Here is a 144,179-nt window from a genome sequence, read left to right as displayed (position 1 = left end):
ATTAATGAATACAACAATTAGTTAAGCAACTAACCCTTAGATACAGTTTTACAGGAAGCCCTTTTAGTTGTACATTATCACTCCCAAATCAACCAAACCCACACATCATATACACAAGGCATTCATCTACATTTAAAAATTCATTTCATTCCTGCTTATCTCAATTTAATGAAGCTAACAAGGAAGAGTTTACATATTAGGGGAGGAAAGCATTACAACAAGAATATGAGGCATAGACCCAATTTTGGTTAAAAAAAAAACACCCACTTGCATGAGATACAGATGTACAAGATACAAAGTAACTAAATAAAAGTAAACAACAGTGAATGATTACATATTCTAAAGAAAAACAAAAGCAGTAAACACCACAGGAATCCATGGAAGAGGAAAACTTTAAGGTTGAGTGGAATTAGGTGCCTGGAGGACAGATATCAGAGTGAAGACACAAATCAGTGTCTTCATCACTGACCATTATTTAGCAAGCACCACATGGGTTGGATATTAAATTAAAGTTATTGGGATAAAGAGATGTATAAGCTACTGTCTTTCTCTCAAATAGTTGGATTATGGAAAGGCCCAATTTAGAGATAGTGAAATAAGTAGCAATACGAAGAGGCACATAATACATGGATCAAGAGTTGCAGTAATTCTGAAAATGAAAGGAACTTATCCTAGCAACAGAGATAAGCACAGGGACAGAGAGTGAGCCATTAGGCACGGAGCAAAGGGCTCACTTGTTGTAATGATAGTTCTCTGTAAGTCAGGCAGTGAATACAATTGATACAAGGAGTGTAGAGGCAACTGGAGGAAACAGAAATGTGATTTGTGAGGGCAGGATATGAAGAGGGGCTACTTTTCCTAGTCAGCAGCATCAGAGAAGGCTTCCTGGTGGAGGAAAGTAGGTCACATGGGCCATAATGGTCAAGCAGCATTGGCAGGACCCTTCTGAGCAAAAGCACAGGTTAGAAGGTGCACTTGGAGTGTAGGGAGAAAGAACAGAACCTACAGGTCATTCACTATTGCTGTGAGAGCATGTGGAATGACCTCGAAGACACAGGTGGAGGCTGAATTGGAAGGGTCCAGGTGGCCACATTAGGGAGCCTGGACTTGATGTTGAACCACTGAAGGAAGTATGTCAAGCATCCTTCAGGTTGAGGGGCTGTAGGAATTCCATTTAGGTTGGGCCCAGCTTTCAACGAGCTTCATATGCCAAACTGAGAGTCTTTCCTCCATGTGAGTTTTCTATGATCACCATTCTTGTAGTTCAGAGAATAAACTGGGCACTAGACATTCCAAGAAAACAGCCCAACTCAAAGTAGAGCTGCTGAAAATTTATCAGCACCTAAAAGAACAGGATGACACAGTATTTCAAAGGGCTGTGTATGAAAGGTGGGCGTTCTCTGGAGTCTAATTTCAAAGCCCAGAGTGTCTCCTCCTCTGTGTCTCCCACTTATCACTAACTCAAAACAGGTCCAGAGAACACTCTTCACTTCCTCTTTTTCTCCAACCTTTCAGTTCGCCTTGAGTCTTTTTCTTTTTCCCACTTATGATGACCGCTTGGTCCTAATGTGGAGAATGCACAGCTGAATGCCATTTTCATCCACTGAGTGTCTGCCGTGTCCCAGGCATTGCTTTGGGCACTTTAAAGCATGATCGCGTTGACTCCTCATATCGACAGTCAAAGGTGAGTGCCGGTTCACAGATGGAGAGTCCAAGGCACAGACAGGATCAATAACTCTCCCTGGTTCACACAACTAGTGATGGACAGTGGTAGGAGTCACACAGGTTTTTCAAGTACAAATTCAAACACACCCTTCTCCATTTCAAACCCTTGGTTTGATGTCTCAGTGCTGTTATGATTAAAACCAAGTATCTTCGGCATGACATACAAAGACTAGCATGGTGATTCCCTGCCCTGTCTCTCTCTCACCCTACAAACAAACTCAGACAGCTGGCGTCCAGGGCTGGAGGTCCTGGACACTTTAGTATACAGTCTCCAGGTTTCCAAGCAGCTATTTAAGTTCCTTTATATACTGCAAGTTATAAATTGTACTCCAGCAGTTTCCGATATAAGTTAACAGTCTTTCTCACCAAGGAGATGATCAACAAACAAAGAGCCTTTCAAAGGATGGTTGAGTCTGGGCTGGGTTCCTCATCTCTTGGTTTATTCGAGGTCTTCAGTGTGTCCCACCCTCCTCAGAGACTATCCTGTGCTATGGCACAAGGCTGCTTCCCTGTATAGGGGCCCTCACTCTCTACTGTCAGGAAGTCTATGGTCTTTCCTCCTGTTGAACTTGGCTTTATCACTAAGTGGCTCTGGGATTTCGTGTTGTCAAGTCTCCTTTCTAGGTTTCCTCCTCTAGGCATAACACTGCAGCCAGACTGTTGTCTCCAAAGTGTTGCTCCCTTCAAAAAGTTTAGAATTCCTTAAGGGCTTTACCCAGTAGTAGAAAAGAGAACTCACAAGTTTATTAACTAGGACCCCATATTGCTATTGTCCGTTATAATTATTTAAACTTTCTATCTTTAGGACATTTATTGTTACTTCTTGTAAATGATAACTGTGGAGAAGGTCACAAGTTATTTAATGCCTTTAAATGTCATCCAAAGGTACTTTCCAGCTGAAAAATTCCATGATTTTACGTTTGTATCAATTTCATGTCAGGCAGGATCAGAGGCTTGGTCAATATTATTTTTTCCACAGTGAAACTGTGTAAGGCAGGAGATCTTCCTTAAGCCAAAAAATGTGTATCCTTCACAATGGAAGAATAAATGAAATTATTACTTGTGAATCTGCTAAGGGTTCTTTCTTGATAAAAATATTAACCTCTTCTACTCTTTAGCAAGAACTTAATACACATATATAGGTGTTAGATTAAAATGTTTGTGAATTTTTGTGTCTTACAGTGATTTTATATGAATTTATTTTCCATCTCCCAACTGGATCGTCTCCAAATGTTCTCGACGTTATATTTTCATGTATTCATCATCATTGAGATCTTTGGCTCCTTCATTTACTGTGCTCAGCCTCACCAATATTTCCATATGTCCTAGATCACTTTTTTACTACAAAGAAAGTTCCCTCAGATATTTCAGTATTTGAAAGTGGTTGACACCAATAAAGAATTTACTCTCTGTTTACTTAAATATAAGGATCTACCCAAATTAAGACCTTACATTTTTTTATCTACTTATTTCTAACAAAAATCCAATTATACTTATGTTGTGATAACTGCAACATATTATATCTAAGTAGTCACTATTAAATTGTTTCTAAATACTAACAGTAAAAACTATAGTCCAGGTAAATTTTGGAACACCCAAGTAATCCAAAGGGGAATGAATTTTCAAAAAAAATAGAGGGCACAGTGCTGCACATTTCAGTCTCCAGCTTCAGCAGGGAACTGCTCACAAGCTACCTTTTCCAATTTTGCTATTAACACAGGTTAATGTAAAACTACCTGCTGTGGGTGAAACACTCAGCCTCTGCAAACGGTCTCATTCTGAAACCGTAGGAGTCATGGAAATTGCGTTTCCCCTGTATAGCTCATTGAAATGGAGATGGGATAGAATGGAGGAAAGGAATCTGCTTTCTAATGAGGCAAAATGAGATTCATTTGAACTGGGGCATGGACTGAAATGAAGGGAAAATCCAATCAGTGCCCTGTTTTTACATCCTTACAAGGTCTTTAAGCAGCTGAGCAGAGCAAAAGTACACCCATACTCAGAATGTCCCAAGTAGCACAGGAAATTATATTTAATATCTTGTAATAAACTATAATGGAAAAGAATTGAAAAAAAGAATATAGTCATGTACATATATATGTGTAACCAAATCACTTTGTTGTACACCTGAACCTAACACAATATTGTAAAATCAACTATACTTTAAAAAATGTCCCAAGTAGGATGCAAAATTCATAAGGAAATATTTTCAACATTTGTGAAATGGCCATATTGCTTATATTATACAATATAAAGGGGAAAATGACTAACCTCAGAAGCAAATTTCCGTATTTTTCATCACCTGAGTTTTTTTTTTTATATAAACATAAGAAACCACTCCAACTGTTATAGAGAACATTTTGCAACCTTCACTATTGCATAGGACTCGGGTAACAGCAAGAACAGAGGTATTAAAGCAAGCACACACACCAACGACAAATGAAAACCACAGTAAAAACTTTATAACATATTAATCAGTGAAAAATGTATATCCTAAAAAATTGTGATATAGTATGTAGCTATACTATATTCCAGTTCTACCATTTAAGTCCTTTTAAGACTTCGTGTCTATAATACAACCTAGTAGAGAAATGGTAGAAGAATGAAATTTTACACAATGGATCATGTGAAACAGAAACTTATGAAACCACATTTTCTAAATTCTTAATTTACATAGAATTATTTTTATTTTTGTCTTTTTAATTCTCCTGTATTTTACAATGAGAGCATTTTTAGGTTAGTGGTTCCCAGACTTAACTATCTCAGGACAAACTTCCCAGAGCGGTTGAGAGCTAACACAGAGTTGCCAAACTGCTCATTTTGCCAACAACAACAGTAACAAAAAGCTACCATTTCCATCATTTCAGAAAGGAAAGGAAATTTCAACACCAAAAATGTAGGAAATTCGTAATTTCAGAACAAAAGAAAGCTCTTCCCAGGAAACACTGTTTGTTAACCAGAGATTATTTTAAAGGATATATTTATAGTTTTATATAAATACAGAAATATTTACAACATTAAAATTTATTTTATAATACAATGTATGTTAAGTGTCCTTGGTATAAGTTTTCTTTTAATATGGTAGCACTATATATATCTGATACATTTGTATTTGATTTTGCTCATGAGGAAGAGCTGTAATGTACAACTTGTTTCGGTGTATCATTTTTATCACTACCACTGTCAAAAATTCCATTTCACTTTGATATGAGCAAAAATGAAATCATCAGTCTTAAAACTATTTCAATTAGTTTGAAATAGTCCAGGCAAACCAAGATGCTAAGGAACAACAGCTCCCACGTTCCTAAGCCCTTTCTTTCACCTTGCCCACAACGGGCAGGTAGGAAGACTAGTTGAGTGCCTGGGCCATAGGAAGTAAGCCAAGAGCACTCCCCAGTCGCTGCTCCTACTCTTCAGACAAAACTGTTACAGCCCTCCCTACCTTACAGAGGGAAGCTAGACATTTCTACACTTGGGGTTCTAAAGGCAAGTAAAAACTCTGTCCCTGACCAGTGTTGGGTACCACTGCTGTGGGTTATTTAGTCTTTGAATCTCTGAATGTCATGTGGTCCAAAGCAGCCTGAGGGTAAGTGTGGTTGTAGGTTGAGTTCACATCCACCATAAAGCACCTTTCCATTTGTAAGCTAAGCAATGGAGAAAAAGCACTGGTTTTAGGGATAGAAATGCTAGCCTCAAGGCTCTGTTAAACATTTACTTGATTTCTTGATATTTTCTCATGCTTAGACTGGTGTTATAGTATTTGGGCAAGAAGACCATACAGGTAAAGACCACACATCCTATCAAGGGTACATACTATCAACATAACTTTATCCCTGTAAACATCAACCTTAATCATCTGGCTGAGGTTGTGTTTGTTATTTTCCCTGTTGTAAGATGATTGTCCCACAGCCCCTCCTTTCCACAATGTGCTGTTTGGGAGGAAGTCACCACGTGCAGCCCACACTTACGTGTACCACCTTCTACAGGGTGGAGTACCTACAGAAATTATTTGGATTTCTGGATAGGAGATTCATTTATTCTCTTCCATTTATTTATTTATTCAACTATTTGTATCAGTATGTTGTCACTATTTTTTTAATTTAATTTTAATTTTTTTTGGAGAGGAGGTAATTAGGTTTATTTACTTATTTATTTTTAAGGTACTGGGGATTGAACCCAGGACCTTGTGCATGCTAGACATGCACCCTCCCCCTGAGCTATATGCTCCCCCAGTTGTCACTATTTTTTATTTTAGCTGTTTTAATACGTGTATTAGATAAGTGATGGTCTTAATTTACATTTCCCTTACTGGCTTACAATGTTGAACATATTTTCAAATGCGTATTTACCATCCATATATCCTCTCTGGTAAAAAATCATTTTTTTTTTGCGAATTTTCAAGTTGGAATTTTTTCAATATTGAGCTTGAGAGTTACATATATATTCTAAATATTAGTCCTTTGTTAGATTATGTGATTTGGAAGCATTTCTCCCAGGCTTTAATTTGTCTTTTCATCCTCAACATGGCCTTTTGCAGAGCAAAACGTTTAAATTCTGATGAAGTCTGGTTTTTCTATTTCTTCTTTTATGGATTGTGCTTTTGGTAATGTATCGAAGAACTCTTCATCAAGTCCTATGTCCCAAAGACTCTCTTCTATGTCATCTTCTAAAGGTTTCACAGGCTTACATTTTACATTTAAATCCATGGTCCATTTTGAGTTAATTTTTGTATAAGGTATGAGGTTTAGGTGAAGGTTTACTTTTGACCATGAATGGCCAATGAGCCAAGACTATTTTTAAGGGACTGATGTCGATGAATATGAACTCTGTGATGGATGAGGAAGAAAATGGAGATGAGGGGAAGCTTATGGATAATTCTTTCTAAATGGTAGATTTTACTGCTAAGGTAAAATAAGTGTAGCTACAAAGCAAGTCAGCTGATTACTAAAAAGGAGGTAGTGGTTGGAGATTACAGAAAGGAAGCAGTTCCTGGTGATGTGAATAAAAGGTTCAGGGGATGCCAAGAGGGTGGGTAGCTGAGCTGAGTGGAGGGGGATGAGGGAGTTAATGACCTGGGTATAGAGAAAGTCACCTGTGAGAGCTGAGGTCACAGGAAGACAGTGGGAGTGGGTGGAGAGGAAGTGCATAGGTCAGGGGCTCAAGTAAATTCCTTTCAATGAACAGTAATAAGAATAAGTCAAGGAAATGACAGGTCCAAGGTGGGAGGAAGGGGCAAGAGAGAGCAGTTTCAGGAAGGAGGGAGAGAAATGCTTTGCAGTCACCAATAAGGAGCCAGGGGGATGCTTTTTCTACTTCTCAAACTTAAGGTACAAGTGGACATGAGAAAGAAAAAAGAAAATAAATGACACAGAAAGCTATGCTATCCCTCCAAGAGGCCGCAGGGGAAGAAATGTCTTCAGGAGACTTCTGGGTCTCTGTTAAGGCAAGCAGGGTAAGGAAATACTTGGAGAAAATGTTGCATTAGCTGATCACAGAGTGATGGGCAGGAGGGCAGCTGCAGAATCCCAGAAGTGCTGGGAGTGGGGAGAACTTGGAATCCAATCAGAGAGCAAAGCCCGAGGGATGGACAGGCTTGGATATCATGCAATTCTGAGGGACCCAATGGTGTTGGACTGAACCTGGAAGTTAAGAGAAGTAGTTCTGAGGGATCCTTAGAGAAGACGAGGATGAGCAAATGTTCACATCACCAAATGAGGTAACTCTGTGAAAGCACTTTGTTTACAAAACAACAGCTTAAAAAAAAAAAGCTGAGAAATATTAGATACATAGTCAGGAGGCAAAAAATATTACAGAAAGCAAGTTAATATGTCTGATCCTCACTGTCTAGAAGTTACTCATTTAGAACACAGGACAGTATGTTAGAGTATCTATTGGCCTAGATATAATGATTCCTTAGTTAGCCATAAAAGATAGATATATGAACACACACCCACACTCACAAACACAATTTAGCCCAAAATGGTAAGGTCAGCAGCTATAAAACAAAATTACAGATGGCGTTTTAAGGCCTGGATTGGTTCAACCCATCTTCTCACTGGTTCCTGCCTCTTTCTTCTTTGTTCCAGTTGCATTTTTCATCATGTTTTGACAGGTGAGGTTGTCCATGCAAAGAGATCCAACAAAAATATAGGAATGCCACCTTTGCCTCCTTATCTAGGACAGAGTAACCCTCCCTTTCCTCCTTGCAACAAAGCAGGCAAAATACATACTCTTCCCCTCGCCCCTTCACTGAGCAGAGGGAGGAATGTGGGTGGCACCATTGTTTCGCTTGCAGGGAGGGAATTTGTAGGCAGTCAATAGGTCAAATAGGTCAACTGGCCTCTCTGCTCATGATCATCCCTCCACCCAAACCCCTGCACGGTTCAGTCTTAGACTCCCTCAGACTTCAGCCAGCACAAACATGCCACAGCAAGAGGGATGGTGATTGTGTTTGCACCTGCAACTGGTTTAAGCACAGGCTTTGTTTGATCTTTAAAAAAAAAAAGAAGCTTTATTATTACATTATAGCTAAAAGAATTTAGCCTTTAACCTACAATTTGCCTGTTCTCAGTAATATAAACCTTTTTTTTTTTCCTTTCAGATAAGAGGGGAGGCCTGATGGAATTTTCTTCTTTCCCCTGGGGGTGAGGGAATTAACTCACAACTCTTTTGGACTCTGGTTTATACTAAAATAATAGAAAGGGGTCTTTGGTAACAGGGAAGAGGGAAAGAGCATCTCCTGGTATAAAAATGCAGAGAAATGCATGGTTAGAAGTGATTAATATCTGTGAGAGAAAGATGTTCCTCCTGTAGCTGCTCCACCTGAGGCTGCACCAGGTAAGCCATTTTCTTTTATGACCCTCCAGTGGGCAGAGTGGAAGAGACTTGAACCCTCCCTCCACTGCCCAGCTCTACTGTGAGTTTGAGAGGTAGGTCTCCAGAGGGCCTGCGGAGAAGGAGAGGGCCAGCAGAGAACAAAAGGAGGCAGAAGAGAGACAAAGGTCCCTGTCGCCCACTGAAAAGGATTCTTATGGATTGATTTCCTTCAATGGAAAAAGCCCAAGAATGGCTTGCATCATCCTCTGAACCCTTTGTACATGTCTGCCTACTCATCCAATAGCAGGGTTTTTTTCCCCCCAAGCAATGACCTCTGTGTTAGTGTTCTGTGCTGTGTATCAAATTAACACAAACTTAGTGACTTAAAACAACACACATTTATTATTTCATAGTTCCTGTGAGTCAGGAGTCTGGACACAGCTGAGCTGGGTCCTCTGCTCAGGATCTCATGAGGCCGCAGTCAAGATATTGGCCAAGGCTGAGTTCTCATCAGAGGCTTGCCTGAAAACAGATCTGCTTCCAAATTCCCTCAGGCTATTGAGTTTATCTCCTTGCTACTGTAGGATTCATGGCAATTTGCTTCTTCAAAGTCAGTAAGAGGGAGAGTAAGAGACCTTGGTGTGAGTCTACTGGGAAGATGGACTTAATAACCCAACACAGTCACGAGTGACACTCCATCCTCTTTGCCATAGTCCATTGGTTAGAAGCAAGTCTCAGGTCCTACCTACACTCAAGGGGGAGGGATTATATGAACAGCAGGAGGCAGAAATCATGGGAGCCATGATAAAGCCTCTCTGCTCTGGGAACTAACTTCCTAGCCCTAAAAATTTACAGGTATGCCTAAGGAGTTATAGAAGCAAATATTTGTAGGAGAACCATAAAATGAAGGAGGATGTTTTGTATTTACACACACACTCACACACCCTAACCTAAAAATAAAGTTAGGAATTTTTCTTAGTGGTTGATGGCATGTGACTTTGCAGTCATACAGCATGGATTTGAATCTCTGATCTATGGTATAGTGGTTGCTTAATCTTACTAACCCTCAGTTCTCATCTTTAATATGAGAATAAGGGTACCCACCTTTGGGGTTATTGTGAGAATTAAATTGGTGAGGTAAATAAAACACTTAGCATAATGGAAGTGCTCAATAAGTCATCACTGTCATATCTAGGTAAGAGGCTTGTGTACCGGACCCAAGGATTTTTCAATGTGTTCTAAATGCAGAGAACTTAATCCCCAAGGCAGGGGGAGTTCCCCTCTGAGGCCTCAGAGGGTTGGGCACCAGTTTGCCTCCATGCTTCCCACAAAGCTGTGGCTGTCCTCCAACCTTCTGGTTGGCTCAGCCAGGGGTCTCTAATCCACCTTCTCCCGCATCTTCACCAATGGAACAAGTAAGCCTTTGCAATGCTGGATTCAGGGTCCCTGCAGAACTCCAAACTTCCCAGCTGGAATGCCTCAGGGAGGGCTTCCTTAGTCCAGATGCCCCCACCCACCCTGTTCCTAGGAAGAAACTCTGCGGTTATAATTGACCACAAACTTCCTATCTGCTGTCTGTTTGGTTCTCAGAACCTGTTTTCTGAGATGGATCCACTCAGTGACTCACTCCCTGAATACTCACTCAACACTCAACACCTACCACGTGCCAGGCACTGGGCTCATTTGGAGAGAGAGCAGTAATGAATACAGAATCCTTCCCTCAAGCAGGCCATCGACAAATGCAGAGGCCAACACAAGCCAGCAGAGCAAAACTGACCCTTGTCTTTGGACAGGCGCATTCCTGACACCTTACACAAATCCCTCAGTCTGTGAATATAAACGTTCAGACAGGCCCCTCGCTCTCTCCCACATCCCCGTTCCATCGAGACTCACACTCCCTGCGCAGTCTCACAGCACTTTTGCGTTTCCAGCTTTCACTACAGTTTGATGTCTCACTTGGTAAGCAATTTTTGTGCTAGCTGGAATCTTTACTAAAACAATTTCACAAATCACATTTTCCTTTCTCCACAGAGTGTGTGTAGTGGACTAGTTCCTTCATCGGTATTGGGCATGGCCCAGGTGAATGTTCCACTTTCCACTTATTCCAAATTTCAGACGATTTTCTAAGAACCATCACAATCTTAGAGCTCATTACTTTTCCTTTATTCGTATCACCGGCACCCGCTGATATCCTTTTAAAAACTTTGTTTTCAAAAAGAAATGAAGTGTTTATTATTTCAGAAGAGCTGTTCTACACACATCAGCAAGTAGAGAAGACAGAGCCATGCCGAGGTGTGCATGCTCTGTTGTGACCAGCGCGCTTCAGGAAACTGCAGTTCAGAGATTTTAGGCCATCTACCCAAGGTCATACAGCTAGTAAATATAGCGCAAGATTCAATCCCCAGTAGCCTAATGCAGTGTTGTCACCCAAGCATGAAGAGGGGTGTGTGGATCTGAGAACAAAGTTAACCAACTTATACTTTGTCCAAGCTTAGTCCTGGCTCCAAAGCCAAGGGGACAAGGCAAGATCAGTAGCCGCAAAGTCCAATGGTTAGACAGTCACCGTACTTTTGGGGTATCCACCACAGCCCAGCTCTGGATATGGGTAAATAAAAGATAACAATGGGCCTCTGTGCAGGGAGCTAATGCGGAAAAATCAAGAATAAAAGAGAGACAAAGGATAACCTAGCTAAGAAGGACTAGGGAACAGAGGCAACTCTCAGATAACTGTTTGGATTGAGGAATAAGAGCCTTTCATCTGAGCAAAGCTTGTAATTCTGACTGTGAGTCTAGGGTCTCTAACAATGACAGGGACTGATGGCTGTGAAGGGCACGAATCAAAGACATAGTAGACTTATGTTTACTCTAGGGAAGGACTGCTGACCCTGCACAGGCCTTTGAAGCCGCCCTTGCTCCCACAGATCATAATGCACTATGAAGTAACGTCTTCAGAGAATAGGGGGGAAGTTGAAACATACACTCTAAGCCAGTTATTTCGCCAAGGCACTTCGAAGAAACATTTCCTCTGATCATTTTGACTTCTCATTAATAATAAATGTGGATATATTACTCACAGAAATTACTTGGAGATCTTGAGCAGATCGAGGCTTCAGTCTGACCCATCATCGGCACAATGGGGAGGATACAGTAGGGAAACACACACTGGCTCTTAAAGCTTCCACCTAGAAGTGACTCATGTGCCTCCTACTCACATTTCATTGGCCAGAGCAAGCCACATGGCCCGCCTAACTTCCAGGGCCATATGCTGGTATAGGGGGATAGATACTGACAAAACCTGGTGCCAGCACTGATGGCTACCACAAAGGCCAAGGGAAAGTAGGAATTTTTAGGAAGTCAAATGAAGGAGTATGGTCAAGAGAATAAGGCACTTAGGAGCTTTGTTATTACATTTTCATAGTAATTTCTCAGATGGAATAATCCCATAAAGACCTTCAACATGAACATCACAATTGTTTGAAGAACAGGTGTCCCAATCTGGGAAAATCATCAAGGAAAAAACTCAAAATTGTGAAATTTATGTAACTGGGATAAGGGCAATTTTCTCAAGTGGAAGAGGAGGAAACACCATTCATCTGCTGTCTGGATCACTGATGAGAATGCTAAGAAAACTGGAGGACTCTGCAAAGGAAGACTACCAAAACTCAGATGGCACCATTAACCTTTTATCCCTCGAACTTGCCTATCGCCTTGCTATATCTTCAAGCAATTTCAAAGCATTTTACTATATAATCATATCTAGAACTTCAAATCACCTGACAATGACCATTTATGTTTGTTCACTTATTATTTTATTCAACAAACAGTTATTGTCAGGGCCTATGACATGCAGTAGACTTCCCTAGATACGAGGGGTACAAAGATAAGACATGGTCTTTACCCTTGGGGCACTGATTAATAAATGCAATGGAGGATAAAGACCAAGGATTAGAAAATTATAGAGTTGTGTATCCAGGTATACATATATGTACCGCATATGGGAGAGCTGTTAGGACTAGTATTTATTAAGACCACCACCTGCCTTGGAATGGAGCAGTGAACCTATATGATCCACCCCATATGTAGGGCCATGTCTTAGAACTGTGCAAAGGTGTATACTGCACAACTCCAGGGTTCACCATTCCCATGTATGCTTCTTAGATTTGGATGGATGCCAGTTAGGTGTCTTGAACAGGGGTGCCTCTGTTTCCTCCAAAGTCATCACTGGGACTAACAGCAGGATGGCCAGCATCTAACCAACATTTAGCATTCTGCAATATCTTCATTATATTCATATATACTTATTCTAATTTTTATTAGTTTTGATGTAATGGTAATCTCTAACTAATTGAACTAATTTTTTCAATAATCATCGATTATACAGCTAGTCCAAGACTGTTTTAGCTACACTGGAAGTCCTCGTGGCTAAAACCATAAGCCGCTATCGTTGACCTCAAAAAACTTTTAAACTAACCAGAGAAGAAATAAAAAACACATAAATCAATTAGAGATTAGTCATTTCTAACCTGTGTAACACTGAGTCTAAGAACAATCTGGGTTGTGAAAACCAAGAGATCAACCTTAGATGGGATTTCATCTTAAGCTTGAAGGATATAGAATATTTAGATAGACTGGAGGGAGGAGACTCATGAGAACACATGACTCTCAGTCTTTGTCCCTTCCTTCCAGGGAAACACACCTCAAAACTCACACCTTACTCATGGACATTAGCAGCTGCCCCTGTATTATAGCAGAGAGGGCAATACAGCTGAAAAAGGGTAGTGAACTCTGCTCCTTATCCCCCTCCCCAAGCTGCTCCTTCCAACACATCACTTACCCTGTGTCATTCCCCTGGATTCCTTTTGGACAGAGCAATTCCTTCTACTGTTATCTTGTAGTGCATAAGAAGACAGGGAGGCTACTACACTGATTCTCAAAGTGGGTACCCGATCATCAACATGAGTATTATCTGTGAACTTGTTAGAAATGCAAATCTTTGGGCCCCACCCCAGAGCCAGTGAAACTCTGAAGGTGGAGCCCAGCAATCTACGGCTTAATGAGCCCTCCAGGTGATTCTCATGTACACCAATGTTTGAGAACCAGTGGGCTCATCAGACATCCTGAGTTCAAATTCTAGCTCTTCTGGCACTCACAGGTTCCATGGCTAAACCCAGTGGTTAATTTGGCTAAATCTCAAAAGAGTATACCCGTAGTGCTCACACTCATGGGGACATTGTGGAAAATAAATGCTATGAACATGGGTGTTCAAATACCTCTTTAAGTTTCTTCTTACAGTTCTTGTGGGTATATACCCAGAAGTGGAATTGCTGGTGGTCTAATAATCTTAACAGTTCCTCATATTTATTAGAGAAGCCTTTCTCTCCTGGCTCCTCTGTCAAGCTGCTATGTCTGTGGCTAACAGTGAGCAGACACCATCCTCTTTCTGTATCTAGGACAATGGTGTAGGATTGCCTTGCAGTCTTTAAAAATCTGAAACTGGGTGGGTAAGAGCAAGTATTCCACTAAAACACATCTCCTCCTACCCTAAACTCCACTTCACCATAGTGAAGTGCTTTTCTGCCCTATCTACAGATACAATGGACTCAGAAAACTTTATTTTTTTCCATCCCACTGCTGATAAGGTCCAGAGAATAAAGAGGGATTATAGGGTCAACTGTCTGCTATGATAACTTATTTCTCCTCCAGTTGTTTCCAACTAAACATACAGTATCATTAGCTTTGACTGTGGTCATCACTTTGGCTTCAGGCTTAATCTATTTTGACTAGGAATATTGTCCTCGGAAACACTACAATTTCCTGAAGAGACTGCAAATCAGTAGTCTTGCCTGAAATCATACGTGGCCATTATCTTTCCTCTGCTTAAAGATGTACAAACATCTCTGGGGTCCTGTCCCTGAGTTGGGGTCTCCCCTTCATTACCCCCCTGCACTCTGTCTGTCCCTGTCCCTCCTGGACCCTCTTGGAGTCCCATCCCTGAGGTGGGTGTCTCCCTTTGATTACCCCCTGCACTAAGTCCCTGCACCTCCTGTACACTCTGTGGAGTCCTGTCCCTGAGGTGGGGTCTCCCCTTCATTGCCCCCCTGAACTCTGTCTGTCCCTGTCCCTCCTGGAACCTTTGTCGGGTCCCATTCCTGAGGTGGGGTCTGGTGTGTTCTGACCCAGGTTCCAGGCCTTAGGGACCCCACAGAATGTCCAGGATGGACAGGGACATACAGTGCAGGGTGGAAATGAAAGGGAGACCCCCACCTTAGGGACAGGACCCCACAGAGTGTCCAGTAGGACAGGGACAGACAGAGTGAAGGGGGGAAATGAAGGGGAGACCCCAACTCAGAGACGGGACACCACAGAGGCTCCAGGAGGAACAGGGACAGAGAGAGTGCAAGGGGGCAGTGAAAGGGAGACCCCACCTCAGGGCCGGGACCCCACAGAAGGTTGAGGAGGACAGGGACAGACAGAGTTAATGGGGGCAATGAAGGGGAGATTCCACCTCAGGGACCACAAAGAGGGTACAGGAGAGTCAGGGAAGACAGAGTGCGGGGGTCAATTAAGGGGAGACATCACCTCAGGGACGGGACCCCACAGAGGGTCCAGGAGCACCTGAGCCAGCACGGGGGAAGGCAAGCTGCCCAGGGGTCGTGCTGCCCACCCAGCACAAGGATGAGGGATCCCTGGCAGGGGCTCGCCCTCTCCAACAGAGCTGGCGCATCAGAGGCCAACTGAGCTGAGCTGGGCTGCCAGGCCTTCAGGGAGCGTATCCCGATCAGTGGGCAGAAGCCTGCCCCGGGCTGCACTGGGCTAGTTGTGCCAGAGACACAGGACTGGCCTGGGTTCCTGAGAGCTCGGAGCTGGCAGTACAGGGGCTGCACACCAGCTCCACTGGCTACAGGAGGGGCGATGGGAGCCAGGGCGCAGGTCAGGACTAGGAGGTGGGAGCAGGTGGGTGCAGAGATGCAGACCAGCACCTGGAGGGAACTAAGGAACAGGGGAGACTTCTGGGGGCTCAGGGAGCAAAGAAGAGGCTTAAGGTACCCAAGGGCCAGGAGCTCTGCTGGGAGGGGACCAGGGTGGAACAGAGACTCTGCCAGGGTCAGCTGCCCAGAAAGGGAGGGGCACCTAGCAGCTCCAGGGAGAAGGGCCCAGGAGCAGAGTGGAACGAGGGGGGTGACCTGCGGCAGGTAAGAAGGCACGGGCTGCTAAGGGCCAGCACCCCAGGGACAAAGCTCAGGGAGGCCACAGGTGAGCAGGCGACTGAAGACCAGGAAGGCAGGGGGCTTCTCAGGAACATGGAGAAAGCAAGTAGAGCATGTGCGGATGAGCAGGGGCTGGGAGGGCAGGGCGGCCGCTCCAGCATCTCCAGGAAGCAGGTAGGGCTTGTGCAGGTGGACAAGGGGCTGGGAGGGCAAGCAGCTGACCCAGGAAATCCAAAGAGCAAAGCCAGTCCTGGGAAAGAAATTCCCGGACTGGATCTGAACTAGGCTGAGGGCTCTGGGGCCGGCCAGAGGGGCTGGGGCTGTTCAAGGCCTGTAGCTCCAGGGACAAGGGTCAGAGACGGTGTAGGTGAGCAGGGGGCTGCACCAGGAGGGCAGGGACATGGCAGAGAGTTTGAACTAAGGTCTGAGTAGCTGAGCAGGCCCAGCTGAGGGCTCCTGGGACAGCAGGACCCTTGAGCCCCTGAGGGGCTGGCCGGATGGCGTCCTGGGGTGGAGAGAGGGAGTTTTGTGGGAATGAAGGAGAGGGGTCACCCCTGAGGTGACCCGATGGGCCCCAGTCCTTGGGCTCAAGGGCCTGTGGCGGGCTGGGAAAGGAGGGGTGGACGTGCCATAGCCTGGTGGGGTGAAACAGACCCTGGACCCCCCAGAGGGAAGGAAAGCGTGGGGCTCGTTCAGGGCCTGAGCTGGGCTGCCAGACGGAGCAGAGCAGATGGGTCACGGTGAGAGGAGACAGGCCCGGCCAGGGATGTGCCCGGGCTGCTGGCACCGAACAGGCGAGGAAGGTGGGGGCAGTGTGGGGCTCCAAACTGTGCTGAGGGATGAGCTGGACTGAGGAAGGACAAGGGCAGAAGGAAAGCAGGGACCTGAGAGCCATGAGCTGGGGTGGGGTCAGAGGCCCTGGTGGGAGGGGGAAGTGAGCCGAGGGGCTGCAGCTGGAGGTCCAGAAGAGGGACCGGAGCTCCCCAAGGCACAGACTCGCAGCCGGGCTGAGGCCACAGGGATGAAAGGGGGGGGCCAAGGAGGAGGCCTGCAGGGACAGAGCCCGGGGGGGCCAGGGCCCAGAGCCCAGGGCCCAGGTGCTCTGGCTGCAGAGCTGACCCAGAAGACAAGGGCCCGGAGGGCAAACAGCAGGCCAGGCAAGGGGCCACGAGCAGGCTTCTGGGTGGTGGAGGCCCACCACGCCAAGGACAGGCCCGCTCACCCAGGGCAGGGCCGGGCTGGGGCAGCAGGACGGTGAGCTCAGGGGACCAGCGGATGCTGGCCGGGAGCAGGCAGCACTGGTCAGGACTCAGACACAGGGCTCAGTCAGTCCAGGCACTTGCAGGAGGTTAGGGACCTGGGGGGCTGTCACCCAGGTGATCACCCAGCTCTGACCCACAGCTGCAGAGGCACGAGGCCTCAGGTGGTGAGGGCCCTGCCGGCCAGCTGGTTTGCAGACATTCTGGAAGCACGTGGGTGCTGGGCTCAGGGGTGCCCAGACCTGGGCACGTGACACCCTGCTTGGACCCTCCCAGGGGTGAAGCCCCGATGGTCACACGGCCTACTTTCTTGCAGCCTCCACCAAGGCCCCATCGGTCTATCCTCCGACTGCTGGATGCTGGGACACGCCTGGCTCCACGGTGGCCTTTGGCTGCCTGGTCTGGGGCTACATCCCTGAGCCGGTGACGGTGACCTGGAACTCGGGCGCCCCGTCCAGCGGCATCCACACCTTCCCGTCCATTCTCATGTCCTCGGGTCTCTACTCCCTCAGCAGCTTGGCGACAATGCCCGCCAGCAGCTCGGCCGGCAAGACCTTCATCTGCAACGTAGCCCACCCGGCCAGCAGCACCAAGGCGGACAAGCGTGTGGGCAAGAGGACAGGCCTCAGGGAGGGCGTCCACTCCCAGACAGGACCGAGGTCAGCCCTCCTCCCGGCTCGAACCACATGCCAGGATGGCGACCTCGGCCCAGGGTATCAGAGGAGATGCGGTCTCCTCACCTGAAGGCCTCCCAGGCTATGTGAGGGGTCCTCTGGGTGTTTCCACCAGGTTCAAGGTGGGCCCAGGCTGGACAACTCTAACCCACAGAACTGGTGCCGATCTGCACCTTCCACAACCTGTCCCTGACCTAAACTCCACCCAGGGCCATCTCCCGCCCACAGTAACCCCTCATCTGTTCTCTCTGCAGCGCTCCACAGCGAAGACCATAGCTCCCAGTGTCCCAAATGCCCAGGTAAGGGAGCCAGGCTACACCCTCCATCGCAAGGAAGTGACCAGACACCAGGCCCCGCCTGATGAGGGAAACGTGTGCCCTACAGGAGGCCCGTCCAAGTGCTGACCCACATCTTGTTTCCCCCTCCAGCCCCTGAGCTCCTTGGAGGGCCCACGGTCTTCATCTTCCCCCCGAAACCCAAGGACGTCCTCTCCAGCACCTGAACACCTGAGGTCACGTGCCTTGTGGTGGACGTGGGTAAGGAAGACCCTGAGATTGAGTTCAGCTTGTCCGTGGATGACACAGAGGTACACACGGCTGAGACAAAGCCAAAGGAGGAACAGTTCAACAGCATGTACCGCGTGGTCAGCGTCCTGCCCATCCAGCACCAGGACTGGCTGACGGGGAAGGAGTTCAAGTGCAAGGTCAACAACAAAGCTCTCCCGGTCCCCATCGAGAGGACCATCTCCAAGGCCAAAGGTGGGATGGACAACGGGTGCGGGAGGGTCCTTTGGGGCTGCTCGGAGTGACCGTCATGCTCGCAGACACACCTGTCCCCACAGGGCAGGCCCGGGAGCCGCAGGTGTACACCCTGGCCCCACACCAGGAAGACCTGGCCAAGGACACCGTGAGCGTAACCTGCCTGATCAAAGGCTTCTACCCACCTGACATCAACGCTGAGTGGCAGAGGAACGGGCGGCCGGAGGCAGAGGGCGCCTACGCCACCATGCTGCCCCAGCCGGACAACGCCAGGACCTACTTCCTCTACAGCAAACTCTTGGTGGGAAAGAACACGTGGCAGCGGGGAGAAGGCTTCACCTGTGTGGTGATGCACGAGGCTCTACCCAGATCACTCCACCCAGAAATCCATCTCCCAGTCTCCGGGTAAATGAGCCTCACCCCGGCACCCAAGCGAACCCCCCCCCAAGGCTCTCAGGGTCCCGCATGGACGCCTGAGCCCCACCCCTGTGTACATACCTCCCGGGCCAGCATGAAATAAAACACCCAGTACCTCCCTGGGGCCCTGCAACACTGTCATGGTTCTTTCTGTGCAGAGCTCCGGCGCCCGCCGGGCCTGCGGGAGGCGGGGGCAGGCCAGGCTCTGAGGACAAACTTGGTGCCAATGAAGGCAGGCAGCAGCCCGAGGCCAGAGAGGGGCTCTGCCAGAGGCAGCCGCTCCCCAGGGTCCAGGGTCTGGCCAGCACCTACTCAGGCTGGAGCGTGTAGAGGGGACTGGTAGAGCCTCCCAGGGACCCTCACGGAAATGAGGTGCACGGTTCCTCCCACCTCTGTCCAAGCCCAACTGTGGGACAGTGGCAGGTCCTTGTCCCCGCAGTTCCCATCCCCGGGGCCTCGAGGGTCCACGTGCTGACACCCTGTCAACATGGGAGCCACGCCTGGCCGGCGATGGGGGCACAGGCCTCCTGCTCCCAGGACACACGGAGATCAGGCCTCACCTTCCCGCAGGCGAGGTGCTCGGGGCCAGATCTGTAACCTCGAGGGGACACTCACCCAGGCCCACAGGAAACAAGCCCTCTCATGGAGCACACCAGCCTGCACACCCCTCATCCACCTGCAGACTCTCGCACACGCACGTGCCTGTGCAACTGCACACAAGGGCACAACCACACAAGTGCACACAAGCCAGCCTTGCTCACTGGGTCCTCAACAGGGTATCGACCCGGGGCCAGACCAGAGCCTGGAGCCGGGTCTCATGAACCCTCTGTGGACACCAGCTTGGTCCCAACTCCTCAAAGCCCCAGCAGCACTGACCACACTCTGACCACACTGGCCAGCTCAGACCCCCACCCCTCCTCTCCCCAGGACACCTGCACCCCCTCCTCAACAGACAGAGACCCAACACCCCACTGGTCCCTAGCACGCCCACCCCACCCCCTCGGGCACACAGGGACACCCCAAGGTTGCCTCCGCCCTTCCCTGCAGTAGGACCCACCACAGACCTGCTCTGCAGACCCCTGCCGTCTAGGCCTGGCCTCCGGTGGGAGGGAAGGCAGGGGTCAGGGCACCCTCTCCCCAGAGGACCCCATGAAAGTCACCGCAGAGGAGACGATGAGGGACACGCACTGGCCAGGCCAAGATCTGGGCCCAAGGAGTCCGGCCACGACTGAGGCCCAAGCTGGAGGAATGGGGGACATGAGGTCAGTACCCAGGGATTGACCTCAGGGAACCATTGATCCAGCCCCCTAAGGGGATCCTAGTGCCCCACCCACCCTGTCACAGACAGACCCACCCCCAGGTGCCACTGACCCTGCCCTGGCACGTGACGGGCAGCCACAGAGCTGACCACCCCCTCCCCATCCAGAGCCACTCCTGGAGGAAGAGAGCTGTGCCGAGGCCCAGAGCGGGGAGCTGGATGGGCTGTGGACCACCATCTCCATCTTCATCACCCTCTTCCTGCTCAGCGTGTGCTACAGTGCCACAGTGACCCTCTTTAAGGTGGGCGGGCCAGGCCAGCTGTCCCTGCTGTCCCCACACAGTGCCCGCACAGTCCCCCTTACCTGTCCACTCCCTGTCCCTCCATGTCCCTCCCTGTCCCCTTCCTGTCCCCTCACAATCCCGTCACTGTCTCCTCACTCTCCCCTCTTGTCCTTTCTGTCCACTGTCCTCTGTCTCTCCATTTCATTCTGTTCTCTCACTGTCTCTCTCTGTCCCTGTCGGGACCTCCCTGTCCCTGGCTGTGCCCATGGAGTCCTCGCGCCACCCCACCCGAGTACACTCGCGGCCGGCAGTCCCCGGGCTGGGAGGCCAGGTCCTTGCGGGCAGCTGGCACGAGGGCCCTGGCTGTGCCCACACCTGCCGTCCCTGCAGGTGAAGTGGATCTTCTCCTCGGTGGTGGAGCTGAAGTGGACAATCGTCCCAGACCACAGAAACGTGATCGGGCAGGGGGCCTAGCGTGCCCTCTGGGGGTGTCCACGGCCACCCCAGGCCCCAGAGGTACCTCGTTCATCACTCCGAGCTGCTCAGCCACTACTCCGCCCGCTGCCCTGCCAGCTCTGATCTCTCAGCCGTGCTCACCCGCATCTCCATCCTCGGACCTCACGGCCACCACCGACCACACCCTGCACCCTGCCCACCTTCAGGGGACCAAGTGGACAGCAGGTGGTACCACCAACCTGAGCTGAGGGGTCTGCCTGTCCTCACCGGGAGTGCCCGGGGCACCCTGGGGTTCCCTTGGATGAGCAGGAGGCTGGCATCCCAGGGCAGTGGGCAGGGATTGCTCTGTGGACACCATCAGGTTGGTCATCAAGCAGGGTCCCCAAGGGGAGGCACCTGTGTCAGATCCTTGGTGGGAACATATGCAGCCCTGGCCAACGTCTCACAGCAGGGAGGCTTTTGGATGTGCCACCAACGGTCAGCCAAGTACTCAGCTCTGAGAAGGGCCAGGGCCCATGGCCCCTACAGGAGCCAGGCCTGCCAGGAAGGGGGTGAGGTCTCCCCACTCCAGCTTCCCAGGGACGGGCCTGGTGACCGGGTCCCCCACGGGCAAGACACAGCCTCGCTGGACACAGAAATATGGACACTGGCAAAACAGGGCAGTGGCCGCAGCCAGCCTGCCCTGTGGCCAGCGGCCTGAGACACCTTCAGCAGGAGCTCCCCTGCACTGGGCAGTGGGTTGAGAGGCGAGCCCCGGGAGGAGGGAGCCCGACAGCCTGGCGTCCCGGCCCGAGACCCCTGGGCCTCTCCTGTCTTGTCCCTGGATGGGGAGGGGCAGGCCCCAGTGCCAGGCGGTGGCAGGGGAGGGGGGGGGTGCTACAGCCAGAGGTCACGCCAGGCCTGGCTTGGGAAGCTGTGCATCCTTTCTAAATGTCTGGAGCCCATGAACTTTCTGCGCTGTTTATCTTTGGTTTGGGTTTTTTGTTGGGAGACTCTGGCTTGTCATGTTTTGGGTTGTGGAGACAATAAAGCATCCTTTACCGTTCCATAGCTCTCTGGGAATCGCTCTATGTTGCGGCCCCTCCCCTGGTGACTCCACAGCCTGGCCGCCCTCCACACCCTCCCAGCCCCAGGCCCCAGCTCTCCCCCGACCACACCCATCCCTGGGGTTCCCTGGGGTGCAGAGTCAGCAGCAAGTCCCAGGTGTTGGACGCCTGGTCAGCACGGCTGCTGTAACACGCAGCACAGTCGGGTTGGAACCACAGAAATGATTGCCTCCCGTCCTGGAGCAGCACGTCCCAGGTCGAGGAGCGTGAAGGCCACTGTGCCCACCGGCTGCCAAGGGTGCAGGGACGGAGTCAGGACTCGGTCCTCCCGGGAGGCCAGACCCTGAGCTCCAGTCCCTCCTGGTGGTTCCATCTCAAAGGAACAGTCTCAGGTCCCGGGTTGTAGGAGACACAGCACTCCCCAGAGGGCAGACACAGGAGCCACAGCTGTCTGCCCTTCACAGGAAACACTCCAGGAAATGGAGGCCAGCGCCTGGTTGGGGCTGGCTCTGCTGGGCGATCGAGGCCAGCACTTCAGGGGAGCTCAGTCACCCACGGGACGCGGCCCTGGGTGGCTGGACATTGTCCAAGAGTCTGTGTGAGCTTTACAGTGTGTCAGGGCAGAGGGGGCGAAATCAGTGTGCTGAGTCTGTGGCTCCACGGCCCCAGGGGAGGCCGAAAGGACAGGCTCCTGGAGGGGAGCTGGGACCAGCACTGAGTGTCTATCAGTAAAGCCACAGCACCCTAGGGCTGTTGGAAAGGGCCATTCCAGCTTCCTGTGTGGGACAGGCAGACAGACAGACAGACAGAGAGACAGAGGAAGACAGAGAATTTTATGCAGGAAAGGGACAGCTCGCTGCAGTGGGCTCTACACCAAAGATGGTGAGGCCATGGCGCAGGCAGCTGGGTCCAGGGGCATCGCCGGCCCTCAGGGACCCTGCCAGGCGTGAGGACACTGGGCACCTTCTGCCTCCAGGGCTCTATCGGGGCTCCAGAAACCATCCTGGGGGTCTCCCCCACTCACAATCTCCCTCACACGGAACACCTAACCAACAAGCTGAACCTGCTAATGGTCCCTGCAGCCTGCCCGGCCCCAGGCCCTGCCCCTCACCTCCATCCCCTGGACCACAGATCTGCCTCCAGCCAGACATTCCCATGGGGACACCAGGACGGTCGAAACCGGGCTGGCCCCACGGGTCCTTGAGGAGCACCAGTCCCAGAACAGCTGCCCCCACCAGGCCTGAGGGCCCCGTCCTGACCCTGGGGCAACACCAGGCCACAGCACGTCCCCCATGCACAACCCCTCCTGGGCCCCTGGAAGCGAAGTGGCCGACGCCTTCCCTTGAGCCCCTGTGTCAGCACCGGTGTGAGCCTGAGGTCAGCCTCCTGCTGCTCCTGACCCCTCGGGGCCCTGCCCCGGGCAAGACCTCCGACACACTCCTGTCAGTGTCTCACCTCTCCTGCCCGCACCCCCATCCACATATTACACACACACACACACACACACACACAAACACACACACACCGTGGGCTGCCACCCCACTGTGCTCCTGGGCCACCACCAGGTCCCCCCTCCTCCCGCCCTCCAAGGGGAACGTCTGCCAGTCTGAGCCTTGAATACCTGGATTGCTGTCCGTGTGTGGTGTCCGTGGATGTGGAGAAAAGAAACCCTTGTGCACTGTTGGTGAGGACATAAAATGGCATTACTGTTGTGCAAAACACTTTGGAAGCCCCTCAGAGAAATTTCAGAAACAACTACCACACTTGCAGCAATCTCACTGCTTAGAATAACCCCGAGCGAACATACAACAGGTCTTAAAGAGGCACTTGAACACCCACTTCACAGCAGCTCCGTTGACAATACCTACCACGAGGCAGGAACTCGAGTGTCCTTCCGTGGATGGACAGATGAGCTCGATGTGGGCTGAGCGTACAACGGAACAGTACTGCCCCTGAAGAAAGAAGAACATTGTGACATGTGTGACAGCACGGGGGCATCTGGGGGACATTGGAACGCATACCTTGAGCCAGGGGCAAGACGGTGAATCGTGTGCGATTCCACTTGTGTGAGCGATTAGGAGTGGCCGCATTCCCAGAAAGAGAAAACACAGAAGTGGCTGCAGCTGGGGGAGAACGGGGGGTTGTTGTTTACGGGCATAGGGTTTCACACGTAAAGACGGGGAGAGTTATGGACACACAGGTGGTCGTGATTGCACTGTATGAATGTATTTACTGTCCCCAAAACCCGGAGAGAGGTTTAACATGGTACACTTCCTTAGGGGCAAATCCTATTCTTTTACCACAATAAAAAAACCTTTTAAGCAGGAGAAATCTAACCCATTCAATAAAATCTGAACACCTTCAAGAAGACCTGGAGCCTGTGTCTCTCCCTGTGGAAGAAACCAGTGGCAGCAGGATGGAGCTGCACACCTGCCTGGCCCAGGGCTGGACCCCCTGCGGAGGCCGGCGGGCGCTGGAGGAGCAGCTTCTCCACACTGACGGTGTGAGGGTGCAGGTCAGTGACAACGTGCACGGCTGTGGCACAGCCCCCCAGCCAAAGGACTGCTCCTTCAGTTTGCTCTCCAACAGGTGTAAACTTCTCTTCTGAACAACCCTAACCTAGAGACACACAAAGGGAAGGGAACGCTAAGAAAGCTGCTTACGGCTTAGATAACCTGACGTAGAACAAGAACAGCTCAACCCACTGCTTGTCGGCCACCGTGGACCACGTTAAGCTTCCCGATTAAAAGACAGCAATACACTTTGTGTCTCCACCTAATGCAGGGAAATTATCTCAGATATAATATAAAACTGCCAACCCTCCTCCAGGAAAGGCTTGAACCCCCATTGTCCATCTTACGTATCTTCGGCTGATGTTCATTTCTCGTGTTGATGAATAACCTCCGTCTTGGGTGTCCATGTTGTCTAAGTTTTTTTATTAGAGCAGTTAGTCCATTTATATTTAAAGTAATTACACAAATGAAAGGATTTACTTCTGTCATTTTTCTAATTGTTTTCTAAATATTGTACCTTTTTTGATTCTCAAATTGTCTATTACTCCCTTTTTGTGTTTAATTTTATTTTGCAGTGTGCCATTTTTGTTCTTTTAAAATTTCCATTTCTGTTTTTTTTTTTTTTTTTTGTATTTTATTAGTGGTTGTGTTAGGGATTACAATTGACCTCTTCAGTTTATTATGACTATATATGTGTGTGTGAATGCATGTGTGTGTATACATGTCTGTGTGTGCACATGTGTGCATATATGTTTATTTATAACAGCTAAAAATAAGGTGAATTTAAAGATACAATTATAGATATATATACATATACATAATAAATAAACAGTACATCAATTTCCTCTGTAGTTCTGTATAGTAAGAGAGACATAAACCTATGCATGTGGGGACATGTCATTGTGGTAAACGTAGAGGAAGCATGAAAAGCACACTTAAGCCCAGACACAACTACACCAAGCTTCAGGAATTATAATGTGCTGCCATGCATTGTAGGTTAGTTAACCCATTCAACTATTTCATGAGGTAGGTATACTTTTGGTGTGGTTTTTGATAGTTGAGATAATTGATGCAAAATGCTTGAAGTTGCATAGGTAGTAAGTGATGACAGTGAATTTGAAATCCAGGTCTCTAAATACAGACTCTAAATCCTGTGATTTTTCCAGTATTTTATAAAATTTACCAACCAGTCAATTCTTAATTGTCCATATGCAAATTATTAATATTAGTCTGATAGTCACCAGCTCATACATCAAAACTTTCTGGTATATTTTAATTTGTTTGTATGTCTTCACTTTAAATCAATGTATGTAACACTTTTGTGTTTGAAAAATTAGCAAAAATTACCAATTTTACATGATAGTATTTTGTGATGTTTCTTGTTCTGCTCACTTTATAAATCTAAATTGACTGTCATTGCTGTGTCTTGCATCTCAGGGATCACGTTTTCCTTCAGATCCACACTATGCAGAATTGATTCCAAGTCCTTGAAGCATAGCTGGATGTGAAATAAATGAAAGTCTGCCTAATACTCGGATTTAGGTCTATAAATTTAGATGGAAAAAATAAGCTGCCAGTTATCACAAGTATGTTCTAAATTATTTTGCTTGGAAAACAGTTCTCCTATTCCACAGAGTTTTCACAACTTCTATTTAAATGAGTTGAATGTAAGCCAGTCCTTTTCAGGTACATCTGAACATGAAAATGACCAAATTAAATCATTTTCTCTAAAGACTGACAAGAACTTGATTAAAAAAAAAAAAGAATGATTAGCAAATCATAAACTCCATGCAAACACAATCTGCCTGTGAGAAGAGGTCTAAAGGGGCAAACGTGGAAAGTTAGGAGAAAAAAATATTATTTTGGAAGCCATTAAGATTTTATTCTAGGAGTATTTTTGCTGCAAGTCTAATACCATATTCATAATGAAATCCTCTGCTGTAATATTTTAATCATCAGCCATGTCTCTATTCTTTGATCTAACAAATTCCAGGATAATTTGTCCTATTATTCTAATGAGTTAGGCTTACAGTCCTTTCTGATTTTGCTTACATAATCCTATTAACCATTTCCAGATTAACTATTATTCATAAAATCATTTAATCTTTACCCTATTGACATGAAATCTATCTTAACATTGTTAGCTGTACAGTTCTCCAACCTCTCAGCTTTCGAGTTTCCCAAATATTATATTCATCAATGTTTTATTCACTTTCTCCTGTTTTAAGATACTTTTTTTGCTCTAGGTATTATATGACTTTAATATTTTAGATTTCTTTTTTTTTTCTTTTTTTGGTTCAGCAGAGAAATAGACAAGATCTGTATACCTACAAAGAGGGAGTTTTAATGCCCTTAAGTAAAAGAGACAAGTGCAGAGAGAATAGGTTTCACAGATAGAAGAATGGGTAATGTTACAGAGCAAGACTAGGGAACTGGAACAACCCATGATTCCAGGGGCCCAGGGAAGGACATGAAACTGCCCACAGGCAATGTGGTTTGTGTGTGTGTGTGTGTGTGAGAGAGAAAGGGGGTGGGGGGAGAGAAGGAAAGATGAGATAGGGAGAAAAAATAGACAGGTGGGTAGATAGACTGATTAACTATAATATATTTCTATTTGTGCTTTTTAAGTGTAGTCAGTCTCAATGAACAACTTTTCACTGGTTGGTGAATTGAATGTGTAAAAAGATAATAATAAATGCACTAATAAGATAATTTAATCCTTCCTCCAAAAGAGAGGGCCTGCTAAGATGGTGGGGGTGGGGTTACTGCAGACAGGAAAGTCAGTATCATTTTGTGTTTATGCTTCCTATTGGAATAAAATAATTTTTCTCCAAAGATAGGCAAGCCTAATAATTCACTTTTTTAATAGTATTCTCAAACTGCCACAATACCTAATATTATCGAATGTCTTCTTGGTTCATAAAGAGCACGATTAATGTGGGCAAATCCACAGAGGATAATGTTTAAGTGTGCTGTGTCATCTGCTTGGCCTTTCCTTCTCAGTTAAGAGTGTCATAACATGCAATCTAGGCAAGTCATAAGAACGTCTTAATGAAATATGCATAGTTTTTAATTAGAAAGAATGGCATATGTATTTTTATGACATTCTTGAACTTTTAAATAATAGAAGAAAGTGGACTGAATCCACAACTTAAATTTTGTGCAGCACAATAGACAACAATACACAATGTATAAAAGACTCTACCATGGTGCTTTATTTACTTAATTAATAGCATGTAAAACTTATATCGAATTAATTTCCACCAGCATCTTATTTAGATATGTGGTCCAACCTTAATGTAACATTAAATGATCTTAAACAATTTTCTGATGCTTTATAAAATTATTTCCAGCTAAAGAAATTCATACCTGGGTTCATATGATAGAAAATTGGAAAAGTGAACTTTTGTGTGTGGTTGTATAAAGAACATATTGATTGAATAATAATCAGTAATTAAGCATCTACCTCTAGATAGAAAAATTTCAAAATTCTTAAAATGAGAAACAAGGAAAATGCTTCTGCAAGTTTCTGCAATGTTTCCACTTAAAATATCATTTTAAAAATGCTTAAACATCCAAGTAACTTTATGTGCTATTGATTGTGTATCAAATATCAAAATACCTCTTTGGACAGGGATTTTATCTTTAAAATGTATATTCTTTCCAGGAAAACTATATTATTTGAAACTTCATAGTACTTAAAACACTTTCATGAGTTAATAAATAATTATTTTATTAATATGATTTTAAAAGTCAAAGAATAAATTACTAATATGCTTGAGTAATAATGATTAAATGACATTCCCTGGGTCAAAAAGATATAATGTAAAAGAAAAAGACTTGCCTTTTGAGTTAATACAATTTTTTAAGAATTAAACATTTTCATTCAATTACTGTGGGTAATTAAATTGCTCTCATTATTACAAAACATACACACAGATATTGCTTCAAAATATTTGTATTTGTGTGTTTGTGTGTGTGTTTAGCTAATAAATCATAAAGGAAGGAAATCTTAAGTTGAAGAAGAAAAGATACCTTTAAATGAAAAATAAATGAGATATCTATAGTTGCTTTTTTATTTTGAATCTTTTGAAAGGTTCAGGTCATTTTACAATCTTGAAAATAGGATACAATCAATAAAGCTTAAAAATCGCAAATGTATAAAGTTATAGAAATGTTTCTGGTATCAACTTTCCATCTTTCATTAGAAGAAGATATTGACAATAATGGATTATATGAAACAAGGTCTCTTAATATTGAGTTCTTTTGTATATAGTGCCAGGAGTGCTGAAAAGTGGGAGTAGATGGATTTTTGCTCTTGTTTTTTCCTTGCTATGACACCTGAGTCTCAGGAAAGATAGACTTTGAGTCCATTTGACTGTAGTGCATACGTTGACAGAAGGCAAGTTTGTTGTACTATTCAGTTAGGCAGATCAGCTGTTCACCGAGAACCTGGCACATAACAGACACAAAATAAGTTACAGTTAGACAGTGGAGTGAATAGATCTATGGGGTCTTTGGGTTACATTCAAGGCAATTCTAAAAAAGCTTTGGTGGCTGACTTATCAGTTTGTTCTCACCCTAGTACCAGAAATCCTAGGAAAAGTGTGGCTTAGGATCTCTTACCCTTTAGATTGAAGTTTGTACTGGAGTTGTCCTGGGAATGCCCTGGTTATTTTATTAGAGCCTGGAGGTCTTTTCCAAGATAATCATACTAAAGGAATACAGTGTTCTGAAGAAACTTTAGGGGATATATCTCTTTAAAAAATATCTACATATACATTATGTCTGAGTATATATCTACATGTATGCTTATATATGTTATATATGTATATAATATATATGAAAATATATAATTTGTTACAGGTATACCTTGTATACATTTAGATTTTGGAGTTGATTTGTATCTGCTTGAGACCATCTTTACTGTTATAAAGCTACAGAGATACAGGATTAGGAGCATTTGGAAGAGAACTGCCATTTAGGTGTCTTTGAGTCCTAAGAGGGGTTCTGAAAGATCTCTGGCTCACAGGAGATAATACTAGCTATATATTTAAAGAATAAATGGCCAGGTTCCTTTCTTTTCTCCTTCCTTTTTTTCCCTTTTATTTCTGCTTCTTTTCTTCCTTAATTTTACATACAGTACAGGTACAGAAGGAAACAACATGTACAAAACAAGAGTAAACGTTTTCTCATGTGTTTTTGGAGACTGTCGCTGTCTCCAGCTCTCTGTTCCCTTTCTAAGGAAGCCCAGTCATCATTAGGTACACCTTTATGCTTTTCTTTCTTTCTTTCTTTCTTTCTTTCTTTCTTTCTTTCTTTCTTTCTTTCTTCCTTTCTTTCTTTCTTCCTTCCTTCCTTCCTTCCTTCCTTCCTTCCTTCCTTCCTTCCTTCCTTCCTTTCTCTCTTTCTCTCTCTCTCTCTCTCTCTCTTTCTTTCGTTTTCTTTCTTTCTTTCTTTCTTTCTTTCTTTCTTTCTTTCTTTCTTTCTTTCTTTCTTTCTTTCTTTCTTTCTTTCTTTCTTTCATTTTTAACTTTCCTCATAGTTACCATGATAGTCTGCAAACTCCTGGCCCATAAACATATACATACATGGGCCAAGAATATTATGTATATATCTAATGAGCCAGATGAAGTTTTACTTCTTTTGCTTGTATTTTCACCACTAAACTCCTTATATCCTAAACACTAACCCTTCACCCCAACCATATTCTTTTAATATTTACTCTTAACAAAGCAACAAATATAATAAATATTTTATTAAAAGTGTGTTCTTTTGAGGGGCACAGGGAATGATCAATTTAATATAAAGTGAATGCTTTTAATTATGAGCATCAGAGTGTATTTTACATTGATTCATGACACCATGAAGATTAGTGAAAAAGGAAACATGTAATAAGCATATTGCTACAGGTATCTGTAGATGGGGTTTAGAAGAGAATCACAGAAGAATTAAATTAATAATATAAAACAGGTCAAAAAAGGTAAATTGCCTTTGAAAATGCTCAAATTTTTAACATACCTTATTAAAAATCTAGTTAAGAATTTGACAGCTATCCAATTAATGTAAAAAATAAAAAGGAATGAGATAGGTACTTAAATATAAGATTCAAAGCAAAGAAAACAACTGAAATACACATTTTAATTGCTGGAGGGACAACATGGTATCTTAATAACACAATTCAAATCTTTGCCCAAGATACTCATTTTTTGCAACTTTGTGATTAATTTATATATCTGAGTTGTATAGTTGAGATTTGAAGCAGAAGATTGAACTGGGGAAAATACTTCTTGAAACAGCTATAGATTTTGAGTAAACACATAAATAATTCAGTATGTTGGTTATATTAATCAATTAGTCTATATCCATAATTATACTTTGTTTTAGATATGTATGAATACAAATTTAATGCATTGATATTTCTTTATAACTTCATTTTTTATCTGTTCTTTCATGTTCATTGCTTCTGCATTATTTATCTGCTATATTGTTTGTTCATACAAGTTTATTTCTTATAAAGGTGTGCCTTTCATCGTCATGCACGTTTCCCTTTAATTTGGTAAATATCTCCTTTGTCTTGATATTACTTTTGCATTTTCAATATTATTTTTCTTTATATTTGACAGATACAATTTTGCCAACCACTTATTAGTACTTTATTATATTTTCTATCTTAAGATTTAATTTATATTTTAATTTAAATATAAAATTCATTGATATGAATGTATTTCAATATAGTTTTAATGATCATTTTGTTACTTCACAACCGATTGCATATTTTAGTTTTATCTTGAATTTTTAACGTCAAGAAAGTTGACACTGTCATTCCTGTTTTATAAACAGATGTTTGTTTTTATCCTTGATTCCTTGCTTCCCTCAAATCTTCAGCTAAGATCAGTTTATTTTTGTGAAGTATAACCTTTAGAATTCCATCAGTGAGGGCATTTGGGCAGTAAATATTATCAAGTTTTACTTGTTCAAATATATCTATTTTTTATGGACTTTTAAAAAAGATTTTTGTTTGTTTTGTTAATGGAGGTACTGGGGATTGAACCCAGTTTTATATTCCCTTCCACTAAATTCAAAATTATACACTCTGTTTGTTTAATGGTTAACCTATAATTTATATTAAGCATTGTTAACATTTCAACATATAAATTTAATTCAATCTTTTGCTTTCCTTTTAGCTAACAAAGACCTTCGATCAATGTCAATGCATTTACCACTCCAACCTTTTTGCTGTTTTCATGTTTTAAAATTATATTTTATTTAATCACAAGACATTTTATTACTATGAAGTGTGACTTGAATATAGTGTTTACTTGCTTTGTTCATGGATGTCTTTCTTTAATTTCCTTTTTTTGTTCTATTTCAGACTCCCTAGCTAGAATAACATTCCTTCGGCCTAAAGTTAATTCCTTTACAATTCTGTTTAAACTTCCAAAAATTGAGAAGAAAATGGCCAACAAATTAATAGAAACATTAATGATATTTATGTAGTATTTTCACATAAAAATAAATAAATGTGACCCTTAAATATATGAAAAAAGCTTAAACCTATTTTGAAATCCTTTATTATATATAAATCCTTATAATAAAGGATTTCAAAATAATATACTGCAAAAACATTATTCAGCTACCAAATTATCAACAAATGAAATGTCTGACAACATATTCTGTTGGCCAGCCTCTAAATAATGATGCATTCTCAAGCATTGCTGATGGGAATGAAAAATGGTACAACACTATGGAGGGGATTTTGCAATACCTAATGAAAGTATACACACGGTCATCTTATAAATTCAGGAATCCTATTTCTAATAATCTGTCCAAAGATACAATGGCATGAACATAAAATGTTATATTTCATCTTTATTATACGAAAAAATTAAAAACAAGCATGTGGATGCAAGTAAAAATTCTGCTTTATAATTTTGAACTTGGAATCATGTATATATTTTACATAATTCAAAGTGAAATAAACAAAATAACCTAATATAACAATTATTAAAATTGAAAATAATGAAATGAAACCTATCTGTGTATAAACTTGGTGGCATAATCCCACTATGAGTAATCATATTTGTGCAATAAACCTACAATATTTTGGCTCTGTTGCTAGTAATGTATAGCCTGCAGTTAAAAAACAAACCTTTAGATAAATCTTAAGTTTCACATATTAAACTCATTATTTAAGTATTATGAATATGGCTATGTTGAAGTATTAGTATTCATGTGTGGGTACGTAGATATCAGTAAATTGAAATAAAATGAATTAGTTACTGTGTTCCTTTTAATGTCTTAGGAATTAATTTTTCAAGTGGAAAAGAGGTACAATTATAAAATCTAAGTAGTCAAATAAATTTTACAATGTTGAATTTCAAGGTTCTCTAAAAAATGCATATCTCCAACTTTGTTCATTGAAGTGTCCTACAAGCAATGGCAACCGAGAAAGACAAGCACCCCAAACACCCAGATGATAGTCTCTAAATAGAATTCTGTAAAATTCTTAACTGTTATCGCCACTAATATTTGAAATATTATAACCTCAAACAATGGCCTCCATTCTCTCTCTCCCCTTCTCCTTCTGGAACTCTGACTAGATGGTTGAAACCTCACACTCTGTACCTCTTCATTTATCAGTAGGCTGAGTTAAATGTATCGCTTGAGTTTCCCTGATCTTGATGATTTGAACTTATTGTCTGTAAAGTGGCCAACTTGTAGATAGAAAGTTTCGAACAATTATTTGGTTTTTATTCGCTGTGCACTGACTAGCACCAAGATAACTTTTCAAGAAATCCTGAAATAAGAGATTTATTTTTAACTCTTCCATTCTTCTTCTCTCTGTCCCAGGGCTAATGACCCAACGTCACGCCCCCCGCCAGGCCCCGATCGGACCGCTCGGCCCCACTCGCCACAACCCGAGCAGCAGGAGCACGAGGGTCCGCACTTCCGGCGGGAGGAGGAGGGGCGCGCACGCACGCGCCGATGCGCCTGCGCAGACGCGGAACTGCCCGAAGCTTGAAGAAGCCGGGCGGGAGCCAACTGCTCCCGCACCAGTTCCCGGAGGAGGAACGCGAAGTGGGGTCTGGGCCGCCGCTTGCTGCCGCCGCCGCTTGCTGCCGCCTCTGCTGCCGCCGCCCAGCCGGTGAGGGGGCGCTTGGTGGGGGCGCGCAGGTCGGGAGCCGGCGGGTGAAGCCTGGGCTGCGCTCGTGGGTAGCGGTGCGTAGGTGAGGCCCGGGCCTCGCGACCCGTTAGGACCCTGAGGTGGGTCGGGGGCCACCGCGTGGTTCGTGGTGCCCACTTCTCCTTCCCGCTCATTAGTAATAGGGGCGCCTCTTCGTTGCCGCTTATACCGGGGGGGGGGGCGGTAGCGTATACCTCCGCCCCAGGAGGTGGGAGGGCACCGGACGGCTAGGGAGCACGTCCGACTGGCCCTCAGGCCATGGCCTGTTCCCAGGAGGCGGGTGCGGTGCTGTCAGGGTGCGTGGGCGGCGGCGGCGGCGGCAGCGGGGAGAGGGGTCTACCCTTGGGAGCCTGTGAATTTGCTCCCATCTCTCCTGCGTCTTGTCCTGGGGGCAGCTTTTGCTGTCCAGATTTGCAGGGCCTGTGTTGCAGGTCATTTCTGCCCCTGGGAGATGAGGAGGTGCTGTGAGGGTGCGGGGGCGGCGGCAGCGACAGCGGGAAATGGGAGCAAATCCCCGCTCTAGCATAGGCAGCCCCAATCCTGCCATTGCTGCTGCTGAGCCCCCCCCCCGACCACCACACCCTGCCTACCTCCCAGGAGCAGGCTGACAGGGAGAGATTCTTTCCAGGAAGCCAGGGCAGCAGAGGCTGCCCCCTGGACCAGGCAGCGGGGGTGTTGGGAGGAAGTTGTCTGGCTCTCCCAGGGCAGCCCCCCTCCCCGCCTCTGCCTCTGCCTCTGCTGCTGCCTGCTGTCCATTCTGGGCGGGGCTGCCCCCTCCATGCCGGCAGCACCATCAACCACCCAAGGCCCACTGGCGAGTGGTGTGCACCCTGGTACCACCCTGACCCATCAGCTCAGACGAGGCACTGGGTGGTGGGGGGAGAAGTGGGGTGGAGTAGGGGTGGGGGCAGGGCGCCCGGGCGAGAATTGGAACTGCCTCCAACCCCCGCCCGGGCCCAGGAGCTTGGGACACAGGGCTGTGTGCCAGCACTCTGCCCGGGATCCCTGGCTGGCTGGCTGTCGCCATGGTGATGGGAGCCCAGACCATCCTGCCCCCGCTGGTTGAGGGGTGAGGGGGTCAGCTGGGGGTAAGGTTGCACTCCGGGTGTGGGAGGATCCCGCGGTGAGTGGGCCCAGGCTGAGGGGTGAGGAATCGCTGGGAGTGGAATTGACCTGGCTGAGGGATGAGGGGGACCATCTTGGGATGTTGGGGGTCCTGCAGTGAGGCATGAGGGGTGAGCTTGTGGCGTGGGGGCCATAGGTTACTAGCGTGGTGGAGTGTCGGGGCGGGTACCTCGGTGTGAGAGGAAGTCCCATTTCGGGGGTCCTGTGGGAGACTTGAGGGCTTGGCTGTAGGTGGGGGGGCATTCACAGGGTTTGGGAGGGAAGGCGAGCAGGGCGAGTGGGGCTAGGGGGTGTGGCCTGGCCCTGAGCTGTTCGAGGTTTTGGTTTTGTCAGGACCGGTAGGTGATGGTGTTAAGGATGGAGACCCGGTGGGGCGTGTAAAGGGATGGGCCCTCCGCCCCACTGCCAGGCCCTTGCCCCCAGCCCCCAGCCCCCAGCCCCCAGCCCCCAGCCCGGCACCAGTCCCCACCTCCCGAAGAACAGGAGTTGCAGCCCGAGCGTCCGCGCTACGGGCGGGAGGAGGAGGGGCGCGCATGCGCGTGGACGCACAGACGCGCCGACCGGACCCGCCCGGAGCGTGTGAAAGCTGGGCGGGAGCCTAGTGCTCGCGGACCAGCTCCTGGAGGAGGAACGCGGCCTGGGGTCTGGGCCGCCGCTTGCTGCCGCCGCCGCTTGCTGCCGCCTCCGCTGCCGCCGCCGAGCCGGTGAGGGGGCGCTTGGTGGGGGCGCGCAGGTCGGGAGCCGGCGGGTGAAGCCTGGGCTGCGCTCGTGGGTAGCGGTGCGTAGGTGAGGCCCGGGCCTCGCGACCCGTTAGGACCCTGAGGTGGGTCAGAGCTGAATTAAGTGAATACCTGTAAAAAATTGAAAACTGAACACCACTTTCCTTTGTAGATCTGAGAATGTGATTTATTTTTATTGAAAATAGTCAGTTACAGTGTGTCAGTCTGTGGTCTACAGCTTAATGTCCCAGTCATGCGTGTATGTACATATATTCATTTTCATATTCTTCTTCATTAAATGTTATTACAGAACATTGAATATAATTCCATGTGGTATCCAGAAGCAATTTTGGTTTTTTTTAATATGTTTTCCTAAATTAATTGACAATTTATTTAGAGGAGTTTCATTTTCACAGCAGAGTTGAGCAGAAAATACAGAGTTCACACATAACCCTCTCCACCCACATATATATACTCCCCTACCCTCAACATCCCTCATCAGTGTGGCATATTTGGTACAAGCGATGAACCAACATGGACACACTATTATCAACCAAAGTCCGTAGTTTACATGAAGGTTCACTCTTGATGTTGTACATTTGACAAATGCATAATGACATGTAGCCACTATAGTATCACATAGAAGAGTTTAATCACCGTAAAAATCCCTTGTGCTCCATCTGTTCATTCCTCCCTCCCTCCCTCTCACTAAACTCCTGGAAACCACGATATTTTTATTGTTTCTGTAGCTGTGCCTTTTTTAGAATGTCATTTGGTTGGACTCGTACAGTTTGTAGCCTTTTCAGACTCACTTTTTTCATTTAGTAATAGGGTTTTTAAGTTTCTTCCATGTCTTTCATGGCTTGATAGCTCATTTCTTTTTTTTTTTTACTGCACATATATGTTTTAAATTTACATATATGTGCTGTTCATTATTTCTAAGGATGTTTAGAGCTTTAGCTTTTTAAATTTATATAGTTATCAAAGGAATAAAGCCAACCACAAAATAAGAATTAATTAAAAAAGATACACACACCTTGCTATTAGCAGCAACATTATTTATGATTGCCAAGATATGGAAGCATCGTAAGTGCACATGAGTAGTTGAATTGATAATGAAGATGCAGCATGTATATATATCTATATCTATATGATGAATGTAATGTAAGAAATATGTATATATATGTATGTATGTATGTAATGGAATACAACTCACCCATAGAAAAGAAGGATATTTTGTCATTTGCAGCCCTTCATTCACTTTTTTTTTTTTTTCACTTCAAAAGCGAGAATTTTATAACCGGCATGAACATTTCCATTCCATCAAAACATCAAAATACCTAAAAATAAACTTAAGGAAGGAGGTTCCCTATACTCCAAACACCAAAATGACACAAAGAAATGAAAAGATTTCTTGTGCTCCTGGATTGGAAGAATCAACACTATCAAAATGGCCACAGTACCGAAAGCAATCCATAGATCCAATGCAACCCCCATCAAAATACTCACAACATTCCTCACAGAACTAGAACAAAGAATTCCAGAATTTATAAGGAGCCACAAAAGACCCCGAACAACCAAGGCAATTTTTTGTAGGTCTTTTTTTTTTTTTTTCCCTCTTTCTTCTTTTTGTTCTCTTTTCTTATGGTTTGATGACGAGAGAAGTTGTAACATCTGTTGTAAAGCTGGTTTTGTGGTGCTGAATTCTTGTAGCTTTTGTTTATCTGTGAACATTTTGACTTCTCCATCAAGTCTGAACCAGAGCCTTGCTGGATAGAGTGTTCTTGGTTGTAAGTTTACCCCTTTCATCACATTAAATATATTATGCCACTTCTTTCTGTTCTGTAGAGTTTCTGCTGAAAAATCAGCTGATAAACTTATGGGAATTCCCTTGTATGTTATTTGTTGCTTTTCTCTTGCTGATTTTAATATTTTCTCCTTATCCTTAATTGTTGTCAATTTGATGACTATGTGCCTTGGTGTGTTCCTCTTTGTGTTGACCCTATGTGGTCCTCTCTGTGCTTCCTGGACTTGGGTGACTGTTTCCTTTCCCAAGTTGGGAAAGTTTTCAGTGATTCTCTCTCCAAAAATTTTCTCAGGTCCTTTCTCTCTGTTCTCTTCCTAGGACCCCTATAATGCAAATATTAGAGCACTTCATGTTGTCCCAGAGTTCTCTTAAACTATCTTCATTTCTTTTCATTCTTTTTTCTTTTTTCTGTTCTGAAGTAGCGATTTCCACTAATCTGTCTTCCAATTCACTGATCCGTTCTTCTGCTTCATTTAGTCTATTCTTGGTTCCTTCTAGTATATTGTTCATTTCAGTGATTTTATTCTTCAACTCTGTTTGGGTATTCTTTATGTTTTCCAACTCTACTAAAAACTTTGCTCTGTGCATCTGTACTCCTCTTGAGTTCTCTGAACATCTTGGCCATCATTACTTTAAACTGTTTCTCAGATAAATTGCCTATCTCCTCATCACTTATTTCTCCTACTGGGATTTTATCTTGTTCCTTGGCCTGGGAGATGTTCCTCTGCCACCCCATCATCTATTTTTCTGTGTGTTTGTGGGCTCCTTCCACAGGCTTTGGGATTGTTGTTTTCTTATTTTTAGTATCTGCCCCTGGTGGGTGATGCTGGACTAGAGGCTTATGCAGGTTTCCTGGCAGGAGGAGCTGGTGCCTGCCCACTGCTGAGTGAAGCCTGGTCCTGGGCCTCTGGTGGGTAGGACTATGTCTAGAGGCCTTTGCAGCTCAGGAAGTCTGCTGATGGGTGGGCCTGTGTTCCCACCCTATATGTTGCTTGGCCTGAGGCTTCCCTCCAGGCTGTTGGGTGGGGCCAGGTCTTGGTGCTAATGATCCGATCAAGATGTCAGCCTCCAGGAAAGCTCATGTAGATGAACACTCCCATAATGTCCATCACCAGCTTTTATGTCGTCTGGGTGAGCCACAGCCATTCCCCACATCCCCAGGAGACCCTCCAAATCCAGCAGGCAGGCCTGGCCCAGGTTCTTACGAAATCACTGCCACTGCCCTTGGACCTGGCGCACGTGAGTTTTCGTGTACACTTCCTAAGTGAATGGAGTTTCCATTTTCCTGAGTCTCGTGGGGCTTCTGGAGCCAAGCTCCACTGGCCTTTGAAACCAGATGTCCTGGGGTCTCCTCGGCTTCCCAATACAAGACCTAGACTGGGGAGCTTGACGTGGGGCTTAGAGCTCTCACTCCTGTGGGAGGGCCTCTGGGACTTCACAAATCTTCAGCTTGTGGGTCACCCCCCCCAGGGTGCATGGAGACTGATTATATGGTGAGCACACCCCTCCTACCTTCCTGCTGTGGTTCCCTCTTTATGTTTCCAGTTGCAGAAGATCTTTTTTGCTAGGTTCCAGTCTTTTTTTTTGATGGTTGTTTAGCATTCCATCGTGGATTCCTTGTAGTCGGGAGGAGAGGCGAGCTCGTGGTCATACCAATCTACCATCTTGACTGGAAATCTTTTTATCTCTTTTTATATATAGTGGTTAACGTTTACAAATCTCAAACTCCCAAATTATCCTTTCTGCCCCCTTTCCCCAGGTAACCATAAGATTTGTTTACCTGTGTGCGAGTCTAGTTCTGTTTTATAGATGAGTTCAATAGTGTCTTCTTTTTCCTTTCTTTCTTTCTTTTTTTTTTCAGATTACACATATGAGTGATATCATATGATACTTTTCTTATTTAACCATCACTGGAATGAACACACTGCAGCAAATCGTTATCTAATACAGGGGTTGTCATGCTTTGTCTGTAAAGAGCCAAATAGCAAATACTTTCAGCTTTGTGGGTAATACATTTTTTTGTTAGAGCTAGTTACTCTTGAAACATTGTAGCATGAAAACAGCTATAGCTAGTATGTAAACGAATGAGCATGGCTGTGTTCCAAAAAAAGTGTTATTTATGGACACTGAAATTTGAATTTCTTGATTTTTATGTTTATAAAATATTCTTCTTATGATTTTTTCAACCATTAAAATATGTAAAAGACACTCTTAGTTCATGCTGTACAGAAACAGGCAGTGGGCCAGATTTGGCCTGTGGACTATCATGTGGTCTACCCATAATATATGGAAAATATGTTCCTGATGAAATTGCTAGAATGCATACTATAGGAGCAATAGTCAAAGATATAATAGGAGAAGAAAAATCTGCCTGTAGGTTAAATGTACTTACCCTATCCTCAGCTGGGAAAGAAGATACTCTGGCTGGAGCTATTAGTGAAGATTTATGAAAGTAGAGGCATGGACTTCGGGAAGTCTTGACAGATGGTAGTTAATCAGTTAATGAATGTGTTTGACATATGAATGAAGGGGAGAATAAATGAGTTCAGTATAAAAATAGGTGAATAGAGTGTGATGTGGAAGGACTCATGTCATAAGGAGGATGAGGACAAAGGACAGAGAAGAAGCAGCCTCTGGGAATTCCCAATTGTTCTGCTGAGCTCAGACAGGGCTTCAAATGCCAAGCAATCAGCAGGACTGTATTTGAAAGGCAAAGAGCGCTACTGAAGGCTTTAGGACTATGGATTGCATTATTTCCTGTTCTGTTACTATCAAAGGTAAGCAAAGCCAGACACCAGTTAAAATGGTCAGGACAGATTTTAATCAGTATTATAGTATTGCAGTGGGGAAGAGAGCCCAGCATAAAGTGAACTCAGAAACAATTGTCAGCATCCAAGAAGTGGAACATTACGAAGGGGTCCTCAGTGTAAATGCTGATGAGGCCAGCTGGGTCTGCTGGCTGGCAAGTATTGAAGGGAGTTGGAGACAGGGGCTCCATCCTTCCTGGTGATCACATTTCAAAGGCATGGCTTTCAGGTACTTAGGAAAGACACTCTTGAGTTGTAGGAGATACTAGTCTATCTGAAAGTGACAGAGGAAGGAGTCACAGTTGTCAGGCCTTTTTAATAAATGCTAAGGCAAATGAAATTTTCTTGGCAGCCTTCAGCTTTCTCATACAGGCCCTTTCTGGTTGGGGATTTGTTAGAGTCATTCTAAGGATGTGGCCTTCAGCTATTAGAAAACATGTTAGTGTTTAAGTCTTTTAATGTGAATTGGGTAGGGGTCAGGGATGGGCAAAATCATTTTTGTTGAGAGTCTGTGGGTTTTTTTAGGCCAAGGTTGAGGCCTCATGGAGAAGAGGATTTGGAGGAGCCTGGTGAGAATTTGATCAGGGAGTGAATCTTTGTCCTCCCATGCTGGTTTGTGTATTTGGACATGCATAAACTTCCCTGGGGGTACAGTCAGTCCAGCCTGATTGAGTTTACTGAGAGGTAGCTTGCTTTTGGGTGTGCACTGTTCTCTCCCTTCCTGAAACGCCCTTGTATAGTTTTTGCTCCTGAGGGCAGCTTGCTCACCCTCTAGGCAGCTGTCAAATATCTCTTCCTTTGCGAGGCCCTCCTGCATTTATTTGCATCCCCCTCCTCCCTTCCCCCCATTCAAGCATAATGAATTGCTTTTTCTACTGCATCTCTTGTTGCTAAATCGCATGACCCTTTAAATTTACTTTCTGAAACTATTATGAAATAATAAGCAGGAAAGCACCTGCAGGCAGAGGCGGCATCTCATCTGTCTTGTATCTCAAGTGCATAATAGCACTTTCGAGGGAAGTAGATGATTAATAAATGTTGGTTGACTTTTGACTGATTTTCCTCCTTTGGAATGATGACCTAATTAATATTGATGTGTCAGTTTTGATAGTGCGCTAATTAATTTGGCTTTAAAAAAATTCCTACTGTATCTTCCAATGAATTCACAGGCATTGTCTTCCTGCTTCAAGAAATTAATTTAATGTCTTTAATGTTCCAGAGTAAGTATTCATATTTGTGACTGTAATAATGCTTAATCCTATACAGATTGAAGGTGGAATTGGTCCCATGCATCTTCAGTGATAGTTAATTTACTACTTTATGTTAAGAATAAAGGCAATATGAAAAGGCTTCCTACTATAGAATTCCAACTCTGACATTCTGGAAAATGCAAAACTATGGAGACAGTAAAAAGATCAGTGGTTACCAGGTGTTACAGGGAAGGTGGGATGAAGAGGTGGAGCACAGAGATTTTTAGGGCAGTGAAACTATTCTGTGTAATATTATAATGGTGGATACACATCATTGTACATTTGGTGAAACCCGTAGAATGGACAGCACCAAGAGTGAACTCTAATGTAAGCTATGGGCTTTGGGTGGTAATAATAATGTTTCAGTGTAGGTTCACTGATTGTAACAAGTGTACCACTCTGGTGTGGAAGGCTCTGTGTGTGTGTGTGCGCGCGCGCGCGCGTGCGCGTGTGAGTGTGTGTGTATGTGTGTGTGGTAGGGGGTATATGGGAACTCTCTGTACTTTCCACTCCATTTTGCTTTGAACCTAAAACCGTTCTAAAAAGTAAACTCTATTTAAAACACATACAAACAAAAAAGGATCTCAAAATTTTGTCAGTAGGGAAATTAATAATCAAATTGTACTATATTCAAACAAGGTTATACTGCACACAGTGAAAATATAAACATACATATCAACAAGAATAAATTCCAAGAACATAGTTTTGGGCAAAAGTTAAAAATTACAAATATATGTATTATGATACCATTTATATCATTTTACAATATGAAAAGCAATTGTGCAATTAGTATTAGAATATAGACGTGTAATATTGTGAAAAAGTGCCCTTGAATGAGAAATTGTAAATTCAGCAGAATGGTTACTACTGTTTTGGGGAAGCAAACAGAATAAAATCAGGGCTGGGCACCCACCTGGTTGAATTCACTTATGTATGTAATAATTTGTTTTTTAGTTGAGTGTTGAAACATGGGTGTTTATTATAATACTTTCATATTATTTTGTACTTCTGAAGTTCTCCATTAGAAAAGAGTTAATGGAAAATGATACTTTATTTGTAGCCAGAACATTTAAAAAACTAATCAGTAAACACTCAAGTAATTAATCTGGGAAATTCTGATGTTATGAATAATAATTTTTTGTCTTGTTAGATTTACATTTTCAAGGTCATGCCTTAAAAGCCTGCAGCAGAAATTGCTTTACTGGGAATTACTGTCATTCAGGGTTTAGTGTGGGGATAAGACAGTCACCTTGGCATTCAGGAAGATGGGAACAGAGAGGAGCTAAGGTTAGTAGCACTAGAGAACTACACTGCAACTCTGAGGGCTCACTGGGGGCGGTTTGGACTTGGTGACTGAAGTTTGCCACCAGTCTTTCAGTTCATAGGCCTCGATTTGCATAAAACATACGCCCTACATTGAGTGTCAGGATTTATCCCATCTCTCATTCTCATGGAGATGCTGACATTCCGTGCGTAGCTTTCCTCTCTGATTTTTCCATTGTCTCTCGGTATTTTTTCAGTACCTTGTTCCAAGGAGCTGCTGCCAATCAAGTGCACCTGAAATGAAGCTGACTTGCTTTCCTGGGTGAGTCAGGATAAGCTAAGTCATGCTTTTGTAAGAAAAAAAAAATGAGCCCCCCTCTCAAATCCCAGTTGTTTAATTTGTGTGCATGCCGCCTGCCCAATACTGATTACTTGTTTGTCAAAGAGAATCAGTTTAACAGCGTCAGAAACACCAGAATGGTATTTATACCCATTGGGGCTTACAGGGCATGTGGCCAGGGTCCATTATTGGCATAATACCTGTTTCTCAGTATCTTCAGCTGCAGAATGTGTAAGGTAATTGTACTTACCTTACGCTATCATTATAATGACTGTAGGAAATAAATAAAAAGTTCTTTGAACAGCATCCTCTGTAAGTGTACAGTAAATGTAACCAGTGGTTTTTACTGTTTATTATTATTAATTAGGATGCCGTTCAGTTGTTTTCCATCACTGAAGAAAATTACATGTGAATAGATTCTAAAAATGAGTTTGGATAGATTTCTAGGAGAGTTTCTTTCTCTTAAAGTTAATTACAAGTCAATATAACCTATAAACAGTGTTGTGGATTTTATATTTTCAGAAGGGACAGAGTTTGAGTCAGTTTGGAGATTTACTGGTTTTCAGTTAGAAAGGATTCTCTCTCTTTCAAATTTCATGTGTTCTGTGAATTTTTGAATGGTTGTTAATTATTCATGTAACAAGTATTAATTGAGCACCTAGTAAATTTTAGGCTCTAGGGATTAAATGGTGAATAACACACACTCCCTACTGTTGTTAAACTTTCATGCCTGGAGTGGAGACAGAAAATCTATCTTCATTTACATGTCATAAATGGTATCTGGGTACAAGATGCTAATGGAACCCACAGGAAGGTCACCTTACTCAGTCTCAGGGTTTTGGGTTCAGTGGTGCCTACGTCAAGCCCTGAGGAATAAGTGCAGTTATCTACAGGGAGGACACAGGGATCAGCAGAGCATGGCTATACAGAAAGCATGTTTACTGGATAGGTCGCCCCGCTCTTACAAGCTCCGTGTGTTTGAGTTGTCTTCGGGTGTGCTCTTTGTACAAACACATTTAGTAACAGACTCACTTCTCATAAATACAGAGCTTACCTACTATGTGAGACGTATTTTTAGGGTTTAGGTCAGTTTTCTAAGGGTAATTGAACACATTTGGAATGATTTTTGAATGGAATCAACTTTTGACATACGGTTTTTAAAATATTGACATCTTATATCCATCGAATACATTACTTTTCATTATTATTTACTCAAGGAGTTGACTGCTTGCATTGAATGTCCCCCATTTTTACTTTTGATGAATAAAGTGAAATAGGTAGTATTAATAAGCAATAAATTAAATAGACTAAAATCAATAAGGGAGTAAATTTACTAGTACAGTGTGAAATAATGGCTCTCCTTACATATCTAAACATAAGAAATGGTGAGCCCTGTGTTCTAAACATTTGTTGCAATTCATGTTTAAATTTTTTTGTTGTTCATTTTTGGTTTAGAGATGCTCTCAAGTAATTTTCCACCAGTGCTAATGAATGTACTGTTAGCAACTTCCAGATCTATCAGAGTTAAGTAACAGGCTTTTAGGAATAACTTTAATACTTTTTTCTTACTTGCTTAATATTTGATGAATAAAAAGTGAGTTCAATTAAAATATAAATATTACTGACCTTAGGTGGATGAAACTGATGACCCATTAATGTTTAAAGTATGGGTTGATGGTCAGGAAATCTTACTTTATTAACACAGTATATATTGATATTGCTTTGGTGTGGGAGGTACCTGGATTGGCAGCATAGTATTTGTATTGTGAGGTCAATTGATGAAATAGAATGTAATACAACTTAAAATATTGAGCCGCCTCTAAATTTCAAAAAACTTTTAGGACTTTAACATCATAGTAGCTGTATATTTATTTGGTGTCTACTGAGAAAATGAAACATGACTAAAAATACTATTATGAATTCAGAAACACTATTATATATTTAAATAAAATGTTTTATTTGATGAGTCAAATAAATTTAAACAAAATATATGCAATTGCTTATGCATACACAGACATATATATGGATAGACAGACATTTTCAGTGTGTAAATCATTCAGTATCAGACAGTGCTTCTGGAATATATGGTGGTTTCACTTATTCTTTCTTATAATCTATAATCCCAGGCTCACAGGTTGGCAACTTCTGAATTATAAGTTGAAGATTTCAAGAAGAGTTGATTAACCTGGGGCACAAAGTCTTTGTGAGAAGAGTTAGTGAAATAGTATTAGAGTATAGGTTTTTTTTTTTTTTTTGGACAAAGAAGTGACTTAAGTAAAATTTTCTTTTAGAAATTATATTTACAATGTTTGAAACAAAAATGGAGGGGGAAAGCCAGAAGAACGGAGGGAGGATTACTTCCTATAAGTACTACTTCGTATAAGTATAATGTGATGAAAATGTGATCTGTCTTAGAGCGAGAGGGATGGGGTCCAGAAAATTTGGAGACCAAATCATAGGAGCAGACCTTGGTGATACATTTCACATTGCCAGCAAAATTCACATAAAGTTTAGATTAAATTCCTTAAATCAGAGAAACATAAGATATGTTTTAGATAAGGTAAAGAGACATTGAGTTATGGGTTATCTGCATTTTAATTATTGACAGTGCAATAATCTATAATATATAATTAATATCATGTAGGGTTTGATGGTACTATAACTTCTGGAATAGTTTATGCATTGTAATGTAACATTTTAATATTCTTTACTGCCTCAGATTTCCATGAAAGTTGTCTAAATGTTTACTTGAGATCTTTTAGTAAATGTGATAACTTTCCGTGAAAAGGAAAAAAATCAATGCCATGAAATTCATAGTTTTGTTACGTTTAAAGTCACTTCTTTAAATTCATTCATTTAATAAAAGCTTTATTGAGTGCCTACTTTGTGCTAAGCAATGTCCCAAATTGTGGTGATAGAGCAGTGGTTGAGACAGAGTTCATCTGGTGGAGAATGACAGAAAAGAATTTAGTTAACAGTTAGTGATCATACTGTGGAGGATAAGGTGGTGGTACATGGCAGGATGACTCCATTAGATTGGTTTGGTCATAGAAGGCCTCTCTGACTATTGAATAGACAGAAGGAAGCAGCCATTGGATGTATGGAGGAAGGAACATTGTAGATAGAAGAGATGGTGCAACGACTCTAAACTGAGAATGAGAATGGATTGTTCCCAGATAAGAAAGAGTCTGGTTGGAATCTAGCAGGTGAAGTGGGCAAGTGACATGAGATGAGGACAGAGAGATCGACAAGGGCCAAATCATTAAGGGCTTTGCAGGCCAGTATAAAAGATTTGGGTCTTATTTTAAGTTCAATAGAGAGCTATTGGGCAGTTGTAAGCAAGTGTGTTACACAGTTTATGTTTCTAGTTTTTGTACTGGGAGAGAGGGTTGGAGAAGATGAGAAATGACAGAGCTTGAACTGGGTGGTAGTCAAGGCAGTAGAAGGAATCGGGTTCAGAATCGTTATTGCATTGGATATGAGAGGTAGGGGAAAAAGGAATCAAAGATTTTTGGATTTGAGTATATTGTTGTGATGAGGAAGATGGTTGAAAGGCATAGAGAAAGGAAAACATTAATATTAAGTGTACTCTTTTGACTGTGCTGGGTTTATGATGTCAAGTGGAGATGTCAAATAAGCAGCTTAGTCTCAAGCACTAAGGAGAGGTCAAGTCTGATGATGGAGATTTGAGTGAGAATCACTGGGTTATATTATGGCATTAAAAACCAAAGGCTTGGGTGAGAACTCCCTGGAGGAATTTGTGGTTATAGAAGAGAGAGAGGCTTAGGTCAAGCACTTACAACATTTAAAGGTAGGTCAGAAAAGAATGGCTCAGCAAGGGAGACAGTTTTTTTTTTTTTTTTGTCTTCTAAGAATATAAAAATCTTTCTTAGAATCTTTATTCTCTGAATAAACTAGAAGACTATTCTGTGAGTTTAATAATGCACAAAGCCATTGGGTACTAAAATGTAAATACCATGTACAGTTGAATTTTAATGGTAACTATTTTGTTACTGCAAAAGTTGAAAAGTGCATGATGAACACAAAATCACACTTTTGGATATTATTTAACAGATGAGCATATTTGGGAAAAGTGAGGAATGTAAAAGGAGCAAAACAGTTCTGAAAAAACACAAACGGTAAAAGTCAAGATATTATAGTCCTATTCCTTATGTGGGAGAAGAAAGAAAAATGAAACTAACAGAAAACTCCATCCCAGAAATACCTGAGAGGAGGAAGGAGGCTGACGTGCAAAGAAAAGGAGGGAAACATAAGAGAAGGTAAAGCTATGAAGCTGGTCCATAGATTGAAATAATTAGAGGGAGGGCTGGCGGTAATCTTTGTGCGTTACCCCAACAAACTGCAGGAACAGGTAAGGCATTAAACATGGTGTGTTTTAACACCAGGTGATGACTTCTGTGAAAGTTAAAATCACCACCTGCCATTTCTATAACAGTCTACCTACAGAAAAGTAAGGTAAAGGTGGGTATTAGGTTTCAAGACTTCTAAAACCCAGTAAGACTAGGTATTTTAAACAATTTAAAAGCGTTTTTAGTAGAATCCCATCAATTGGGAGCATAAGGTACTGGTTTCATTCAGTTAAGTTTGAAGACGTGTAGCCTCCACCTGAAATATCAACAGTAAGTTCAGTTTTGAAGTTTCTTTTTTTTTTTAATATGTAATGACTTTAAATTTAAAATTAAAATAATTTTAATTAAAGTATAGTCAGATTACAATGCTGTGTTAGTTTCTGCTGTACAGCACAGTGATTCGGTTTTATATATATTCCTTTTCACTTTCCAATTTTTAAGTTTCTTAGTTTAAAAGTATTCTGGAACTCCTATTGAGAATTTCACTGTGAGAGAGTATTCATAATACCTTGGAAGCCCTCAAGTATTAACTTTGTAGTTGGCTTCCTTTAAAAGGCCAGAAAAGAAACCATTTTTCTTTACAGGTTTTAACACAAGTAACAGCGCTACTTCTGACGCATTTGAGTCCTCTGCTCCTTCAGAAGAAAGGCGGCCCTTCCTTAACCAATCAGACGAGTCCTTGCGGTCACCTGACAGAGGACACATGTTCTCATGGGGGGGGGCTCTGCCGCCTTCTGGCCGCCGGCGCGGTGCTCGCCTCAGATGTGGAAAGACCGAGAAGGCGTGTCCCGACCTGGGGAGCGTGCGGATTCTGACAGGACTGTCGCCGGCGCTGGAGGTGTTGCCGCAGTCGTGGATATGTGGATACGCATTTCCCTCATGTTAAAGGTAAGGGCGGTGCCGGAGGCGAGGGCGGTACCGGGGGCAGAGGCGAGGAGCCGTGTTCTGGGCTCTACAGATGTGGTGAGCGGAAGCGCCGTGGGGCTGCTGTGGCTCCAGCTTCCATCCTCCTCCCCCGTCTTCGGGTTCCCTCCCCCGTCTTCGGGTTCCCTCCCCCGTCTTCGGTCCTCCTCCCCCGTCTTCGGGTCCCCTCCCCAGTCTTTGGTCCTCCCGCATCTTCAGGTTCCCCCCCCACCCCTGTCTTGGAACCTTCTCTCCAGTCTTCGGGTCCCAGAGGGCGCGGCCTTCCTGACCCGGGCCTGGCCGGCTTCGTTCCGCTGGCCCCCTGGGCCTGCGTTAGCCTCGGAGAAGGTGCCGCCGGCGCGCTCGGGGTGAGCGGGGCCAGCTTTCTGTTTGGAGGACGGAGGACGGTTTGGTAAGAGCACTGCGAGCTCGTTTTGTGTCATGTGTGCGACTCTGCCGGACTGGTCAGTACGGGTATGAGGGCCTCGGAGACACTTCTCGTGGGCAAAATGGGCAACATTTAAACTAGTGTTCCCTTAGAGTTCTGATTTTGGTTGCCTGCATCTACATAGGTTTTACTCTCAGCTCGGAGTTCGTCGTAAATTTTGACTTTGTATTTTTTATTTTTTTCTATTTCCTCCTCTTTGTTCTGCTGGTGGAATTGAGTTATCGTTGACTAGATAGTTTTTGCCCGCTTGTGGCTTTCAGCAGGTGACCTGCTTGTGTGTCACTAATAAGAATCAAGGTGGTGGAGGGAGCAGTTAAGCACCCAGAGCCCCTGCGCCGCTCCTGAAGGGTCCTTGCTGCCCTGTTAGTGTGTAAATTCTAGAGCTGCATATTACAGCCTAAGGCCAACTTTGCTTTCAGCCTCTGGCAACATCTGTTTCTGCTTTCAGGACAGCTCATCTTTGTCTCAGTAATGGAAACCGTTACTGCAGTCCAAATATTCAGTACCACAGGCTGATGATTTTTTTCTTCAGATTTCCTTTGTTGTGTAAGTGGCAAAATTTGGTAGAAGCATCCAAAATAGTTATGCCCAGAGGATGTTTTCTTGAGAAGAGTGGACATGGTGTAGATAACTTTAAATGGTGTAATATGATCTTAAGGACTTTTTTTTTTTTTTAGTTTCTCCTACAGACTGAAATTTTCCTACTTTTACAGTTCCATATTTATTACTTATCTTTAAGCTTAGATATGATTTGAAAATTGCATTTTAACCCTCCTTCTCCTCCTATTATGTTCTCACTGCAGTAGCTCCTTATTGCCTGAAGTATACAGTGCTTGGTCTGACACCTGTCTTGTCTGAGGGCCTGTCTCTCACTCTCTTTCTGAGTTTATGCTATAAGCCTCAAAGAGGAAACTCTCTGCTGTACTTGATGTTTTCATATCTCTGCCCCTTTGGGTACCATTCCCTTAATTAGGGGGACCATTCCCTCTTAGAGGGCCAGGGAGGCCAAGGCCACTTCCAGTTACGAGGTTTCTGGTATAATAAAAATGAAAATCTCCAAACTAGTTTCTAAAAGTTTTGATATGTCTTAAATACTTACACTTAGCCCCTTAACATCATTAACATTGTTAACCTCAAACCCAATGTACATACAGATTTACTTGGAGACAGCATCTCTGAGTATGTAACTGTGAGGCCCAGGCCAAAGGGTCCTACTGGCTTCTCGCATGCCTCACCCCACAGGAATCCCACATCTGCTGGGGAACTACCACCTGTCCTCACGGCCCAAAACAGTGAACTCTGTTCCAGTTAGGCTGGCTGAAGTGATCTGTTCTCCCAGTTCTTACAGCACTTTGATTACAGTTCAGCTGGCGTTTCCAAAATACTGACTCACAGCATTTTGTGGATGTATTTTACCTTTCTTGATAACAAGCCCCCTTGGGATGGGGATTGTGCTCTATTAATATTCAGCACATGCTTTACACGTAGTATATTCAGGGAATCAGGATGAATTAACAGATCTGTTTATCATAACATGGCATGAGCTTTCACCTGAATTCAGTAGTAAAAATATAAGCGCTGGTATTTTGAGTCATCTTCTGATGGTTTAGTGAAATCCATATGGTTTTACAGGTTTGTATGTGTGTGCGCTTGTGTTAGCTCATTGAAATAGGAATATTTATGGAATAACTTAAAATACATTTTTAAAGCTTATGCTCCTTTGATTTTAAAGGTTGTGTTAACTCCTCTACATCCTTGTTTATTGAGTACCCTGCTTGGTGCTGGGAGTTCAGTTGTGAGCCTGTGTCAGATAACTTACAAGAGGCAGCAAGAAAAAGACACTCAACAATCACATTGTGTAATGAGGGCCATGAAGGAGAATGTGTTTTGTTATTTGTGGAAGCAGATGGCATATGATTAATTTGTAAGTAGTTAAAGAGTTTTAGCATATTGGAAAGAAATTAATTCAATAAAGGCATCTCAGCCGGAATTTGCACAGGATTGACAGGCCGAGGTGAAGGGGATGTTGTGAAGAGGCAGAGAGCTGGTTGAGAGGAGGAGGTGGAAGAGCCGGTTGTTGCTAAATCTCATGCATCCACTGGCAAACTTTCAATCTTACTGATTGGAAAAATTACTGATAAGATAATGGTATGTATGTCAACTGTCAAGAAACTTCTTTGGTCTTGTTTTTAAGAGAAAGAAAATGAAACCCCCATATTTGCTGGTGCCTTGAGGTTAGCATGTTTAGGCAGAAGAGACCGTTGGAGTTGAAAGGCCTGTAGCGGGAACCAGGATGACTCTTCATGCTGTGACTGCCCTTCATCTAACTAGGAAGTCGGATTTCTGGGAAAGTTCTGGCGCAGTTAGTCTTTAAGAGCTTAGGCAACTATCGGCATTGGAAAGTGTTGTAGGAACACTGTAGGAGTGGTGGTGATGTTTACTGAGATGACTCCAAGGAAACAGGTGGTTGTGCTCAGAGTGTCTGAAACTCTTGCAGTGGTCAGGTAATGGTGAAATAAGCACAGCGTTTGGTGTTACTCATCGTTTTGTTTTTCTTTACTTATTTCAGAACTCATGTATTATGGCTCTCAAAGATACAAAATATGATATTCTTTTAATACATTTGTTTTTAAGAAGGAACATCTGAAATTGGCAATATCTGAATTTTGAAGGAAATTTATTGGCCTCAGTTTTGATACCTCTTGGGCAGTATTGCCATCTAATGACTGTTACATCAAATTGTAGATAAAAGTTCCCAAAGAACCCTATAAAATTAAGACATCAGTCCAGAAGATTTTACCTATTTCATTGTCAAAACAGTGTCACACCGTGATATGTAGAAAACTTAAGCCTCTAAAACAAAATAGTCTGTTTTAACAAATAAATGTATGATAGTACATTCATTTATGTGTTTTCTTTTTTACTTGAAGTATTGATTTGCAGTGTCATATGGCATAGTGATTCAATTATAAATATGCATTCTTTTTCATTATAGGGAATTATAAGATACTGAATGTAGTTCCCTGGGCTGTATATAGTAGGACCTTGCTGTTTATCTATTTTATGTATAGTAGTGTGTATCTACAAATCGTGAACTCCTAATTTATCCCTCCCCACCTTTCCCCTTTGGGAACCTTAAGTTCGTTCTCTTTGTCTGTGAGTCTATTTCTGTTTTGTAAATAAGTTCATTTGTATCAGTTTTTCTGGATTCCACATATAAGTGATATCATATAGTATTTTGCTTACTTTGTCTGGCTTACTTCACTTAGTATGACAGTTTCCAGGTTCATCTATGTTCCTGCAAATGGCATTATTTTTTTCTTTTTTTATTGCTGAGTAGGATTCCATTGTATAAATACACCACAGTTTCCTTATCCAGTCATCTGTCAGTGGACATTTAGGTTGTTTCCATGTCTTGGCTATCGTAAATAGTGCTGCTGTGAACATTGGGGTACATGTATCTTTTCAGATTAGAGTTTTTTCCAGACATATGCTCAGGAGTGGGATTGCTAGATCGTATGGTAACTCTATTTTTATTTTTTTAAGTAATCTCCACACTGTTTTCCATAGTGGCTACACCAATCTGTATTCCCACCTACAGCATAAGGGGGTTCCCTTTTCTCCACACTCTCTTCAGCATTTCTCCTTTGTGAACTTTTTAATCATGGTCATTCTGAATGGTGTGAGGTGATTCATTTGTGTGTTTTCTGTTAGTGGCTTAAGTAGTAACTCTTAGAATGAAGCTGAAAAATACATAATATCAAATATAAACTCTAATTTTTTTTGACCAGTCTCTTAATTTTTGAGGGACGGGATTGAAATAGATGTTGTCTATGGACATTTCCAAATCTGTGATGTTCGGTTAGAGTTGCCAGGAGCACTTACGTGTGAAGAGTCACCCTGAGCCTGAAGTGATGCCTCGTTTTGCCTCCAATGCAGCACTTTGTCCTACGGCAATAGCAGCTTGCACGTGGATCCCGCCTTCCAGCAGACCCTCTGGAGCGTGGCTCCCATCAGCTCAGGAAGCGAAGCAGCCCAAGGTAAAGACACCACAGCAGTGAGGAGGCTGTTCCCTTGATGCAGAGTTGACAGTCATCCCTGGAATGATGATAATGAGCAAATGCATTAGAGCTCTTTGTGTCATAGTAGCCTGTAACGCAGATGCGTGACATTAAAGACTCTCATGTAAATTGTTACTTAAAAGTGAAGTTTAAGATCTATCCTTTCTTATTTTTACATTTCTGTTTATTTGTGTGTATTTTACACGTGAGCTTTCTAGGGGTTATTTTCTCCAATGTTCTGGCCTCAGGATATTGCTCATTTAGGCTAATGTCGAGATGTCTCATCCTCCGGGGTGCGGGACTTAGACCCGGAGCACAGTAGTGCCTGCGCTTCAGGGTTTCCAGGGAAATAGCTCTGTTCTGGTCATTCTCAGTTAGATGGTACAGAATTGAGCCTATCCAGGCTTGTCTGTTCAGTGGAGGGTCTTTTGAGGCTACAGTCATGGATTCTAGACTTGGGAGCCCAGGGCTCAGAGATAGAAGGCAGGTGGCAGCACCTGTGTCTGCGATTTTTCCCAGTTACCTAAGCCTCACTAGGCTTCTGGATCTTTGACTATGAAAATAGAAGGCTGAACCAGGTGATCTGTCCATATGTCAGCATCTGACCATGACTGTTCCAGTGTGACTGGTTTCGATCTTTCCAGGGTATCTCATCGGCAGTGACGTCCTCAGGTTGCTTCATGGACACATGGATGAGTGCCTCACTGTCCCCTCAGGAGAACATGGTGAAGAGCAGCGGAGGTTGGTACCTGAGCCCAGAGCCTGGAGCCTCGCACCTTCTTGCCTTGACACAGTTCCTTAAGTTCAGGATGTGTCTCGTCAGGCCATTTGCATAATAGAAAGTGGGCCACTAACGTTATCTGTCCACTAAAGTGATCCATTTGCTGGCCTCCTCTGAAGTTTTTACTCATGTTATGTTTTGATTCCCTGTCAATAGAATTGATGAAGATTTTTGTCCAATTAAAACATGGTAAGAAGCATTGAATGAAGTAAACTAAGTGGGAGGAGTGAAACATTCAGCTACTTAAAACCTCATTAAATGTTCATTAGTTTCAATTAGTCTTCTTTCTGGAATGTTCAGTCTCATACTCGGTTTCAAAATCAGAGTTCTCAAATGGCCCAGAGGTTCAGGTCCTTTTTATGTTGTCTTCTATTTACTGACATAGAAGATAAAATTGACCACTGTCCCTAGTAGTTTATGTGATTTTAATTCCTCTCTCATGTTAATCTCATTTGGCATTGGACCAAGACTGCAGGGGTCTGGATCATGGGGGAAAGTGCACAAAGTGACTGAAAAAGAAGATAAGAAGAGATTCTTATGGAGCAAATGGATGCCCATAGGGGGAGAAAAGAACAAAAAGAAAAGATCAAAAGAACCGCAGCCTAAGCCTCACACTTTATACAAACCCTAATTCAGATGGGTCATTTGTGTAAATGTAAAACACAAAACTATAGAACATTTAGAAAAACTCTTGGAGATCACAGTTTTAAAACTTGACATAAAAAACATGTCCATGAAAGGAAAATATTGATAAACTGGATCTCATCAAAATGAGAAAGGTTTGTTCTGTAAAAGCCCCTGTGAAGAGGATGAAGTGTGAGGCCCAGTGGAGAGGGAGGCAGTGGGTCCTCGGGAAGTAAGCGGTACATGCACAAGCTTTGGTTTCCTTAAAGCGACCTTAAGGGATTGGTACAGAGACCAGTTTAGGTTTAAGTATGTACATTACTTAGCATCACGTCTGGCATATTAACAGCCTGTTGTAATGAGAGCTTTGGAACTTGGGTGTGTGTGATGCACATCCAGAGAAGTTTCTCTTTGTGTGTGTGAGACTGTTCTGTTGATATTTATATTTTTCTGTCTCACCATTTAGCAGATTGTTATATTAAAACATTAAAATTAATGGGTTCTTACATTTCTTCTAAATGTTTTAAATATCTGGAATAGAATTTAGAACTTCAAATAACCATATGCATGTGTTGAAATATAATATATTAAACTACACCTGAACTCATAGCTGAGTGCTTCTGTGGACTGAAATTAGATGGGTAAGGTGAATGTGTTCACTGGAGGGAGGGGAGAGGGAGAGAAAGAGAGTGAGGGAGGGGGGAGGCAGGGAGGGAGAGGAGAGGGGAGGGAGAGAAGGCCAGGGGGAGGGAGAGGGAATGAACGGGATTAGAGGGAATAAAAGAGGAGAGGATGTGTTTAAATCAAATGTGTATTCAGATCACTGTTGTTATTATTTTGCTATTTTTATTTCCAGTTATATTCTCTCCTACCAAAAAGTATAGCTTTTACTGTTTATCCAAAGACTTCCCATTTGTTCCTCTCTTTAATTGGCTTGAATAAATAGAGTCCAAGAATGAAAAGTTAACATTTTGTTTTGTTTTAACAGAAGTGTTCACTACGAAGTTGGTGCTGTATCTGTTCACGCACGTTCCCTGTGGAGGCTGGAGACACTGAGGGTTGCGTAAGTAGAGCTTGGTGCATCCCATGCTCTGAGGGTGCAAAGTGCTTCTGCTGCTCTTGTGCTTTTGTGTAAAATGGCCACGCTGATGGCCAGCTTAAAGACTTAAACATGTAGACAAGACACTATAAACCTTTTAGAAGAAAACATAGGCAAAACATTACCTGACATACACCTCAGCCATGTTTTCCTAGGGCAGTCTACCCACACATTAGAAATAAAAGCACAAATAAATGCACAAATGGGACCTAACTGAACTTACGAGCTTTTGCACAGCAAAGGAAACAATAAGCAAAGTAAAACGACACCCTATGGAATGGGAGAAAATATCTGTAAATGATTTGACTGACAAAGGCTTAATTTACAGAAAATATAAACAGCTCATAAAATTTAATAACAAAAAAAAACCCAATCCAAAAATGGGCAGAAAACCTAAACAAGCATTTCTCCAATGAAGACTATAAATGGCCAATAGGCACATGAAAAAATGTTCAATATCACTAATTATCAGAGAAATGCAAATCAAAAGTACAATGAGGTATCAGCTCACACCAGTCAGAATGGCCATCACTCAAAAGTTCATGAATGATAAATGCTGGAGAGGGTGTGGAGAAAAGGGAACTCTCCTACACTGTTGGGGGTATGTAGTTTGGTGTAGCCATTATGGAAAATAGTATGGAAATTCATCAGAAAACTAAAAATAGACTTACCCTATGATCCAGCAATCCCACTTCTGGATATGTATCCGTAGGAAACTCCAGTGCGAAAAGATACTTGCATCCCAGTATTCATAGCACCACTATATACAACAGTCAAGACATGGAAGCAAACTATAGAAGCAACAGATGACTGGATAAAGAAGATGTGGCGTATTTCTACAATGGAATACTACTCTGCCATAAAAAGGGATAAAATAACGCCATTTGCAGCAACATGGATGGACATAGAGATCGTCATTCTAAGTGAAGTGAGCCAGAAAGAGAAAGAAAAATACTGTATGATACTACTGATATGTGCAATGTTAAAAAAAAAGACACTAGGAATTCATCTACAAAACAGAAAGAGACTTGCAGACTTAGTAAATAATTGTATGGTTGTATGGTCACCAGGGAAAGGAGGTGGGAAGGGATAAATTTGGGAGTTTTTATATATAGTGGCTAACATTTACAAATGTTAACCACTATGTATAAAGATAGATTAAAAAAATGCTTCTTCTGTATAGCACAGAAACATATGTTCAGTATCTGGTAGTAACCTGTAATGGAAAAGCTGCTACAACCACCAACTGAGGAAGGAAGAAAAGAAAGGAGAGGTAGTTATCCCGGGCTAGAGCCCAGTCCTGGGAAAGTCCTTGACTGCTGCTGATGCTGCCCCCTCAATGCACTGCGCCCTCCTCCCAGGAGCAGGCTGACATGAAGACATGCATCCTGTGAACCTGGGGCAGCAGAGGCCGCCCCCAGGACAGGCCCTAGGACAGATGGGAGCTAGTCCACCTGCTGAGGGAGGGCAGCACCCCTCCCTGTAGCCGCCCTCTGACTGCACGGTGCCTACCTCCCCGTGGCCTCTGTAACATTGGTTTTGGTTTTGTTTTTCCATAGGAAGAGCTAAGCATCTCCCTTCTGGCTGTGGCTTCACACTTAGAACAGCAGTGCCTACCCCAAGATTATGCACAGAGTTAGTATAGTTACTAAAAGGGCTTCATTTTGTGCATCTCATCTTTAATCCATCTGGATTTTCCTCTCAAAATGCAAAAATGCAAATTCATGTAGAAAATAATTCACCAGTCCCTGCTTCAGATATGTAGGCAGACACAAAAAGCCACCTTTTGTATGAATTCTTTGATAGGGAATCTCCAGGATGGGTGGAGAGAGAGAGAAAGAGAATGGGGATTAGGCCTTGTCTTGGGCTGGGGGAGGGAGGACATGGGTTGTGCTTTGGATACAAGCTTTTACGTTGAGGAAGGAAGTAGTCTGAAACCAGCCAGTGGTGCTGGTCTCACAGCATTGTAAATGCATTTAATGCTCTTGAGTTGCACAATTTAAAATGGAAAAAGGCTGAACTTCATAATTGTAAACTTAAACCATAAAAATAGAATATACTGTAATAGAAAATAAGAAATCTGACTCCATATTAGATATGCTCTTTTGGCTTAAACACTGCCTTGTTTTCTAGGCTTAGTCTTGCTAGCTCTGCACCTTTTGTAAAACAATGTTGCCTTTAGCCTGAAATAGACAGGAGAGCCTATTCTCAAGGCTCTGACCTTGAAGGATATTAACCCTTTTGCACTAACATAAAGACAACCATTTGCAGAATAGAAAATAACATTTATTTTGTTAGAGGTTTTACAGGGCCAGCATGACCTGACCAACGTGGACAGCTGCAGACCAAGTTAATGGCAGACTGACGTCCTGGAGAACCATCTTCCCCAAGTCAGACTTCAGGCTCCTTTTCTAGTAAAAGGGGGAGGGGATGTGGTTGGTTGTTGCAAACTTCTTGGTGTAGGACTTTTCATGTTCTTGGAATCCTTTGCAGCTGTCCACATGGGTCAGGTCAAGGTGCCCCTGTACAACCTCCAACAAAACAAAGGTTATTTTCTATTTTGCAACTTGTTATCTTTATAGGAGTGCAAAAGTGTTAATATCCTTAAAGGTCAGAGCCTTGAGAATAGGCTCTCCTGTGTATTTCAGGCTAAAGGCAACATTGTTTTACACAAGGTGCAGAGCTGGCAAGACTGAGCCTAGAAAACAGGACAGAGTGTTAAAAGAAACAGATCTAATACGGAGTCAGATTTTTTCTACTACGTAGTGCCTTGGTAAGAGGTAAGAGGATATTTCTGAGTGGGGCTTCCTCTGCCTCAGGCTGGGGTTTACGCAGGAGCCCTGCCAGGTTCACCATAACTGTGGACCTGATCTCCTATTATAATTACCTATCAAAGTCCCTTCAATTGCCTGTAAACTATATGGGGGGAGGGGGAGGCGACGTCTCATTGGCAGGTGAAGGTCAGTCTCTCCGTAGGCAAAGACCAGGGTTGTGGAGGGTTCCAAGGTGGCCTGGCCAGTGCAGTTGCCTGCTTTGCTCTCTAGCCTTGGCTTGGACACTTTCGAAGCTCCCATCCCTCTTCCCTCTGCCCTGGCGTGAATAAACAGGGTCCCTGAACCCACCAGGATTGAGCCCAGGCCATGCACATAGCCCACCTGCCTGCTATCTGTCCCCAGGCTCAGCTGCACCCTCCGCACCACCCTCACCCCTGCAGGTCCACGTGCCCAATGTCTCCGCCCTAGGGGTCTTGATCATCATCAGGGCCATCAACAAACCATGGCCCACCTGCCAGTGGTGGGCAGCCTAGGACTACCCTGACCCGCTGGCTCAGAGGAGGCACAGAGCACAGAGCAGGGGTCAGGGTGCAGGGGCAGGTATTGGAACCGCCTCCAGCCTCACCCGCCACACCCTGTAGCCTCCAACACTAGCTGTGCAGCAGCACACTAGGCTGGATCCCCGCTGGTGGCAGTCCCCATGGGGACCAGAGCCCAGACCTCCACGCCCCACACGCAAGGTGATGGGTGAAGGGGTCACCTGGGGTAGGGATGCACTGGGAGTGAGGGGGGATCCCACGGTGAGGGGGGACACGCTGAGGGGTGAGGGGCCGGTCAGAGAGGAACTGACCCCGCGGAGGGGTGAGGGGGACCATCTTGGGATGTTGGGGGTCCTGCAGTGAGGCATGAGGGGTGAGCTTGTGGCGTGGGGGCCATAGGTTACTAGCGTGGTGGAGTGTCGGGGCGGGGATCTCGGTGTGAGAGGAAGTCCCATTTCGTGGGTCCGGTGGGAGACTTGAGGGCTTGGCTGTAGGTGGAGGGGGCAGTCACAGGGTTTGGGAGGGAAGGCGAGCAGGGGGAGTGGGGCTAGGGGGTGTGGCCTGGCCCTGAGCTGGTCATGGTTTTGGTTGGGTGCCAGGACCGGTAGGTGATGGGATGGGGGTGTTAAGGATGGAGACCCGGTGGGGCGGGTAAAGGGATGGGCCCCCCGCCCCACTGCCAGGCCCTTGCCCCCAGCCCCCAGCCTGGCACCAGTCCCCACCTCCCGAGCAACAGGAGTTCCAGTCCGAGCGTCCGCGCTGCGGGCGGGAGGAGGAGGGGCGCGCATGTGCGTGGACGCACAGATGCGCCGACCCGACCCGCCCGGAGCGTGTGAAAGCCGGGCGGGAGCCAAGTGCTCCCGGACCAGGTCCTGGAGGAGAAACGTGGCCTGGGATCTGGGCCGCCGCTTGCTGCCGCCCCCGCTGCCGCCGCCGAGCCGGTGAGGGGGCGCTTGGTGGGGGCGTGCAGGTCGGGAGCCGGCGGGTGAAGCCTGGGCTGCGCTCGCGGGCAGCGGTGCGTAGGTGAGGCCGGGGCCTCGCGACCCGTTTGGACCCTGAGGTGGGTCGGGGGCCGCCGCGTGGTTCGTGGTGCCCACTTCTCCTTCCCGCTAATTAGTACTACGGGCGCCTCTTCGTTGCCGCTTGTACCCAGGGGATAGCGGATGCCGCCACCCCAGGAGGTGGGAGGGCACTGGATGGCAAGGGAGCACAGCACGTACTACTGGTCCTCAGACCATGGCCTGTTCCCAGGAGGCAGGTGTGGTGCTGTCAGGGTGCGGGGGCGGTGGCGACGGCGAGAAGGGTCTACCCTTGGGAGCCTGTGAATTTGTTCCCGTCTCTCATGAGTCCTGTCCTGGGGGCAGCTTTTGCTGTCCAGATTTGCAGGGCCTCTTTTGCAGGTCATTTCTGCCCCTGGGAGACGAGGAGGTGCTGTTGGGGGGTGGCGGCAGTGATGGCGGGAAATGGGAGCAAATCCCCGCGCTAGCATGTGGCAGCCCCAATCCCGCCACCGCCGCTGCCCCCTGCAGCACAAGCACAGGTCCTGCCTTCCAGGAGCAGGCTGACCTGAAACTTGAGTCCTGCCAACCTGGGGCAGCAGAGGTCAAGGCTAGGACACGCCGGTGGGCAGTTTGAAGCAATCCACAGGCTCGCAGATGCGGACCCCTAAACCTGCGGCTGCCGCCGCTGCCTCTGACCACACCGCGCCCGCCTCCCAGGGGCAGGCTGACCTGGGGAAGTGCCTTGGGCAGCAGAGGCAGTCCTCAGGCCCTGCCGCGGGGGGAGATAAGGGCAAATTGATCAGCTCGCCGGGGGCAGCGCCCCTCTCGCTGCTACCCCAGGTTCGCTGGACACTTGTTTCCAAGTCAGTGGGTTCCAGGGAGGCAGGCGTGGTGCTGTTAGGGGGAGGCGGCGAGGAGGGGTTGCTGCACTCCGATGGGAGGGGGAGGGACTTGCTCCCATTTCCCCAGGGGCCTGTCCTGTGGTGGCCTTTGCTGCCCGAAATTCACATAGGAAGCCTGTCTTCGTGTCAGCCTGCTCCTGGGAGGAGGGCGCAGTGCGGTCAGTGGACAGCCTCAGTGGCTGGCAAGGACTTTCCCAGGACTGGGCTCTAGTCCAATATAACTGACTCACCTTTTTTCTCTTGCTTCCTCAGTTGGTGGCTGTAGCGACTTCTCCATTTTAGGTTATCACCAGGTATTGAACGTAGGGTTGTGTGCTATACAGAAGAAACTTTAAAAAAAAATCCGTTTTTATACAGTAGCTAACATCTGTAAATCTCAATCTCCCAAATTTATCCCTTCCCACCCCCTTTCCCTTGTAACCGTAAGATTGTTTACCAAGTCTGAATCTTATTCTTTTTTGCAGAGGAGTTCACAGTGTCTTCTTTTTTGTTTAAGATGGCGCGTATTAGTGATACCATATGGCATTTTTCTCTTTCTGGCTCACTTCTCTTAGAATGACAGTCTCTAGGTTCATCCATACTGCTGCAAATGGCATTGTTTTATCCTTTTACGGCAGAGTAGTATTCCGTTGTATAAATAATATCAGAACTTACAGTCATCTATTGCTTCATTTCAGTTGCTTCCACGTCTTAGCTAATCTGTATAGTGGTGCTGTATATACTGGGGCGTAGGTTATCTTTCTGCATTGGAGTTCCCTCTGAATACATACCCAGAAGTGGGATTGCTGGATATTTTTAGTTTTTTGAGGGATTTCTATCCTGTTTTCCATAATGGCTACACCAGACTACATTCCCACCAGCAGTGTAAGAGGGTTCCGTTTTCTCCACACCTTCTCCAGCATTTATCATTCATGAACTTTTGAGTGAGGGCCATTCTGACTGGGGTTTTGTAGTTTTGATCTGCATTTCTCTGATAATTAGCGATACTCGAGCATTTTTTTGTGTGCCCGTTGGCCATTTGTGGTCTTCATTGGAGAAATGCTTGTTCAGGTTTTCTGCCCATTTTTGGATTGAGTTGTTTGTTTCTTGTTACTAAGATTTATGAGCTTTTAATATATTCTGGAAATTAAGCCTTTTGTCAGTCGAATCATTTACAGATATTTTCTTCCATCCTGTAGGCTGTCATTTTGCTTTGCTTATGGTTTCCTTTGCTGTGCAAAAGCTTGTAAGTTCAGTTAGGTCCTGTTTGCTTCTTTATTTTTGCTTTTATTTCTGTTGCTTGGGTAGACTGCCCTAGGAGAACATGGCTGAGAGCTTATGCCAGGTAATGTTTTGCCGTTGGTTTTCTTCTAAGAGATTTATAGTGTCTTGTCTGAACGTTTAAGTCTTTAAGCCACTTTGAATTTATTTCTGTGTATGGTCTGAGGGAGTAGCCTGACTTCATTGATTTACAGGCAGCTGTCCAACTTTTGCTACATCTTTTGCTGAAGAGACTGTCTTTACTCACTGCGTGTTCTTCGTCGAAGATTGATTGACCAGAAGTTTGTGGGTTTAATTCTGGGCGCTCTATTCTGTTCCATTGTTCTGTATGTCTGTTTCCCCCCCACCCCCTTTTCCAGTTTTATTAGGTAGAATTGCTACAGTTCAACCACACGTACACATTATATTGCATGTAGATACGTACATACGCTATACTGCACTATTTTTTAGTTTACGTACATGTACTATTTATCATTGTTAGGAAGAGGTTAGATTTTCAAACTTACATAGTTATTAAAGGAATAAAGCCAACTACAAAGTAAGAATCAACAGAATGTGGTGATCTAATCATGGACAGTCCGATGTGCTTACACATATTCAAGAAGTCAAAATGATAATTAAGTCCATTTGTGGCCTTATTATTACTGTTACTATTTTTTAGATTCCTCATATGAGTGATGTCATATGGTTTTTTTTTTTTTCGTCTTTCTGGCCCATTTCACTTAGAATGACAGTCTTCAGATCCATGCGTATTGCTGCAAGTGGCATTGTTTTTTTCTTCTTTTGTGTTTGAGTAGTGTTCCGTTGTGTATATGTACATGTTCCTTATCCAGTCATCTGTTGACGGACAGTTGGGTTGTTTCCGTATCTTGGCTATCGTAAATAGTGCTGCTGTGAACATTGGGGTGCATGAGTTTTTCCCAGGACTGGGCTCTAGCCCAGGATAACTACATCTCCTTTCTTCTCTTTCTTCCTCAGTTGGTGGCTGTAGCGACTTTTCCATTTTAGGTATTACCAGGTATTGAACATAGGTTTCTGTGCTATACAGAAGAGATTAAAAAAAAAAAAAATCTCCTTTTACACATAGTGGCAAACATTTTTAAATCTCCCTTCCCACCCCATTTCCCTGGTAACCATTAGATTGTTTACTAAGTCTGCAAGTCTGTTCATGTTTTGTAGAAGAGCTCATAGTGGTTTTTTTTTTTTTTTTTTTAAGTTGCACATATAAGTGATATCATGATAGTTTTCTTTCTCATTCTGGCTCACTTCATTTAGAATAATGATCTCTGGGTCCATTCATGTTGCTGCAAATGGCATCATTTTATCCTTTTTTATGGCAGAGTAGTAGTCTATTGTATAAATATACCACAATTTCTTTATGCAGTCATCTGTTGCTTCATTCAGGTTGCTTCCATGTCTTGGCTGTTATATTATAGTGGGGTTATGAATACTGGGATGCAGGTATCTTTTCGCACTGGAGTTCTGTCCAGATATATACCCAGAAGTGGGATTGTTGGATCACAGGGTAAGTCTATTTTTAGTGTTTTGAGGAATTTCCATACTGTTTTCCATAATGGTTACACCAAACTGCATTCCCAGCAGCAGTATAAGAGGGTTCCCTTTTCTCCGCACCCTCTCCAGCATTTATCATTCATGAACTTTTGCATGATGGCTGTTTGGACTGCGGTTTTGTAGTTTTGATTTGCATTTCTATGATAATTAGTGATATTAAGCATTTTTTCATGTGTCTATTGATCATTTGTAGTTCTTCCTTGGAGAATTGCTTGTTTAGGTCTTCTGCCCATTTTTGGATTGGGCTGTTTGTGTTTTGTTATTAAGTTTTATGAGCTGTTTATATATTCTGGAAACTTAGGCTTTGCCAGTTGAATTATTTATAATTATTTTCTCCCATTCCATAGACTGTCGTTTTGTTTTGCTTATAGTTTCCTTTGGTATGCAAAAGCTTGTAAGTTTAGTTAGGTCCTATTTGCTTATTTTTGCTTTTTTTGTTTGTTTTCTATTGCTTGGGTAGACTGCCATAGGAGAATGTTGCTGAGATATACATGAGGTAATGTTTTGCCTATGTTTTTTTCTAAGAGGTTTATAGTATCTTGTCTATATGTTTAAGTCTTTTAGCCATTATTGAATTTATATTTGTGTATGGTGTGAGGGAGTAGTCTAACTTCATTGATTTGCATGCAGCTGTCCAGTTTTCCCTACACCGTTTGTTGAAGAGACTGTCTTTACTCCATTGTATATTCTTGCCTCCTTTGTCAAAGATTAATTGACCAGAAGTTTGTGGGTTTACTTTTGGGCTCTCCATTTGGTTCCATTGATCCGTATGTCTGTTTTTGTATGAATACCATGCTGTTTTGATTGTAGCTCTGTAGTATTGTGTGCAGTCTGGGAGGGTTATTCCTCCAGCTTCATTCTTTTTCTTCCATAATGCTTTGGTAATTCTGAATCTTTTATTATTCCATATATATTTTAGGATGATTTGTTCTAATTCTGTGAAAAATGTCCTGGGTAATTTGATAGGAATCTGATTATATCTGTAGATTGCTTTGGGTAGTATGGCCATTTTAGCAATATTAATTCTTCCAATGCAAGAACATGGGATATATTTCCATTTCTTTAAGTCCTTTCTAATTTCCTTAGTCAGTGTTTTGTAGGCCTTTGCAGATGTGTTTCATTTCCTTGGTCAGATTTATTCCTACGTATTTTATGCTTTTGGGTGGTTTTAAAAGGGATTATTACTTTCGTGTAGAGAAATGCCACTCATTTCTGTATGTTGTTGCTGTGTCCTGCTACCTTGCTGAATTCTTTCAGTAGCTCTTACAGTTTTCGTGCGGAGCCTTTAGGGTTTTCTGTGTATAGTACCATGTCATCCGCATAGAATGACAATTTTACCTCTTGTCTTCCAACTTGGATCCCTTTTCTTTCTTTTTGTTGTCTAATTGCTATTCTAGGATTTTTGATACTGTACTGAATAGAGCTGGTGAGAGTGAGCATCCTTGTCTTGTTCCAGATTTTAGTGGAAAGGCTTTCAGCTTTTCACCGTAGAGTATTATGCTGGCTATAGGTGTGTTACAAATAGCTTTTACTATGTTGAGATATGTTCCCTCTGGACCCACTTTGGTAATACCATGGGCTCAGTGCAGTCAGGGGGCTGGGAGGATGGTAGCAGCGGAGGCAGCAGCGACGGTAGGAGGGGGGCTGCCCCTTCCAAGCCAGTCATTTGCTCCCATCTCCCTGTGGCCTGGCCTGGCCTGGCCTGGGAGCGGCCTCTGCTACCCCAGGTTCACTCTAGGCAGGTCCCCAGGTCAGCCAGCTCCCAGGAGGTGGGTGTGGTGTAGTCAGGGAGCAGGGGGCAGCTGGGGGAGGGGGCCTGCCTTGGAGAAGTTGGCCTGTTTGCTCCAGTCTCCCTTGCGGCCTGGCTTGGGGGTGGCCTCTGCTGCCACGGGGGGGCGGGGGTCACCTGACCAGTACCAGCTGACCCCATCTCACCAACCTCCAGTAAGTAAACTGGGAAATATGTGTCCTACCACCAGGGACAGCAAAGGGTGCCCACAAGCCAGGTGTTGGGGAGACAGGGAAGACTGGGGCAAATCCAAAGGCTTCCCCAGGGCAACCCTCCTCCCCTTGCCATTAGCTGTGTATTCTTGCTAGATTTTAAAATTTTGTTAATCTAGTGTATGTGTAATATTTCATTATGTTTTAAGTTTATGTATTCTTAATTATTCATGAGATTGGTAGCCTTGTTATGTTTGTTGGCCATTTAAATTTCCTTTCTGTGCTTGTTCAAGTCTTCTGCTCATTTTTCAGGTGGAATGTCTCTTGTCTTAACTGATCTGTAGGAGTTCTTTATGTAGCTGGATGTTAAGTCTTTTTGTCAGTGATACCTGTTGTAAATATTCTCTCTGGCTTTTTTCTATGGTTCTTTTTAATAAAAACTTTTTTTTTCTCAAGTAGTCAAAATAATTTTTTCTTTCCATATCAAAGGAGAAGTACTCCTTTATTATTATGTAGAAGTTTTTTTTTTTCCATCTTTAAATCTTACATCCATCTGAAAGCAGTTTTTGTATATGGTTTGAGGTGGAGAGTCATCTAATTTTAAAAAAATATGGATGCCTAGCTCCCCCAGCAGCAGTTATTTTGAAAGGTTGCCTTTCCCCATGCTCAGCAGTGTGGCCTTACCATGAGTGTAGCAAGCGTCTATATGCTTGGTCTGTTTTTCTGGGCCCTTTTCTGTTTGATTGATCTTCGTCTCTACATCAGTACCACACTGTCCTAAATATTGTTACTTTATTGATATCTTTAAGAGAGTATTGACTATTCTTGACCTTTGATACTTCCAAATACACTTTAGAATCAACTTGTCAAATTCCACCGCAAAACTTGTTTAACCTTCTGATTCTAATAGGGGTTGCACTGAATCCGTCATTCAATGTCAGTTTAAATTGACATCTTTACATCATGAGTCTTTTTAGTGACCATTTGGCATAACCCTTTATTCAGTTGTCTTTCTATAAAGTTTTTAAGTTTTCTCTGTAGAGATTTTTCATCTCTAGATTGTTAGGTTTACTGTCACAACTGTATATTTTTTAGCACAGTAGTGCTATTGTTAATAATTAAAAATTTTTTATTTCTAACGTGTGCAATATTTACTATAAAATTTTTATGGAAGGCTTTTATTTCTAGTATGCTAACATTTTTTCTCAAGAATAAATTTCATTACCTTTTCTCCCTTATATTTTCGTTATAAATTTTTTTAAACATTTTTTATTGATTCATAATCATTTTATAATGTGTCAAATTCCAGTGTTCACAATTTTTCAGTCATTCATGGACATATACACACTCATTGTCTTACTTTTTTCTCTGAATTATCATAACATTTTGTGTATATTTCCCTGTGCTATACAGTGTATTCTTGTTTATGTATTCTACAATTTTGAAATCCCAGTCTATCCCTTCCCACCCTCCACCCCCCTGGCAACCACAAGTCTGTATTCTCTGTCTATGAGTCTATTTCTGTCCTGTATTTACGCTTTGTTTTTGTTTGTTTGTTTTTGTTTTTGTGTTTTAGATTCCACATATGAGCAATCTCATATGGTATTTTTCTTTCTTTTTCTGGCTTACTTCACTTAGAATGACATTCTCCAGGAGCATCCATGTTGCTGCAAATGGCGTTATGTTGTCGTTATAAATTTTATTGATGTTAAAGCACCCTTGAACTCTGGATAACCGTAACTTGATCCTAGTATATTATCCTTTTTATACATTTTGTGTTTTGTTTTTATTTAGGATGTTTGTTTGTATCAGTGTTCACGATAAGATTGATCTGTGATTTTCTTTTTCTTTCTTATCTTCTGTTGGGTTTAGGTATCAGAATTTTGTTAGCCTTATACAGTGAGCTGAGGAAGTTTCCCTCTTTTCTGTTCTTTATGAGATTTAATGTTGGGAATAGTTCTTCCTTAAATGATTGCTAGGACTTAGAGTGAAGCTATTTGGGCCTAGAGTGTTCCATATGGGAAGATTTTTGACTATTTATTCAACTTCTTTAGTGGTTAAAAATCAGCGCAGCTTTTCCATTTCTTACATCAGCTTAGTAAATTATACTTTTCCAGGAATTTACCCATTCAGATTCTCAACATTAATTCATAATAGTTTCTTCTTAATGTCTGAAGATCAGTAGTAACATTTTCTTTATTTGTGATACTACCTTCTCTGTTTTGAGATGTATAAAGTGGTATAAACTAGTTATTTCTATCAGCTAATTATTATTCATCTACAAATACTATCATAAAATTACTAGATATATCATAAGTTTTGCAGTCATAATAACTTATTTTTATTTGGTAATATAATATGTTGATCTGTAGCCAATCTTTGCATTTTAGCAATAGAATATGCAATTGAAAAGGTGTAACAGGGTCACAGAAACCAAGCACGAAAAGAGTTTCAAGAAGAAAAGAAGAGCCAGTGGTACTGAGGAAGGTTCAAAGAGAGGGCAGATTGGAGGTCTTAGATTCAACAGAAATTGGCCTTACCAAGAGCGGTCAACCTCTTAGAGTTACAACCTTAAGTTCCTTTCTTAAGACACTTCTGATTTCAAAATCCACCAGGCATCAGAAGTAAAATTTCAGAATTCTTAGCCAGAGAAATTGCAGCTATATTCCTTTTTTTCATTTCTTTAAAGTTAGGGCTCTAAGATCAAGGATGAAATTCCCTGAGGGGAGTTTGGGGAGGTGTTTTTTCCTTTTCATCCTGTAGGTGTCGTCACCTAAGTCCTGAATGTTTAGTGCTTTCATTTTCTAAGAATTCTGAATTATACCTTTTATATCAAAATCAGGTTTTTCACATGGTACTTTTAAAATTTTGCTAAATATGCCTTTAATTAAAATTGAGGCCCTGTGTTGAGGTCTCCTGAAAGGCAGTGTAGAAGTCCATGAAAATTTTGAAGGAGGTGATCATGCTTCACATCTGTGGAAATTCTATTTAAATTTAATGTTAAAGATCATTTCATCTTTGCCTTTCATTCCAGGAACTTGTGTCCCTGAAGCCTGGTAAAGCTGCAGAGCTGGTTGCTACTCACTTTTCTAAACAGATTGAAACAGTCCTTAAAAAACTTCAGGTAAATTTTGCACTCACCCTAGACATCATAACCACAGAGGCCCCCCCTCCCCCATATCTTCTGCTGTAGTAGCTGCAACGGTATTCTCTTTGGGTTTCATGTAATTTATTCAGACTTCTGTCATCCTCACATTGTGTTAATGATGACTAGAATTTTTCTTGGAAAATCTTAATTGGAATATAGCTGTATTAATGTTGAATACTGAGATGCTCAGTTGGAAGTACTGTATGTATCATGCAGCTAGTATTCCACTCGTCACCACCACGGCATTGCTGGGAGAGTGCTTTGCTCACTACCTTTATGGCCACTGAGTGGTAGAGATAGGGAACAGGACGGTGACAGGGACACGTAGCACAACCCAGGGTCCCCACGTGGCAGTAATAGTAGTAGGAGACACGTACACAGGATGGAAACCACAGCAGTGAGTGGGAGGCAGCTGGCATAAGAGACAGAGATGCAGAGTTCATTCACTGACACGCTTCATTTTCCCACTACTGTGCCCCCCACCCCCCACCTCCCACAGTATGGTAGTCTCTGGGGGGCACAGATAAGTGTACATTGTTTTCTTTAATTTTTCCATAGGAGCTGAGAAGCACTTGTATAAGCACAGTACAGTGTTAAAAGCTCTACACCAGACATAGTAAAAAAGTGCTGCAGGAACAAGAGGAGAGAGGGATCGACTGTGTGAGAGAGTCAGACAGGAGTTCCTAGATACGCATGAACTGGGCTTAAATAATTGGTATCAGTTGTCTAGGCAGAGAATTGGGCAGGAGTTCTAGATAAAGGGTCCTGGGTGTGCAGAGACTTAAAGGCACAAAGCGTCATGCATTTTCAGAGGATGACGTGAGGGCGATAGCAGAAGATGAAGCTATAAATATGTCGGGGGGAGAAGTTAGAAGTATAGAGACTGGAAAATAGGGTTTGGGGGCTTACAGTGAACAATTTAATATGTAAAGCTAAGAAATAATATACTGAATCTTCTGTGTGCTGGAGAATTACTAAGTGTTTTACGCAAGGGAAATATACCATTAGATTCAATTTATAGAAAGTTAGCCCTGTAGTGTGAGTATGACTTAGAGGCGCCACCGCTGAATATTGTTACTGAAGATTGTTTTTCCACTTAAATGAGAAATACCATGCTTTAGAAGGTCTCTGATGTAATTTGCAGTGTTACCTGGCCAAAAAGCAGTCTTGGTAACGTACTTTTTACCTGTAGCTTTAATTATAGATGTGATTACATAATGCTTTTTGTTTTAGAGAAGATGTCGTTGTAAATCAAGAATTGCCGCAAACGTCTCCGTGTGTCGCAGAGCAGTTCACTGAGCTGTTGTGTCCGTTCAGCCCCAACCGGGTTATAGAGATGCTGCCAGGCCTGGAGTGCTGCCACCTGGAAGAAAGCATTCAGGTGAGACCAATGGTGTAGAGGAGGCAAGAGTCAACTTCCCTTAATCATTCACCATTGTATAAATGAGCAAAGGGAGACTCAAATTATCTGCTTAAGTTTATACCTGGTAAGTGCTAGCACCTGAGATTAAACCCAGACAGTCTGACTCCATGGTGCATGGGCTCCATTGCTGTGATAAAGTTCTTCTTTGTTTATTCCAGTAAAATCAGAAACAGCACGTGTCCATCATTGTTATTAGTCAAGGTTCACAGCCATTATAGCCAACTTGATAAATGTAGAAAAAGGAATACCATAAAAATAATAACAAAACACACTCTAACTTGCAGGCACTGATGTCACATGGTCCTGCTGTGCCGGGACCTACAGGCTGAATGGCAAGCAGGAGCCTTAGCGCAGGTGTTGCCTGGATCCTCTTTTCCTCGTATTCTCCTGTTTCCAAATGAAAATGAATGTGTGCGCACACGCGCGCGTACCTGTGTGTATACGCATATACACATGAACTCTAGTCTAGGAGGAGAGGTAGCACATTCCCTGTTTAAAATTTGTTTTTAAGCCTCCATCAGGTCTCCTTTCCTCTGCTGTTAGTACTCCTGAAACGGTAACCTGTGTTTTCCACATCCACCTCCTGAACTGCCGACACACTTAAAAAATTTTAATTATGAAATATTTCAAATGTATAGAAATGTACAGAACATCAGGTACATGTATACCCACCAACCCAATTTTATAAATGTGAACACTCTGCTGTACTGGCTTCTATCTTTGTTGTTTTGTTGTTTGTTTTAGAAATAAAGCACCCATTACCTGTTATGTCCCCCTGAGCTTATCACCCACGTGAAGTTGGGCAGTTTCTCCTTCCCATCCATGTTTTTAATTTTCCCTATATGTGCATTTACCTAAGGAACACAAGATACAGTTTTATATATTTTAAAAATTTGTATAATTATATACTGTATGTATCCAAATGCAAATTGTTTTTTATTAATTTTTATCTATCTTTATATGTATAGATCTAGTTCATTTATTTTAACCTTTATACAGTAGTCTATTGACTGACCACAACATTGTACACTGACTATACTTCAATAAAAAAAGTAAATAAATAAAAGCAGTCTACTGACTGACCGGCCACAGTTCATGTATTTCCCTATTCGTGGACGTTCCGATTGTCTGCAGTCCTTGGCCGTTGCAAACTGCTCCATGGGACATCTTTGTGCATATCTCCTAGGTACTCAGGTGAGGTTTCTCTAAGTAACGTGCCTTAATATCCCCGGAAGTGGGATTCTTTAGACAGTAGAGTAGCTTAATTCCACTGGTTTTTGCCAAGTTGATTTCTTAGTTGTTTCCATCCTCCTCATCCGTGTTTTTAGTTTGCTGTTTTTTCACATCCTTGCATGTTCCTAATATTTAGACGTCTTACGTCTTTTTTTATTTGATGGAGCATGACACGTAGCCTTGTTGTTTTAGACTTTAATTTCTGCCAGTTCTGATGGTTCTCATTGATCACTCATGACACTTCGTCGCTTTCCATGTGTTCAATGACACTGGGTTTTCTTGTCCCTGAACTATCTGTTCACATCACTGGCCCGTTTTCCTAGTAAGGATTTGCCCTTTGCACTGATTTCTGAAAGTTCTTGTTATTTCTGGGTTTCTGATGCTAAGCGCTCTTTTATGTTGGAGGTGCCTCCTTCCATGCTGTTATGGCATATTTTTTAAATTCGTTTTCAGTGATTTCCATTTTAATTATCAGTATTTTCCTTTAAAGTTAAGTTTTTGTGTGTGTGACTTTTATTTCCATTCCTACTTTAATGGCATAAAGGATAACCTCTTATATGAGTTTTATAGTTTGGTTTTTTACATTTTATCTGGAATTTATTTTTGTAAACAGACCAAGAGAGGGATTTATATATTTTTCCCATGTGGATGACTGATGATCCACGTGTCATTTTGTCCTTTCTTCCCTTATTTTTAATGCCATACACCAAACTCCCAAATACACGTAGATGTTTCTGCGGATTCTGTTCTTTTTTGGTCATTATTCTTTCCTTATACTAATACCACAGATTTTAATGAAAACAGCTTTAGAATAAGATTTACTAGTTGAAAGAAAATTCTTCCCTCGTCATTCTTTTTCTTTGAAACCCTTTGGCTGTTCTTGGCCTCTTACTATTTCATATCAGTTTAGGAATCACATTGTCACATACCTTTATAAATAATACATTTTCTAGTATTTTGATGAAGAAATGCATTGAATTTATAGATTCATTCGAGGAGAATTGACATTTTATGGTATTGTTTTCACATCCAGCACCATGGTTGCCTTTTAAAAATACCCTTTGTGCTCTTTGGTGAGGCTTTGTCACTTTATATAACATCTTGTCTTTTGTGTATTTTCTTAAATTTGTTCCCAGATACTTAAACTTCTTGTTAACATTCTAAAGAAAATTTTTTGAAATGACATTTTTTACTGATTACTTTTGGTGCATGTTACTAAGTTTAGCATGTTGTTTTATATCTAGCAACGAGGCTGAAGTATTTTTTCATTCAAATAGTGTCTAGATTTTTATTATGACCGTAACATTTTGTGAGGACCATGGTAGTTTTTTTCCTTTCCAATCTTATGCTTTTTTCAGTCTCCTGTCAGAGGTCTAGGAGCTCTGGGGTTTTACTGAAAAGAGGCAATGACAGTGTGCACTGTCGTTCCTGATTTAAAAGTGAATGTGTCTACCATTTTATATTAAATACAGCTTTTATTGTAGGATTTTAACAGCTGTTTTTTTTTTTTATTAAATTACAAAAGTTCCATTCCCAGTTTGGATTAGAGTGTTTTATATTGTTTTTATTTTTGTCAGGAACGGGTGCTGTGCTGCATTTTATCAAATGATTTTTTTCTCTATTTATTGAGATGATCACATATTTTCCTTCTTTGATCTGTTAACCTGTTAATGTGTTATTTGTGCTTCTCTTTTTCCTTAGTAAGAAAGTATTATTCTACTATACTAGTCTTTCCAAAGACTAACTGGGGATTTTTAAAAACCTCTGTTGTTTCTCTGTTGATTCTGTGACATTCTCTTCTGTACTTATTTTCTTTGTTTTATCGTAGCTTAATTGCTATTTCTCATTTACTCCCTAGAAACTTAGTTTACGAATTTTTATTGAGATCCCACAAGCGAATGTGTAGTGGTTTCATTGTCATTTTGTTCTAAGTATTTTGTGTGTAGTTACACTTGTCAGTTTCTGGTGTATATTATTATTGTTTATATATTCATGTTACCTTTTGTGTCATGGATACGCATAATTCAGGTTCACAAACAACTTTTAAAATAAAAAGTAGAAAAAAATGAATGACCTTGGTTCAGTTAGAGTCCCAAATGGGCCACTCGAAGACTAGAAAGTCAAATATTTGCATGTTATACTGTAAAGTAACATACTTCTAGGGTTTGAATTCATTTTTTATTATCCAGAGTTTTTTTTTTTCATTCTTAATAGAATCTTCTGACTCCATGAAAAAGATCTGTGAAGGTTTGTCATTTCCTTTTTCCTAGATTACTCAGAAGTATCAGCTTCAAGAAGTCACTGCCTAACTATTTGAAAAGAAAGGAGATATTCATGGTGCCTTTTTTAATGCTAGAGGTAAGATTTTACTCTGTGTGCTTTGTCATGTTTCTGTCTAGCCCCCTATCCATTTTATCAGTCCCATCTGTTTTTATTTGATGTATAAAACTGTAAGTTTTCATCGTTCCATCTTAATTTCTTATGTCTCAAAGTAAGTTGCAGACAGGGTACGTTTTATCTGTAAGTATTTCTATCACGTGTCATTAACTAGAGTTGCTTTCTTTGTGGCATTTTTTGGAGGTAAAATAACCATATGCAATGCACAAGTTTTAATTGTGGCATTTATTGAGTTTTAACAAATGCATACATCTGTGTAACCCTAGTCCCCAACAAAATAGAGAACATCACCTTCAACCCAGGAAGTCCCTTCACAGTCAGTCCCCACTTCCATCCCCCAGAGATAACCACACTTCCGATTTTTTTTCCATTGTGGATGAGTTTTGCCTGTTTTATTCATTCATATTAGTGGAATCATTCAGTAGCTACTCTAGTAGAATTCTCCTTTCACTCAGCGTAATGGTTTTGAGGCTTATCTCTGTCACTGCACGTGTCAGTCCTTGTGCCTGTTACTGCTGTGCAGTGTTTAACTGTAGGAAGACACCACCGCTTCGCCGTTCTCCTGGTGACTGACACCCGAGTTAGTTCCAGCTTCTGATTATTCCGAGCACAGTTGCTGTGACCATGCTTGTACGGAAATGCTCTCCTTCCCCTGCAGTCACTGCCAAGGAGTGGGGCTGGGATATCGCAGGGTAGGCATCGGTTCAGTTTTGTAAGCAATTAGCAGGCATTTTCCCAAAGTGATTGTGGCATTTCACGTTCCACCAGTGATGTATGAGAGTTGTGGTTGCTCTGCATTCTCGCCAACAATTTGTCCTATCAGTTCTTCAAAAACTTTTTTCTATTCAATTGTAAAATAACAAAATTTATTACCATTTCAGTGGCATTAAGTACATTCACATTGTTCTGCAGCCATCACCACCTTTCATCTCCAGATCTTTTTGAACTTCCCAAACTCATTAGGTAATTACTCCCATTCTTCCCTGCCCCTGGCAACCACCATTCTACTTTAGACTCTATGCATTTGATTACTCTAGATACTTTGTGTAAGAGGAATCGAACAGTATTTGTATTTGTCTTTTTTTTTTTTTTTGGTGGTGATAGGTAATTAGGTTTGTTTATTTATTTATTTTTAGAGAAGGTCCTGGAGATTGAACCCAGGGCATTGTGTACGCTAGGCGTGTGCTCTACCACTGGGCTATACCCTCCCCAGTATTTATCCTCTTTGTTTCTTGCTTATTGCACTTAAACCATAAGATCTTCAAGATTTATCCACGTTGTGGCACATAACAGAATTTCATTCATTTTTTAAAGCTAAGTAACACTCCATTTTATGTATACAACACATTTAGTTTTTACGTTCATCCATCCATGGACACTTGGGTTGCTCCCACCTTTTGACTCGTGTGAATAACGCTGTTACGAACATGAGTGCAAATACTTTTTGAGTCCTTACTTTCAATTTTTCGGGATATATACTGAGAAATGATACTGCTGGATTAAATGGTAATTGTATTTTTCATTGTCTCAGGGACCACCGTACCATTTTGCATAATGGCTGCATCACTTTACATTCTCACCGGCAGTGCACCAGGGTTTCAGCTTCTCCACATCCTCACCAACACATGTTGTTTCCTGTTTTCTTGACGGTAGCCATCGTCGTGGGTGTGAAGTGTTACGTATCAGTTTTTAAACACTGTCACCTAGCTGGGAACAGATTAGGGGTGTCCTATTTTTAATTAAAAAAAATGGTTCCTATTGGCTTCTTGTTTTTTTCTAGCCGTATGATTGTGAAACAGGCCAGGAACACTATTCCACAGAGCATTTGTGTAGGCTCTTACCCTCTTTTAGTCTCTGCATCACCCCGCCATCTCTTTTTTCCCTTGTAATTTATGTGTAGATGACACCATGAACCTAATTTTGAAGCGTAAGTAAAAGTACCTGTGGCATGGATAGGGAGTGGAGAAGCAGGAGGTCCTCCCAGGGAGTGAGATGGCCATTTGCAAAGGCACAGGGATGTGAAGAAATGCGAGCTTGTAGGAGAGGAACCGGCAGCCCTACGGGGGCACAACTGTCCATGTATAGGCAGGTGAGGCTAGAGACAGAAGTTAGGTCCAGATTTGGAAAGATTTTGTAAGACATGCTATAAAGAATTAGGACTGGTAATGATTTCACACAGAATCAACTGAAGGTTTTTAAACAAGGAGCTGATGTGATACTATGTTTCATAAAGACTGCTCTGTGGACCCAAGGAGGATCTATGAGAGGAGGGTGGAGAAGGAGGAGGGAACACCAGAAGCAGGGAGCACTTGGGGGGTACTGCAGTAGTACAGGTGTGACTCAGTGAGGACGTGAGCTGGGCGTGGCAGTGGTCGTGGAGTGAGAGGAGGTGGATTTGAGAACTTACTGATCATTTGAATGTGGTATGGGGTGAAGGAGAGGGGATTAATGATGACTCTGAACTTCAGGTTGACATGAGCCTGTGAGGAACCTCAGGGAAAGGAGCAGATTTGGGTAGAAGGGGTAGATGAAGTTCAGCTTCAGCTTGTATTAAGCCTTTGGAACATCAGTTAAGGGGGTGTAAGAATTCAGAATTCAGCAGAGTAGGGGATCCTGCAGCTGCGTGTTGAGGAGAGGCCACACCCGAGGCTGTGCACTATGCTGTCGCGATAGACCTGTTATGTCCTTTTTATTCCCACCCATCCCTCTTTCTCATAACCCAGTATGAATTTTATTCCCTTACTGTAAGTTTGGATTAATCCTAATCTTCATTTCTTTGCCTAAAGAATGTCATGATTGACTGTGGTGGCACAACGGAAGCGAAAGTGGGGCACAATTTGGTATTTTGAATCTGTTCCAGTGCAACTAGTGATGCTTTCTGTATACAGAGCAAGTCTCATCTAAATGACAGAGATCACTCTTAATAACTTTGTTGTTTCTTGGGTTTTATCTTTAAAATATGTTAATTCAGATATTGATGGATGAGAGAGATGAAGTGTTCCTTTCACCTCCTAGAGACTGCAAAGCAAGCTTCCAGAGAGAACACATCAAGATGAACGTAAGTTCTTGAGTATAATTGACAATTTGTTTTTCCGTGGACCCCATGTTCTAAAAAATGTTGAATGATAACTGTATCTGTTAAATAGTAATTACATTGACCTGCATAATTACTGTTTATCCACTTTAATAGTGATCCCAATTTTGTCTTTATTTTCAAGGGCTTCTAGTAGGAAGTGAAAGAAACCGTTGTGATTTTGTGCTGCTAATTGTCAGGAGAGGTCGTTGTACAGGAACTTAGGTGCTCTTCACTGATCCTGATGAATTTTTTGGCTATGTTTTTGTACTTGTGTTTTGGTTATTATAAATGAGGTACCTACTAACACTCTAAAAATTACTATAATGTGCTGAACAACAGCAAAGTGGGCTTCTAGTCAGTAAGTAGTAGCCAGTTTTTCTGTGTTGAATTTATATTTTAGCACAATGCAGCAAAGTTTGACAGTTTAGAATTTTAAGTCTTTGTCACAGATATATAATTTCCATGACATTACTTGATAGTAAAAAATTACTGATTTTATAAAATTGTGGTACAATATACATAACATAAAATTCACTATTGTAGCCATTTTTAAATATTCAGTTCAGTGGCAATAAGTACATTCACATTGTTGTGCGATCCACCACCATCCATCTCTAGAACCATGTCAACTTCCCAAGCTGAAACTCTGTACCCGTTATATGGTTACTCCCCATCCCTCCTCCTGACTCAGCCCCATTAAGCATTCTCCTTTCTAGATTTGATTATTCTATGTATCTTGTATAAGTGGAATCAAGCCATATTTGTCCTTTTTTGTCTGGCTTACTACATTTAGTATTACGTCTTCAACATTGGTCCATGTTGTGGCACATGTCAGAATTTCATCCTTTTTGTTTTTTTAAATGGAATGATAGCCAGTTTACAATATTGTGTCAGTTTCTGGCATATAGCGTAATGTTTCAGTCATACATATACATAGATTATTTTTCATATTCTTTTTCATTATAGATTACTACAAGATACTGAATATAGCTCCCTGTGCTCTACAGAAAAATCTTGGTATTTATTCTATTTATCGAGTAGTTAGTATCTGCAAGTCTCAGACTCCCAGTTTATCCCTTCCCACCCCTTTTCCCCCTTGGCAACCATAAATGTGTTTTCTGTCTGTGTGTCTTTTTCTTTTTCGTAAATAAGTTCATTTTTGTAAATGAATTTCATTCATTTTTAAGGTTAAATAATAATCCATTTTATGTATATACCACATTTTGTTTATCCATTCATTCATCCATCCGTGGGTTGCTTCCACCTTTTGACTATTGTGAATAATACTGTTAGGAACATGAGTGTGCAAATATCTTTTTGAGTCCCTGCTTTCAATTCTTCTGGGTATACACCGAGAAGTGGGATTGCTGGATTAAGTGGTAATTCTATTTTTAAATTTTTTAAGGGACACCATATCGTTTTCCATAGTGGTGTATCATTTTACATTCTTGCCAGCGGTGCACAAAGGGTTGCAAGGCTCTACGTCTTCACTGACCCTTGTCGTAGTCTGTTTTCTTGATCGTGCCCAGCCTAGTGGGCGTGCGGTAGCATCTCAGTGTAGTTTTGATAGGCATTTCCCTAATGATTAGTGATGCTGAGCATCTTTTCTTGGCCTTACTGGCCATTTGTATGTCGTCTTTGGAGAAATGTCCATTAAAATCGTTTGCCCGCTTTTGAATTGGATTGTTTTCCTATGACTTGATGTTTTCAAATAGCCCTCCTGAGGTTCAGAGAATCACTTGGTAGGTGATTTTTGGATTGTTTTACCCTTTTAACACACTGACGCATTTCTTGGACTCCTTAGCCAACACATTCCTTTAAATACCTTTACCCTAATTCTGTGTAGATTATTTGTTTCTGGAACTTCCATAAACGCTTGGTTGGCTTTTTCATATTTAATTCAGCTAAACCTTAATTACTATTTTTGTAGTGTCAGTATGTGTTCAGCCAATTTGGCTGTTAGGTTTGTTGCATTTATTGCATTTTTATTTTTCAATTTATTGTTATGAAAGTAATTTCTGCAGACATTACATGAAAGATTGAGAAAAACATAGGAAGAATGCTTCCCCAAGATCACTATAGTGATTTGTGGGTAATACGTCTGGAGAAGTCAGTTCGTTGAATTCCAGTGAAGATAAATTTCTCAGTAATAGTCTCGTTATTACCATTTACTGTCAGATCCAATTCTGACTGTACACTTTAGAGTTCTGGAGTATTTGCTTATTACAGGACACTGTCCTAGTTCCTAAAGGTTACACACAGATGGCTAAAACACAGTCATCACCCAAAGAACTGCAGTCTCTTGAAGGAGACAGATAATGTAAATTAAAACTTCTAATGCAGGTAGAATTGTGCTTTACAAAAGAGGTACAGTAAGAGTGGCAAAGGATTGTGGGAAATTAGGGAATTATTTGTAACTGACGGATCAGAGGTACTTTCATGGAAGATGTGACTAAGACTGGAATGATGAATAGGAATTTGAGAGGCAGAAGCAAGGGAAGTGTCCTGTAGGCTGAGGGGAATATGATTGTGAAAGCTCCTGGCTGGTCCCCTCGGAGCAGGAGATGACCCAGTGATACAGAAGTGGGAGGTGAGAAGGTGTAGTGGACTGTTTCCTGTGTTTACTTAGGGTCAGAGGTTGGCTGACTTTCTGCTTTTAAAAAAATAGGCGTCTTTGATGGCTTTTGTGAGTGAGACTGATGTGTTTGGCTTTGTGTTGAAGAGAGCTCTAGTATTGGTATAAAAGGGAATGAGGAAGGCAAGATTTGGACAGTGTAACGAAGGGGCGGCTGCAGGAGTGCAGTCGAGGTGTGGAAGGGCCCCCGGGGTGAAAGGAGTGGGCGTATGAGAACACGGTGGTAGAAGTAACAGCATGAACAGTTTGTCTGAATGTGCGGGTGAGGGGCAGACAGGAAGGCGACACAGATGGCGGAGATTTATAAACTGGCTGACTTAAAGTGTTAACCTGTTAATACGTTATGTGTGCTTCTCTTTTTTCTTAGTAGGAAAGTATTATTCTACTTTATTAATCTTTTCAGAGACGAATTGAGGATTTTTTAAAACTTCTGTCTCTCGTTTCTTTCTACGACATTCTTTTCTGTACAACTTTTCTTTGTTTTATCTTAGCTTAGTTGGTATTTCTTGTTTACTCACTAGATACTCTCAGCTTATGAATTTTTATTGAGGTTCCACAAGCTAATGTGTAGTGGTGTCATTGTCATTTTGTTCTAAATATTTTGTGTATAGTTACGCTTGTCAGTTTCTGGTGTATACTATTATTGTTTATATGTTCATGTTACCTTCTGTGTCATGGATACACATAATTCAGGTGCATAACAACCTATAAAAAAGTGAAAAAAAATGGTGACGTTGGTTCATTTAGTGTCCCAAATGGGCCACTCCAAGACTGGAAAGTCAGATGTTTGCACATGATACTGTAAAGTAGCTTACTACTAGGGTTTGAATTCATTGTTTATTATCAAGCTTTTTTTCCCCATCTTACCAGGATCTTGAGACTCCAGGAACAGGATTTGTGAAGGTTTGTCTTTTATTTCATAGATTACCCGGAAGTATCAATTTCTTGAAGTCACTGCCTTTCTATTAGAAAAGAAAGGAGATGTTCATGGTGCCTTCTTAACCAGGAGGCCACCCATGCCCAGCTCCTGCTGTGCCTAGAAGACCTGTCAGGAAGGACGCCAGGAGGGGACTGCAGAACATTGACCGACCTTGGGTCACTGCTGGGCCCAGGCAACAAGAAGCAACGAGTCCCTGTGGGCAGGAGGCCGGCATGTGCACGGACAGCAGAGCAGAGATGCTGGCACCAGGAGGCCGGGTGGACACTGGGGTGCAGACTTCCGTCTCCCTTCTCCACCTGCTGGCCTAGCTCTGCGTGGGGCGATGGCCAGCCTGAGGCTTTAGGAGGGATGGGGAAACTGAAGTTAGAGGCAGAAGGAACTTCCCAGGATTCACATGGGGGCGAGTCCAGGGTGGGCGGTGCTGGCTTCCTGAGGCCAGGACAGCTCTGTTGCATCCCCGCTCACCCGGGCCAGGAGCGCCGCCCTTCCCGGTGTGAGCGGTTGGCACACGGCCAGCACCCTCTCCCTGAGCAGGGCAGGTCACCCCAGGGTCACAAGATTGGGGTCAGTCTGTGAGTTCAGGGGTGGGTACTCCCGCCTCCTCACTGTGACCCTGTCTGAGCCTCAGTTTCTTCACCTTGAAATGGGGGGAGGGTAACAGTGCCGGCCTGGCCAAGGCAGGAGGCAGAGGTGGGTCCAGGCTTTAGCTCCAGGAGAGTCTGGAGGGGTTAAGGGAGGAAGGGAGCTTCCTGGCAGGAGTGCAGGTGGGAGACTGAAGGGGCACCTGAGGGGCCATGTGACAGGCAGCAGGGTGGGTGGGGCAGAGAGGAGGCAGTTGGATGTCAAAGTCACAGCCAGAGACTGAGGTCTGACCCCACCCTCATCCTCCAAAGAATAGGTCACTCTTGATGTGAGGAGGCAGAGGTGGGAGGGGTCTCTGCACTGACATGGGCTCAGGTTCAGAGAGTGGGGCTGCAGGGAGGCTGGGATATGCCTGGAATGAACTTTCTTCTCTGCCCCACTGTCCTGCATCCCCTCTGGCTGGGTTTGTAGATCCTTCCCTGAAAGATGGGATTGGGGAGGGGTGAGTTCAGAGAGGCCACAGAGGCCCAGAATGGTAATGTCCCCCATGGCCACCATGGGGCGTTTAGGCAGGCCCAGAGCCCGTGGGGCCATGCCAGTCTGTCTGTCCAGATGGGCACAGCCGAGGCTACTGTTGCCTGTGGCCCTGGCCGGGGCTGCCCACTGTTCCCACCCAGGCCTAGGTGGGAGAGGGCGTATCGGGCCCCTGACTTCCTGTCACCCTTTGAAATGTGAGGGCTTGGCTTCTTTGTTTCATTCAACAGGAAGTGGTCAGAGTAGTTGAAATCCCTTTTCTCTCCCAGTCTGCACATTTAGGTTCCAACCTTGTCTTTGTCCCTGAAAGATCAGCATGTAACCGTAGGTCTGAGTGGAGCACTGTTTTTTTTTTAACATTTTTTTATTGAGTTATAGTCAGTTTACAATGTGTCAATTTCCAGTGTAGAGCACAATTTTTCACTACACATGAACATACATATTCATTGTCACATTCTTTTTTGTTCTGAGCTACCATAAGATCTTGTATATATTTTCCTGTGCTATATAGTATATTCTTGTTTATCTATTCTGCATATGCCTGTAAGTATCTGCAAATTTTGAACTACTAGTCTGTCCCTTCCCACACCCCACCCCTTGGCAACCACAAGTTTGTATTCTATGTCTATGAGTCTGTTACTGTTTTGTATTTATATGTGTGTGTGTGTATATATATATATATATTTTTTTTTTTTAAAGACTCCACATATGAGTGATTTTATATGGTATTTTTCTTTCTCTTTCTGGCTTCCCCAGGAGAGAGAGGGCTAGACGAGGAGAGGCAGGCCCAGGAGAGGGCAGGCCCAGGAGAGAGGGCAGGCCATGTGAGGGGAGGCCAGGGAGATAGTGGGCAGGACCAGGAGAGGGAAGGACCAGAAGAGGGCAGGCCCAGGGGTGGGCAGACCCAGGTGAGGGCAGACCCAGGTGAGGGCAGGCCCAGGTGCGGGCAGGCCCAGGAGAGGGCTGGTCCAGGTGAGGGCAGGTACAGGAGAGGGCAGGACAGGTGAGGGCCGGCCCAGGAGAAGTCCTATTAGACTTCCAAGAGATGACGTTGAGAGGCAATGGGTATTTGAGTCTGGAATACAGGAGGGAGGTCTAGATTGGAAATAGCAGTTTGGAAGTTGTCAACTTCTAGAGAATACATAAAGCCCTAAGGCTGATGGGGACAGCAGCAGAAAGTAGTAGAGGCCAGAAGACAGCCTCAGGGGTGCTGTGTGCCAGCATTCAGGGCCTGGGACTGAGAAGACTGGCCAGGGCCGTGGGAGGAAACCAGAGCAGCCTGAGGCCTGGGAAGCCCCGTGAGGAAAGGGCTTGAGGAAGTCGGGGAGAGCAACGGTGGGAAGTGTGGCTGCCGGGCCGTGCAAGGAGAGGACAGAGTTCCCCGTGGAGTCAGCACCTGGTGGGTGGTGGGTGACCCTGTCATGAGCAGTTGCAGTCAGTGGACATGCTTGCTTGGATGGAAAATAAGAGGAATCAGAGGAAGTGAATGGGAACAGCTCCTTTGCAGGGGCAGGAGGCGTGTGTGCCGGAGAGCAGAGAGATGGGGCCACAGCTGGAGGGTGAACGCATTTTTTTTTTAAGACGAAGGAAATAACAGTGTATGTTAATAGAAAAGATAGATTAAAAGGGTAAATTAGTAACACCACATTCACTTAGGTCAGGGGAGTTGCAGGTGACGGCAGGTGTGGGTCCAGAAATGCCCCTGAGAGAGTCAGCTTCAAAACACTTGCCAGGTTGAGTCCACTGAAGACCAGCTCCCAGGAGTGTCAGCCACTTAGGAACTCTACTGCCCCCTGCAGTTTTGATCCTGGCAGGGCCAGAAATCATAATTAGCCAGCTGAGGGAGGAAGGATGGCGTTTGGCAGGAAGAAGAGGCCTGCCCTGCCTTCCACTCCTCCTGCCAGTGGTCAGCCAGCAGCATGGTCTCGCTGAGTAACTGACATGGTGTTTTCATAGTTATGTGGTTAAAAAGTTCTCAAATGTTATACCATGCTCCCAAATAAGCCTTGGATTGATTCAAGATTTAATTGGTGGGAATAAAAGCAAAAAATAAAATAAAGTGAAGAAAGCATGTAAACATAAGGCTGAGCCACAGAGCAGGGTCAGCAGGCGTGCGGAAACACGTTCTCATTTCATCAAGAGCGTGTGTTGGTTTCTCAAGTTTGTACTTAATGATACATATTGCCACAATCTCTGAAACCATGAAAACAGCTTTCCGCTGTTTGCATCTGCTAAGTTCCCTGGAGACTGGCTGGGGCCCAGAGGGATGGGGAAAGGAATAAACTGAGGGATAAGGAGATAGAGATTTTTGGTGGTGAGCTCTCTGGGGGACTAGGCCTTCAGCATCCTGTGGTTCCACCCCACTCTAACCACAGTTGCATACAAACATGACTTTCTCAGGGGCAAGCCTCACTTCTGGAAATGTCCCAAAACACTCAGCCACGTAGCACCAACATTTGAAAGGAATCCAAAATGGCCCACAAGCAATTGGAGAGATTTGAAATGCATTAGGCTCCCATGTGCGCACCGGGCCTCTGGGCCTCTGTGCGCACTCACAGGGACACTGGCTCTGGAGGGACAGTTGAGGGACAGTTGAGGGTCAGTGCTGTTGCTAGGCTACGACTGTTCCGGACGAAACATTCCAAGCCGTTGAGCTTCGCAGCCAAGGTGTGGAAGCGAGACCTCTGTGGCTCTTCTGTAGCGCCAGCGCTGAGATCGGGAGGCGGCAAGAGGCCAGGAGGGAAGTGAGCGGTGTCGGAAGGCGATAAGCCAAATGAAGAAGAGACTCGCTAAGTTTGTGAGCTGGGTGGGCTTCAGCGCCCGTCAGAGAGAGCGCAGGGATCATGAGCACCCCGTGCCTAGGTATCCCATCCGTAAGCACGAACTAAAGAAGTTCCACAAAGCCGCATATCTTGGCGATCTGGACACAGTGGAGGTGTTGCTGTTACGTAAGAAGAATTTCGTGCACAGCAGAGACAGGAACAACAGGTAACAGCGGCGGGGCAGGGCGGGGCGGGCCTGGGAGGAGCTGCCAAATAAGGTTGTAAGACATGAATTTTAAATTGCCTTTCCATGTCAGAGATGTTGAAGTGTGAGACAATGAGCATGTTAGAATCATTGAAGTACAGTGTACTCTCGCATCTTTGCAGCAGCAAAGTAGATATACTGTCATTTTACTGAATTGAAATGTTGTCTTTGTAAAATAGTAATGGTAACAATTATAATATTACCTAACAATTATTGAGCTGTTATTTTGTGCAAGGAACTGCCAGACATTTTGCATAGCTTTTCATTTAAGCATCGCAGTGGGGTCCTGTAAGATAACTACTACTTCATGCCCATTTTGTTGATGAGGAAATTGAGGCACAGACAGGCTAATTGAGAGCTAATAAGTGACAGTGTTAAAGTAGAAGTCAGACCCAAGCTGAGCTGAATCTCAACGGCATGCCCTTTCTATTCAAACAGGTAGTTCTTCCATTAATGTGGTGAGTAATAAGAGCTAATAAATACTGTTCTTTCCCCATAGAAAGAACTAAGATAAGAAGACTAAATGTTAGTTTTAAAGGGGTAGGAATAGCATGCTGTTGAATGTTTACAATTATGTGAGTAACTGTATCTTTGAACTAGTATGCTCTAATTTCCTAAACAGTCCTCTTACGTTCGCAGGACTGCCCTACACTTAGCCTGCACGAGCGGCCAGTCACCAGTGGTGACTTTCCTTATAGGGTGGCGTTGTGATCTGAATGCTCGTGACAAGGAAGGCAAGACAGCTCTCATCAAGGTGTGTAGCAGCCAACTGTGTCCACGTGAGATGGATTTGATTTAATTACTTAGAATAAAAATGAATTTACCTGTTTTAAATATAATGAACTGTTGGAACTTGAGGAATGTTAACTTGGAATGCCTGGCACTTACAGTCTGTTTCTTGCTGCGATACCAACAGGCTGTACAATGCCGGAAAGAAGCGTGTGTCAGTATCCTGCTGGAACAGGGTGCTGACCCAAATCTTGCGGACGACTTTCAAAACACTGCTCTGCATTACGCCGTCTTGGCTGGAAATACATCAGTTGCAGCAGAGCTGCTCCGCTATGATGCAAATATTGAGGCGATAAACGAGGTATAGCTCAACTGACTTTATTTACAAGATATTTGGAATACAGGGTCTTTTCTAGCTACAGGTGTTTTATTTATAGTAATATGTTTACTGAATACAATACATCAGGCCCTGTTATCATGGAAACAACTCCAAAGCCAAGGCCAGAGGCTAGAGGTAGTGCCCACAGAAAGGGCAGAGCTCTTTCTCCCAGCCACACATGTACCCCAGAAGGAACAACTTCCCATTAGGAAGTGCCTGGGAGTGGGTGGTAGGCTCAGAGCCTACAGAAGATGAAGGCTTGCGGGGAGTGAAGTGATGGCAGGGGCTGGGTGCCTGCCTGGGGATGGGTGGGAGGAGGAAGGAACCCAGTACCCAGCAGGGGGAGCTGGGTGACTGCACCTGGGCAGGGGAGGCAGCAAGCCACAGGCCCTGAGCACCCCAGGATCCCAGGTTCTTGAATCTGGGCAAGTGAGGTCAGGTCCTGTTTGACAGCCAGCAGGGGCATTCGCTTGTGCTGGTGGCCACGTGGCCCTCCACGTACACCTTCACCTTGGGGTCTTCCACGCTCAGCCTGGTGCAGCTCCCCTGCGGGGCTGTGGCTGTAGGTGGGGAGCAAGTGATGGCGCAGCTGGTCCTCCTGCTTTTTCTCCTGGCTCTCCCCTGAAGATTTTGATTGAGTAAATGTACTCAGGTCTAGACGCAGGTATTTAGAAATACTTCCCTGAGATTCTGATACAAGCCTTGGTTAAGGACTATTGAATGGATTCGTGTAATACATGTAAATTCACAGATCTCAAAAATAAGACATCTCTGGAAGAGCGGGGGTTTGATAGATGCTACTGCTTTCAGTGCTCTGCTTTCCAGCCATGTTAGCCTGACTTTTATCCGTCTCTTCCTCTGTGATTGAGGAGTTTATTGGCAATATTACTGGCAGTATCTATTGCCTGGAAGAATAGCTCCTTTTCCTTTCTAACCACTGATCATTCAGTGGCTCTCAGTCAGTCTTAGAAACTTGCTTGTGGTGAGGGATTCAATAAGTAGAGTCGGACCCTTTAAAGATTTTGCACCTTTTGTTCCCATCCAGGTCATTAGGTCAACAGGGTTTTTCTGATTGCAATAATAGGAAATCATGAGCCTTCTTTTGGTTAAAGCTGTGTGACGGACTCTTGCAATATATCTGTTAGATTCAGTGAGACCTAGCATAATCAAGATGACAGCTTTTTTTAAATTAAAGTCTAATTGATTTACAGTGTTGTGATAGTTTCTGGTGTACAGCAAAGTGATTCAGTTATATATATATATTCTTATTCAGTTATATGTATATTCTTATTCAGTTGTAGATACATTCTTAGTTACATATATATTCTTATCCAGTTATATATATCCTTATTCAGTTATATATACATTCTTGGTTATATATTTATTGTTGTTCAGTTATATATATATTCTTACTCAGTTATGCATATTCTCATTCAGTTATATATATAGTTACTCAGTTATATATATTATTCAGTTATTATACATTCTTAGTCAGATACACACACACACACACACACACACACACATATTCTTTTCCATTATGGTTTATTACAGGATATTGAGTATAGTTCCCTGTAGTATATACAGTAGGACTTTGTTGTTCATCTATTTTATATGTAGTAATTTGTATCTGCTAGTCCAAAACTGCTAATTTATTCCTCTCCCACCCCCTTTCCCCTTCGGTAACCATCAGTTTGTTTTCTATGTCTGTGAGTCTATTTCTGTTTTGTAAATAAGTTGATTTGTATCGCATTTTTAGAATCCACACGTTAAGTGATATCCTATGGGATTTCTCTTTCACTCTCTGACTTACCTCACTCAGTATGATAATCTCTAGGTCCTTCCATGTTGCTGCAAATGGCATTATTTCATTCTTTTTTATGGCTGAGTTGTATTGCATTATATATAAGTATACCATGCAAGATGGCAGTTTTAAACATCAAGACCCATGACATTAGTAACAAATTGGAATTGTTCTAATAATTTAGTTTCGGCCATCTCATGAACTAATTATCCATTTGATTAACAATTGGGGAGAATTAGATACAGGTAGATTGTAGTTTTAGTAGGCATTGGAAACATTCTTGAAGTGGGTATTATGAGTCTTAATCACAATCTTTATTACATGTTGGGGCCCAGTGTTTTTGTGTGTAAGACGTATGATTCTAAAGAAAGGCAAGGTTTTACATACAAATAGTTGATTTATACCCAACTGTTTGGAAACACAGCAAACATAAAAACACAAGTGTGCTATAGACTAAACATGGCCCTGGATATGTTCAGTTTGTCTCCACACATTGAGTCAACATTTAAAATTTAGGAGACTTGTGCAGAAATCTACACTTCAGAACTTCTCCTAAAGAATCAAATCTGGTCCCCCTTGAGCCCAGGCCTGTGTGGTCTGCTCTGCAGAGGTGGCCCCTTCTCGGTGGGGCGTGTGTTCTCCAGTTTGCTGTCCTCACTTGTGACCTTCACTTACTCGGGCCACCTATGTTGCCTCTGTAAGCATTTGAATTTACAATTTCTGTTGTATATTTTGATAAATATTTCAAGATTTTAAAGATAGTCTATATTAATTTATAGTCTACTTCATATTTTATAATAATCCCTAAGAGTGGGAAGGAATTTTTCAAATTAGAATTTATAAGTTGGTTTAAGAAAAACTTTTTCTTTACATGCAAGTAGTCATATTCCCATTGGAATGTCTGCAAGCTTTATGAGATCAGTCGTAGTTGTAATTGGATAGGTTATGCATGTTGCAGACAGTATGGTATCTTTCTCCTCAGCGTGGCTCCTTAGAAATGTAGTTGATTCGGCAGCTAAATGGTTCTCTGGAGCAGTGTTTAGAGTGTCGGGAGTAGTAGTTGAGCAGTAAGGTAACTAGAGAATGCCTGACACACGCTGCAATAGAAGCGAAGGTTCTTGGAACCAGCAAATGTCTGAAGTGGGTTTCAGAGAGTGACTTCACAGGGAAACTTTGGATGAGGTCAAGGAGGAACCTTTTAAAGAGAAGGAGCACAGAGCGGCGAGGAAGAAGGGGCTACTTTTTATTTACTTTATAGTGTATGTTTAAGTTCAAAGACTTAAGTTTTTAAATTCAGTTTTGAAATTTATATGTAATTTTGTACATTGTCAACTGTTTTTACTATTTCACAGTATAACATGACACCATTTTTACTCGCCGTCAGGAAGAACAAAGAAGAAATGGTCAAATTTTTGATGGAGAACGGGGCAAATGTACATGCAGTTGACAAGCTGCAAAGGTACAATAGTTTGTTCTCTCTCTCTCTCTCTTTTTGTTTAATGTTAATGTTGTTCTAGAATAGTAACAGCCAATCAGAAAGATTAACTTAATAAGAAGAGGATGAAGTTAGAATCAACACATCATCAGTTAGGTAGAAAAGCAATTATTCTGCCTGGTGTCACAAAGAACAGTATGCAGCAGGATTCATCTTCCTTTATGATAGTGACTGATGTAATTTGCAACCTGATTTTCTTGGTCATACGGTCTTAAAATAGTTCAGGGGTTTCATTTTAGTTTTATTAGTATGGACTCTAGTTTTTATTTACCTTATGAGACTGTTGAATTTCTTCATTCTTTTATAATTTGTTTTAACCTCTTCTTGGTATATATATTTTTCTGAAAAGATGCATATTAAACAAAGAGGAGTTTGTTTTGCTTTTTGGATGACTCTGCTTTAAATTACTTTCTTTGAAGGATACTGATGTTATTAGGTTATCACTGAGTGAGTATCACTAAGAGAGTAACTATGACCAGATACTGTGGGCTCGTCAGTTTTTATCCTTTTTCATTTCTAGTACAGTTTGATGTTTTTATTTTTAATTGATAATGGTAGAAGGAAGAAAAATCGCTTTAATTATTGAATAAACATTCCCTTTAAAGAAGACAAGTCTTAGGTGGATGATAAAGAGGAAAGAGCTGGGCTTTAGAGTCAGACGAGGTTGAATTCCCAGCTCTCCTGCTGGCCAGGTGTGTTACCTGGGGGACATGACTTATCACCAACCAGTATGTTTCCTGTCACGTAAAGGAGGGTCGTAGTACATCCTTCAAGGGGGGTTGTGCCTAAGAAAGACCATGCGTAGACTGTTCAGGTTAGTGCCGGGCACATGCTTCTCAGCGTGATTAACTGCAGCCGTGACTATTTTTATTGCCTTTTTTATTCATATTACTGTTTTCAGCCTGCAAACAGCTTCTCCTTACCTGACCTCTAGCTGATTTTAAAGTATTGTATTTCAGACGAGGGAAGAAATGGGGAATCCTTTATTTAAATCTTTACCTACTTCAGATAAGTGACCTCAGCATCCTTTTCCATCAGAGGACTTTAAATTAGCAACTTCTATTATGTGCTACCCAAGTAGGACAGGAGGCTTCTTTTTTGTCCCTCTATTTTGGCCTTGGAGGTAATTTGCAAAGATGAGCACTCAAGCATGTAAATGGTCAGTTCTGCAGGGGTGGGCAGGATATTAACTTGGTAAAATAGATCAAATTAACTGTTTAAGTTAAGCTAACTAAGTTCCTAAGGGTGAAGTTGTCTCTTTTATTTTAGATCAGCACTCACACTTGCTGTGTATCATGACTCACCGGACATAGTCAAGCTGCTTCTTGAGAAACGTGTTAATGCCGATTCGCTAGATTCACACGGACGGACTGCTGAAGAATATGCTTATTGTAATGGTTTTGAACAGTAAGTGTTTACATTAAAGTGCCAGTTCTCTCTAAACTGAGGTTGAAAATGACGTAACTGTTACTTGTTACGTGACAGGTGAGAGTTCCTAGTTGGGAGCAGGCACTTTGGGGATGGCAGTGAGACCCTCCACATCATCAGCTGGAAACCAGCAAAAGGCCAGACTAGTGAGATGGAGCAGTGGGCACAGGGTTCTTTATCTCAGGGTTTGTAAGGTGTTTATCCTTAGGGTCCTGCTGTTCTCCATTTCATTCCAGTGTAACCCCAATGCATGGGGTACAAATAATGTCACATATCTGATTTTTCTAACTAGTTGTTTGGGTCTTAAAATGTTTAGCAGAGCAGAAAATCCTGTATTTTCCTTTGGGGACTTTCTTCTGTAATCTTGCTGTTGAATTTTCCAAGAACCTAAGGGATTGCCTAAGATCACAGTGACAGTCCTCTCCCACAAGGCATTGGGGCAGGGCGAGGGCATTCTAATCGTTCTCTTGTTTCCCTTGATTCTGTTGCTGCAGCATTGGTACTAAAACTGGTTTTAACAGGATCTCTTCGGCAGCTGGGTCTGGGGTCTGGATGTTGCTCTCTAAAGACCTTTAATAAAATTTTTAAAAGAAGAAAAGGAAAAAGAAACTGGTCCTGCAGTCGGGTCATGATTGACCTCTGCTCCCGGGATGCCTGTGCTGATCCAGTTTCCGCGGTCTTCGTGGCGATGGACACGTAAACTTAAGAGTGACAGCTTGTTTAGTTCTCATACATATGCTTGTATGAGGTCATATATGTATAAATAAGTTTAACTACAAGTTATATAGTAGCTGAGGTGCCCTGAATTATAAACCACGAAGAACAGCTAGTCACCGTAATTTGTAACATTTTCTGAAAACTGCCACATTTAGATGTTACACCTATGAAAAAAACACACATTGGGTTTTATTTGGGATTCTCAAATAGTTCCAGCATTAAAGTTCAAGAACAAATTATTCCATTCTTCCACTGTTTCTCTGAGCATCTGGGGGATACATTATCTCATTAAATCTTCATAATACTCTTACGAGTATTAATAACTAACTGCCTGACAGTAAGATCCCAGTTTTATAAAGGGAGACTTTGAGCTGAAGAGAAGCACCTTGTCCAGGAACAAACAGCTGTTGGTTATAGAGCTGGGACTTCTGAGTTCGAGATACTTTCCGTATGTCAGGGTCGCTCTAGTTAACTTTTACTGAGCTGTACTGCCCTCAGTTCATGACTACTTCACCTTACTTTTTTTCCTTTTTAAGTATACATCCTAAATTTAAAAGTGTAGATTGTACAAATTTGAAATACATGGGACAATTGAAGTTTTGATATTACCTCTGATATTGTCTGAAATAATCTAAGAACTTAATATATTTGGTAATTGTTTTTCATATTAGCATTCAAGTACTAATATTTATTTATCACTTTATACATAGCCTTTACCAACTGATTGTCGACTACAGTGCCGGAAAGATACCGAATACTTCCCCTCAAAATAGCGACCTAGGACAGAGTTCTGGTAATAAGTTACTGTTGTTGGGCCCACCATAGATACGGAAGTAAGATTGAGGAAATTTTGATAATGAAAGGGCAGTGATGAAAGCCAGTGTGTAAATTTCATGTATGTTTTTATTTTTTTAATTAATTTTTTCTTAATGGTCTAGTATTCAGAAGTATTTAAGAAGTTAATTGTAGGTAATTTAAAATCTGAGACAATATTGTCTTAAAAGAAATTCATTTGTTTAATCATGGCCCCTTAAATCCCATATTGTATCTTTGTGTAGATATGAAAAACAGGTTTTTTTTTACTTTGTTGTACATTTCCTGTAACATTATAACAAGTTGGCCTTGTTACAGAACTGGATCTTTAATTTTTACAGCAAATGGATTACATTGGGTAAATGAATGCTAGTTATTGCATAGTGATTAGTCTCACTAAAAAGTGATTGTCTTTAAAACTGGGAGCTCGGCAATACCTTCCCGGTGCTGTAAACAAATGGCCAACAATTAGAACTGCACAGCTGGGCCAGTGTGCAGCATACTAATAAGAGATTTTTTTTTAAAGGTACCTAGTGATAGGGCAGAAGTCAGGAAAGCCGTGCCTTGTTGAGAAGCACTGGTTACTTTTCACATCATTACACGAACAAGGGTTCTCTCACCAATTTCATTCCTCAGAAGTGCAAACAATGAGATATGCTGCCTTCATGAGAGTCAGATGTTTTCTTTTTTGGGGATACTTGTCATGAAACTATATTTTGTTAGAACAAGGTTTTCTATTGCCATTAGTTGAAGGATTGTTATAATAAGTATTCAAATAGCACAACTCAGGACTCAACAAATTGTAATAAAAGCACAGAAGTGCTTCACATAAAAAAAAAGACGACTGTTGCCTAGGTGTGACCCCTCGCGTGCTGTTCAGTCTGAACTGTATGAGGGCACCTTTAACTTGGTAGACCTTGATCAAGCAAAGAACTTCTGTTGTAGGAAATACAAAGATGGAAAAGACAGAGTTTTGGTCTTCAAGGTGCTCATAACACAACAGAGTTGCCCCTGGTTAATGTCTGTTTTTTTTTAACAGGACTTTCAAAGAAAACATTCTTATCTGTTAATTCATCCACTTAACAGATGACTATCAAGTGTGTTTTAGGTAGTAAGCACCACTCTGACGTTACAGAATGCAAACAGGTCAAAAGCACAGTTCCTGGCCTCTGGGAGCTTGTTACTGTCATCACCATTTTTATGATTGGCTTTACTTTATTCTGCTTACTGTGTCCCAGAGCACACGAGGACTTTGTAACTGTCTTTATGTATTTTTTATTGGTATTTAACATGTGCCAAATACTTCAAGTCCATGGTGAGGAAAGAAGTTTTTTAAAAGTGTGTAGGATGTCAGGTAAGCCATGCAGAGCGAGTAGAAGTTTGCCAGGGAAGGAGGCAGAAGGGCAGTGTTTGGTGGGTGGAACATCTTTGAAGATTACATTTGGCAGAAAGGACAGCGGTGCAAAGGCTAAGATGTGCCAGTGAACTTTGCGGGATCTATGAGTTTCATTTTGTTGGTGCAGAAAGGATGCTGTAGGAATGATTGGGAACGAGGTGACTACCTAGCTCAGGCATGCTTCTGAAAGCCTTTCTAGTAGTATAGAAAGGAGGAGGTCTGCTGTAGACCTTGGGAAATTTGTCAGAATGCTTTTAGCTGCAAATAATAATAGGAGCCCTAAGTAACAGTGGCTACAGCAACAGGAGTCAGGATTGTTTAGAAGGTTCGGTGATGAAATCAGGATCCCAGATGCTGTCCCTCCTTCAGCTGTGAGGCTGCTAGTGTTTGATGTCACCTTTCCTGGTCTGCTGATTAGCAGCAGCTCCAAGCATCATCTTCTCACATGACAATATCCGCAGGCGAGGAGGGCTGCTTCTCTCTGCATGTTTTCTGTAACTAGGAAGGAAACAGACGCTTCCGTAGACTTCCCCTAGCATCTTATTGGCTGGGCTACTTCACATGCTCATTCCTAAAGCAGCCACTGGGAAAGGAAATGCAGTTACTGTGATGACCGTAAAACAATCATTTCTCTTTCTGCAGCTAAGGAGAGTTTACCTTCTTCTCATCCTGGGGCAGAAAATATCCAAGAAAAGTTGCAATTGTCCAGCAAGGACAACGAAGAAGAAGTGTTTGTCGAGTTGGGAACCAGCAATGGCAGCTGCATGGATTCAGTGAAGAATGTTGAGCAGAAGAGTAAGAAGATTCGATTTGAGTCTTAGGGTTTCCTGTTATGACATAAAGCAGGGATGCACAAGCTTTTTCTGTAAAGGGCCAGAGAGTCAATATTTTAGGCCATGTGATGTCTGTCACATCCACTCATGTCTGCCATTGCAGTGTGAAAGCAGCCCTAGACCGTATGTGAGCGAATAGGGATGACCGTGCCCAGATAACACGAGGCTGACAAAGCCAAATGGTGGGGTGGGTTTGTCCCGTGGGTGTCGTCCAGAAACACCACGCTATGTAAGCTTGACACTGTCAGTTTATGATACTGATTCTACTAATGATTATCATTCTTTTGTGAGTCTCATAAAGTTTGGTTGGGATTTTGGTCCTTGAAAACAGCAGTTCACTTTAAAATATCAAATTTGGATAAACACCCTCTTTTTTTTGATAAATATAAAGGAGGGGAAGTGGTTTTTATGCATTAATTACCTACCAGGAGTATACCAGTATTCACTCAAGTGTGTAGTCTCCAGGTGTGGTCCCAATGGAATGCTTTTTAACAAAAACATTGGTCTTATACTTTTAATATTCCGTGTTTTTCTATTGCCTGTATAAACTATTTTACTTTCTTCTTTAATAGAGATTTCAGTGATTAAGGTTGCACCGAGGTTTGAAGACATCTCTGTAAGCAGGTAGGATTTTATGGATTTTTAAAAATTACATGTTGACTAAGGGAACACAGAGAAAAGAAACAAGGCTTCTTGAGTGTCCTACTGTGGGTTAGACACCGTATTATGTACTTAGCATTTGTTACCTCATACAGTCCCCACAACAGCTTTGCAGAGTAGCTGTGCTGTTATAGCTTACTTGTAGTTAATTAGGCAACTGTAGTTTAAGGAGGTTGACTAGTTGACCCATGATTCCATGGTTAACAAGTAGTTGATCTGTGACTTAACCATCAGGCAGCCTGGCTCCCAAATCTGCTTTCTCATCCCTCAGCATAGACTTGTGTGACTTGTTTGTTTAAAGAAATGAACTCACTCATTTTTGATGTGTATTTTTCTCCAAAGTATTTCACCCAAACATGATATTGATGATTCACGGCCTCCATCAGATGGTAACTTAGATCTTGCTCCCAAGGAAAAGTGTTTTCTTGTGAAATTAATTTTTCTGCTCTGAATTTAGTTCTGTGTAGTATTTACTCTTAAAATTTAGCAGTGTTCTGCTTATCATTGTTTTATGTTTGTATGAGAAAGTTGGTCAGAGTAAACTATTTTATGAAAATATGGCAGGTTGTTTTTTTCTTTTCTTTTTTTTTTTTTTACTTTGATAAATACTGAAGATGAGGCTGAAGCAAAATGGACTAGAAAATAGATCGTGACAGGAAAATTGTATTGTGGAAAGGTTTCCCACAACAGAGGAGGTGTGAAGCTTGGCCAAGGCTAAGGATTCTTTGACTTTCAAACCACACTGACAGCACTTGTATAATACTCGTGCCTCAGGGACATCTTCAGTGCACACAGCTACTTACTGTGATAATCATGGCCTCTTCCTGGGGCCTTTCAGTTCCAAAACTTACGTAGCATGTATCTTTTTTTTTCCCCCCTTGGACACTTTTTATTTTGGTATCAGAGTTGTGAGGAAAGAGGGTTTTTTTTTGTTTTTTGTTTTTGTTTTTTTTTTTTTTTTTACTTTATTTCTATCTCTGGTTCTGCATTAAGACTAAAATAATAGTTGAAATTCTAGAAATTTAGAAATTAAAATTCTGTTTCTCAAAATCCATATTATAAAGAGATTCCTCTGTGTTTTCTAAATTATCCCATTACAAGTATATTCAAAACTCTGCATCTAACTGAAGAATACATGTTTTTCCTAAAATAACATCCAGCTTTAAAAGTAGACTCTTAATAACAACCATATGATGAAACCTATTTCAGAATTCTTTTGTATTACAGTTTTAAAAAGTATGTCCAGTCCTCGTGTCCCATTCTAAAATTTCAAGTTTCAGACAGTTTGTAGTATAGTTATTTACATATTCATCTTATAGCCCCTGCATCAGTATACACCGCTAGAGATTAGGGAACATAATTGTGCATTTCCTGGAGCACCAAGAATGAGGTCTTAAATGTAAGAAGCATTTTATTATTTTTTGAATGTGAATGCATGAAGAGACATGGAATTCTGCATCATGCTGCACGTACTGTAACATGCACACTCTATCATAATGAAATCTGTTTGATGGTACAGGTAATATAATATGCGTACTATGTCATAGTGAAATCTATTCAAATTTTAAAAATATGACTTAAATTTCTCTTCCCTTTATTTAGGCTGTAAAAGTTCAGTTGTTATGAGAGGAAGTATGTCATAAATGCCAAGGAAGTAGATAAGAAGTATATGATAAGTAGGAAAAGGTTACAGTCTGTTTTTCAGTATCCACCAACTGTGAGCTTAGAATTTGAGATGAAAACTTTTTAACCTTCTTTTAGCCCCCTCTCATGTTCCATTAAATATATCTTTTCAAGCTATATATTATCCTTAGAATCCTGATTACCAGTTCTTTGTCTAGGTGGAAATTTGATATGTTAGGAACTTTCTAAAATCTATTTTTCTCTCTCTCTAGTAATAATTTGCAGCGTTCAGGTAGTGAGAGACGACCATGTTCAATTGAGTGACTGAGAGTGACAAAATTTAACTCTCACTTATAGTAGTATTTACAAACAAACAGTTGTAGAGTAATACAGGTCAGCATTATTGGGGATACACTATGAACAAAGGCCTTTGTTTTATATATATGTTTCATATATGTTGTATTTTGATATTTTTATAAAATTTGTTGAAGAATATATATACTTGCATATATAATTCATATATTTTATATATATAATAAAAAGGTAAAACAGAGGCTTTCACTCATGGTATATCCCTAACAATACTGATACATTCCTGATCTATTATATATAAATGCTAAAATATATATATTTCTCCACATGCCTTGTTATACTTACATTTTCCTTTTTTCTTGCCTTAAGTTTGTACTTGACTAGTCATGTCTCATTTTTTCTTTTCTTCCTCCTCCCCACTTTTTTTTTTTAATGGTTTGTCCCAAAGCTAATATTTCTTTGCAGAAAACACTTCTTCAGTGTCTGTTCTTTCAGTCCATCTCACTCTGCCTCTGTGAACATATTTAGTGACAGTTTTCTGTTTACTATGTGTGTGGCTTTCACTCATGAGTCATTGCCCCTCAGAATTAGTTTTGTTTTTATTCCTCTTTCTTAGAAGTAACTGAATTTGAACAATCATTTGTCTTTAGCTTTTTGGCGAATGGAATAGAAGTAGCTTATACTGTTTGTTGTTCTAACTCATCCAAATAAGAAACTGCTAAAAAGTAAACTCTCTTATTTCCCCCATGAGAGATCATTCACACATATATAAATCATGCAAGCATATTTCAAAATATAACAATTACTTTAAATTTCTTAATGTTAGTTTTTTCAATAGGACTGTAAACTATGAGGGATAAGTTTTTGTTCTAGATCATTTTGGTCAAGAAAGTCATCTAATGGATACCATAGTGTTTGTATAATAATCAATGAGGGGTAAAGAAAGTAACATTTTGTTACCCCTGAGGTCATCTCTCATCCTCACCCCATGAGAAGATGTAGGTTGGTAACTGACAGACCCAGGACTTGAATCCATATCTGAATGACTCCAAAGCCAGCACTCTTTGTGTTAGATCATCTAGGAATGGGGAATGTTACAGTTACTTTTTTCAATTTCGTATTTGTTGTTCTTAAAGCTGCTATTTTCTTCTCTAGAAAGTCCGGCATCCAAGATTCGCAAAGCTAATTCAGGCCTGGGAAGAACCCATGATAAACAGTAAGTTATTTGAAGACTGTCTTTTTGTGTTTTCACTGATGAGAAATTACAGATAATTCCATCTACCATACCTTGTTTTCACTACAGCAGAGGCAGAAGATGGTGTTTTGAAACCAGGAACTAGCACCTTCTTTGAGGACAATAATTCTAATAATGAAAATGAAGATGCGGTTAGAACCTTTTCCCAACCATCAAGTGAAGTTTCAGGCTTTTCTCATCCTGCCTTCCCAGCACCGGAACCTCTCACATCTTCAGCAGTCCTTGGTGTTACAGAGGTAAGTCGTTTTGTTTTTAACTTTTCCTTCCTGTGCTTTTTCACTTACCGTCCCCCTGATTCTCATGGGGATGAAAAGGATCCTACACAGGAATGGAAGTCCTCAAGATCACAATAGAAAACAGTGTGATAACAAGAGAGGTACACGTGCAGGACTGAGATTTGTAAAGGTTGGTGGCAATAAACAGTTCTCAAATATGCCATTAAGAAAAGAAAAAATAAGAAAGCAACTGGAAAGAATGGCTGGATGAATATGAAGATGGGCAGGGGTACAAAGGGGAAAGATTCATCTAATAAGGACAAGATAAATGAGTGTCAAAATGAGAGAGATGATTATACAAAAAAAACAGCAGAAATAGTGGGGTTAAGTGAGAGCAGGAACTCTATAGTACAAATTATGATAGAAATTATCTCAAATTCAAATTAAGAGAAGGAAAAGTCAGCTCATGGAAAAAAGTGCTCAGACTCTTCTGAAGGACATATAGCTGATTTTATGAACAGCAGAAAGAAAATTTGATCCTCACCTTTTTTTTTTGGTTATAGAAGTTTGTTTTTTAATTCTAATGTAGTTGTTGTACAGTATTATATGAGTTACAGGTGTGCAGTAAAGTGATCTGGTTATACATACCTATGTATATATCTAATTCTTTTTCTTTCTTTTCCATTGTAGTTGTTTGTGAGATATTGAATATAGTTCCCAATGGAAGTTAGTTTTAACTTGAAGTTGTTTCTTTTTTTAGAAATCCTCACATTTAAATTGATGAAGTGATGTCTTATATTTAATCCAGCAAATTTTGTCTCTCCATTCCGTCCCCAGTAACTGAGTTCTAGTTTTCCATGTGACTTCTCATGCTGTTTCACACCTCGACCTTCGGCTCAGGCTGCCCTTTTTAGAACCCCCTTCACATCTGCTCTTTGCACTGGGTCTGTCTTTTAAGACACAGTCTTGTCTTCCCAGCGTTCCTGGAGCTATTGACATGCAGCAAGTCTCTTCTCTCCTTTGTGCCCTTACTGTGTCTGTTCACTGCAGGTGTAGAGCTGTTGAATGATACTTGTCTGTGTTGATTCATTTTCATGTGTCTCTACCTCCCCTAGAATATAGAGCAGAATCTGTCTTTTATGTAGATTGCCAGCTTCTCCCAGGGTAATGCCTATGATCTGATGCATACAGTAAATATATGTTGTCTTCCTGACTGAATGACCAAGTGTAGGAATATGATGTTTTCTGAAGTTGGGTTTTTGTTACATTTTGTTTTGTTTTTATAGGAAGAAACAACAAAGCCGAAAACTGGGGGAAAAGAGAATGGCACTCGGACTATCAACAGTGTTGTAAAGGAGCAAGTAGATCATAGCAAATTGATTTCTGTTGATGGAGTACACAAAAGTGACAGAGGTGGTAAGTCAGTGAGCATCTATTGATTTTCTTCTCTGTTTAAAACTAATGTGGTTGGAGGGGGGAGGGTATAGCTCAATGGGAGAGCGCATGCCTAGCATGCACGAGGTCCTGGGTTCAATTCCCAGTGCCACCATTAAAAAAACAAAAAAGCTAGTGTTAAAAATCTAAAGTGTGTAGATCCAAATATGATATCCATTTCTTAAGTGTTTTTCTTTTGCCGTCTTCTTTCATAAATACCCCAACTACGACCAAGTTTTCTTCCAGAAAATGCTTCAACCTTCTGAAATTCTTTTCTGCCACTTTAATTTATTGACATATTCATGAATCAAGATAGACTTATATATATATTTAAACTTCCCAGTGGTATGTGTTCTCATTAATGTATTCGTGACTGCATTTTGTAGGCGCAACTTCAGCTTTAGGATTAGAAGAAAAGGAAGATGTCAAATCACCCTTGGATTCTGAGGTGCTGCCTTCTATTATTATTTTCAGATATAAGCATTGCGTGATATTAAAACATAAATGGAGGGATGTTCTGACTTCACTTTCTCACTTCTGCATTTTCCCAGCAAAATTTTTTCCTCATTTTAACCCACACTTAGTAAAGTCATTCCGTGCTACATGTCATACCACTGCAGAGTGCACTTCTGTTAATTTTCCAGACTCACATAATGAAACTGGTGTATGTAGTGCAAAAGCCAAGGCTTAGAAGTCACAGGGAATCGGTTTGGGTTCTGAAGTTACCTTTTCTAAAAACTAAAAATAATTCTTGGTCAGCCTGTGACCAGATGTTTGTTTCTTTGTTATAAATTAATGTGTAAAACTCCTAGTGAGATTGAGAGAGAAACAGGTTGTACTAAAAAAAAAAAACACGGTGTTTTTGTTTGTTTAACCACTTTGTCCTTGAAAAGACAGTGCCCAGTGCCTGTGACTTGAAAGTACTATTATATTTGGATTGTCAAGTAGATCTGCAATGAACATTTCAGGAGAAGCAAAAGCATGGGGAATAGTAATAAATATGTGGGGTTAAAATACCAGCAGTTTGGTTTAGTGATGTTTTACTGAGGACAGCGCATTTTGGGTAGGGAAAATAGCGTGCACTGAGTACCTCTATGGCGACCGGACTTGAAGGAAGCTAAGTGCAGGGTAGTGATGACCTATTCCAAGGTGACAGCCATGGAAAGAGGTAAGAAGAGCCTGAACTCTTGGATCTCGGCAGCTCCTGCCTAGTGGCACAGCACTGTATTTGAAGTCAGCAGACGTAGCATCCTGGTTCTGACCCACTGTGGGATCTTAGAAAAACTTGTCTGACTTATTTGAATGTCAGTGACCTCGTTCAAAAACATGGTACTGATACCTACCTCTCAGGTTATGTGTCATGAACAAAACTGGTAACAAATGTGAAAACACGTTGTCAACTGTAAAGGGTGCTATAGAAATGTAAGAGAATGAGCACAGTGGCCACTAGGGACCTAGTGAAATTCTGAGGACACTTTTTTAAAATCTGAAGGACAATAAAATGGGAAAGTTAGAGTGGGCGCGGGGATTTCTCATTTGGGCTATGTTGAGTGTCGGTAGACTATTATCGGACATCTCCGATAGGTATATAGTGCTTTGGTACTTGAAGCCCTCTGGGGAATTTAGACGTTTTGACCTTAAATAAATTCCTGTTCCTGAACACCAGCTATGCACCAGGCAGTTAGACACTGAATGTAGCAGTTGAGGGGTTAGGCTGTAGTGGCAGGAACAGAAGAACAAATAAACAGGAACCCTTTATCAGGGACAGTAAGTCCTTCACATAAGGAACGTGGAGAGCGTTAGGTTAGACAACAGTGGGGGAGTTTGTAGTTAGGACGGGGGTGGAGTAAGGGTGGAATTTAGGTAGTCAGAAAAGAGCTGAGTGTGACCAAAGCTGCCAGATGATGGACAGGAAGGAGCCAGTCACACAAAGGTCCAGGGGAGGGATGTTCCAGACAGAACAGCGGGTCCCGTCTGCTCATCACGGTGCTCCAGCATCTTGGAGTGGCCAGGAAGCAGTGAGTGGGTAACCGTCCTTAGAATCACTGTTATTGCTGTGTGTAGAGAAGAGAGAATGTGCATCATAAGGGCCTGGCACATGCGGGTGGTCGCTAAACAGTGTTCTTATTCTTCCCTTGTTAAAGTAAAGCTTATGGTACTTTTTTGAAGAGCTGCATAGCTACATTTAAAATTTTTCTGCTGTTAATTTAAACAAATGTTTTTCTTTCTACTTTGGTACTTTATTCAACTATTTTCCCTATCAATAAAAGTTTTATCAAATAATAGTTAGATTCTGCTAAGCCTTTGTTTACTGAAACGTAGCAGTTTCCACAGTGTTCTGTTAATACTCAACATGACAGACTCGAAGGCTTGTTTTCATGCCATGTGTGTTATTTTAATACTAAACACAATATGTGTACTAAGAAACATTTTAAATTTATAGCACATTTATTAAAGAATATTTAAATATGTATATTTTTAATTGTATTTTTTATTGAAGTGTAGTCAGTTTATAATGTTAGCTTCAAGTGTACTGCAAAGCAATTCAGTTACACATATAAAAATACATATTTTTTTCAAACGTCCTCTTCTTTTGTCGAGGAATGCAAAATGGAATTAGGTGTTTTGAAGTTAATTCTTTGTTGAAATCTGCATGTAAGTCAGTATTTTGTCTGTGAAAATATTTGCTCTAGATTTCCATGCTCAGTTTACAGAGTCAAAAGCCAACTGAAGATAAAAGATAGACTTGATCTGAAGAGTGTATATGAAATTTTCTATTTAAATGTTTGGGTTTCCAGGATATGCTTATTTTGTTTTCGAGTCTAATTGCTTTTAAAGTAGGAAATTAAAAAAAGAATAATAAGGTAGGAAACGCAGGTATTTTCTTAGAAAGGGATCAGGAAATCTTTATGTAATTCATTATTAATATTAATTTTAACAGAGTATCTCTGAGATTCAACTTCTGAACTGTGTTGATAATTTATCTGGAGCTGCAGGTCGAGGAGAAAAAAATACATTAAATGGACAAATAGAAAGTAAGTACTGTATTTTATTTAAAAAAAGTCATTTTACAGAACGTTGATTTAAAACATGGATTTGGATCTATTCTCTCAGCCAAAGAAAATCACCTGTTGAACATATAGTGAGAAAAAAGAGGAGAAAAGGAAGTAAATTGTATATCTTACCAGGTGTCAGCAAGAGATTAAACTAGAATGCTGTTTAAGGAGCTCAGTTGTTAGCTTTCTTTCAAGATGCTCTGTGACCTGAGGACAGTCAGGAAACCAGGAGGAGGGAAGGAGGGAGTGAAGAATGAGGGAGGTAGAGAGGAGGGGAGTAAATGAAGGAAAAAGGGGGGGGGTCCTTGGCAGGAGTTGGTAATGTAGAATAGTTCTTTAGAAGAAGGAAGAGAAGAGTGTTTGAAATGAGACGGGTATGAAGTGAGCTGCTTCCAGCACCAAAGCTTGTCCGGGAAGCACAGCAGGATGTCTCACTCCCTCGTCTCCCCGACCATTAGGAAGGCGGCGAGGACGGCGGTACCTGATCACGCAGAGCTGGGTGTGCCTGCCGTGGGTGAGCACAGGCGTGTGTGGTCAGCTGTCAATGTCTGGACCTTTGTGTCATGCAGCGTGTTGCTGCCTTATAGGATGGTGTCTCATAGGCCAACAGAAGAGTGGGAAAGAGGAAGAGAGCAGGGTGCCTTCCGGGGAGGTCAGGGGAGCTGGAGCCTGGTAAAGAGTCCCCTGAAAAGTCTGCAACTCCTGATGCAGCTTTTGGGGAAGTGTTACAGTGAGACGCATGCGGCTGGATTTCAGAGGGGTGAGTTAAGTCCGAGTGCTGTAGAAGCAGACTCGGTATAGACTGGAGTTTCTCAAATTTTAGTCACCTGGGGACCCAGTGAAAAGCGCACATTCTGAGCAGTGGGTCTGCGTTTCTAACAAGCTCTTAGGTGATGCCCTTGTTTCTGGTCTTCAGATCACACTCAGAGGGTAGACTTGTGTTTAGGGGAGTCTGGAAGAAGAGCCACTGAGGAGTTAAAGACAACAGCAACAAGGAAAAGCATGATTTTGTTTTTCTTTCTGAGCACGTTCATAGCCAGAGGGAGGCAAAGAGTTGAAGTAGAAATTAGAGATGTAAGATAGTGCTGCTAAGCAGAGAGGAAAAAGAAGTGGTGGGGATCGTCCGTCAAAAGAATAGAAAAGGGGAAGAATTAAGACCACAGATGTAGAGGTACCTTTGAAGAGGAAAGTGAAAGGAAGGAAGGAGGAAAAAAAGGCAGCAGGTAGGTGATTTTGGAATTGAGGAGGTAACTTGAGAGAACTCCTTTCGATGGCGTCAGTGTATTTGCACTGAAGCCAGATTAGATCATTGCCACTCCAGAGAATACTGGAATCAGGAGGGGGCCTAGAATTGGGGTAAACCACAGCCACCCCTCCTATCAGGCTTCGAAGATATATGTTGTATTGGTATTTGTTATTCAAATGAGATTAACTTGAATATGAAGCATTGACTGCTTTTTTTTTGTTTGTTTCAGGATACCTAATTTTTTGATAAGATAGTTGTTTCACAAAAATCCTTGTAAACATTAGCCTGATTTACCAAACCAAACTAATTTTGGAAACAAAAGAAATTAATAGGGTTCATTCCATAAATGCTAACATTGTTATTTTCAGTGAATACGGCACAGGTTTTGAAATATGAAAGACTTTTAGTATCTAATAATTCTGTGGCAATTAAAATTTTTTTTGATCACCAGATTTCAATATTGAAAACTCAGTATACATTCTTTCTTGCATGAGTGGATCAAGAAACTTGGATGGCTAGAGGATCCAAGAAATGTAGGCATACCAACAGCCCATGTGGGTATGGGAAAAATATTTTTATGAGCTAGTATTCTACAAGTGTGTATCCAAGCCGATCAATTCATATCACTTTCTCTGACGAGAAGTGAATTGCACATACAAATGGACTGCCGTCACAGCTGTGGACTTCCTAAATCGCAGAACGAATTGAAGAGTATGATAAGTACTTGTAGACTCATGGTGTCAGGCACACGAAAGATGTGCTGCTGCGTTTTACTGTCAGCTTTCACATTTGTCTTCTTGGAGCCGTGACTTGTTCCTCTGATTGGAGATCGCGTTTCTCCTCCTCAGGCAGCAAGTTCACACTGGTACATGTGCACGTTTCTGTTTTATAAATAAGTCACTTGAAACATAATCGTGCTTTTGAGATCTTAACTGCATGTTCTGTTAAGCCTGTATTCCTGCTCTTCATTGAGTGTCTATAATGGACTCATGTTTCTGTCTTGTTGCTGTCCTAACTGCCCCTGAAAAACAAGACACCGAAACCTAACGTGTCCATTTCCAAAGCAAGCATGAGGATTGCACTCAGTACTAACTGTGTGAATGGATAGTTGGCTTTCATATTTACATATAATTGATTATGTGTCCCTTTTGGCTTTTAGATTCTACTGAAAAATATCCTCACTTGAAGGTAAAAACTTTTATACTTTTATCTTGATTTTTTTTTTTAATGAGGGTACTGGGAATTTAGCTTAGGACCTCATGCACTGCTAAGCAGGCACTCTATCACTGAGCTAGACCCCCCCCCGAATTATTACTACAGATTGTATCAAATGTACATTATTAATCGGTTTGTTTCAAAAACCATTCAGCCTGCAGTTGGAGTGAAAGATTCTGTTCCTAATAAAACAGGAGAAATGAAGAATTTACAAACATTCAAATCAGGTAAATTTTGCAATACAAATTTAAGTCTGAAGAGGAGTACAGTCTTCTTATTCCTAATTCCTTTTATTTCTTCAAATTTAATTGAAAGATGACATAAATGCGGCAGATGTTATTATTGGTATCCATGTTTGAAAAATATATATAAGCATAAGAAATAGACTTTTAAAATGTCAGCTTTGACTTGGATGTTTCTATTGATGCTGGGAGACTAAAGTGCTCAGCTTGGAGTCCCTATACTTCTCAGGGATTCTGAGAGATTGATTATTAGGTTCTAAGATTTTTCCAGAGTTTTAAAATGCTTAATTGAATTCTGAACTTTATGTAGGGTAAAGCTTCACTTGCTAACATGTCAGTCATATTTCACTTTATTTCATCTAGTGCTATCACATTGATGATATTTATTTATTTCTGTATTTATTTATTAATGAAGGTCCTAGGGATTGAACCCAGAACCTTGTGCATGCTAAGCATGTGCTCTACCACAGAGTTATTTCCCTAGCCCAAAGGTCTTAAGCCAACTGGATGTTTTGATTAGCATGCTCTCTCTCTCTCCCTCTCCCTCTCTCTCCCTCTCTCTCTCTCTCTCTCTCTCTCTCTCTCTCTCTCTGTGTGGTGTCTTTGATTATTAAAAATGATGGAAGTAATTAGTCCTACCTTAATGTTTGGTAGATACGATCTTTTAAAACAATAATCCTAAAAGTTTTTGGATTTAGGATATTTTTTATACTATTAAAAATTATTGAGAATTCTGAAGAACTTTTAAGTGGGTTGTATCTATTGATGTTTAGTATATTAGAAAATAGAACTGAAAAATTAAAAAACAAGCACACACAAACATTCCATTAGCCATTAGAGCTATGATGTTACCACATGTCATGTGTCTGGAAACCTCCACTGCACACTTAACAAAAAATGAGAATGAAAATAGCATTCAGTATTATTGTGAAAATAGTTTTGACCTCCTGGACTCCCTAGGTGGAGGGAACATGGGGCTTCAGGGCTTCTCAGATGACACTTGAGAACTGCTGTTTTAAACAGGGTTCATGGGTGTGAAATAATAAAGGGGCCCTTGTGATGAAGTGGGCTTTAAAGTTCACTTATACATTTCTTGCCTTTTTTTCTTTAACTTGTCTTAAAAAGTTTGAATCTGACAACTTAATTCTTTTTAAAAAAGGAAAACATTTTTGTTATATATTTCCTGTCTCGTGGCACTCTGTACTCTTTGGACCTAGTTTGTACCTAGATTTACCCTATTTTTATATGGAAAAAATTAGTCACTCAAGGCTATCCTTTCTTATATAAATTTATGATGTTTATCCACGGCTTAAGGTAAGAATTCTGAAGATATTGGTACATTGAGGAAAGACTGTCTCATTGTAATTTAAGTAGTACCATTCAGTAAAAGTTTTCTTAAAGCCCACGTCTCTAGGACTCAATACTGTCATGCATATTTAAACATCCAGTAAATGGCTGGTTAGACATACATTTTGTTAATGAAAAAATTCATATGTTGAAGAATCATAATTATTCCTAAAGCTCTTATTGAATATTGACTGTTTTATAGAGAGTGATGAGTGAATCCAAATTAGTAATACTAGAAAATTAAACTTAGAAAAAAGAGACAGTGGTTCCCTATATGAACAGCAATGACATGTAAAGTACAACCAGCTGGGAAGGAGCAGTGTGTTTGGGGGAGAGGAGGGCGTGGGGCTGCGGACGTGGGGCTGCTGCTCTGGGAAGAGAATTTGTAAAAGTTTGTATTGTTATTCACATTCCAATAAGTGGAAACTTTGTTTTCAGGTTCTTCAGACTGGGATTCTACTAGTCTGAGCCTCAATAATAAGGCTGGTCAAAGAGCCAAGCATTTGAAAGTTGACAAATGTCCGTTGGTATCACAATCAGTGACCACAAACCAGTCAGCACCCACAGAACTGAGGCAGACGACCCTGGTAGATAAAGACCGGGTGAATATTGGAGCCGTGTCTCTGTCAGAAAATGCAGCGCTCCGTGGCCTGTGTGAGTCACAGCTGCCAGAGAAGAGAAGCAGCAAAGAAGGTAATAAAGCAGCATAGAGAACTAGCCATAGTCTACCTGTGCGTGGCTTCACCACACTCCGACTTTGCAGAAATCATTTTGTGGCAGGATCTCCTTTGTGTTTACTCCTTTTATGCAACCTACAACCAGACAATACCTTTTGGCATGACATTTACATTCATCCTCTGACCAAAGCAACATATTAAATAGCAAAGAGAATTAGGTGAAAGTAAGTTCGTTCTGAGTAGTATTTAGCACACTCCTGAGAGTGGGTAGGAGGATGATGTCTAGAGCTTTGTGAGTAGTTGGGAAACCTAGGTGGACATCCAAAGATTCCCTTCTCAAAGTATTGTTTCTTAGCTTTATTTTTACCTAGCTCTGAATTTATAAATATTTGTTATAGCTATAGTCAGTGTAACTGAAAAAGCACCTCTGCAACTAAATATCAAAGTATTTCTAGTATATTCTCTGCCTTTCTGTATTTTAGAAGTGGCTTTCCCAGCAGTAGTGGCAGTCATTGGATTTTGCTACACAGGACCTCCTTCTTAACTGTGTCCACACAGTATATCAGCTTGTTTTATTATTTTTAATGGATTGATGGGTCGAAAAGGATATTGGTTTTTAAGGAGTGCTTTATCACTTAAAAATAATATATGGGATATCAATTCTAATTCTTCTAGGATACCCAGTCTGTTGATTAACCATATCTAATATGTGTTCTACTTTATTTACCAATGAATTTAGTGCCTTAATCAGTGATATAATCAGAGCTGTAGTAATGTCATACAATATTTTTTCTGCTCCTATAGTTTTATCTTTTCTTTCCTTACCTGCAGAATTAATGTTGTATTTACAAAAGATTCTCAGTTATCTCCTATAGTAGTGACTACAAGCTCTAAACTCAAAGTTTTTCTAATAAATACTGTTTATACACAGATACTTTTAAGAGTTTGTCCTCTACAGCATGGGAGCAAAGAGGATAGACATGTAAAGAAATAGTTTACAGTTCAGCTGGTGAAGACACACTAGAAAAATCTGTGAGGTACCAAGGTAGCTCCAAGGAAAGAGATCCCTGTGTCTCTGTGGAAAGACAGCTGCAATCAGGGAGGACTTCACAGAGCAGCTGAGTCTTCAAAGAGGAAAAGGAACTTGTCAGAACAATAGAGGGAAACATTTCAGGTTAAGGAAAGATAAAAGCATAAAAAGTAACCGTAATTTTGGAAACCATGAATAACATTGCTCTTGAAGCTTGGTATGTTGTTAAAAAGGTACTGTTAGGAGGAGAGAATAGAGTCTATCGTGACTTTGTATATTTCTACTGTATTTTAAAATTTTGTTTTATTTCTCTTTGTTTTGTTCATGTCTGGTGAATCAATTTGTGAGTGAAACTTTGAGATGTTTGTATGCCTTTATCTGGTAACATCTAGTATTTCCCAAATAGTTTGTTGAAGTTTTAGATAGTTAGAAGTAGTTCTTAAAGAAGTAAATATCCAGCTAAAGATTAAGCTTAATTTAAACTGTCAATTGATGAAATGTTTATGTTTTTATAAAGATGATGCCTTTTATCTAGCTGTTCTAAGTAGTGAAGTTTAACTAAGCATATTCATTTTTCAGCAGACCCAGACTTCCAAAGGGCATCTGAGGAAGAGCAAGAAAGACTTGATGGGAGTGAAAATAACCTCTCACAGGTATGTGAAAATGTAAATTTAAACTTCTGGTTTATATTGTTTTCTGTGCTTTAATAACACAGTTATTCAAATTCAAAAGAAATTGCCTTTCAGACTAGACTTTTAGAGTCAATAAATAATTATTTAATATTTAGTTTTGAATAGCATTTTATCTAATTACAAAACTTAAAGTATTGTTAGGATCGATAGCAATTTATAGTTAAACTTTATCCTTGGAATTGAGGCAAAAAACCTTCCTGAGTATTGTTTACTTCTTCCATTTTTATAACTTCCACACATAATAAAGAAGGTGATATCAAATATTAAATCATGTGATATAAGCAGTTGAAATTGTAAATAATATAGCAGTGATGGCCACTGAGTTAGTTTCATGTAAGGAACAGTCATTCCCAGTGGTCCAAAATTTGCAGTTTCAAATTGCAAGTCATTGATGCCAAGATGAAAGATTTCTTCTGTCTTGTGATCTCTATGTAATCGATTTCAGAATCTACAATCAGGGAGAGAATAGGGGTCATAGAGTCAACCCAACTGCCTAGTAAGAGAATCAAACCTTCCAGGGTTGGACCTTTATTGTTAGGGAAGAAACAAAAACTTTCTAATTTATTTCATTTCAGGGTAGGAAACCAGTAAATATTATTAAAAATGCTTTCATTCACTCTCACTAGTGAATGTTAGAGTATAACAGAACTCAGTGGATGCAGAGAATACATATTGAGATAGATCACTATCATAGTATATCGTTTGCATTAAAATTCAGGAATTTGTTCCTCTTTCTGATTGATGTTAATTGATTTTGGCACCTAATAATTTACAGTTTGCTTATTCTCCAGTTATTAGTCCTTTAAAAAAATCTTTACATGCACTGGAGGGGCTCACTATTTAAAGTACGAGAGGTGAAATATTTTTTAGTGAGGAAATCTTTGTAATGTTAAAAATCTAATCTCTTAATTCTTGGTAGATTTAACACGTGTGAATTGTTTAGTTCAAACAAACAGTGACAAAGTTAGGTTTCTGAGTTCCTGTTTTTCTTCTATTTCAAGGCTAAGGCAAGTTATGTTTCACTTCTTAGTTTGTGAGTAGCCCAACATAGATTACGAAGTTTGTTAAATTTTAATTATTTTCTAATTTTTCTTTATCTGTACTTGACTACTTAAGGATAAATGTGTTTCACAAGCACGTACTGTGAAAGAAAAGAAATCTGAAGATCAAATCAACCAGATTAATCTTTCACTTGTGCATCTGCAAAAAACGCCTAGAGAACCAGAAGTGAATAAGGAAAATGACAGAAAGGACGTACCTGTATCTTCAAAACATTCTTGTGTGGAGAAGCATGAGGACATGTGGGTCAAACAAGGCAAATTCGACTGGAAACATAATTCAGAATTTATCACAAAGAAGTCAAACCAGAAAATGAGTAAAATCCATGAAAAAGGCAAAATTACTTTTCATCGTAAGGTAGTGCCGCTACCTGACAACTCTGAACTACATGGTGACTTAAAGGAACTACCTTCCAACGTGACAGATAATACATTTGATTTTGAGGAAAAGGATGCACCTGGAGCCTCTGTCTCTATAGGATTCCAGGCAGTCTCTGAACACAAAGAGCCCAGTCTTGAAAATGTTTTTGCATCTTATTCCAAGTCTGAGTCAAGAAAGTATGGTTGCCAGTCATCTTCAAAACTTTATTTAAATGAAAATAAGTTGGATGAAAACGATAAGCCAGACACTGAACACGTTTTTAACAAAACCAAGGAGAGTTTTCGTAATGACAGAGAAAATGAAGTAAGGAACCGAGTTCCATTTACAGTGAATGAAGACCAAGAATTGGCTACAAAAAGAAAACCAAAAAGGAGCCAAAATACTCACTGGAAATCAGACATTGGACGTGCACCTCAGGTAAGTGACCCAAAAAGCCTTTTTGGTTTGTGGCTTGACCTCTCCAGTGAGATGAAACACATGATTCAAATAGAAAGTCACAATATGTCTGCTGTTTCAAATACTTGTAAGAAAACCAAACCAATACAAGACCAGCTCCAGAAGCCATTGCTTGCAGATAACTGCGGTGCTAGTAATTCTAAAATCTTGGACCCTGAATTAGGAAATGTGAGTTCTTCTCCATCAAATGGTAACAGAACATCCAAAGTATATCTAAAAGAGTTACACCAAGATATGGAAAGGTTTAACAATGAGGTAGGCATGTTACAAGTAGAATTCCTGGCTTTGGAAAAAGAAAATTCAGCTTCAAAAAGAGGTAGAGGTTCCTTTGCTACTGCTCTTGTTTTTTTTCTCTATATCAATAATCTCTTCCATTCTGATCCATACTTGATCTGATTTTCCACTTAGGAAAATAGCCTATGTATAAAACGGGGTCATCTAAATATGTAATTGTGTAGAAACAGACTATTTCTGCCATCTAAATAACAGGAACTCAGGGAAGCATTTTCCTGGGTTTTGTTCCTTAATCAACCTAAGTCTCTGTGCCAGTCTTTCGTATGAAGTGGGAAAGTAATTCAGCTGTGTGCCACGTGACCTTCTGAGCCGGAATAAATGCGAGTGAAATAGCTTAAGAAATATAATAAGCTCAAGGGTTTTGTTTTTTTGTTTTAATCTATTGGCTTAAATGTAAGTTGCACATCCATAGAATGGGAAGGAAGCAGTGACTGAGAGAAGGGATATATAAGCACGTGCTCTCACTAAACTGATCCGTGTGTTGTGCGTTAGTGAGTGCAGGCTTCTCTGTTTTACTGATCACTGGACACAGAATTCCATCATGGCCACTTTGAGATATTCTTAAGAATACATGTGCTCCCACATACTCTTGAGTCACCACTTCCGGGTGTTTCTGTTGAGGCAGACACTTACATTATATTATTTAATAAAATGTAGGAAGTTTTGACATGTATGATTCTATCATATAGGTAGTATGAACCCTCAGCAAAAAAAATTCAGTATTTATCTCCAAAGGAGAAAACTTGAGTTTTGAGAAACTTGAGTTTTGAGATGCACTGAATTTTTTTTAGTTCTAGTAATACATTTTTAAAATGTGTGTGTTCTGTTGTGTGAGGTGCAAAGAGTGTTAAAGATGGAAATCTGAAGGTGTTCCCCTTTAATAGAAAAAGGAGATGAGCCCTGCCCCCAACTTTGCCAAAGTCACACTTATCTGATCAATTTGATGTATTTATTTGGTAGCTTATTAGATTTAGTGTTACAGAATTGTATCATCTCTTTTGACACCGTAAAATGCTGGGGAATACTGCTTTAGGGAACTTGGACAAATCACTTAACCTTTCTTGGTTGTGTTCCCGTTTTCAGTAAACAGTGGGGCTAAGGTAGATCACTCATTACTCCTATGCCATCTAGCTATAAAATGGCCATGGTTATTGAATGTGAAATTGGGAAGCATTATTCCTTCTGCAGAATTCCACACTAACTGGCAATTCATCAGTTTCACTCTGCTCCTTTCGGTAAACATGGGTTTATATGTTTTATTAAACACCACATTTTGATACCCCAGGATCCAAATGAAACAAGAATTATAAAAAGTAGTGGGGAAAGGATAGCTTTAGCACAGAAAGAAGAATGTTTCCTTTCTGTTACTGAAGCACCAAGGTTCGACATCTTCTAAATCTGGCTGTTTAATACAAAATCTTGGTGGTAAAGACAGAAGAGGACAAATTTTATGCCTTTGTCTATTTCTCTGTCTGTGCCATTCACATGGGGAAGAGTGGATGTAAGAGCACAACATTCAGAAAGTCCTTTTTGAAATTTTGGAATTTCTGTTTCTTTTCCTCAAACAGAAAGAAGCAGAATTTACAAACATTCCAATGACTTGAAATGATAAAAATTAAAATAAGCACAAAAATACCTTAATCAATTGAAATCAGGGCAAACTCTGTGTCAAATGATAAAGTGAATGATAACAAAGTCTTTATAATGAATAAAGTAATAATTACCGTTTGTATGAAGCCTTCACTGAAGGTTGAAGTAGAAGAGAACAGGAGCAAAAGTGGTGAACTGAAAGGATCAGAAACCATATGTGATGGCAGCTATCATGAAGGATTAACTCAGCAGAGGAAGAGGGGAAAAACTGATGACCAGCGGTTTCCTGCTCTGCAGAAAGGAGATTCTGATAGGTAAGCCTATATCAGTATTCAGCAGTAGGTAATTATTCTTTTCCTAGATGTTGTTCAGAATTTCTTCCCAGACTCATCTCTCTACTTGCTTCCATATATTTTGTACTCTTCCTTCCAGGTTCCTAGGACACACCTAAATGCCATGTGCCTAATCTTTGTGCTCACATTCTAATCTCTTAATCTCTTAAGTAGAATAATTTCCTCCTGTCTCTTTTGCTCATGATTCCTGTTTATTTCCCCTCTTCTGTAAAGCCTTCCTCATGCTCACTTTACTTTCATATGTCAGCTCTTGCGTATCACATTGTATCATAATTGTAAATCTGTCTTTGAAGCAAGAATTTGTGTTTCCTTGCATATGGTTGGCACTTGTTAACCATTTTGTGAATTAATAAATGATTGAAGATGGGTAAGAGTTGGAATTTTACAAAAATTGGGTTTTTTTTTAATTTATCAGTAGAATTATATTTTAAAAATAGGCTTTTTTATGGATTGTTTTAAAGTAGCTGTCCTGGCTTGCACATGAAGGGAGTAAAGAATGAACGTGGAAAACGGACATTAAAAGCATCTGTGACTTCACGTGTATTTGCGAAGACTGCCTCGCTGGCTGGTGGTCTCCTACACAGGAATGACAACAGCAGTTTAAGTGAAGGAGATCAAGGTTGTGGCAGGTAAAACCTACAAATTCTTTATTTCTAGCTGAAGACGTATTAGCAGTGATTACCTTCTCTGGAAATAGAACAGCAGCATATAGTGCACAGGCCAAAGCAAGAGGATTCTCACCTGTGTCGGAGGAACTCTGCCGAAAGGCTAAGATGAGGACAAGTGCCTTTGACCGGAAGTAGTTTCAGTAATACGTCCCCAGGGAAGCCGGGCTGCAGGGAATCAGTGTGAACAGCCCCTCAGAGGACATTCCCTGGGAAGGCAGGAGAGGACTGGGTGATAACTGAAGGGGAACGTGGGGCTCGTGGGGGTTCCCTTTCTGTTTTTAATGATGAGATGATAGTTTGTAGGGGATGTCTCTGTGCTGTTGGATGAGATTCCATAGAAGATGTGTTTTTCAATTTAACTTTGAATTTCTGATATTAGAAAGTGTATTGATTGTACTGTTATCTTTAAAATACTGTAGTAAAGTATTCATGTATGGTATTGTTGTAAGGCTTATTCATTAGTTCTGAAGCGTAATATTCTTATGCAATTGAATATGCAGATAATGACTTTAAAGTTACACCATTGTCCATAGATTTTTTAAAAATTGTATACTCATAATGACTATACAAACACTTAGGCCATACTGAATAGGGTTTAATCATTCCTTGATGATTCTAGATTTTATAGTGTCCTTGACAGTATCATCATGAGTGGCTATGGTTTTGTATGCTATTACAAAATACCAGATTATATTAACTTAATATTTGTTTAGATTCTAGGAAGAAGGGGAAGATTTTGTTTATATACGATAGAATAATAAACTGTTAACAATCTATCACAGATGATTACTTTTGGATTACTAAGTTCTAAATTAAAAAAGCCATCATGCTCCATAAGGACCTGTCAGATGCATGAACAAACAGCTGAATGGATAATGAATGCCCGCTGATTAATGTCTTTAGCAAAAGCAAATCTTTATTAAAAGTAGATTTCCAGTATTGCCTAGGTCTAAAGTCTTTTTATTTTTAAAAAATAGGTGTTAAGATTCAGAAATTATTATTATTATTTTAACATTTTTTTATTGAATCATAGTCGTTTTGCAATGTTGTGTCAAATTCCAGTGTAGAGCACAATTTTTCAGTTATACATGAACATACATAGATTCATTGTCACATATGTTTTTCACTGCGAGCTACCACAAGGTCTTGTGTATATTTCCCTGTTCTGTAGAGTATAATCTTGTTTATCTGTTCTACATTTTGAAATCCCAGTCTGTCCCTTCCCACCCTCCTCCCCCTTGGCAACCACAAGTTTGTATTCTATGTCTATAAGTCTGTTTCTGTTTTGTATTTGTTTTGTTTTGCTTTTGTTTTTAGATTCCACATATGAGTGATCTCATATGGTTTTTTTCTTTCTCTTTCTGGCTTACTTCACTTAGAATGACATTCTCCAGGAGCATCCATGTTGCTGCAAATGGCGTTATGTTGTTGGTTTTTATGGCTGAATAGTATTCCATTGTATAAATACACCTACCACCTCTTCTTTATCGAGTCATCTGTTGATGGACATTTAGGCTGTTTCCATGTCTTGGCTATTGTAAATAGTGCTGCTATGAACATTGGGGTGCAGGTGTCATTTTGAAGTAGGGTTCCTTCTGGACATATGCCCCAGAAATTATTACTTATAATTATACCTAGACATAGAATAATAATAGAGATTCATTTACTACATTAGTTAAAAATGCTTAAAAGTAAATATTACTTTCTTAGCATACTGTGAAATGCAAGTATTGAAGCCCGATTGCCTGGGTTGGAATTCTGGGCAGACATAGGGGCTTCGACAAATGACTTAGCCTTTCTGTGCCTCATTTTCTTCCTGGGTAAAGTACCTGATGTATTACCTACCTCCCAGGATTGTTGTGAGGATTAAAATGTCTTTAAGACACGTAAAGTGCTGATAATAATGCACAGCAGTTGCACACTAAGTCCTCAAAAAAGCTGATGTCATGGTTATTAGAAAACGGTTTCTTTCGTATAAGGACTTAAGTAATACTTTCCAAATAGGTTTTATTGCCATGAAAGCCAGTTTTTATTGAAAAAGACAACAACAAGAAAATCCTGGTATATTTTTTCCTATCAAATAACACAAGTAATTTTATGTTCTTCCTTTTCCTTTCCTTGTCTGCTTGATTTAAATTTAATACTTTGTTAATAATATAATTGATATGCTTTCTTTGTCCTTTATTGTTACTGTTTCCATTTTTTGTTTAATCCCTTTTATTGAAAATTATCAATGCAAAGGTTTTATATAAAAAATAGATTTACATACTTCTTGTATTTTCAATATTTAGTATTTGGCTTAAAGGAATTGCTTTTTTCTTTTTTCAGGTCTTCAAAGAAAATGTCTACTAAAAAGGGCAAGGTATAGTAAAATATTAATCAAAAATATTTTCCTGTAGTAAAAAAAAATTTATAAAAGATAGAGTGGAAAAACAGAAAATCCTCCTTTGTTGTAGAGACATTTACTTAAAAATAATTTAGAAACATTATTGATAAAGTTAGCCTTCTGACGAAAATCAGTTGTTTGGAGAATTGTCTGTGTTTTTGCTCTCATAAAAAGATGGATATTTATCACCTCTGTACACTGAGCGTATTTTACAACTATGTTGGAGACACTGTGAAATAGCATTATTTATTTGTAGGTCACAGAGCAGGTGAATTCTGTGGATGACCTCGATGACTTAACTCTGGCACCGGAAACAGCTTCTGAGGATCACAAGTCGCTTTCCCCTAATTGTAAGAGTACCCTGAGGCTAATCGAACAACTTGGCCCGGAGAGTAAATGTAGGTCCCCCATATGACTACACAGCCTTTTTAAGTATCTCGTGGTAACCTTTGCACACCTAGTACTGCCCCAGGGAGCACAGCTCCGTTACAGTCCGCTGCGTCTCAGAAACCTGCTTTGTGTCAAAGCAGAAGCAGACGTGTTGTGCGCTGCCAGCCGGGGGCTGTGACCGTTCCCACTCCCTGTGCTTTCTGTTGACTCTGCTGCTCCTACGCCTTCACCCAAGGTCAGGGTATCACTGCTTCCCTCCTAGAACGCTGAAATCACCTCAGGATTTTCTTCTCCGCCGTTCCACCTCCTGGAACCTTGGTCTACGCCGCCAGCATGATTACTAGATAGTTTTTAAAATTCAGGTCTTTGTTAACCTCCTTGCCTAAAATCCAGCTCCTGCTTCTCGTAGCTCCATGGTTAAAGGCCACAGTCCTCTGGCTTCATCTTGTTTCCTTTTATTACCCTTCTTTCCACATGAATTTTAGAATCATCTTGTCAATGTGAAAAAAAAAAAAGTCTGCTAGTGTCCTGGAAATGAGATGTAGATCATGTTGAATCTGTAGATTAATTTGGGGAGAATTGACTTCTTAACAAAATGGAATTTTTAACCCTGAACAAAGTTCATTTCTCCATTTATATAGGTCTTCCTTGATTTTCTCAGTAATATTTTAAGAGTTTTTAGTGTCTGGGTCTTTCCATCTTTTATGTTTACCTGTATTTCTTATTTTTCAGTGCAGCTGTAAATAGTGTATTTTTACTTATTTGTTTGTTTCAAAATACTATATTTTAAATTTTAGTTTCTGATGATAGAAATATAGCTGATTTCTGTATACTGACTCTGTGCCCTCCAACCTGGCTGAACACATTTATTAGTTCTAGTAGCCTTTTTATGGATTCTCTCAGATTTTCTACGTAACCAAAGGTGGTCAAGATTTTTCTTCTTTAAACTACTGTCTTACTAAAGAGAGTTCACATTTAAGACTTGCAGCCAATAAATACATTCTCTGTCACAGCTAATCAGCTCTGTCAGTGTTGCAACAAGAGTAGCCATAGACAATACACAAGTTAATGGACGTGGCTGTATTTCAGTAAAACTTTACCAAAGCAAGCAACCCAGCCCACAGGTTGGAGTTAGCTGACTCGCATCATGTAATCGTATTCCCCGCTGATTAGCAGACACATTTACCTCTTCATTTCCCATCTAGATGTCTTTTGGTCCTTTATTTTGCCTGATTGCACTGACTCCAGTACAATGCTGAATAGAAGGAGTAAGAGAAGCCAGTCCTGTCCGGTTCCTCACCTTCTGGGAAAAGCGTTCCGTTTTTCACCATTGTGTATGGTGTCAGCTGTAGGGTTAGCACGGATCTTTGTCATAGTGAAGACGTTCCCTTGGTTCCTAGTTTGCTGGAAGTTTTTATCAGGAATAGATGCTGAGGTTTGGCAAGTGCCTCTTTTTATCCACTGACATGATCATATGGTTTCTTTTTTAGTTTGTTAATATGATGAATAACATTGATTTTTACGTGTTAAAACAGCCCTGCGTTCTTGGGATACACCGCACTTGGTCGTGATGAATTTTCCTGTATTGTTGGATTTAATTTGCTAATGTTTTGTTTAGAATTTTTACCTCCATTTTCATGATATTAGTTTTCTTTCTTGTAATACCTTTGTCTGGTTTTGGATTCAGGGTAATGTTAGTTTTATAGAATGAGGACATAGTTCTTCCTCTTCGTTTTTCGAGGAGACTTTGTGTGGAATTGGTATTAAATTTTCCTTAAATATATGGTAGAATTCACCAGTGTAACCATTGGGACTGGAATTTTCTTTGTCGTAAGGTCTTTAAATAGGACTTTTGTTTTGGTTTTTAAGATATAGGGCTTTTTAGCTTATTTGTTCTTTCTTAATTGAGCTTTTGTAATTTCTCTCTTTCAAGGAATTTTACCCACTTCATCTGAATTGTCAAATTTATTTGCATAATGTTCATAATATTATTTTGTCATTCTTTTAATATCTGCAGAGCTTAGAAGAATGTCTTCCATGTTATAGATGCTCAATATCCATTTGTTCAATATATGGATGAATGAATGTGAAAATGCACAGTCCTTTATACACAAAAATTATTCATATATTTTGTTTCTATGTTTGTTTTCTTCCTAATGCAGATTCTGATAGGTTATTGAAAATTGAGGATCCAGTTCATTCATTCAGATCAATAGAACTGAAAGAATCTGACTGTGCACTACTTACAGGAAAAATTAAAGAAATGGAAAATAAGGTGAACTGGCTACAAGCAGAGCTGTTGAAAACAAGAGAAGCAAAATCACAGTTAAAACTTCAAAATGTGGAGTGGGAACGACATCTCTGCAGCATGAGGTACTGAATTTCTTGGTTTTAAAGAAATATTTGAACTCTATGTTTACTTTAATACTGTAGGTATGTAGGAAAAGTCTTAAAATTGCTAACTTACCTTTTGGGATTTTACAGGGGAGAAAATTTCATTAATATTGTGGAATATGAGACTCTTGGAAATAACAGCTATATATATATATACACACACACTCATTCTATATTTCTTTAAAAAAATCTTTGGTCCTTATCTCTCAATTGTCCTCCAGAAAGTTTATATTACTTTACATTCCCACTTGCAGAATTATGAAATGACCATTTTTCTCAAGGCAGAAACTTTAAAAAAATTTATGCAGTTTGACTCTTAACATATGAATGGATGGACTAAAAAGTAAAGTGGAAAGTGATTACTGGTTACTTTATTCAGCATCTCTCTCATACAGAGATAAGACCAGTTCAAAGGTGTATGCTGAAAGCACGGGTTACTCTTTATTTCTTAATTACTTAATAGGGATCCTGCCTTGTACCAAAAGGGATTTAAAAATGATTTACTAAAATAAATAATATTCAACAAGGTAAGTTCAAAGTGCTGCAAAAGAAGAAACATAAAGTGTAGGGCATCAGGGAGTAGACTCCCCAGCCTCGCCTTGGATTATGCTAATTAGTGGGTCAGTGTTCTTGAAAAGACATCTGCGGATGTTACCTTCCCCTGGAGATCATGTAGGAGTCCCTGTAATATCACATGAAGTTGAAATTTTATTTCTCATGAAATTATAAACCTGTTTCTAAATAGCAACTTCTCTTTTAATTAATGACTAAATTCTCTGTCCTAATGAAGGAGTAATTTATGACTATGTGGGGGGGAAAGGGTAATTTTCAATTCAAACCTTACTGAATAATTGCAAATTTTCTTTCCTACACTATTGACCAGAGTTACTCTTGACTGAAACTCAGTAGCATTATGTCTTTTCATTGCTACTTTTCAAATATATATATATATATATACACATATATATAGTCTATCTTTATGAAGAGATTGAAGTGAGGAATTTAAAATGTGAGACTTAAAAATGAAAAAAAAAATTGAGAACATAGAAATTCCATTGGGGTAATAAATCAGCTTGTGAAGAACCAGATCATAAAATGAACTTTTTATTTTCTAACAAAATAAATTTTAAGGTAAGCATATTTCACTGCAGATTAACATTAGAACAAGAAACAAAGAAGAAGAAAAATGCTTATATATTATATGAAAACACTAAGGATGACTTAAAAAGAAAAGAGAAAGAATGCAATGAGCAAGTTTCCGCGAACCAAGAACTTGAAAGCACTGCCCGGGCACTAGAATGCAAACGGAAGAGCATAAGGAATAAACCAAACCAGGTAAATTAGTCTTAGGTGAAAATTGCGTATCTCTAACACTGTTTCATCAATATTATTTATAATATTCTTTTGAATTTATCTGTATTTTCATTTAAAACAAATAAAAGTTATCTCATCCTAAACATGAACTATGACATTTAGAGCTTAACTTACTAATTTCTTGATGTTCTTGGCATCTAATAGATGCTCTGTGTCTTTTCTGAATGAAGGAATGGAAGTTAAATTGAGCTTAATCATTAACATAAGGATTGACGGTTTTGGTCCATTCAACAGAGTAACAAGTCTATTTCAAATCCATGTGTTAATTCTGGCTTTTTGAAGTTAAAATCCAGGCTGAATTGCCTTGAGACTGTGATGGAATTGGTTAAATGCCTTATAAAGAAATTTTCTTTCACTGGGATTTCAAAATTTGTAGATACCGACAGGCATATGAAGAATAGATAAACAAGATTTTACTGTATAACACAGGGAAATATATACAAGATCTTGTGGTAGCTCACAACAAAAAAAAAAGTCACAATGAATATATATATGTTCATGTACAACTGAAAAATTGTGCTCTCCACTGGAATTTGACACATTGTAAAATGTCTATAACTCAATTTAAAAAGTGTTAAAAAAATTTTACTTTCATGATACTGCATCCTTTGTGTTTTTGCTCTGTGATAAATTTAGCTGTTGTATATATTAGAATTTGAGTTATTTATGTGCAGTAAATATCCCTGTGCTTAAAAAGGCTACTTCTTTTTAACAGTTTAAAAAAATTTTTGTTTAAGATTCCCCTCCTAAGCTTTTTTTGACTTTTTTTCATGGTATAAAACCCCAAACCTAATGAAATATGTCTCCAGGTTTTAGAAGAGCAAAATGATGCTCAGAGACAACTTTCTCGAGAGCAGAATGCCAGAGTAATACAAGATGAAATCCTGGCCCATCATCTTTCCCAACAAAAGGAGGCAGAAAAGACTAACAAGAAAATGAATGCTGAGGTATTTTCTTTAGTCATCTTCAAACACGTGTGTGTATGAATTTGTATACTTACATAGTTTAAAAACCAATACTATAGGTATAGAAAGTATAGAGGGTTTTAAAAGCCTATATATGTAAATATATTTTCTGGGGGTTTCATTTCTGGTTCATTGGATAAAGCAATATTTTGAATTCAAATCCATTTGCCTGCAACAGTGACATAGTGACATTCACAATGGCCTCATCCGAGGAGAGGCTGTTCATATTTCCTATAGGAATTGATGAACTTTCCATGATCTCAAAACTGTTGCTACTAACAGCAGGCATTCTAGTTTCTGGCAGTGATCTCACTCCTTTGATAGATGAATGGAGAGGTTACTTTATCATTTCCACTGATGGTAAGGAGGAAAAAGTATAGTCAGTTCAGAAACCATAGTCTGGGTGTTGTTCTCCTACGTGTGATAAAAAGTAATGCTCTGCTCCATGTGGTATGCAATTTCAGTACAAGGAGCTTTTGAATATAGTGACATACCATAATCTATACTTAGTGATAATTTATTGATCAGTATTTTATTTTTAATAAAACAGTTCACTGTATTTCCCTGCTACTTCACATCCATTACTGTTATAAACACCATGAAGAAGACATAAAAATTATTGCAGAAGCAAATAGTCTCCTGATTTTCTAAGAAGAGCTCTGTAAATTTGAGCTTCTTTACCTTTAGTGTATTCACCATTAGGGAAGTAGAAGGCTTCTCTTGTGTTTATATATTTGTCCTAGAGAAGTAGTGTTGGTTTGGTGTAAGAGAGAGTCAGAAGACCTGGGGGAAACCCTGCAGCTTGCTTGTGTTTTTAACCCTTTATTCCAGAATTGTCACAGCTAACTGAGTTAACTGATGTTTGTAGACGTGCTTAGTACAGTGCTTAGATTTATCACTTATCCGTAGATGTAATTCTTATAACTTGCTCTAAAAATGTTAGAAAGGGAGAATATTTATGGAGCATTCTCAGGAAAATTTTTTTTAGGAAGTTTAACCTGTCCAAATATATACAGAGCTAAGGCTCTTCCTTTGGGGGTAGCTGTAAAGGTTAGATGTCAGATATAATTTTTAAGTGTAGTCAGATTTATTCATTGTTTATTTTAAGCCTTTTGGGTTTGTTGTATTTCAGAGAAAGAAAGGCCTTCCCAGTTCTGAGCTTCTTAAACATCCTTTTGTGGTTTCTTTTTTACTTTCATGGATTCACTGTCTTTAATTAAATTTTTAAACTTTTGGGGATTTCTGCTTGTTTAAAGTTTGAGATTTGTATCCACCTTAAGTTCTTCCAGTTGGATACCCAGATATTGCAAACTTTTTGTTGTATAAACTTAGAGATTAGTCTTTCACTTCAAAGGAAATTATGATATGTCAGTTTATTGAGTACAGTTCAGAGTAAGAGATAAGGGGTTTCACTTACAGGACACAAAGGATTTTGAGCTGTCTGACCCAGAAGATAACAGCGAGGTGCTTCCTCAGCAACTTCCTGAAGCTGAACGTCAATTCCGTGGCCAAGAAATTGAGCTCCATCCCAGGAGAGATGCTCTTAGACCAACGACGTTGGTATTTGAATGTGTGCATAGAGACCGAGGCCAAGCCCAGCGTTCAAACAAGGAAACTGAATCCTTGTCTCAGAGCAAACAAGGGGAAGGCAACAGATACATTGGAAAGCAGGCGTTCTTGGAGGAGAGAGTATGTGAACTAGAAAGCGAAAACGTGTTGCTTCGACAGCAACTGGAAGCTGCTCAAAGTGGGGCCAAAAGTAAAAAGACAATACTTAATATCCCAGCGCCGTTTCTGGATCACCTGGGAAAACTTGAAGCCATGAGCAGACGAGTTCTGATGCTGGAGGAAGGAAACAAGGAGTTAATCGATGAATCCAGATGTTTAAAGGACAGACTGTATCAGTATGTAACGGACAGAGCAGAAATGGAAGTAAGTACCCAGAAAGGGAACTGATTTTCAGACTTCCTCAAAGAAAGTTCAAAGTAGTATCCGATGAAAGCTGAGTGTTGAAACTAGTTGAATATAAAAAATGTGTGGGCTGTAAATATGTACATTGTAAAGCAGCCTAAAAGCATGCCTTGTATCCAGCAAACAAAAGTTAGGCCTGAGAGGTGCTTTACTTTGAGTAAAGATGCCGTGTCACCTGAAATTCTAAGAGATTAAGCTGTTAGTTGTTGACAGATACAGGCAGGTTTTAGTAATTTCCTCTTATACTGCTGAAATCATTTTAATCTTCCTGTCACCACATTTTAGTGTCGTGATGAAGCAGATAAATGAAATGCTCAGACCTAAAATGAGTATTTTGAAATTAAGATTCAGTTGGGTGAACAAAAAAAGTAAAAGAAAATAAAAGAAAAGATTCAATTGTGTGGATTACCTTGACAGTCAAATCCAGATTTCCCAGATGAACTGATGTGTAAACACTGTATCTTGCAGTACTTTTCGTTCAGTAGCTTTTCATATATTTTTAGTTGATATAATTTTATTTGTATACATGTCAACTGGAATTAAATTGAAATATTTCCATCTCAAATTATGTATTGTTATGACCTCGCCACTCCTTAAAGGCATCTGCTTTTCATTCAGTCATAATTTGAGACAAATATAAATTTTAGCAAAACTGTTTGAATTAGTCTCCCCTGTTCTATTTATAATTTACTTTGAACATTTTTTTAAATAATCTGCTCACAATTCTCAGTTCAAGGCTCAGTTACTGTCATTTGGATGTAAGTTTGTCCAGTACAGAGGAACTGGAGCGCTCTGTGATGTACGAGTTTGGCATTGGGGTCCCATTTTCAGACTGAGGAGGAGCAGCTAAGAGTCCTGAGTGGCAGGAAGGGAGTGAGTGGGAGGGGTGGGGGGAGCTGTAGGAACTGCAGTCCAGGAGGCAGGGGAGGCCAGGTTGTCGCGGGTGCCCAGAGGCCATTGGAATAACCTCATTTTTATTGTGAGATAGGAGTCTGTTGGAAGGATTTAAACACCAGATTGAACATGTGAAGGACTCTGAACTTAGCCTCTAATGAGAAAGAGGGAGAGTGTTCCACAGTGTGGAACTTACCACCACTCATCCCACCCACACGCCCATTTCTGTTTGAGACTTCAGTGGGGGTAAAGCTTGGCCACTTCCTGGGAGGGGCAGGGAATGGCTGGTGGGGCTGCATCCATTGTCTAAGTTAACTTACTATCAGTAAGGCAGGAGGGTCATGCCTTCTGTGTCTTTAATGAAATTTAGTAAACAGGAATGTGTGCCTGTGAGGAAAAGGAGGTGAATTGATGTCTGTGGGGATAGTTCTCAAAGTCCATATGTTGGAGTTATATATTATTAATGTAACTTAATGATAAGGTGACTTAAAAATCAGTAACAGAGTTCTCTCTTTAGGCCTGTATGAGACAGCTTCAGCAAGAGCTGACTGACACCCGAAAGAAAGTGTCCATGTTGGAAGCTTCCCTGGAGGTGACAGCACATCATCACACTAACTCAGAAAATGAGACACAGGACTCAGAGAGGAGGTCACATCAAGCTGCGAACCCAGTACGTGTGAAATCTAGCACGTCAGCCGTGAGTGCAGCGCAGAGCATTGCAGGACACTAGCTTCTCAGGGACAGCTTTCTTTTGTATCTTCATTATAATTACACTTTTATTATCTTTATAATGCACTTGTTTCTTAAACTTTGACTTTCATTCTGCCATTTCTTTATATATTTTTTCTTATAATATTTACCCTTAGAGAAGTTGAAAATTACACACCTTTCCTCACAGAAGTTAACTTTTTTTTCCTACTAAACAGTATTTTTTAGTGATCTCTCACCACAATGAGGCAAGCTAGATAAAATCAGAGGATAATCTTTCATGGCATGTTCCAGAAAATTGTCATAACGCATCTTCATTTTTGTGAATGGATATAGAATCTGTGTGTATTTACTCCATGGATTTCAGAATACCTTGTGCAGAAAGGTCATTATACTAACCAGTTGAAGTTAGACATTGCCTTCATTTTCTCTTCGTTTTAGACATGTTGTCAAAGCATGGAGGAGTTCAGATCATGAATGTACACCCAAAATAGACAATTAAGAAAATTGTCTAGATCCTGCCTTTGGATTTTTTTTAACTTTATTGAGATATAATTCACATATTATAGGGGGGATTGCATAACTCAAGTGGTAGAGTGCATGCTTAGTGTACACAAGGTCCTGAGTTCGATCCCCTGTACCTCCTCTAAAAATAAAGAAGTAAAACCTGATTACTTTCCTGCACCAAAAAAAAAAAAAATCATGTATCATATAAGTCACCTATTTAGGATGCATAGTTAGTATCTCCTAGTATATCCAGAGATGTGCAGCTGTCACCACAGTCAATTTTAGAACATTCCCATCACCCTAAAAAGAAAGCCTGCATCCCTTGGCCATCACCCCCAGCCCGCCATCCCCCTCAGCCCCCGGCAGCCACCAGGCTGACTTCTGTCTCTATAGATGTGCCTGTTCTGGGTGTTTCCCATGGATGGAATCACATGCTGTGTGGTCCTTCATGATTAGCTTTTTTCATTTGACAAAACGTCTTCAAGGTTCATCCATGTTACAGCGCTTGTCAGTATTTCCATTTCTGTTTATTGTCAAACATTACTCGGTTGTGGGGCTAAACCGTTTATCTATTTATCAGTTGATGGACCTTTGGGTTGCCTCTGCTTTTTGCCTATTGTTAATAATGCTGCTGTGAACATTTCTGTCCAAGTTTTGATGAAAACATGTTTTCATTTCTTTGAGGAATAGACTTAAGAATGGAAATGCTGTCATATGGGTCATACGGTAACTGTGTTTAACCTTTTGAGGAACTGCCATACTGTTTCCCAGGGTGGCTGCACCATTTAACATTTTTATCCACAGTGTGTAATTCTCCCAGTTTCTATGCATCCCTGTCAACACTGGTGATTAGCTCTCCTGGTGGGTGTGAACTGGCATCTCATTGTGTTTTGATTTGCATTTTTCTGGTGACAGAGAATGTTGGGGATCTTTCCATGCGCTTATCCATTTGTGTATCTTCTTTGAAGGCCTGTCCAGGTTTTTGCTCATTTTAAAATTGGATTGTCTTTTTATGATTGAATTGTAAGAGTTCTTTTTGTATCCTGGGTGCAAATCTTTGATCAGATGTAGGATTTTCGAGTATTTCCTCCTATTCAGGAGATTGCCTTTTTACCTTCTTGATGGTGTCTTTTGAAGACTAGAAGTTTTTAATACTGATGAAGTTCAGTTAATCTATTTCTGTCTTTTACTGTCCTACCTAAGAAACAAGTGCCAGATCCAGTCATGAAGACACACACCTGTGTTTTCTTCTAAGAATTTTGTAGTTTTAGCTCTTTCATTTTGAGTTAATTTTGTATGTATTGTATGAGGTAGAGGTCAAATTTTGTTCTTTGGCTTGTGGATATCCAGTTGTCCCAGTACCATTTGTTAAAGAGACTATTATTGTCTCATTCAGTTATTTGACACTCGTATTGAAAATCAAATGACTGTAAATGTGAGAGTTTCTTTTAGATTCTCAGTGGTGATGCCTTGATCTATGTCTGTCCTATGCCGGTACCAAGTCAGATGTTACGAGAACTCTTTCCGAGTCATCTTGCATAGTACCAGTTGTTTTACATAATAACAAAAAGTCAGTGTCATGGGGTATCTGTAACTACTTCTGTGGAGATCTGCTGCTTCCTGAAGGGGCCTGTGGCCAGCTTATGCCTTGCTGACTCTGACATGACTCTGTGACAGAAAGTAGGCTTGCAAAGATAAAGTCCATCCCTCGCCCCATTCAGACCTTTAGTTTCTCACCCTTGCCTCCCACTTCACTCCACTTTCCATCAAATCATGGTCACGGCATCTGCTGACTCAGTCTGCAATATACTTCATTATGTTGCACTCATTATAATTCATAGACTCATCCATAGGTTTCACTATCTAGAGGCAAAAGATTAAGCCTGGAAAAGATTAATTCAACTTTCCTCTTTGGAAGCCTCTCTAATCCATCATCTTGCGGTTCACGATCAAGTCCTCTTTTGGCTTGGTTCTTGTGTGTAACACTGGTGCCGATCTTGTTCTTGGTGTAGATCCTGCACTCTCAGCTCCCTGTGTCTACCTCCTTTTACTTAAAAAGAGAGATGCCTAGCTGTAATCTATAGCTGAATGCATAATTAATGAAATAAGTATTTCATCCCATCCAAGGAAAATTTTTCAAGAGTACAGCTGTTAAAAATTAGATAATATTCAATCAGTTTATCAGAAACAGATAACAGACTAGTAGTTTGAATTTCAAAAGTTCAAAGCCACTCTGTGTGATACGGAGAAGCATTGTGCTACAACATGAAGCTGAGACAGTCCTACCTTCCCTTACCAACCAGCTTTGAAGTCAGGTAAAGGAAAAATTGTATTTAATTTAAATACTGCCAAAGGACACTATACTTATGGTTCCATAATATTTTATTTTCTCTCTGAGGAAAGGAAAATGAAGAGTGAGTGCTAGATTAATAAATTCTCAAAGCTGCCTGTCTCTTAGAAGATCAGTTAATTGAAATGAGGTAAAAAGTATGATCTTGGTAAACTGTTTCTAGTTATTTTTCAGTTATTAGACTTCAAATCCTATGTCTCCTTGCTTATCAGTCTTCCTTACCCTCAAAGTTGAGGGGAAATTGTGAAATACATGTCAATTTGTAAGAAACTGTGATTGGGGGGAACTCTGAAGTACCTTCCTTCTCACTAGTTCTGAGGTCTTTCTTTCAGCTACCTGCTGCTTCTCATCAGCACTTTGTCATTAGTAAGTTAATCTCAACGTTTGTTATATTCCAGTTTATGGGAGACCAATTTCTACTATATTCAAGTTACATTTCTTACTATCGTTTTTCATCCACTTTTCTGTTCATCTGTTTTTGCCTAACAAACTCCCCAAAGTTCAGTGGCTTAAGTAAGCATTTATTTTGTTCACAACCTACACTTAGGAAAAGTGTGGTGAAGACAGCTGGCCTCTATTCCTCTCAGCTTCAGGTGGGGCAGCTCGAAGGCGGGGGGCTGGAATCGCGTGCAGTTTCATCCATTGATGTCTGGTGGTTGATGTTGGCGGTGGACTGTGGCTTTGGTGGGGCGGGCAGGTGGACCACCTCCCCTGGAACACCTAAGCTGTCTCTGTGGCCTGAGCTTGCCCTCATGAGACTGGGTTCCAGGGTTAAGAGCGAGGCAGAAGCTGAACTGCCTTTTCAAACCTGCCCTGCAGTTCACTCAGTGCCCCTTTCACCGTTTTCTGTTCTTTACGAGGAGGGCACTTAAGGTTGGCCCCCATTCTACCTTTTTTATGGAATTAACTTTGAAAATTTATGGAGACATTCAAAAACCAGCATAATCTGCTCACTAGCCACAATGTTTTCTTATTGCTTCCATACGAGAAATCCTTTTACCCCACTCAGTCCCTGAGCAGGTCTCGGTCGCTGTGGTGGTAGGCTCAGGCTCCAGTCCAAGGTCTTACTTTCCCATCTTCACCGGATTCAGGTGGGGTGAGGTTCCTGGGCATGGTTTCTGGAGTGCAGCCCCTTGGGTACACTCCTCTCAGTGCTGAGGCTTGAGGATAAGGAGATGGGTTATTCGCCACCACACACCCAACATTCTGCTAAACTGCTAAGGACTCCCTCACTCACAGATGCAAGATGGGAGGCACACTGGTCCGTAGCAGTTCTGAAATGCAGCCTGATGCTGGCTCTTTGATTAGGACTTAGTCCTAACCCTGGGAGGGGTTCTCCTTCGCTGCCCTCTCTGAGCTCTTTGTTCTGTCCCTTTCATGAGCAGTGACCTGTGTTTGCAGCTGAGTAGTTCTCTCAAGCCAGCTTCCTCCTTGTAGACCTTCTAAGAAAAACCCAAAGGCCTCTTCCTGTTTTGCACTGTCTTTGTCTCTTTCAGTCCAAGCTAGCAAGCAGTGTTTTTGCTACCACAGTTCTCTTTAAAACTTTTGAGTTTCCTGTGAATTTTATTAGGGTTCATGCCATTGGAAAAGCTACTCTCATGTCTTTTTGAGATAAACTTCACCTTGGGCTTCCTGTGAAGCTGTTGTGGGATCATGCCTTTGAAATTCTTATGCTTTTAAGATCTTTAAAGGAATTTGAGGTGGCACCTTAAATCTTTCCAAGGTCTTAACAAAGTCTTGGCTTCATCTTTAGATTGTTTTCCTGGCAGCAGCCTAGATTTGATCTTCGCCTGGAAGCCATTTCTCTGCTTACCCATTATGTGACAGTTGGGCATGTGGAGATGCTTTAAATGGGATACAGATATTTGAACCCAGTGAATCCTGGTTCCTTTATATTTAATAATCTTTTTGTTTGTTTTAGCTTATCTCTCTCATCAATTTTACTTTCAGCTGTTTGGTAGCAAGAGTCCCGTTTCCTCCGGTTTCAGTGTCATTTTCTTCCCTGGCCTAGAAGCCGTCAGTCTCAGCCCTTCAAGAGCCCTCAGGCTTCCACTAACAGTCTCGGGGACACTTTGGATTTTCACTCTTACTCTTCTCTACATCTGTTCAGGTTTCACCTACCTCCAGGTTCAAAGGCATCCCCACATTTTGGGTTCTTTTTTAATGGCTGTGCCCCATTTTTAATACCAGTGTCTGTGCCAGTTATTTATTGCTAATAACTTATATAATAAACTGCCTCAAAACCTGGTGACTCAAAACAGCATCTGCTTGGTTCACAAATCTGTGTTTAGACAAGGCTCAGTGGAGCCAGCTCATTTCTTCTCCACTTGGCATCAAGCGGGCACTAGAATAATCTAAAGGCTTGTTCATGCTCATATCTGGAAGTTGGAGCTGGCTTTGGTTAAGGACATTCCCTGGGGTCATCAGCTGGGACAGCTGCATGTACAAAGACTCAGTAGGTGGCCTGGGCTTCACAACATGGTGGCTGGGTTCTAAGGGTGAGCATCCCTACAGAGTGAAAGTCAGAAGCCATTTAGCCTTAGAAATCACACAGCAGTGCCCCCACATTCTATCCCCTAGAAACCAGTTGACTGAGGCCAGTACATAGTTCAGGGGAGGGAATTTCACAGGGGAAGTGCCAAGGAATTTGTAGAGTTGTTTTACAACCACCATCTCTGCCTGCCTTGTCTTACCAAATAATCCTTCTATCTGAAGGAAAGTAGTTCTTCCAAATCAATGTCACTGAAAATCCAGCAAGTATTTCTGTTTGTCTTTGTTGAGTATGTTCTCTTGTTTTGTGGAGAGCCACAAAGGATTACAAGAATTAAGGCTTTTTTCTTTAGAAAAATGTATGGATCACCTTAAAACCACTACACTAGGAGATTGGTTTCTCCTTAACTCTGCGAATCACTCATTGCTCCTTGGAATGCAATTCAAATAAGCATAAAATATTTGTGATTCAGAGAAAGGCTTATGGCATTAGAACCCATATTTGTAAGATGTATTAATTGCAGTCTTTTTTTCAAAGTCTTGTTTTGGGAGGCATTTATTAATTCAGCCCTAAGTAACTCAATGTGATCTCCCTAAAACTTTAAAAGCCATGGAGAGTTAAGTCTTGGGGGAGGAAGGGGTAAGAGACTTTCTACTAAGAGGTGCCTTGTAGTCATTTTATGTAGGAAAGACGTGAACCGATTACAGAAAAATAAGAGTGTAAAATCAAGTACAAATGTATAACAAAGATGATGACAGTAAACAGTATTGTTTTGTGACTCTTGGTGGTTTGAGCTTTTTTCTTGACTTTCTGAGTAATTTGAGTTTCTCCATTCCACAAGGCAGATACCATTTTATTGTAACTGAATTTATTTCAACCTTTGATTCTGGTTTAGAGTTAGGCTGTTCTTAGTCTGCTAACCTCATTACCAAACAGTTTTATGTTCTTCATGCAGAATGCTGATCTTCCAGCAAAAGTGGAATCTACATCTTCAGTACTTCTCCATCTGAGTGCAGAAACTCAACGTTTTCTAAAGGAGTTATTTATGAAAGAATTGCAAAAGAAATCTGACACACTGGAGGAGGAGAAAAAGCAGTTGGAAGAAGAAGTACTGCACCTCAGGCGTCACCTAGAAATGAACGCAGTGGAACACAGTCCAGTGGAGCAGTACAAACGGGAGACTGAGGAGCGAGCAAGATGGGATGTAGTAGAAAAACTGAAAGAACTCAGTCAAGTCATGCGGTACAAACAGGAGACTGAAAAGAAAGCAAGACAGGATATTGCAGAAAGATTGGAAGAAATCAGCCAGTTCTTACAGGTGAAGCATTGATCTGTAACGTGCTGTAATTCACTTCGCTGAGAATTACAGTTCAGATGTGTAGATTTTATGTGTTTCCTCTACTTCCCATATAGCGGTTTGTTTTGTAGATTTCTGGAAGGAAGGCCGCATTTGTTACTCCCTTTAAATAATTCAGTTTCCATCATTACTATCACTAAATTGATGTATCAGAACATCTCTCACTAGAGAATCACTTTTAAGAAAAATTGGTGTAAATGAAGACGACTAGGAGGAAAAGAATATATTGTGACTCAAATACTGTACCACACTCTGGGATTACTGTTAGGTTGTATTGTTTAACTGTTAAAATTTTAAATTGATCCTATTAATCTTTGAACTATCACATTACATGAGTACTAATGTAAGAGTGATTCAACTTTAATTTTGTAATTCAGATTTAATTCACTTGACATTGATGATAAGTATTTTAAAGTTCAGCTTTTTTTTCACACTTAAAAGTTGCTCTCTGAATCACTGACTCAAAACTAAAGGGAAAAAATGTACTGTAATTACTTAGGTTATAAGTATTTTTAAAATTGTATCCTTTTAATTTGCTGTAGGCCCAAGCAGCATCTCAAGAAGACTTGTTAAGAGAGTATAAACGTGCTTCAGTAAGTCAAATGGAACACAGAGTTAAAGGTCTGGAAACTGAACTGAAAAGTAAAACTTTTCAGTTTGATTGTAATGAAAAAGAATTGGAAAAATACAGGCAGCTGTACCTGGAAGAGCTAGAAAATGGAATGTCATTGGCAAGCCAACTAAACTCGTAAGTTAAAGTGTAGAATTATAGAAAACAATTTAGCTCATTAACTTGCCTCTAAGGCATAATTTTTATTGAGCCAAGTTCATGAAGTGAGTAGCAAGTGAGAGCTGACTAGATAGTGTCATTTTGGGAAATGGTGTTAGTAAATGAACTCCCCTTTAAAATGTCAGTCCAGGGCAGTTTGCATCTCGCTGCCTTTTGTTGCTTTTACATGACTTTATTTTTTATATTTGCATATATTTATCCTGATCTAGTCTTTAAGCTAGGGGTTTTGCAAACTTTGTAATTTAGACAGCCATATTATCACAAAATTTCTAGCTGAAATTCCCATAAATAGAAGTGTTAATGAGTTTAAAATTAACTTGTGTTTTGGAAGAGTACAACTTAAACCCAAGGGGCCCCATTCTGGTGTTTGGTAAATTTACTTTCTTGATTGTGATATTTGGTGTCACCACTCGTGGGCATCGAGATGAAGTACTGTATCCTTCAAAGTTTGTCTCCGCTACGTCAAGGCATGCTTGGGAAACAGGGAAATTAACATCGGGGTGAAGGGCAGTATAGTGGTTCACAAAGTGGCTAAAAAGAATATGGTGGCCTGCCCGAGAGGGTGTGTGGAAGACAGAAAGGGTAGGTCCATCCTCTGGTGCCTGAATAACAGTATAAGCTACAGGTCTCCCCGCTATCCAAAAGTAGAGTGTTTCTATGAAAGTTGTCGGTGTAAAGCAAAGGGGCAGTTACCTTAGGACACATCTTGCTGGTGGATGCATAAAATAAATATGCATAAAGCACAGGCGCTCACAGACACAGTCCAAAGCCGTGGTGGCGTGATTCCGGGATACTGAGTGTGGTTCTGGGGAAGGAGCTCAGTGGGGCCTCTCTCACTGCTCGGGGTGCTCATTGCCCCTCTGATGGCTCTGGCTGAAACAAACACCCAGTGCTATTCTGGCATTTTGCTTTTTTTTTTCATAAAAGTGAAAATCCGCTTGAGGTTTATTTTGGTTATGGAAAACAGGTGTTGATGTAGGCCTCTGGTAAAAGCGAAGTAACAAAGTGAGCTTTGGGACATTGGGGGACACTTGAAACTGCCCCTGGTGCTGTCGTAGTTCTTTCCCACCATCGACTCTGCCGCCTGGTGCCCCCGAGAGGTGGTGTCTCTAAACTGTTCCTCAGTGCCGCATGCTTAATGTCTCCCAGGTAGTGAGTGAAATGTGTGTATAAGGCGGGTGAAAGCAAATGCTTGAAAATGGCTTTGAGGGATGGTTTAGTTTTTATTTCTAAATTGGTTTCCTGAGGGTGAACATGTCTAGATGCAGCCAGTGCAGAAGGCAGCGGGGATCCTCTGTGGGGGCGTCTCCATCTCTGACTCTCCCCACTTTGAAGTACTCGTTAGTTAAGGGCCCCCCAGTCATATACATCCTTCTTTAGGACAGTTTTAAACTGTAATTGTTTACAGTAGGTCTGCGCTGTCGTATTTTTTGGTGTCAAAACACAGTTTAATGGGACAATCTGTTTACTATTATAGCAACTTTAAAAATACACATCACTTAGGAAGAAAATGAAATGAATGAAATCTGTGCTTTGCAATCCTCGCAGGGCTAATGAGAGGCTGGCAGCAGTGAGCACTGAGCTTCAGCTGGAGAAGCAGCACAAGAGTTCTCTCCTCGGCTCTGTTCCCGCACGGCCTGTTGACGGACCGCCTTCTGATGAAAGTTCTAGTACTAGCGTAGAGACCGAAAGGAGTCTTACTCGAAGAAGGAACTTCAGGAATTTTTCAGACCCTTCGACTAGCATAAGCGATCTGTTCAGGGTTAGTTATATTATCTTTTTTTCCTTGGTTTTCAGATTTCTGATACAATTCTTGTTTTTAATTTGATGAAATTCTGAGTTGTTTATTTGACTTCTGCACACTAAGTAAAAGCCATAATTAATTGTGTTAATAAAGGAGACAAATTTTATAATTTTTTTTAAAGTCCCTGGACTTGTAATTTTCAAGAGATACCTGTCATTAACTTTATTCAATAAATGCAACTAAACTGACAAATTTTAAATTTCTTAAAAAGCTCCATTTTAAACTCTAGTTTAGAAATTTAGTATTATTGCCAAATAACTAGAGATCCACTTTCCAATGTTTGGCTTAGCTTCTGATTGATTTCGGTTTGGCATTGTTTCATAGTTATTTTCAAGTTTTGCTGCACCCCAGTTTTTCTACCCCTAAGCATAAGTAAATGATTGACATTGAGCTACTTAACCACATGCAGATGTTTTTTATTTAAAGGAATCCAAGATATATTCTTTTTATGAATTCAATAAACTTGTAACACTAAAAACATTAAGGTCTGTTTTTAAGTTTAAAATTTTTATCATTTTCTTCTGTAAGAGTACATCCTTAATTGCTATTTTACTTATAGCATTGTTATTTTAATTGCTATAAAATGTCTTACTGAGAAATTGTAGAACATTTCTAAGTATGTAGTCAAGTAAAGGAAATACTTAAATTTTTAAAATGAAGTTCACTTACGTCTCTGTCTTGCCCTCACTAGGAATACCGAGGTGGCAGTGATAGGGAGTCTTTAAATTACAACCACTTTTCATTGTGTATCATTGTTGTTAAAATACCCATTTAAATCGGTGCGCGTTGGTTTATGGTTTGATGGTGTTTTCATGATCTTCTTGATGCAGGGAAAGGTAGCACGGGCCCTTGTTAAGTGAGGTGTCAACCTGTTTCTTCTCACTTGGCTTCATGTCATAATAAATCGAAGAAGAAAAAAGCTCAGGTTTCATAGACAGTGTTGTGGGTAAATTGAGTCTAAGTGCTTCAGAGTCATGAAACCAGACTGCATGGTGTTAAAAAAAAATGCATGGCTAACACTTCTGTCAGTGGCTAAGCATGATGCAAACTCGAAATGTTTTCATTAGTTGTCACCAAAAAATCGACAGTGGGTCACTTTACAGGATGATGGTGGAAGAGTGTGAGTGCAAAAGCAATGCAGGAGAAGACTCCTGAGGACAGTTGTTTCCTTTGATGTTTTTGGAGGAAAGAGGTGTCTATTTTTTAGTACTTCTAGGTACACTGGAAAATGATTTATTTTAAACTCAGTGTTGTAATTCCAAGGTACACGTAGTTCTGTGGGGCTGTGGGGCCGAATCATGCTAGGTTTAGCAGGGAGGTTAACAAGCCCCATTCTGTCCAGGTGCAGAGACACGTCTCCCTCAGCACTGCCGGGAGCCTCATAGGAGTTACTGTACAGTTACTGCTTACAGATTTCTTAGTCAGACTTAGAGAAAGAAGATGCCTTCTGGAATTGCTAGGGATGTAATTATTTCTGCTGGGAAAACATAAAGTAATGCCATGAGAGGTGTGAACACACTGTTTACAATGACGAAGGGATGGGTTTTTGCATGGGGCTTAACAAAACAACAGACTTGCACAGCTTTTCAGCTATGGTTCTAGAAAGCAAAATGTTAAAAATGGCATTGGGATTGAATTTAACATTCTCCTTTATGTGCAAGATTTTAACATTTTGGACTGTTCCTACTGTGAAGTTCCAGCTTACTCAGCATTTTCTTCTAACTTCACAGAAGTATTGCTCTAAGTCTGATTTCAGTCGTGCTGGTTGTCGAAGCAAGTTTTTTCCAGTTCATAACACTTGGATTTATTGCCTCTCTTACTGCTGCTTGACGTACAGCCTTGTCACGTGACATCGTTGTAGTGGTAACAGATGGACCCCGTATCTGTTTTGCTAATTTTTTACCCTCAGATTTCACATTCTAGTTTATTTCTGGGATGTTTTGTCCTACATGCCAGAAGCAATTTTACAGTTTTACTCAGTTGTGTTATCTATATTACTATAAAATACAAAAGGTTAAAATTAGCCTGAGCAGATACATCACTGTTAGATTTTCTTGCACATAGAATTTTTTTCTGAGAATTGAAAACTTAAAAATGGATTCCAGACAATATTATAACACACAAAATTTCTCTGTTTTAGAGGTTTTTTTATGTTCAAGAGTTTTTAAGTGTTGGTGTGCCTAACATGAAGCATGGCCACAATAGTTAATAAATGTCCTTCAAATCTATTTTAAATAGGAAGACTAAATTTTACACTCATTGATTTTGGACTTCTGGTGTATTACTGACACTTTCAAACATTTTCTAATGATTTATTTAAGTAACTTTTAAATTTCTCAATTGTCCATTCAGTTTAGCAGCCCTTTTTCTAAATGGGACTATATCAGTGCACCAGAGCTAAAATGGTTAACATTCTAAGACTTTAACTTTTTACATGACACAGCACTGTGTCTCAGCAGAATCTGGTCACGTTTCTTTTAAAAGTAGGCTTCCAAGGCAGGGCACATCCACTCTGAATTTTAATTCTAATCAAACTATCACCGTAGTTAAGCTCATTTCTCATGAGGCAGAGGCAGAGTTCAGTAACCTTGTTTCTGGTATCAGCTCTCTGCCCTGTGGACTCCCTCCTGCCCTCATTTCATTTTGTGTGAATGGACAAATGAGGAAGCGTGTTATCTTTTGAAAGACAATCACTCAACTTCTTCCAGTTCTTTTTCTTTCATTCACTTTTTTCTCTGTACTTAATTTTTCAGCTCCTTGATCAACAAATTTTCATTTTTTTTCTCTGTAGCAAAATACATGTATTTAATAGTTATAAACTGACAAGTGTCATTTCCTTCATACATTAACCTATTTACAACAGGATGATGAATCAGAGTGGTTAAATGACTTGATTCTATTACATTTCTGGAATTGTACTAATTTTTATAACATTTAAAATAAGAATGACACCAAGTTTTAACTTAAAAAGTATCAATAATCTGAAAATATATTCACTTCAGAAATGAACTTGTGTGTATATGTGTGAGGCAAGTGTCTTTTTATCAATTTGATCTCGGAAAGAGAGGGCAGCATTATCTTCCAGCCTGTGACCTCAGTTTTGACCTCAATCCTGCAGTGTCCCCAGTGGGACCTTCCATTTCTGTGGGACATGGTCTGCAAACTGCCAGTTATGAGAGAGTCCTCCTAATTAAAAATCATTAGAATTAAAACTTGCTGATACATTGTCTTCCTGTGTATAATTTTCTCATCTTTCTGTGTTTTTGTTAAATGGAAAAGTTTAAGTAAAACTGTAGGTGCCTTGTCCTTATTAATGTTGGACTTCAGAACACTTCCACCATCGGGACATGGGGGTCCTCACCTAGAAATAAACATAAAGGTCCCAGAAGTACCTATTTAGGAAAATAGCTTTGCAGAGGAAAAGGTAGTAATCTTACATTCAACTCATGTAAAAATGTGATCTACATTTTGCATAGTGTTTATTAACGGTTATATGAAATTATTTCAGTAAGGGCTTCTCCCTTCATCTGTTAGGCGTTTTTCACTTCACAGGACCCGCCTGGCACTGATGTCACGTTGTTGATGGCAGAAGGCCTCTCTAGAATGCTCTTGTCAGAGTGTTAGGGAAAACAGTCTCTGAAAATACTGGCAAATGGTAGCCCCAAATTTTGTCTTTGCACCTAACATTTACAAAGGCCTCGGCTCTCGTGTCACTGTTGTCACCACAGTGTTTATTATGTCTGGTGTACTAGTTTAGACCCTGTTTAGTGAGCCGGGTGACTTTTATAAGAAAGATTTTTAAAAGAACACTGTAGGTGGGGACACGTAGTTTGAAATGTCCCCACACGTTTCATAATTAAATACATAACTAATTAAGTCGTTTCAAATAGTTGGCTCCAATTTCTAGAACAGAAACAAAGTTACAGTTAAAGAATTACGTATTGTTTTCCTTATTTCTAACTCAAGGAATTTGTGAATCAGGAACCAACTTTGAAAACTGGCGCTAGCCTCCTTTTCTTCAAGCAGATTTTGATAGAAATATCTTAGTCATATACAGAGAGCAAAATACATTTGCTGAACTTGTTTGCCAGTAGAATTTTCACTTGACATCATAACAGAGCCCTTTTTTTCATTTTATGTATCTACGATTCTGTGCTAAAACCATTAGCAAGAACAGACCTTAAAATTTTAGTTTTCTAAAAGTGCTGGAATGGAAAAGCTCATTTTAAGGAAAAACCCATTAACGTTAAAAAAACTAAACTTTTATAAAGGGCAGTTTTTCTGAGAAATGCAAAGTAATGCATTCAGTGTAGAACATGAATTGTTTAAACTCTTTGTGCTAATAAGATCAGGCATCACCCTCTGAGATTATGTGTATCCGACAGGGCAGTGTTTACTGTGCTTTCCATCAGGGGAATCTAAATAGCCTTACGTATATGTTCTCTATTATCTAAAATCAAAGTGAGTAGGAATTTATTTTATTTTATTCCTGTGATTATTTTTTCTATTTAAGCAATCCCCAAGTTAGGTCAAGTCTCTAAAAGTATTATTTAAAGGCCACATTTCATAAGCTAGCTGTCATTCCTATGATAGTGTTTCTTATTTAACTTAAACATTAAAAATAATATTTGACTTATTTCAGATGCGGAAGAAGTTGGAGAATAATATAGACAGAGAATTAAAAGAAGGTATGTTGCCAACATTTCTGAATTAAATTTAGACATTGATTTCCGAAATACACTGTAAACAGTAAATGGCACCTCTTTCTGTTGTTTGAATAACAGATACTATGTTAAATTTTTTCTTACACATAGCTAATGAAAAATGTGAAAGCATAATTTCATTCATAATGATAAATGTACTTATTCCTCATTTATTCATCATGATCCACAGCTTTAAAAAAAATCTCAAGAAGTCTGTGTTCTCTATTTCTGGCTGTGCCCTTCCTCTCCTGCTGTCCCCGTGGGCCTGTCACCTGTGCACACAGACCTGTTCTCACAAAGAATCGAGGTCATCAGCTTCTCGAGTTTGGTAGTGACTGAGGCAAAAAACCCAGACTCAAGCAATCACAGTTCATGTACCTGTCCCCTGGTGGATGACAATTAATTTCCTGTCATTCACTTTGTCACTAGTTAACATTTTGCCCTCAGGAAAAATTCCAAATTCCTTAGCTTGGAAGAAAAACACCCACATCGATTTGGCTCTTGCCAAAGTCTTCAGCCATATCTCTTTACTCCCCTGCTCTGCCCCTGTGCTCCAGCGGCTGGTCAGACTGCGTCCAGCTCCGCTGGCGCCCTTCCTGCCTCTGCTTTGTGTTTGCTCCTTGCCTCTCCCTCCCACACTTTTTCCTCCTCCTTCAGGTATCTGCTTACACATCACGGCCACCAAAGGGGACAATATTGACACAAAGCTGGACGTCCCTTCTGAGTGTTCCAACTCTGCCCTCTTTTATACCTGTCATGGCATTTATGTCTCTGTACCGAAACTGCCTGTTTATCTGTTTCTCCAGTTTATGGTACAAGATCTTTCAGGGTGGACTCTGTCATCTTCATCTTGTGGTTCCAGTGCTTGTCACAGTGCCTTAGCACATGGTTGCTGAGTAAATGAATGAAGAGTGAGAAAACCAGGCGCTGTGATCCTTAGCCACAGGAGCAGTTAATTCAACGTGCAGCCCTGGGCAAAGTCTAGAGTAGTAATCTTGTATTTTTTGTTGTAATCATATGTAGGTATTTTTCATTCTTAAAACTTAGAAGAGTCTCAGCTTTTCTTAAAAAATAAACTGACATTTAGTTACCTATGAAGTATTTTAAGTAAATCTAATTCTTTCATTTTCTTTCCAGCTACTATTGAACTTGAATCTAAGTCCTACAGACTCTCTCGTAGGCTCGATGGACGAGTCAAGTCCAAGTCCAGATCTGGTTTTGAAAGCACGTGAAGAATATGTGGAAATTCTGAAGAAAAGTATCTGATCTACAAGATAAATAGTAAACATTTACCTGCTCTGAAATAGTAAACATTTACCTGCTCTGGGCTGTTTGCCTAACATTTTAATTATTTCCCGCTAAGTAAGATACTAACAATGTTTATTAAAGGGAAATATTCTTGTATTATATATGCATGATTAAAACTGATGTAGTATTTTAAACCACGTTTCTCTGCATCTCATTGACTTTTAAGCAGATTTTGGGAATAAAACTCAGCACTTTGGAGTATTATATACTCAAACTGAGCCCGGATGCCAGCTGTTTAAGCAGCACCCAACCACCGACCAGATTTGTCGTTGTTATTGAGCCGTGTTGATTGGTAGCTTTTTTGAATTTTCCAGTGTTAATCACTGTCGACCTAAAGATTTAGACGGACAGCGTTTGGATCTGCTGTGGCTGTTTCAGTGTTCTAATGGATCACAATCGTTACAGTGCCATCAGATTTTCTGTATGTTACCTGAAACACTGATTCACAGATGTTTCCTCATGGAGAAATGAAATCTGACTTAGGCTTTTCATTTTCTCTATTTATTTACTTACTTTTTGGAAACAGTCTTAAAATTAGAGACAAGTTCGGAGCACCAGACTCAAACAGACATTGTCACAAACCTGCCATCTCTCCCATACATTCTCCTAAGGCGTTATCTATCTTTCCTAAATGTCACTTGTTCTACCATAAGTGCCCTTTCTCTCCCCTCTCACCAAGAAGTCATTTGTTTTTCAGAAAATGCCTCTCTCCTTTTCCTGTCACGTATTAAATTGTATGTAAGCCCCCAATTCTAGCCACCCCTTCAAATCCCATTGCTTTGTGAACTCTTGCATGTATTCATACGTAATTTTTTTCTCACAGTAATCTGCTTTAGTCAATTTAATTTGCAGGTTCCCAATCACTGAATGTAAGACAGTAAAGGAAATACTCTCCTTCTCAACAATTTCCCATAGCTAAAATTTTAATAACTCCTACTTAGATCCTTTATTCCCTTTCCCATCCTTTCAGTGTACTTGGCAAAACTCCCAACTACACAACAGACTGATTCTCATTCTTTCCCCCTTACGTACCCCTAGGCATCTAAGTGCTGCTGAAAAAAGTCACACTGCCCAGCTATCCTGCTACTTTTATTAAGTTAATTTGCACCTTCCTCCTCAGTGATGATTTCAAATTCCCCTCTCTGTAAACATCTCCCTGTTTCTTGCCTCTCACATGAACCAGTCTTACTTCTGATGACAAACTTCCTGAGAGATCTGCTTGCTTCCCCACCAGCAGTCCGTCCCCACCCACTCTGGTGTGTCTTCCCTTCCTCCATTCCCACGCAGCGAGTCTGATGACTCCCACGTCTAAACGTGACATCTTTCCAACCCTTGTCTAACTGAACTTCTCATGCCTCCGGGCATTCCATGTAGCTGACCTCTAACTGACCGCTGCCTGCAGCTTCCTCTTTAGTCTTTAGCTGAAGATGATGTTGAAGGTGAGGGCTGCAGCCTTCTTGGTGAGTTCACTCAGTTTACCCTGGCTGTCTCCCATGGGTATACACAGGAAGTATACGTGTTATTCAATTTTTATTTTTCTCCTGTTAGTCTACCTTATGCCAGGTTAATTCTTAGACCAGCCAGGTGAGCCTAGAAGGGTGGAGGGACGCTCCCCGCCCCCACCCCAGCACAAGCCTGAGCACAGGTAGCTGTGCTCATTCACAGCTGGCATGGGCCCCTGCCGCGCCTGCAGGGAAGAGATCGATGGCAAACTCCGCTATTCCTACAGCACTAGCCAGTGAGCTGAAGCTCACCTGAATGTCCTCCAGGCTGAGCTGGGGTCACTGCTCCAAGACAGAAAGATAGAAGACTGCCTTTGTGAAAGAAAAATAAAAATGGAGTCTGCATTGCTCGAGAGGGCTCACTAAGGAGGTGTGACTTATGCACATCTCAGCCCACAGAGAATCCGGCCCTGTGAGCACTCATTGCCCTAATGAAGTCATCCGGAACACCTGCCAGAAACTTCAGCTACATACTGAGCCACTATCCTGAAATAACCTGTGATTCCTTAAGGACACGTGTCTCCTGACTGGCTCACGTCAGTGTCAGTCACAATCCTCATCAGGCGACTTTTGACAGCCTCTTGGCTTTTTGTCTTTATAAGCCCCTGACTCCCGTCCTTGAAACACTCAGTTTTACCCAAATCTGTGTCTCCCAAGTCGCAATTTATTTCTTCCAGTTTTACTGAGAGTTAATTGACCTGCAGCACTGTACTATAAGTTGAAGGCATACAGCACCAAATTCACACCGCCCTTGGCCGAGTCCCCCAGCTTACCAGCACAGGTGAGGCAGAGCACCGCACAGGCCAGGGGCAGGGGCTCAGGGCTGGAGTGGCAGATAATCTGAACTTGTAGAGGCGGGCCCAGGGTCAAGCTGGCTGAAGCCAGGAGCCCTGCCCCCGAACAGGTCTTGGGGGATCTGGCAGGTAGGGGAAGAGACCTCAGGAATCTCACTGCGCTAAAGTTGGGTTTACCACACTGACTTCCTTTAGCCTTCTCTGTGCCATTTATTTTTCCACGCCTCAATTGCCCCATCTGTAAAATGGAAATTATATGTGAGGGACTCCATGGAGACCTGCGTCCCGTTGCTGCCGACGACCACTGTGGGGTCTGGGTGAGCCTCCGCTCCCCTTTGGGTCTCCATTTCACCAGCCATAAGATGAGGGGTTTGGATGGGGCAGGCTTTAGGGATTCTCTCTTCAAGCTGGGATTCAGATAAGTCTCAACTTGAGCCCAGGAAATGTGGATTCTGTGACCTTGGCCAAGGCCCTTCAACTTTCTGAGCTGCCTCAGTTTCCTCACCTGCAAAATGGGGACCACACAGGTCCCTACCTCAGAGGATGGGCGTGCAGCTCTGAAATAATCCACATAGAAGACTGATCCCACAGGAACTGCCCAAGGACTCCCAGTTCCTGTTAGTGGAGGGAGTCAGTGCAGAGCTCAGGAGTCAGCCTGCGCTGGGATTCAGAACCCACCAGGCGAGGACATCCCTGGAATTCAGTTGCTGTTCTCACCGGGCCTGTTTCCTTAGCTATAGAGTGGGGATGATAACGTTTCCAAAGGGTTAATTTCAGGCTATGAGGATGAAAGGACCACGTGACATGCCTGTCATGGTGCCTGGCCCACAGCAGGCACCCAGTACCTGCCAGAGGTGAGGCTGAAGATGCGGGTGATGAGAAAGAAATTCCGGGCAGAGACAGCAAAGCCCCTGTGTCCCCCGGCTCTCCACACGGCCATTCCCTCCTGCTGTGTGTCCCTCAGCTCTCTGGCTCTGATGTGCTCATCTCAGCCAGAAGGTTCAGGAGCTTGTAGGGGCCACACCCCCCTCAGTCCTGGGAGCCCCTAAATCCTGTGGTTATTAGACCCCATGTGCCAAGCCCCAGCAATGATGTTCGCCGCAGGCAATTGCTTGGATCTTGGCCAAAAGTGGGGGAGAGGAACTGAGGACCCCCCCGGACCACCCTCCTCAGCCCCTGAGATCCTTAGGGCCAAGGAACTTAGAGCACTCAGGGAGGAGGCCGGATTTGGTGCTGGAATAGGAAAGCTTGGATCTGCTGCAGACTGGCGGAGTGCCTCCAGTGGCCTCAGCAGCCTCACCTCTGAAGTGAGGAGATGCTGCCCTCCGGCTTGAATAGTCAGAGAGTTCTGGGAAAGGGCCCAGCTCACAGTAGGCACTTAAGTCATGTCAGCATTCTCCACTCCCCTAGAGGGGGAGAAAGGGGAGTCAGCTCATGTCCAGAGCTCTGCCCTGGTGTGTGTGCCTGGTGGCACTGGGGATGTTGGGGAGGACCAGCTGCCAGTCTGAGGTAGGTTTGAAGGAACATCACGGTGTATCAGGAGCTGAAACTCTGGCCCTGAGCTCTGCCTTCAGAGCCACTCATGTGGGTCAGAATCCCTGCAGGGTAGCTGAGCAGTGATGCTGAAAGTCCAGGACCACAAGCTTCCCCATTGCCCCCTCTCCTTGCAGGCAGTGCACGTGCTTCTCAGTTATCCTGGTCATCACAGTGCAGATTGTCCCTGTCACAGATCATCAGCAGGATGGCTCCAAACCCACCAAGCCCCCAGACCCACTTCTGCTGCCAACGGCAGAGCAGAGCTGGTGGTGAGGTCCCAGACCAACCAGCACCCCTCCTCAGTGTCCCCCTGGCCAGCCTCTGAACCCCATCTGTTCATCTTCACCCCACCCTCTGAGGATAGGTCCACTCCT

The 144,179-nt window shown here is 41.5% G+C and overlaps 1 protein-coding gene and 1 pseudogene across 6 annotated transcripts; both read left to right on the top strand.

Annotated features, from left to right (window-relative positions):
• Nucleotides 1-16,479: 16,479 nt before the first annotated feature.
• On the top strand, nt 16,480-20,873 carry LOC141575401 (immunoglobulin heavy constant gamma 1-like; annotated as a pseudogene).
• A 69,142-nt stretch (nt 20,874-90,015) lies between these two features.
• LOC141575456 (ankyrin repeat domain-containing protein 26-like) lies at nt 90,016-140,107 on the top strand. 6 transcript variants are annotated; one of them, XM_074354657.1, is made up of 27 exons: nt 90,018-91,527; nt 93,586-93,738; nt 94,349-94,400; nt 97,527-97,587; nt 97,675-97,862; nt 99,128-99,257; nt 99,662-99,723; nt 102,217-102,310; nt 104,737-104,765; nt 104,947-105,019; nt 106,820-107,074; nt 108,671-108,741; nt 109,897-110,637; nt 112,708-112,874; nt 113,375-113,542; nt 115,910-115,943; nt 116,224-116,365; nt 118,520-118,730; nt 119,903-120,086; nt 120,935-121,072; nt 122,510-123,022; nt 124,473-124,625; nt 130,967-131,329; nt 131,911-132,116; nt 133,707-133,920; nt 138,605-138,650; nt 139,803-140,107. In XM_074354657.1, the coding sequence occupies exons 4-27, from the start codon at nt 97,578-97,580 to the stop codon at nt 139,895-139,897; spliced, it is 4,287 nt and encodes a 1,428-aa protein (XP_074210758.1). In that variant the 5' UTR covers nt 90,018-91,527; nt 93,586-93,738; nt 94,349-94,400; nt 97,527-97,577; the 3' UTR covers nt 139,898-140,107. The 6 variants fall into 6 exon arrangements, with proteins under 6 accessions (XP_074210760.1, XP_074210758.1, XP_074210759.1 ...); XM_074354658.1 differs by having other exon boundaries at nt 108,668-108,741; nt 112,720-112,874; XM_074354656.1 differs by having other exon boundaries at nt 108,668-108,741; nt 113,378-113,542.
• Nucleotides 140,108-144,179: the final 4,072 nt, after the last annotated feature.

Source organism: Camelus bactrianus, chromosome 28 (assembly GCF_048773025.1).
Source record: "Camelus bactrianus isolate YW-2024 breed Bactrian camel chromosome 28, ASM4877302v1, whole genome shotgun sequence".
NCBI lineage: Eukaryota > Metazoa > Chordata > Mammalia > Artiodactyla > Camelidae > Camelus > Camelus bactrianus.
This window is presented reverse-complemented; position numbering and strand designations above follow the sequence as displayed.

Excerpts from the sequence above, each read along its gene's own strand:
- LOC141575456 (XM_074354655.1), top strand. Across the intron at positions 112,875-113,374 it reads CAGAAAGGAGATTCTGATAG|TAGCTGTCCTGGCTTGCACA; the intron begins GTAAGCCTATAT and ends ATTGTTTTAAAG. Across the intron at positions 116,366-118,519 it reads ACTTGGCCCGGAGAGTAAAT|ATTCTGATAGGTTATTGAAA; the intron begins GTAGGTCCCCCA and ends TTCCTAATGCAG.